The sequence below is a fragment of the Taurulus bubalis genome (assembly GCF_910589615.1).
Source record: "Taurulus bubalis genome assembly, chromosome: 11".
Classification (NCBI taxonomy): domain Eukaryota; kingdom Metazoa; phylum Chordata; class Actinopteri; order Perciformes; family Cottidae; genus Taurulus; species Taurulus bubalis.
This window is the reverse complement of record NC_136599.1, coordinates 26246509-26389259: the sequence shown is the minus strand read 5'-3', so window position 1 is coordinate 26389259 and position 142751 is coordinate 26246509. Positions and strand designations below refer to the sequence as shown.

General features: G+C 40.8%; 4 protein-coding genes across 4 annotated transcripts; 2 read left to right on the top strand and 2 right to left on the bottom strand.

Annotated features, from left to right (window-relative positions):
• Positions 1–27696: 27696 nt before the first annotated feature.
• LOC306743244 (voltage-gated potassium channel subunit beta-2-like) lies at positions 27697–71091 on the top strand (the record flags this gene model as incomplete). Its single annotated transcript, XM_079225746.1, has 15 exons — positions 27697–27747; positions 35026–35366; positions 36198–36241; positions 42910–42947; positions 44725–44804; positions 46190–46234; positions 54089–54133; positions 64258–64301; positions 64506–64592; positions 67139–67224; positions 68421–68541; positions 69311–69405; positions 69902–70022; positions 70267–70355; positions 71002–71091. 15 exons carry the CDS (start codon positions 27697–27699, stop codon positions 71089–71091), a joined length of 1377 nt encoding a protein of 458 aa, XP_079081872.1.
• Positions 71092–76665: 5574 nt separating this feature from the next.
• Positions 76666–82293, bottom strand: dedd (death effector domain containing; the record flags this gene model as incomplete). The annotated part of the gene is made up of 4 exons (XM_079226179.1): positions 76666–77349; positions 80760–80894; positions 81029–81133; positions 81729–82293. 4 exons carry the CDS (start codon positions 82291–82293, stop codon positions 76943–76945), a joined length of 1212 nt encoding a protein of 403 aa, XP_079082305.1. The 3' UTR covers positions 76666–76942.
• Positions 82294–89012: 6719 nt separating this feature from the next.
• Positions 89013–97166, bottom strand: LOC306743389 (protein FAM107B; the record flags this gene model as incomplete). The annotated part of the gene is made up of 5 exons (XM_079225892.1): positions 89013–89132; positions 90336–90477; positions 94701–94779; positions 95015–95104; positions 97115–97166. The coding sequence occupies 5 exons, from the start codon at positions 97164–97166 to the stop codon at positions 89013–89015; spliced, it is 483 nt and encodes a 160-aa protein (XP_079082018.1).
• Positions 97167–104784: 7618 nt separating this feature from the next.
• On the top strand, positions 104785–121298 carry efhd2 (EF-hand domain family, member D2; the record flags this gene model as incomplete). Its single annotated transcript, XM_079225582.1, has 4 exons — positions 104785–105071; positions 111940–112087; positions 112176–112310; positions 121167–121298. 4 exons carry the CDS (start codon positions 104785–104787, stop codon positions 121296–121298), a joined length of 702 nt encoding a protein of 233 aa, XP_079081708.1.
• Between the last annotated feature and the right edge of the window lie 21453 nt (positions 121299–142751).

Below are 142751 nucleotides of genomic sequence, written 5' to 3'. Positions count from 1 at the left end.
GAACTGAAGGATGAGAGTGAGTAGCTTGGAGGTGGGGGAGGGTCATGTTGAGGGCTGGGGGTGAGGTAGTGGAGGGGGAAGCCAGCTGGTTGTGTATTGTAATGATTTTGTTGTTGAAGGATAGGAATGAGTTGCATTTGGTGGTAGTGAAGGAGGTGGAGATGGTGTCCATGGGTTTGAGGAGTTTGTTGATGGTGGAGAAGTTTTGGGGTTGTTGGAGCCAGATTGAATGATGGAGGAGTAGTGAGAGGAGCGAGCGGCGTTGAGGGCATCTTTGTATTTTTGTTGGTGTAGTTTGTAGGCATCAAGGTAAACGGTGAGTCCAGTACGGCTGTCCAGACAGCCGTGCATTTTGAGGTGGCGAAGTTGGTCAGTGTGTAGGTGGTGAAGGAGATGAGTTTAGATTTTTTGGGGGCAGTGAGGTCGAGACAGGAGGAGAGTGTGTCATTATAGTAATTAACCAGGGCAGTGGGGGAGGCAGTCGAAATAGGGGCAGAGGCAGAGACGATGGCAGCCAAGGAGGAGGAGAACGAGGGGAGGTTAATGGATTTGATGTTCCGGAATGTTATGGTGCGGCTCTGCTTAACATGGGGGGTGGGGATGTCAATGTCCAGGGTGATAGCCAGGTGGTCAGAGATGGTGAGGTCAATACTGGTTAGATTGGTGATGGTAATGCCGGAGGTGCAGACCAGGTCGAGTGCGTGTCCTTTTTTGTGGGTAGGAAAGTCGACATGGAGTCAGTTGAGTCGACATGTATGTTGAAGTCCCCGAGTGGCGAGTGTTGTGTGAGGAATTCAGACAGATCAGAGGGAAAAGCAGGGTTAGGTTTTGGGGGGGGAGGGCGGTAAATTACTGCAGTAACCAGGGGTTTGGGACCAGATAGTTTAAAAACAATGTGTTCAAATGAGGAGGGAGCCGATGGTTATTGCACTTGTAGTGATGTCAGTTTGAAAAATTGTGGCTATTCCACCACCACGCCCATGAAGTCGTGGTTTGTCCATGTACGAGTATCCAGGGAGTGTGGTTTGGTTTAATGAAAAATAGTCCTGTTGGTTTCGCCATGTTTCAGTTAAACAGAGAAAGTCCAGATTGTCAGTTAAGAATTCGTTGAGTAAGAGGCCCCGGGTGTTGAACAATTCAGTTTATTTTATATAGCCCAACATCACAAATACAAGTTTGCCTCGGAGGGCTTTACTGTACACATGACATCCCTGTCCCGGGACCTCACATCAGATCAGGAAAAACTCCCCCAATAAAGATAGTAAAAACCCTTTCACAGGGGAAAAAAAGGGGAAGAAACCTGAGGGAGAGCAATAGAGGAGGACAATCAATCATGTCAAACTGACAAACAAATAAAATAGAACTGGTTCGAAGCTGGTTCGTTCCCTGGAAAGATTGTCCCCCAGACCTTCATTCCAATGTTTCCAAATTCAGCATCACAGTGCTGGCTTCATAAAGCAATTTATGCATCTGAAATTTGACATTTCTTTGCTGGGGTGGCAATCTTTCTAGGGAAGGAACCAGGCTTCTCATAAAAAGTGCTTCCTCTGATAGAGGCACAGAGGATTCTTTTAGCGCTTCGAGGAGCCGCTCCTCGATCTCTCTCTTCCGCTCACTCCCCGACGCCATCGTGGGCCTTTTTTGGGCCCCTCTTCCTGTATGAAATGGAAACACCATATTTTATGAAACTATTGCATTCCATCACTACAATAGCTTGCAAAGATATTTTAAAGATAGTTCATATTTGTCATTGTGAAATACATACCATGAATGCATAAATTATAATCATATTAAAGAAATGAAATCCAACTTTGGTCATGCACATACCTGAGGGTGGTCTGGAGAGACCAGCAGCAGCGGCAGGACCAGCAGCAGCGGCAGGAGGAGGAGAAGCAGCAGGAGGAGGAGGAGGAGAAGCAGGATGAGCAGCAGGAGGAGCAGGACTTTCATGCTCTGGCTCAAATCCATCGGAATCTGGATTGTCTTAACAATAAAACAATGTTATAACATAAAAGTGACACTGTAATTATATTGTGATTTTTCTGCAAATACGATCACATTTTTTGTCCTTTAAAGTTACATATAGTTGAAACTATATATGATAGTATCTTGTTTATTTTACATCTATGTTAAAACTCAAATAAAAGAAACTTCTTGTAGCAAAACAAAGTTGTAATGGTAAAAGTTAGTTTTGTACCCTTCACTCTCTGCCTCATCCTGGACTGGCGTAGCTCTATCAGACTCTGCGGTCCTGACTTCCACGACCCTCCGCCCCATATTCCCGCTCGTTTCCCACGGAGTTATAGAGGGGTCGAAGAACAACAGGACCGCAGAGTATTTCCACTTTTTATACGTCTTCGCTCCTGAACCACTTTTCTTCTCATTCTCTCTTCGCTTCTCCTTGAGATATGTATCTCGCAGCCCCTTCCACCTCCGGCGGCATAACTCATCTGACATGAAAGACAAATGCTGGCGGTTGGTTGATAAAGTACAACAAATAGCTAGAATAAAAGCATATACATACAATAAAAACTTACCAGGTAGCCCCACGGCTTCGCTGACGGCTCTCCAGGCAACATCCTTCTTAATACGATTTGCGAAAATCATAAGAATAAGTATTATAAAGCTCCGGGTAACCGCAGACAGCAACTACTTTTTCGCAACCTAACGCGTCTGTGCATTGACTTAACATGTAATCTGGACGCGCGAATATTTCGCAACTGTTTGTGTGAACACGGCATAAGGCAGCTGAAGAAATTCAACTTGCCAAAGACAATGGTGGTGTACTTCTACACAGCCATCATCACGAGTCCATCCTCTGCTCCTCCTTCAGTGGCTGGTACGCTGCAGTCAAGGACAGGGGCAGGCTGCACCGCATCATTCACATATTCTATTGTAAATGTAATATGTTCCTATTTCTCTTGCACTGTATTTATTGTCTAATGTTATGCACCACCCGCCAAAACAAATTCCTTGTTTGTGAAACATACTTGCCATTAAACGGTTTGTGTGGCTTCCATCAACCATTACCTGGTCTCATCTTCAACACCTGTCTGCAATGCATTGCAGTGGTATTGTGACTCTTGGCCACTATTAGTGTTTTTTGGATTCGCTTCAGCCTGCCTTTGTTTAACTTCTGTTCCTTACCTGCACTCGATTCCTTCCCTGCAAAACCATCAGTTGTCATTCCAAATAAAAACCCATTCCTCCATCTATTTTTTCATCTCAGTGTCTGCTCTTGGGTCCTGCCGTAACAACCTATAACAGAATAATCTGGCAAAACATGGACCCAGCGGGCACAGGTTCCTTCCGCCAGGTACTAGTCTCCCATGGCGTCATGGTTGGTCGCCACAAATCTGAATTGATAATCTATGGACTCTCCAGTATGGCTCAACTCACTGACCAAGTAGCCGCTTACCTCGCTTTCTCTTCTGCTCCATGCCCGTGAGCAGCGTCGGAAATACGAGGGCAAAGGGCAAAACTGCCCCTAAGAAATATAATATTACCCCTGATATCACTAGGATAGGGGCAACACATGCCCCCATAATTTCCTCTATATATGGCCTATATGACCCGGTCCAGTTGCCAATGTTTTTGGTTCACGCCTTGACTGATGTTGCATGGTGTCGGCGAGTGGCCCACACCCACCAAACAATTACAGCGGTTACTTGGGTTTGCCAATTTCTACAGACAGTGCATCAGAGAGAGAGTGTGTCAAATAGTTTTAATCAGAATTCAAAAAGAATACATTTAAATAAATTCTGAACACAGATTTAGTACAATATTTTATGTGTTTAACATTTCATGGCTCAGCATCTGAATGCATGAATGTTTCATCTCTATCTTCATCATTTCCATGGATGCTACCGTCCCCCACTGGATTTCCTGAAGTGGACTGTTTCGACTGTTAATCGAAAGGCTGATCCGCCCAGGGGAGAGCCGGTGTTATCATTTGATATTTCTGTTAACTTAAGGTTGGTTCCAAAGTTTAATGAAGAGGACCTTGACATCTTCTTTGTTTTGTTGGAACGCTTAGCAGATGCTCGGAAGTGGTCAGATGCTGAGCGTACTCTCTTGTTGCAATGTGTGCTCACTGGCAAGGCCTAGGAGGCTTTTTCAGCCTTGAGTGTTGCTGATAGCGGTAGCTACCAGTTGGTTAAGGCTGCTGTGTTTAGATATATGAATGGGTACCAGAAGCTTATCGCGAGCGGTTCAGGTCACTCAAAAAAGAAAAGCAGTCTCACGTGGAGTTTGCTTGTGAGTTAACAACTAATTTGAACCCTTTGGGGGCGGGCCCGCGGCGATGTGGGCGGACAGGTGTTTTAAGTTTCTAATAAAATCATATCTTCGCGATAATATGTCACAGAGATATGGTTTAAAATCTGGTGGAACGAGTAGACGCTCCACTTCCTTGTCCTATTCTCGCGTCATCTTACGTGATTCACACAGCAAATGGTGAGCATCTAAACACGGACATGGCATATGACAAGATTGTAAAGCTTCACTGTGATTTGTTGATTCGTTTCACGAACAAACTAACCAATGAACACTCAGAAAATCACAACGGAACTGCCCACCATCGCTTCATAAACACACTGCTGTTTTTAGTCGGAGAGAAAAATGCTGAGCAAACAGTTTTCCCTGCGTGAAGCACTTTTGGAGATTTGCAGCGACGAGGACGATGTAGGATCAGAGCCTGAAGGCTTTGACTGGTGATGAAGAGGACTACTCCAACAAGAGAGATCCATTTGAAGATCGGTAAGTGCCTTAACCAAACTTTGTTTTTGCAATAGCCTATTTACGTTAGCAATGCATAGGCCCTGCTGGATCTCTGTTACGGCACGGTACATAATCGTTACTACCGTATCCTTCCTGAGTTTGTTTTCGTTCGTTAGCATGTTTAGTGTGCGCCATGACAAACTAGTTGTTTTACGTGTTTGAAAACGGCACGACACAGAACGTAATCCCTACTACCGTGGCCCTTGTTAGTTTGATAATGTTGGTAACGTTAGTTGCTGGATCTCTGTAGCATGTTTGGAAAACGGCACGGTACATAATCGTTACTACCTTATCCCTCGTGAGTTTGTTTTCGTTCGTTAGCATGTTTAGCTTGCGCCATGACAAACTAGTTGTCTTATGTGTTTGAAAACGGCACGACACAGAACGTAATCTCTACTACCGTAGCCCTTGTTAGTTTGATAATGTAGCGTGTTTGGAAAACGGCACGTAGCTCATGCGGTGTCTTGAGCATAGTCAGTATTGGATGTTTGTTACGTGTCGGTGTGTAATCGTTACTTTCATTTATTTTTTTTAAAGAGGATTCACAGCTGCTGCAGCAGCTTCCCAGTCCGCCGGCCACAACGCCAGCCACTCCATCCCCACCAGCCCAGCCAACGACGTGTGGTCGAGCGCATTGTAGGAGAGCAAGAAAACAAACAGCAAAGATACGTTGATTCGAAACGTATTTGTAATACGTCAAAGACAAACAAATCAGGGGGAAAATATCTTTCTAGTTAAACGTAATTGAGAATGCATTTTAGTTTTGGGGGAATGTAATTTTTAGGAGACAGGGTTGGCCTCCTTGATGCCAGCTTTGCTCAATAATGCTGTCTGCTTCCTTGTCACTGAACTAAAAGCTTTTTGTCTTTGGATAGTGCCGTCTCCTATCTATTCATTCAGACTTTGTGGTTGGGGAATGATTTGTATTGCCTTTGTTATCGCAACGTCATTAACACGGTGGCTGATATGAGGTATTGTCCTCCAGATTTATCTTTTTCTTCTAGGTAGCGGCATCCCAATAAATAGTGTCAGTCTGTACATTCAAAACAGTCCTGTAGAGCAGCTGTAGGGAAAATATGAAATATGATCTGACAGTACGAAATGGGGGAGGGCTTTGTATCTGCCAGGAATATTCATGTAAATATGTCCAGCGTGTTGTTTCGTCTGGTTGGGAGGTGGAATTGAGGTAAAACTGATTTTAGGATTGATTATTCAGCATATAAATCCCATGTGGTTATTTTTTCATGTCTTTATTGATAACCTCATGAAAATCGTGGATTTATTGAATATGCATCGGGAGGAATGTAAACAGCAAAAACTAAATTCTCCAAGCCCATAATACGGCCAGCATCTTAGCATAACACAATTAGACATCAGGGCAAAATTGTTCTTAGCTTTTTTATCTTTTCATTTTTCCTCGACATGTTTTCAGCTCAAATTTAGATTTTTGTGCTCAACTTTTCTTTCACACATCTGGGCTCAGCTTGTATTTTGAGAATTTTAAACTTTCTAAGGCACTTACAGCAACAATATTCAGTTTGTGCGAGTGTCTGCAGTGGTACTAAATCCCTTCATAGTCCTTGTGAGCTGTCTGAAGAATGGTGAATATCTTAGCTTTAACCGACCTGCCTTTGGAAAGAAGGCAATTACAGTGGGATTTTATGTACACCACAGCTCAGGATTACAAAAGCCTTGTATCAGGATGGTGAGAGCCCACCCCCCCATTGGGACTCTCCAGCTCGGATGAGAAAACTCCCGACCTGGGAGGTACATTTAATTTTTGAAGATCACAGGCCTTTATGATAATCATTTCGATTCCAGCTGTGGACTGTGAGAGATATCAAGAGACAGGATTACCAGGGTTTGATGACTCACTTTAAAAAAAGGAAAAGATTAATTTAGGGTTTACAGTATATGATGAGACATCGAAGATAACAATGTCTATGCTAATTTTTCTCACCCCTATCTGTAGAAATGACCCTGTCCACACACTCTACTCTCTGCTTCTTAAATGTACTACACAAAAAGATTTTTTCTACAGCCAATATATTTCAACAATAGCTTTTCTTCACTGCCAAGACTGGAGTCAAATCCCTGAATATGAAGGGTACAGACTAATATGGAGACTCTGCAATATCACATCAACAAGCAAAGGCAACAGTGACAGTGCTTGTTAATGCAACTATGTCCACTAAAACATGTGCAGGTTAGAGAATTGCCTTTTGTGAGAAGCATTGTAAAGGTTACATTATGAAAATAAAATATAACTAAAACAGATATAAAAAGCAACATATAATAATCACAATAATAATAATAATAAAAATACAATGACACGAAAAACAATGCTCTCTCAAGCAGACATGGATTAAGATGAATCAAAATATGATCAAATACAAATATGAATAAATTACCACAGTACCAGTATGACTGACAGAATGAAACCTGAAAATGAAAGAGAACCAAAATGTCATCATTTATCAGAGAATAGTCAGGCGCAAGACTTTGGACTTAGTTCTAGATGCACTTCAAGAACTGTCATGATTAAGCAAAGTAGAGCACTACATTTATTAATAAATGTAGAATTGGAAAAAAGAGACTGAATAATTGGGCTTTTGTGTCCGTTTTTGAGCACAGATGTGAAGCATTCTCGTCCAAACACATGCAGTTATAATTTGAAACTGTTTGAAAGGTGGAAGGATCCAAACCCAGACCAAGCAAGCAGATACAGAACATATATTTTTACAACATGTTTATGTTTAAAAGCCAGAAGTGAAAAAAAGCTGGCAAGAGTCGCAGACTACTAATATAGTAATAAAGAAAATGTAAAGCAAACTGACAACCTGCAGAGAAAGGACAGGACTTCTGGGACAAACTGGGAAATGAAGAATAAGGTGTTGAAAGTAAATGATCTGTTAAGTGTTTTTTTATTTCATATATATACACTCACCTAAAGGATTATTAGGAACACCTGTTCAATTTCTCATTAATGCAATTATCTAATCAACCAATCACATGGCAGTTGCTTCAATGCATTTAGGGGCGTGGTCCTGGTCAAGACAATCTCCTGAACTCCAAACTGAATGTCAGAATGGGAAAGAAAGGTGATTTAAGCAATTTTGAGCGTGGCATGGTTGTTGGTGTCAGACGGGCCGGTCTGAGTATTTCACAATCTGCTCAGTTACTGGGATGTTCACGCACAACCATTTCTCGGGTTTACAAAGAATGGTGTGTAAATGGAAAAACATCCAGTATGCAGCAAAGCATTTGTGAAGCCACAAGACGCACAACCTTGAGGCGGATGGGCTACAACAGCAGAAGACCCCACCGGGTACCACTCATCTCCACTACAAATAGGAACAAGAGGCTACAATTTGCAAGAGCTCACCAAAATTGGACAGTTGAAGACTGAAAAAATGTTGCCTGGTCTGATGAGTCTCGATTTCTGTTGAGACATTCAGATGGTAGAGTCAGAATTTGGCGTAACCAGAATGAGAACATGGATCCATCATGCCTTGTTTACCACTGTGCAAGGTGGTGGTGGTGTTGTAATGGTGTGGGGGATGTTTTCTTGGCACACTTTAGACCCCTTAGTGCCAATTGGGCATCATTTAAATGCCACGGCCTACCTGAGCATTGTTTCTGACCATGTCTATCCCTTTATGGCCACCATGTACCCATCCTCTGATGGCTACTTCCAGCAGGATAATGCACCATGTCACAAAGCTCCAATCATTTCTAATTGGTTTCTTGAACATGACAATGAGTTCACTGTACTAAAATGGCCCCCACAGTCACCAGATCTCAACCCAATAGAGCATCTTTGGGATGTGGTGGAACGGGAGCTTTGTGCCCTGGATGTGCATCCCACAAATCTCCATCAACTGCAAGATGCTATCCTATCAATGTGGGCCAACATTTCTAAAGAATGCTTTCAGCACCTTGTTGAATCAATGCCACGTAGAATTAAGGCAGTTCTGAAGGCGAAAGAGGGTCAAACACAGTATTAGTATGGTGTTCCTAATAATCCTTTAGGTGAGTGTATATATATATTAGGGCTGGGCAAAGTTGAAAAAATGTAACTGATTAATCACATGATTTTTCTGTGATTAATCGCATTATGTGCCAAATTCAATAATGAATGAAAAACTAGTGTCTTGCACGCTTTTATTTTCAAGTAATGTTATTAGAACATTATATCAGGCACTCTCACAGCAACAGCAAGTTAACATATATACATACATATATAAATCTGTTTTTTTTCTGAACAGGTACCAGAAGAAGGAAACATTTGTCTTTTATCAGGGAACAGCATAAACAGTCTGTTTAGTAGTGAGGGTCCCTGTTAGAGTGACAAGCCACTCCTTCCTTTGTCCATGTTCAGTGTGTTGCTTACCTTTTTTAAATATGTATGTTAAAGACCAGCAATTGATTAACTTTATACAAAAACAATAAGTGCTTTTGATGTTTTCCAGTTCAGTTTTTCTTACTCAGTGAGAAAAGTCCAGTCTGTGTTGAATAAGGGCATTGAAGTCTGGTTGAATGAGGTGGATCAGTGACAGGTATCAGTGAGAGAGGATCTGGATTTGCTGAACTTCATCTCTGAGAATGTTTGTTCTCACGTGTAGGTAGATCCAAAGAGAACCAACATCCTCTGAGCAGGCCTCATGTGAGGAAAGTTCTCCTCTATGAGAGAAGAATAAAAATCCAGAATTGATACTGACTTAAAGTGCTCCGCCATAGTGTATCAGACTGCAGGTCAGGATCAGCGCATGCGCGATTAATTTTCAATCTAGACGCGGAGACTGTAGCTGGGAGTGGACCGCATGTGAGAGATTTGGGCCGGCGGAGGGGCTCGCGGCAGCACCCGCTGCTCGCTGAGGACAGAAACTGCATAACGCCGTGTTTACACCAAAAGAGTTGCAAAAAATTTGCGCGATCAGATCACATGTTAAAGTCAATGCACAGACGCAAAGGCGAAATGGGCTTTTGCGAATATTCGCAAATCCGCCTTTTCGCTGGCGTTGAAATATTTCAACTCCAGCGAATAATTTGCCCGACGCGTGGTTGTCGGCGCGCGAGTTGTGAAAGCCAATCGGCGTTGAGAAGCTCCGCCAGCATCACCGCCGTCCTGCCGTTACTGAATCAAACTGCTGGAAGGAGCGCTGGAAGCGGCTTCATTCAGACACTCGTCCTGGAGGAGTCGGAGCTGTGTGCGACTACGAATAATATTATGAACCCAGAAACGGGGGCGTTTGATGTTCCGACGTATGTGGGACTTCCATCCCAAGTATAAAGCAGAACTTGTGGTTATTTCAATGGTGAATTGCGGAAATAGTAAATGTTTTCACAGACAGATAAGCCCCGCTCCCTTTCCGCAGCGAATGGTTACGAAAGAGCGAAAAAATTAATGAACCACATGAAGGCGAGCGAGTAAACTCAAGCGAAAAAGCGTTGCGAAAATTCTCAACTCTTTTGGTGTGAACACGGCATAACAATACGTGCATTCACTTCAGTCTGCAAGTCGTCAACACTGCATGTCGGTGAGGCTGCGTAAGTGCGCGTGCGCACATAAATCGCCTTCAAAGTAAAAGCAATGCTGTTGTATGCTGTTGTATTGCATTTATGGCGTGCGTCTTATTTATTTCTTTTTCTTTTTTGATTGACCGGACTCGGGGAGCCCCCACGGGCCGTAAAATACCCAGGTCTGAACTACGCCATCTGGTAGAGATTTAAAGTGCAGCACCTGTGTGCGGTAGTGTTAAGCCCCTCCCAATGAAAAAAACAACATGCTGTTAACGCATGATCAAATCATTGTCGCAGTTAATGGATTGCTGCGTTAACAACAGTACAACGCGTTAACAACAGTACTAATATATATATATATATATATATATATATATATATATATATATATATATATACACACACACTACCGTTCAAAAGTTTGGGGTCACATAGAAATGTCCTTATTTTTCAAAGAAAAGCACTGTTTTTTTCGATGAAGATAACATTAAATTAATCAGAAATACACTATTCATTGTTAATGTGTTAAATGACTATTCTAGGTGTAAATGTCTGGTTTTTAATGTAATATCTACATAGGTGTATAGAGGCCAATTTCCAGCAACTATCACTCCAGTGTTCTATGCGTGAAATCACTGTTCTATGCGATACGCGATTAGCGATTTTCAACCAGTGTGCCGTGAGAAATCGTCAGGTGTGCCGCGGAAAAATGTCCAATTTCAGTTAATTGGCTCAAAAAATATATATTTAGTCGCCGCAAGTAATTTTAAGCCTGCAATATAGTGGCTGGCCTAGTAATTTCTTATAGAACAGGTCTACACCTTGTTCTGTTATTAAACAAACTAAACGGCCGTACGTTATTGATCGTATCTACATGACAGCTTGTCATTTCTGTCGCGTCAATACAACTCTTCGCTGCTCTCGGTGTCGCGCACGGCGGAGTTCCGCCCCGATGCACTGCACACAGGTGAGCACACAGTGGACAGAGAGAGAGACAGAGAGCGGCGAAAGATATGTCGCATGCTTTTCACAATGGGATTTGCTGCTTTAAGCTATCACGTTTAAAGCCTAACAGTTAATGTATTTGCAGGTCAAGTCAAACATCCAACAGGCTGCAGCCTGCGGAGCTCCATAAATGACTTCCCATATCGAGAGGCTCTGGAAATATTCCTCCAAAAGCCCGAAAAACACACTGCATTGACCAAGCCTGCTCACTTTGTGGTCACACCAAACTTTTGACTCCCTAAACCTGATAACTGGTTGGGCCACCCTTAGCAGCAACAACTGCAATCAAGCGTTTGCGATAACTGGCAATGAGTCTTTTACAGCGCTGTAGAGGAATTTTGGCCCACTCATCTTTGCAGAATTGTTGTAATTCAGCCTCATTGCAGGGTTTTCGAGCATGAACCGCCTTTTTAAAAGGTCATGCCACAGCATCTCAATCGGATTCAGGTCGGGACTTTGACTAGGCCACTCCAAAGTCTTCATTTTGTTTTTCTTAAGCCATTTAGAGGTGGACTTGCTGGTGTGTTTTGGATCATTGTCCTGCTGCAGAACCCAAGTGCGCTTCAGCTTGAGGTCACGGACAGATGGCCGGACATTCTCCTTCAGGATTTTTTGGTAGACAGCGGAATTCATGGTTCCATTTACCACAGCAAGTCTTCTAGGTCCTGAAGCAGCAAAACGTCCCCAGACCGTCACACTACCGCCACCATATTTTACTGTTGGTATGATGTTCCTTTTCTGAAATGCCGTGTTACTTTTACGCCAGATGTAATGGGACATACACCTTCCAAAAAGTTCAACTTTTGTCTCGTCAGTCCACAGAGTATTTTCCCAAAAGTCTTGGATCATCAAGATGTTTTCTGGCAAAACTGAGACAAGCCTTTATGTTCTTTTTGCTCAGCAGTGGTTTTTGTCTTGGAACTCTTTCATGCAGGCCATTTTTGCCCAGTCTCTTTCTTATGGTGGAGTCATGAACACTGACCTTAATTGAGGCAAGTGAGGCCTGCAGTTCTTTGGATGTTGTTCTGGGGTCTTTTGTGACCTCTTTGATGAGTCGTCACTGCGCTCTTGGGGTAATTTTGGTCGGCCGGCCGCTCCTGGGAAGTTTCACCACTGTTCCATGTTTTCGCCATTTGTGGATAATGGCTCTCACTGTGGTTCACTGGAGTCCCAAAGCTTTAGAAATGTCTTTGTAACCTTTTCCAGACTGATAGATCACAATTACTTTGTTTCTCATTTGTTCCTGAATTTCTTTGGATCGCAGATAAATATGCATTACATTAGAAGTGTACATTCTAAAACAACTATGCACTTTTAACTAATCACAAATAAAGCACAGTAAATAAATAATGTTTATTTTGCTCACTCGCATAACAAGGTGGCATAAATAGCTGCAGTATAAATAATTCTTGAACATTTTGTTTTTGTTTCACTAAAGAATAGAAAATGTAAAGAATAAACACAAGTGCCAACAACTATTTAACACATTTATCACACTATCAAATCCTGCACCATACTTAATAGCAGTTTGCAGGAGTGTTTTAAATGATTCATAATCTGTCATGTGGGCTACTGGGAATGTGATGGTGTCTGAGCAAACACTGACAGTTGGGTAACACACAGTGTGGTTAGGCATGGCGTTCAGACGGCAATGATCACATTTCACTGAGTTTGATTGTTTGCCGATCCTCCAAAAGCAGACGTCTATGAGCTTGACCAGTCATCCACTGCATGACTGAGGATCAGTTATCTCCAAGTTAAGCTGTCCAGGTGTAGAAGTTAGGACTTTAGGGCAGAAGGCTTAGAAAAATGGTCTTGAACAAGGCTTTGCTACACTCTAAAAACTTTAACTATGCTCTACTCAATTTAATCTGTGTAACATTTTTACACTTAAAAATATTGCGTAGATTTGAAAGCATTTAGATTTACCTTATGGATTAAGTAAATGTAATTAATAAATATTAGCAGATCTGACCAACTACATTGAGTACCATGAAATATAAAATTCAGTTGATATAATTAAAATTTTAAGTCTATGCAATAGTAACCCTAAATTCAAACCACTCAACACAATGAGTAGATATAATTAAAATGTTAGGTAGATGCAACTGAAAATTAGATTATTATTTAACAAAACAGCTACATTTACTTAATGTTTTTAACATAATGTAATTCATACTGGACTATCAAATATCAGAATAAATATGTTACATTAACTTATTTTTCTTTTAAAGTATTTACTCTTTAATCTAGGAGTACTTCAAGTCAATATATGAAACAAAATAATAAACAAAGCAATTCTACACATAAACATTTATTTGTTTGATTTGACAAATATAAAACATCAAGTTTAAATCCGAACAGCTTATCTTTGCAAATGCCATGTAAAAATGTCAGTCCCAAGAGATAGCAGCAGGCCCTGCTAACATCTCCAAGACTGCTGAGGACAGTGTTGCCCTCACTGAAGTTTTCCTTATAATACTTTACCCTCTTAAATTTAGAAGAAAAGGGACCATCAGGACCTAAGTGATAGAGTTTGTCTACCAATTCACTAACAATAGCTTCATCAACGGCACAGTTATTCATTGTAAAAATATCACTCACTAACTTTGGAATACACTGAGTGGATGATTTGCAGATAAACTGAAGCTGTTCCACTAAGTCATCAACACATTTGCCAGAGACATTATAGATGCTTTCCAATTTTAACAAGAGAGAACCGACATTTTTCACAATTTCACCTTTAGTATCCCTTTCACAACCCAACTCTAAGGTGGTATCACTATCCACGTGACCATACGATTCCAACACCGGAAAGTCAATTTCATTCTTAGTAGCAACAGGATGCTTTGCGATCACATCAGTCTTAAAGTCTTTCAATGAATGGGAGTTGGGTTTTCTACTTCTGTGTGTTGCATAAGTCCCATATATGTTTGTGCTGAAATCACATCCGTTAAAAGCACATTCTACGGTTTCATGTCTTTTCAAGTGGGAATTAATATGCTGAAAATAGTCTTTTGTACTAGGATAAAATGAGTCACAAATTTTACACCTGAAAGATTGCACACCTTCACACTCTTCAGTTTCCTGTGAATTGTAGTGCGTGTACGCAGGCCACCCCCCATGTCTTGAAGGAGCAAGGACAGCTTAAATGAAGACAGGGTACAGAATAGCCACGACCAAAGGTACCGTGCTTGACGCGATAATCCTTGAGAAGCTCCCCTTTTGAAGAATCCTCAAATGTGCAGAGCTTACATTGCCATCTCATGAGCCGCACCTTAAAAAGGATGATAAATAACAGTGTTACAATACGGAGCAAAAAGACTGATTTAATACTATTTCCATTCATGTACATAGTTTATGACAAATGTTTTATCATACAGATCTATCAAAACGATGCATTAATTATTTAATTACTATTTTACAAATATATATATACATATAAACTAAATGTGCCATATTTATACTGTTCAATCTGTGTGTACTGTTATGTGTTACACACGGCACCAGAATCTTCATTTAGTGTTCCATATTTATTTATTGTGCTCAATTCTTCTTTCTTCTCTATAAAAACATAACAATATAGCTCAAATCAATGTCTGCTAGTTGCTGGACGATGTTTTACTGCTCTAACTTGTTGATTTTAGACATCAGAGTTACATTAACTGTGAACACATAACCTCAAACATATATATATATATATATATATATATATATATATATATATATATATATATATATATATATATATATCCTAACAAAGTACTCTGTATCTGTCACGGGACTGACGCTGAACTGATACTACACTGGCGCGAAAACTACTGCTAGTTGCTGAACAATCTTTTACTGCTCTAACTTGTTGGTTTTAGACATCAGAGTTACGTCATGACAAATACCCGCTACTGCCACCTATTGGTAAAAACGAGTATCCTCCTACAGCCACTTCAGGTGATTTTCACCCTGGTGTCTCCAAGACTGTTGCTTGCTTCATGCAAAAAGCAGGGTAGATATCCCATGATTCAAACTGTCTTTGTGCGCAAAAAATACTCAATTTCTTAAGTTGTTGTTAGAGATGAAGACTATTGAATTAGAGTGAGTAATAATTAAAGTTCTTGAAACCGATTGGTATAATTGCTCCATACTCAAATATTCTGACTGGTATCTACTGAAAATATTATGGATATCTTAAAATTATAATTTGTTTGTCAAATACTGATTTCTTTTGTGAAATAAACTTAAATAATAGATGTAAATATGAGGCAAAATTAACTGTTGGATTTTTAAGCATTTATTTTGATATGTCCAACTCAAATAATCAGTTTTGTGATTTTCAGAGATTTTATTGAGATAATATACTTTTTTTATTATTGTGATATATACTGAGGCCCTGAATGACTTTTTAGAGTGTACTATATGTAGACAACAATATACATTTCCTTTTAACCCTACACATGTCAGTAAAATATACACATTTTGAGCATTTTAACTGGAGTACCTTAGCCTCTAGTTCATTTATTTTTACCCAAAATAAATGTCTTACATCGAAGCCAAAGAGCACCCTAGAAACAATAACCGATTATATCATTATCCTTAAATTTTTTCCAAGAAAAAAATAAAACCACACAAGGCCTCTGACACTACAATGTGTTACATCAGCATTAATATTTTATATTGTGTACATACCTTAATATTTTTTTCAGTCTATTTGACATAATTTCTTAAATTCACCTTTTAAGTTATTTGCATATAAGATACATACCCATGTTTTACATCATAAATTGCAGAACAATATCAGCTCTATATAATGAGGCACCATTGTCATAAGGTAAAAGTATAAAGACAAAATATGACTAAAGCTGAAAAATGGAATCTTGATTTTTGGAAATTATTCATATTTTGTGTGAAAACATAACTTTACTCAGGTGGTATAGGTTTTGGTGATGGAAATTGGTTTACCAACGGTTTTAGGTTCACAAAAGCAGTGCAATATATGAATAAAATGGTAGATACATGTAAATAAATGTCTAAAACAAAAAATTGTATTATCGTGTTTTTTTGGTAGAATATATGGCCTTTCACTAAAATAATAAAAATGGGACTGAGAAATGACTTCATACTGCAGATAAAGCTTCATGGGGTGTGTGCAAATGAAAAATGACCATCACAACAATTATTTTTTTAAATTTAAATTCTAAATTAAATATTTATATTTACACAATATTCATGTCCAGAAATAGAAAACAGACCCGGGCTGGTGGGGATGGCTGTGCTAAAGGGGCTGGTGGTGGTGAAATCCTCTCTGTAAAATAAATGACTACTAGTCAATACTAACTTCACACAGTTTGAACAGTTCAACAGGTGTACATGTGCAGCTGAGCTGTGACCTACCTGGTAAACAGTGTCCGTGTCGTTGTCAGTCTTCCACGACGGTGGCTGGAGCGAAGCTGCATGTTGTCCACTGCTGTAGATGTTAATCCTCTCTGTAAAATAAATGACTACTGGTCACTACTAAGTTCACTGAAAGAAAGTTACGATTGTACACCAAAACCCATAACAGAGATCCAGCAAGGACTATGCTCAGAGCCTGAGCTAACTCTGCTAACTGCTAATGTAAACAACCTACGTGCGTACCTGCATTACGCCAGACTCGAGCAGCAAGGGACCAGCTAAATGTGCTTTCAGGGTCGTCCTCGTCGCAAAGATCGGCGCCACAGCTTCCTCCGTAGTAAAGTGCGTCCTTTGCCCTAATATCTCTTCTTTATGAGTGAAAACACCAGCGTGTTTACAAAGCTCAGGTGTGTAGTTACATGCTGGTTCTTTGGGAGTTTCTTGAGTGTTCATTGATTCGTTGATTTAACCAAATGTTGACGGACATATGATTCAACAAATCACAGAGAAAACTTTATTTAGCCCGCGTCAAATGACATGCCGATGCCCCTAACTCTTGCCTGATGATGTTAAAATGTTGCAGGCGAAAGGCAGCGGAAGCAGGACGTCTCCTCTTTCAGCCAGACATAACATTATATTTCTGCTATGAATATTTTAGAAACGTAGAGAGTGTCATACCGCGAGACCACGGTATGACACTCTCTACGTTTTTTGCAAAAAATGTAACTTACCCTTGTTATTGATGGTGATAAAGTAGAGTCATGGACATTCTTAGATAAAAGGTTCCCAGAGAAAAGGTAGTCATAGCACCATTCTTGCATAACATGTGGTGCTGGTCCTCCTTGAAAGAAAGAAAAGAAAAGAAACATGCACTTTTATTAATCCCCTTGGGGAAATTCTTCTTCTGCATTTGACCCATCCCTGGCCATTTCAGTTTGCACTGAGGGTCTCTCCAGAACCTGACTCGGTCCCTGAGGTTCTTCAGGTATGGCCCTTGATATCAGGCACAGGAGATGTCGTGCAGACTCCGTGGCTTCAAGTGGATCATACTGGAAAGGGATTTTAGATGTATGAACACGGTAAAAGGACGTTACAGTGTAATGCATTACTGTCACACAGGCTGTATCGAAAAACAAATTAAGCAATTACCTGACGTGTTGGTTGTTGGTATTCATTCAGACATTAAAAGAAAAAAAGTAAGTATTACCATGACAGTATATGAATGTAATGTTTGAGTGTAATTATTTGATCAAAAACTAAGCTAACATAAGTTGTCTAGATAGATAGATATATACTTTATTCATCCCCAGGTGAAATTTGTTTGTCAGAGTAGCAAGACACACAAATAACACGAATGAACGATGCTCAATATATACAACAAAACAGCAGAGTGTATTAATGTAGTGTAGTGTAGTTACTTTAAATTGTTTTGACATTCGTGGGTTTAGTGATTGTTAGATGCTGCTGTGGATGGAAACAGTTTATCACATGTGTATTAAGTGCCGCCTTGGAGACATAGGACCTTGCCTCTTGTAAATTAACCATAATGTTGGTATTTACTGCAACAATATTGTTATCTGAAGTTTTAGACTATCTGAAGTAGCTCATAGTAAAGAAATATCCCAACGTCTCTGCCAATCATATTGATGCCAGGAGAAAACGGCTAATGATAGCAACCGATGCTAATGCGATTGTGGTTAATATCAAAAGAGATGCTAATTTCCGTAGCTTAAATGGTTTGTCAGAGTGGCGATGTCGGTTATCAATAGCTATGCCTACGTTAACATAATTAAGCTTTGGGTACATTGACAAGGATGTCAGATTACATTTCCTGTACTGCCATCAAGGGATATGCCATCCGACACATGGTTTTCGCGCCATACTTATCTTATGACTCTGGACCAGAGGTGTCCTTAGCTAGCAAGTTTTAATGGCAAGGATTTAATGGCTTATTCAACTTCAGTTCATCTTCATCCAGTTTAATACAAGACAGTAAAATGGTTGTAACCTCATCAACTGGACCTACCCCGGTTGGAGAAAACCAAACTCAAAGGGTTTATTTTAAATTGTGTCATACATGCGTAGCTAACCTTATCTAATGTAGTCATGCAACAGGTGCATGTAATGTTAGCTCACTGTGGGCTAACGTTACATGCACACAGAAAGTGGGGCTTCATGTCAACACGCAGCATGTTGTTCTTTAAAAAAAGAGACTCTACGGCACTAACAACGTGAAAACAAAGGGAAGTGCTGCTACATTTAAAATACTTTTGACAAAACAAAGAGCAATATGATGTCAATTGACCTCTATGCCCTTTTCACCGTAACCTCCCGTTAGTGTAGTGTACCAAGAGCCCAGACGAACCCACCAATAAAAACTCCTCACTGAAGTTGCAGCTTTTTGTTTTGAGAGCGAAGGGGTTTTTATTTCGAGAGCAAAGGTTTTTGATTTGAGAGCAAAGATCTTTTTAATTGTAGCCAGAAATTTGCTCTCAAAACATGTTTTTTTGTTTGCGTAATAAAGAAACAAATCTACCTTCATATGGGAGCACCAGGCGGGAGAGGCAGACTCCCGTGTTGTCCATTCTGCTCTCCATATCCAACATCTAGACACATTACTCATAGATTATGTGTAATTTAACAAGGAAGTTCAAGCTTGAAAGTTCAATTCAGCTGAATTCTGTGGCACCTCCACAACAGTGAAGTGATCCTGAAGAATGTATTGCATGTTGACCTCCTTTTTTGAGAGTTTAGCTCTTAAAAAAAGCAAAAATCACACTCGCAACTTTTCATGAATCACTGGCAAATATAAGTTCTCATGTTTGTATCCAAATGGTTGTTTAAGCCCCCCTGTGCTACTCAGCTGTCTTAGTACACAGTCATCTCCCAAAAATGATCAGAATCAAGTCTTCAGGTTTCACACAGACATGAGGCAGGGCTGAATGGAAACCACAAGTAGATTGAACTGCAGGGTGGGGAGGAGGGATGGGGGGGGGGACTCTTGGAGGGACACACCACTTTCCCAGGCTTTTGACAAACCCAACAGCTGAGATACCCCACCACCCGTTCGCTGCTCCCACACACAGATGTATGTAATGTATGTGTGCACGTTGATACTTGTGATGTTGTGCCAATGAGGGAGAGTTGTGTAAGTAATGAGAAAGAGAGGGAGAGAATTGAGAGACGATGATGTTTTTCTTTCCATCAGCAGCAGGATGATGAGAGTAGAACAGCAGCTGCTCTCTCTCTCTCTCTCTCTCTCTCTCTCTCCTCCACATCTCTGTTCTCACAGTGTGTGGAAAAGCGTAACTACCGATTTCTTAATTTTAATATTCTTATATTAATTGCACTTAAAGTTTCCAACCAATGTTGCAAAGTCATTGATAAATATCACTATTTATATAATAAGAATCATAATCTGGTGCTATTCTATATTTGTTATTGTCAACAGATTCCATGAAAAGACCAAAACCAATGAACCTATGTGTTATTTGTTCTGTCATTATTCTAGATCACCACACTCTTTTTACTCTTTTAGCATCTAAAATATTCTTAGCATCTAAAAACTACGCGAATTGTTTTAAATTGTAGTTACTTGGTGCTTATTCTACAGAAGCTGAAGGATGCTTTGTGAGTTAATATCAGAAGCGTGACAAAGGGAAGGTATTTGACACCCTGGGAATGAGAACGGGCTGGTAGTATATTTTGTGGGTCTTTGATTCGTCCTATCACCTCACTAACACTGGAGTGCAGCAGAGAGTGGACCCAGGATAATGTCTCAATAAGGATGTTGGTGCAATAGAGAATGGACACAGGCTTTACTAAGTATGTGAAGTATTGACAGAAGCTGTGTCTCAATTCCAGACAACATAGTAATTCTAAGCGGGATTTGGGTCCGTTTTGTGTTTACATTGAAACAATGACACAATGAAGTATTCTCAGACTCAAAGCACACACTTTTGAGGGCGCTTATATGTACATACACTATTGCCCCCCCAGTACAATGCACAATGAACATAGCAGAGCAACTCACAACTACTCAAAATTAAACAAATTGAGTATTAAATCTTTTGTAAAACATTTAGCTTTCTCTTTGTAAAGTTTATCTGGCAGTGGCATTTTCAACAGTTTGATGTCCTAAACAAGAAATGTTATTGTTTTCAAATAAATGGTGGCTTGTCAGTGATGCTACATTTGTTACTTGCATATGTTTTAATGTTATAGTTGTAGCTTATTAATTTTACAACCCTAACATTACTAAATTAACCATCTCTTACGCTCGTGCGCACACATCTACACACTGTGGGTAGCTGAAAAGTGTGAAAATGAGAACTACATACGAGACATACCACACACAAGTCTATTCATTGTACCTTTAGTGTATTCATCTCTTTCACCTTTTTTTATATTCACACTCAATTTTTTTATTAAATTAATTTGTAAAGCTGAAAATCACAAATTTGCCTCAGAGGCATTTACAATTTGTAGAGCATAGAACATCCTAGAACCCTCACATAGGAACAGGAAAAACATCCCAAACCATTAAAAGGGGGAACAAATAAACCTCAGGGAGAGCAACAGAGGATGATCCTTCTCATGTGTACAGAATGAACAACATAATAAAATTACAGCATAGTCAATCTATAGTATATGGTATTAATGATACATATGAGCATAGCAGTAGTAGCACAAATAATGCAGAATAATGATACAAAGATTATAACTGATTATAATAGAATATACATGATAATAAGAGCAGTAATAGTAATGTGACTAATAATAATAATAATAATACACACATGCACGTGTGACTGATTATTTTGTTTCTTTCACAGGTTGTTTCTTTCAATAGTGTGTAGTTATTATTAAGTGTTACCCTTTCCTTTTGGGGATTTATCTTGTTGCTGATTGGGGCAGATGGCCCTCAATTACAAATCTCCATATATATATATATATGAATATGAACGTAGGGTGAATGAAGAGCAACAAAATTAGATACCAGACATTAGAAAATGTAACGTAGGGTGGCTGAAGAGCAACCCAATCAGATATCAGCCATTAGAAAATTGGTGCAGCTGCACCGAACCATCTTGGTGAAGGAGGAGCTGATCCGGGAGACGAAGCTCTCGAATTACCGGTCGGTCTACGTTCCGACTCTCACCAGGAAAAGCTTCATTGAGATTAAAAAGTGTCCTGGCCAAGACAGCAGTAGCACGTTAAAACAACGTTTCAGACATACAACATAAAACAGTGACAGAACATTTTTAGATCACAGCATGAGTAAAAAACTAAACTAAGACTCAAGACTCAAGTCATCATATCATAGTTCACACAGGTGCACATCCTCAGTCAAAAGCATCTACAACCAGATGAACCTTCCTCCAACTCTTTCAATCTATTTTTAAAAACAACTAAAGAGACCGGCTTCTGGAGACCCAAATCAGTCTGCAGCAAATTTCAAGCTGCAGGAGCAGCAAACCTAAAAAACCCATTTCTACAATTGAAAGAGAAAAGATCTACAATTATTATGCTAACACATCCAGCAACAACAACACACTCGACAACAACACACTGTCCGGTGTTTGTCCTAAACGAAGCGCAGCGGCACAGCAAAGACGAAAAGGGCCTACCAACAGCTAGCCTACAACAGAAATTAAGAAGACATTGCTTTGCATTCCATGTGTTTGTTTTTCCAAGAAAGAACAAGCACATAGGCCTACAACCAATCATTTAGTCTAGTCCATAGGGCCAGCAGGCTGGATAAAACCAGATAACTCACCATTAGTAGAGCGGGAGACGACGGTTGGCCGCCAAGTGAAATCTGTGTAGCACTGTGTCCCTCTATTCACTCCTTAATTTCTTAGTCAAGTCCTTCTCGAAAGCTAGCAGAATCAGGTTGGCCTTCCTTTTGTGGAGCATCGACTGTCTGTGATCCGAGAAAACGTTTTTCAAAGTGGAGAAGGAATTCTCACAGAGGGCCGTGCTTGCACCAAAAGTCAGTGCATGTTTGAGAGCAGTTATTACGCTCGGCATTGCTTTCAGAGGCTCGTGGAGGTTTTTCATAACTTTTGCCATAGTCCATCTACCCCCGTCAGGTGGGGATGCGTCATCCATACACGCACGCAGGAACTGGTGAGCAACAGCGTACTCCGTATCCACCACGAACGTGTTGGTGAGCTTGAGTAGTGGGGTGATCTTCGATGCGTTGAGAAAATCAGCGTCCTCCGGGTCCAGTGCCTTTAATGCACCCATAACCGCGCAGTTGCGCTCTCGGAAGCGCTCCTTGATTTCCCCACACACTAAATCAATGCAGCTGAAATATAGCCTCCGCAGTTCCATCTCGTCGTTGGGGTCCTCCTGTGCGATTCTCTCCTCAACAACATAGATGTCAAAGGCTAGGTTGATGGTGCGCCTTCTTTTTTCTATGGGAGGCTCTGCACTCCGGCAGCGCTCCAAGAGAGCCACAAATTGAAGTTTAGAGCGCAGGTTCTCAATACAAACACCAGCAGAATTGACAAGTTGCATACCTGTCAAAAGATCCATGTCCTCTGACTGTAGCATGGTATTAGGGGGGTCGAGGTATGACAGAATAGAGTGTACCATCTCGGCGATGAACTTGAAGCTGGGCTCAGACATTTTCCGAAGCAGACCTGACGCTTCAATGCGGACGTCTGCGCCATAGGTCCTCTGGCTGTCGATCTCTTTGAGGAGGGTGAACAGGTCATCAAATGATCTTAAAACAACAGAGACAGTGCCAAAGTGACCAGTCCAGCGTTGCTCCAAGAGGCGTTTCAACCTCTCTCCTTTGTACAGGATGGCTACTGTTGGTCTCCTGCAGAATTTGTAGGGGATATTGCAGGTACTGAAAAAATCCAACACAGCCCATTCTGCTACCAGGGCATGTGAAACCACAAGATGCAATTGGTGGTTGAAACAATGGACATCATCAGTCAGTGTAGCCGCATCCTCTTGGTCAGCTGTGGCAATTGTCAGAAGACGTTCGGTTGGCTCATACAACTCATTAATAAAGCGCACAACTATTGAGATGTTTTCTCTTCCCGTTGGGTCTCGAGTACCATCCACTTTTATCATGTAAAACGACTCCCTGACCTCTGTCACGATGTACTCTGTGACTATGGTGGACATGATGTCGAGCAATTCATTCTAGATCTCATGGCTGGTGTATCTGGCATTGTGTGGAATGGACTGGGCAATCTTGGCCAACACAGGATCTTTCCGTAGAGTGTACTCAAACATGGACAAGAATAAACCACGGCCATCATCAGACATACTCGCATAAGAGTCATTATCACCTCTGAAAGGCAACTGGCTGATGGCTCAATTAAATCTACTATTGATGACAGGTAGTACCTATTGCGCTGCAACTGTTCAGCGTTCACCAAAGTTGATACCTCTCTTCCTGTAGCAATCCTCATTCCCTTGTCTTTCCACATTGTTTCACACAGTATATGTTCTCTGGATGCTGCATGTTTGTTCAGCCCTTTCCCCATCTCCACTGCATGCTTCCAATCGGAAAATCCATTTAGAGTAAAAGCAGCGTCCACGGAAGACCCAGGCGCCCTGAACTTCCGGCAGGGGTAACAATATGCAGCATCTGCATTAACTGAATATTCCAACCAGTCTCTATTGGTGTACCAGGCTCTGTGGAAAGACCTCTTTTTACCTGAAAATAGGCGTGAGGGGTAATTATTTATCACCACTTGATTTGGATGATCAATGCCGAGATCTCCTGCTGGTTCACATGCCTGCTGTGAGGACCTCTGCTGCTGCCCGCTAGCTTCTCTGGCGCAGCTAACATTAGCTTCTCTGGCGCTGCTGCTGTCTATCTCCTGAGATGACGTCTGTGTGTCGGAGGAGCACCCGTCGCCACATTCTCTGTCCCCGTCCTCTGAGACACTCCGTGCTGGTTTCGTAAAGAAACGTCTTATATCCATCTTTTTTTCGTATCCAACTCCTACTACCTATTCTGTGGCACGGCACTTCGCTCGCGGTCCGCTCTGCACTTGTCACTTTTTTACCCCGTTTTTTAAAAATGTTTTTTTTTTTAATCAAACTTCATATTCAGTGTAGTATAATAACAACAATTAATATATTATGAATTTATTCGGGAATAGATAGTTATTGCGATTATTTGCATTTTTTCTTTTTATGTGTGATAAGTGACTGACAGGCAAGTCCGTCCAGGGCGAACCCAGCCGAGTCCTAGGGCGGCCCCGGCCCCCCAAGGCCCGCCCATAGCGCCGGTTCTGAGTATCATCTGCATAAAAGTGGAAATTTGCATTTGGCACGTTTTGACCGATACTGTTTATATGAATTGTGAATAAAAGTGGTCCTAGGACCGAACCCTGAGGCACACCCTTTATTACTTCAAGAGAGCTAGAGGTGATGCCTTCAGCCGGGATACACTGTGATCCGTTTGATAAATAATTGTCAAATTGTCAATTGTCAAAAGATAGTTTGTTCAGACAGTCCAATAGTAAGAAGTCTATGCTTCATTATTGCATGATCAACAGTGTCAAAAGCCTTGGGCAAGTCTATAAAAAAGGCTGCACAGTGGTGCTTGTCCAAAGATTCAATAAAATCATTTACTACCTTTAATGCTGCTGTGGTTGTACTATGTTTTTTTCTAAAACCTGATTGATAGTCAGATAAAATATTGTTTGAGATTAAAAACTCCTTAAATTGCTTACTCACAAGGGATTCTAGTGTCTTAGCTAAAACAGACAGTTTGGAGATAGGCCTGTAATTGTTTAAAAGTGTGGGGTCTCCTCCTTTTAACAGGGGAAGAACAAAGGCAGACTTCCATATAAGGGGAATTTTGTTTGAGACTAAGGAGAGATTAAAAAGATATGCTAAAGGGGGTGCGATAAACACACAGCTGTCAATCACTGCTGCTGAAGCTATGCGTTGAGAGGGTACGCTGGCGCACGCTGGCTGCCGCTCCTCTTGACACTTTGTTATCACTTGTATGATTTATGACTTTTTTTATAGCTATTTTATTCAACCGCCTCTCGTGTTGGAAGACACTAGGAATACGGCGGACTTTTGATTGATCAGTGAAACTGAGAGCCTACCTACTCTACTGGAGTCCCTGTTCTGTGATGATTATTGGTGTGCTTTTTGAACTGTTGGCATCTGGGATGGGTGGCGTTGCCCCGGATGGAGCTGGGGTTGAACGGCGTGTGGTCGTTGCCAGACGGCGCGGTTTGTTTTGTGCTCCGTTTTTGACATCGGTGCTGGCAATGATTTCCTACACCGCCCCGCAGCTACGGTGTTTTCGCAGCTTCATGATTCCATCCGTTTATAGCCTGCTGTCAAGAGTGGGGGGTTCTGAAGAACAGTCCTCGCTACATCCATAGAGGTTCGCGCCGCGGTTTCAACGTGGAATCAGGAAGCAAAACCAACCTGGGAGTCATCGTCGGAAACATCGCGAGACTACCCAATACTAGACTCACGAGGAAAACTCACGGTACAGAGTTGACATAGTTCTATGTTTTTTGCTCAATTTACGTATAACTCAACTGTGTGAAATCAGGCATAGAGTTTAGTATCTAGGGCTAATTAGGGCTCTCAGACCATAAAACACAGTAGGACAAACAGACATGAATAAAACTGCTGTTGGTCTGCCTGAAGTAGCGCTGGAAGCGGCTTCATTCAGACACTCGTCCTGGAGGAGTCGAGCTGTGCGCAACTACTGATAAAATTATGAACCGAGACACAGGGGCGTTTGATGTTCCGACGTTTGTGCGACTTCCACAACTAGTATAAAGCAGAACTAGTGGTTATTTCAATGGTGAATGGCAGAAAAGGTAACTGTTTTCACAGAGTAAAGCCAGGGAAAAGCTGCGCCCCCTTTCCGCCTCGAGTAAAGTCATGCGAAAAAGTGTTTTTGGTGTGAATGCAGCATTATGCCGTGTTCACGCCAAAAGAGTTGCGAAATATTCGCGCGAGTAGATTACATGTTCAGCCAATGCACGCGAATGGTTGTGAAAAAGCGAATTTTTCGCGATGGAGGCGAAGCGAACATTCGCAAATCTGCCTAAAGCAAAGCTAGTGGTTATTTCAATGGCGGATGGCAGAAAAGGTAACTGTTTTTATGGAGATAATCCAGAGATAAGCCGCGCCCCCTTTCTGGCAGGAATGAAGCGATTGACGCGAATGAACCACATATGGTCGAGCGAATAACTCACTCGAGTAAAGCTTTTGGTGTGAACGTAGCATTAGGGTCACCCTGCATGGCTAGTGTTCGGGAAACTTAGGTTCTCTTCTTTGTCAGTCATAATTCATCCAAATTTCGGTCTTCATGAGTGTTGGGCAGCATGGAGGTTTTATGGGCTGTGCACGGTTGAGCCCTATGTGTCAAGGTCCGGCCACCAAATGCTCACTCCCCTGAGACCACTTTGTCTCTGATCACTTCACAGCCCTAAGTGATTGTTTTTAAGCCATTGGCTACTTTCTTATGTTAAAAAGATTAGTAAAAAACTATTAACATAAAAAAGTAGCCAACTAGTGTAGTAATAATAATTGTATTTACATAGCATTTTTTCAGTGCCTGATTCAAAGATTTTAACAATGAATGAAAAAAAATAGGAAGATCTGAGCAGGCAATACATAAAATGCAAAATAAGAGAACTAAATAAAATAACATTATACAATTACTTTTCTCTTGCTTCCACTGAAATACACAGTCTGGAAGACTGAAGAGATACATAACTTTTGGAACAAGCAAAATTACTGCTTTTAGCATGCTTTCTGCTGTTACAGACAATCACAAGCTTTTAGGGCAGATGCTACTTTTAGCGCCAAGATAAATAATTTACTTGCGAGTTTATTTTCTGGCCTCTGCAGTGTAGGCAGGGTTGCTGATAGGGCTCTTTGTGTGTCGTGTGACCAGGTTGGAGGGAGTGGAAAACCATCAACTACTTTGAAAGCAATCCAGAAGCTGCACACTACTTTATCTGGCAATCACCAAGCTTTATCATGAGCAGTGTAGTCCAGAATCCCTACATCGGCCGAACTCCCACCACACGGGTGAGTAGCTAATAGTGTTTATGACAGATGATTGATATTGGGATAAAAGGATTGATGTTGCATGGATATGCTACCCATGTCTGGAGTACTATATGGAACTGCGAAAAAGAGGAAGATCCGGGTGGTCCAAAATAGTAAGACATCTGGTTTTTTGTTCTTGTTCTTCTTGAGATACTGCTGTTCTTCTGCTTAGTCTTAGTAAAAGCAGCTTGGTGATATGTTCCATATTTATCATCACGATGTGGAAAGAGCATCTCTAAATTATTGAGCAGCTGGGGATCTCATATGTGCTCTTGTAGGTTAGGAAAATGGAGAGAGTAGACATATAATCTTATTTGCAAATACTGCAGGGCTTCTTTTAAATAAAGAACACGTCTTTTAGACTTGTAATATTCTTGCAAAAAGCAGACATCAAGGATGATTTAACACCACAAGTTTACTTTTTTTTTTATTTGTGGAAAATAATATTGGTAATATCTGTGACCCCAGCACACAATACATTGCTCGGTGATTCAGTCACGCAAACCTTACAGTAAAAGTGAAGGCAGTATATTTCTTACCTCATCCAGCAGTGGGTGTAAGGATGCTGGAACTCAGTCCAAGTTAGGGTTGCTGGGGGATGCAAATAATGGCACCTACGGTGTCATCCTTTGCTACAAAAACATTAACATAGATTTAAGAAGCAAGTGCACAGTGCAGCCACAAAACGCATGAGAAAATGTCTTCTTGGCAGGCATAAGAGGGCATACAAGCTCTCTCAGGTTGCTTTCCTCTTCAAGTTGTGCTCTGCTTGTTTGAATAAAAAAAGGGAGGCACCGGCCCTCTTATGGCAACTTTAAACACGATGTCTTACGGCAGTACTAGCCACACTACACAGAAACTGTGTGTCTGGCATCAAATTAACTTTTCTTCTTCTCCATTAAGAGCACGTAGTTGCTCTCTGTGTGTGTCCTCTCTTTGTATGATATAGCAGTTTGAGTGTGTGAAGCTGCACTGATTAGCTAATTTGATGCACCTGTGTCATAAGTGACAGACTGTTTTTGCTTTGAAGATCACTTCCATAGGCTTCAATGTATTCATTTTTTTCATAAAAAGCTTAATATTTCAAGAACTTCAAAGGCAAGACGCCAAAATAATGATATTTTCTAAAAGATAAGACTCTTGCGAACGCGTGGAAGTTGTCTGTGGGTCTGTAGGTTACACAATGTGTCTCTAGTTGCGATTTTGAAATCAGGTACGATTGTCTGTGAGAGACATTTTAGCAGGGAGATTTAACATGGGAGGGAATGGAGGAAGGAGGAGGACCTCCTCTCACATAGCGTCTGATTTAATTAGGGTCCGAGCGACTGACAGAGTCAGTCCCGAGAGGACCCTATTGAAATACAAAGGATTATTTTTTTCATTATTCTGATCCTTATTTTTCCACTTTGGACTGTTTTTTGGGGGACTTGTCATATTCAAAAACTCACCAAATTTGGAACACTTGTCATGCCTGGTGAAAATAGGCATGTATCAAAGCCGGGAAAAAAAGTTCCAAAAAATGACTCTCTAGCGCCCCCTACAAGTTGGCCCGGTGACACCCCTCGCCCTGAATGTTTTTTTGACTTGAAAAAATTCACACATGTCCGTCTCCACCTGCTCTACAAAAAAGCCTCTCAGACCCATAAAGTCCGCCTATGAATATTTTCCGCCATCTTGGATTTTGTGAAAAACACATTACTGTAGTTTATTCCTAAACGCTTGCTCCGTTTCATACCAAACTTGGTACTTATCATTATTGGAGCTGGATCATCAATACTGCATTGACATTTATTGGATATCTCATTGCGTTGAGGAGATATCGACCAATCAACCTCTTAGGGGCGTGTCTTGTTTTTAAACACTCATAACATTAAAACTATTTGGACAAACGACTCCAAACTTGGGGTATATTTGCACATCGCATCCCCTAACTTGCAATAAATCAGGCGTCCGATTTGAACAATAGGGGGCACTACAGTACTTCGGCCAATTTGGCATTTTCGGCCCATTTTTTACTTTGAGCTAATTGCTATATGAGAGAAAGCTGTTGTAACTCCTCCATCCATGATGCTATTACCCCAATACTCCTCATGCATGATACTGGTCCATGCCTGAGGACATGTACATGACAAATGTTCAGATTGTCATAGCGCCACCCACTGGCAAAAGTAAATCTGCCAAACTGCATCCCATTTACAGGCAATTTAAATGACCTTGTATCCACTTCACATAGAGATGCATGTGTATGTTCACATTGGCAAACTCAAGGCCTGCATACATCATTGCTTCACTAAAGACAAGTGATTAAGTTGAATAAATAAATATTTATTTCATATATTTATAAATACGGGTAGATGAAATCTACCATTCTCATTGGTTGAAAGTGAGTCATGGGGTGTACTGGTGGCTGAGTGCCATTTATCATATATCATCCGCCCTGCTATAAACCGGCCTGATCAGTAAATCACAATATATTCATAGTAACCTACTAGCACCACCTACTGGCCAAACTAAATGTACCTCTTCACGTACAGAAACATGATGCACAGTATATGTTCACATTGTCGTAGCGCCACCTAGTGGCCAAAGGAAATCAGCCAAACAGCATCGGATTTAAATAAAAATGACAGCGCCCAATTGCATGCTGGGTAACGCTCGCGCACAAAACAAAACAGGAAGAGACAGATCGGAAGACACGCCACACAAACAGCTGTTCGCCGCCCAACGCTGAGACAGTCTTTCCCAGCATGCCTTTCGCCCGTGTAATTTGGAACCATGACGGATGCCAGTGACGCTGAAACCTAAGTAGCTCTACTGCGCTGCCAGGGTTAAACTGTAAAAAATAATTGCTGGTCCCTGCTCTTGTTGAGACCATGAAAAGAGACAGCCATCGTGTCCTTAAGTAGCTGAATATTTTAATAGTTGAACGGTTTCTGTAGCTGAATATATGAAGGAGGAGGAGAGGTGCTGAAGCATAAAGAAGAGGATAACAATAGTTGGACTGCTAAAGCATTCCAACTAATTACCTAATGACCCTCCTAATTAGAAGAACAATAGGTTCTTCGCTGGCCCGATGTTGTCGGTGCTTGGGCCCTAATAATAAACATTAGAAGAAGAATAGGTCCTTCGCTCCGACATAGTCAGTGTTTGGTGTAATGTCCAAACCTTCTGTGTAGTTTTTGTTGTTACTGTCAGATGTCTGTTGTGTTTTCTGTCACTCAACTTGTCTCTTGTTTCAGACGCTTCCCTCCTTGTGTGCCCTCCTCCTGTGTGATTGCAAGCCCCGGCCTGATTGTTTCCACCTGTGTCTCGTTGCCTGCTTTCCCCCGTGTATTTAGTCTGTGTCAATTCTTTGTTCTGTGCCAGTGTCTCAGTCTGTTCCAGTGAGCTTACCAGCGATTCACCGGTGTGTTTTCTCCGTGCTTTGACTAGTTTTTGGACTCGGATAGGGATGGGCGGATGAAGCCTTGTGAAGCATTGAAGCTTTCTTCCTATTTGTACCGAAAAGGCTTTCAAGGGGCTTCACTTTGAAGAAGAACAGCGTCATCTGGTGGCCGACTGGAATTAAAGCAGCCGTTTAACAGTGCAATCAGTTGAAAAGTGACAGAAATTCAGATCCTTGGTGGAGGTGGAAATGGAGGAGTTGTTTGATGACATCAATCAGTTAACGAAGCGCTAGAACAGCCGTTCCCAAACTTTTAAGGCCACGCACCCCCTTCTACATCCCGACCGGGTTCACGCACCCCCAATCCCCCACACCTTTAAAAAAACAACGCAACAGAGCCTATTTATAGCCGCATAAAATCGGACCAATGCGAGAGCTGTTTGCTCGCGCATGGCGTTTGTTACACGATTTAGTCCGCTGTATACATTTCAGTTACACAAGGCGTCACTTTTAAAGAGCAATAAGGATGGCGAGGACACACGCACAGGCTCAGAGGCAGATTGCATTTCACATTTATTTACTTAAACACAGTAAGCCATGTAAAGAACAAAGAGTGGCACATGCATAGGCTCAGAAACGGATATAAATAAAAAAGGAGGAGTCCATATGAGGATTTTCAAATGCAGCGCAGGTGGCTCAGCCTGCAGGAAGGGAGAGGGAGAGGGAGAGGGAGAAAGTGAGAGACTCACGTGAATGAGACTGCAATTGTTTTTGACTGTTTTGTAACTCTTCCAATTTTGATCTAAACAATGTAAGGGGCTTCTGACTTGCACTGGCATGCTTGGTGTTCAGGTGGCGGCGCAAATAAGAGGCTTCAGACAGCAGTTAGCCAGAACCTCACTGCACAACACGCACTGTGGCTTCGGGCAATCTGCATTGCCAATCCAAGTGAAGCCCAGACCCAGAGAATTGTCATCATATTTCCTCTTTTTTTTTTCCCAGTTTGATCCTCACTCTCGTTTCCTCTTTTTTCACCTTGACTGCGCGATGAGCCTCTGTGCTCCCGGTTTGTGTGTGATATCCCTTCCTCCTTCTCGGTCTCCTCCGTTTCCTCTTTCTCCGACTCCCGGTCGATTTCTTCTCCCGGTCTCTCCCCAGCACCTCTCTGTTTCTCTCCCTCCGGTTCCTCCCTCTCTCTCTGTCCCTCTCCTCTTGTATTACTGATAGCTTCAGATGTCCCACCTGACAGCTCCCCCGATTTCAGCCAGTTTAACATATTTTCATGGATGTTGCTGAATGAATGAAATGACGTTAGACGCACAAGCTAGGCTAGCTAGTGTGTACGTAAAAGACAGTCTGGCGGTCGGACCGGAAGTGCATATGTTTATTAAATTGTACGTTTTTAATTTTAAATTTAAATCTTACAAAGGGAATTTTTATAATAAAAAATCCTACTTAATTTTTTTTTAATTATGTTTAATATTAATTTTTACACCATTAGACCACCATTACATTTTTCCACTCGCGCACCCCTGGGTGTGCACCACACTTTGGGAATCCCTGCGCTAGAACAACACCTTAATGTTTCAATCTCACATCTCTGCAGTAAAAGTCAATTAAAGCTTTGTGTTCATTCACAGATTTGATGTTGCATACAACCATTAACAATGTTACTTCTGTCGTTTTTTTTACATTGCAATACAACTAAATGCAGGTCAATAATATGAAAGGACATGTTCATGATGGAATTCGATCCTCTCCACACCAAATGGAAAAGTTTATTTTGGGTGCACGTAACCAACTAGACTATAGAGAGACATTTATAACGGAGCACGTTTCTGTATATTTTTTTACGGCCCTAAAGTTTTATGCCAACAGATAAATAGTATTTGTCCTTTATAGCTTATATTAGTGAGGTAGGATTCATAGAAGTGGCAGTGTTTTGTGCAACATTGAATTTTTATGTAGCAGAGTTAGGCGCCAACACGTTCAAGATGTCAAACGTATCAAACCAATGAAACGCTTCAAAAAAGCACCAGTGACATTGGAGTCCACAGAAAGGACAAAATACATACAAAAACGTGCAAAACATATGTTGCGCACTTGGACACAGGAGATCCAGACGTGCATGTTTTTTTAAGAATTTCTTTACTAACAGGAGCAACAGTACACAACACACTGAAAAGTACAGAAACACACTGATCAGCTCCACACTACGTACTTCATGCTATTCTACACCAATCTGAATACAGTTTATTATACCTATATACACATTAACTTATATTATCACTAACAACTTCATTCACACTGGCGACATACACATTCACGCAACTGTCACTCACAGGCTACAAATGGTTACTACGGTTACTAGCTAGCTAAGCTAAGTGATTCATTATATTCCAGACGCGTCATGACATTCAACTTCCAAACACACATACATTCATATTTGCCTTCCAAACAGTTATGCCCATGTGTCGCTACTTTTATACCATTTAATCACTTTCACCCACCTGAAAAGTACAGAAACACACTGATCAGCTCCACACTACGTACTTCATGCTATTCTAGACCAATCTGAATAGCGCGAGAGCAGCTTTTTCCCTCACTTTTCCCCAAAGGACCCCTTAGCTGACCCAAGTCTCTGCCTGAACTTAAATCCATGTAACCAACATTAACCTCACATCATTCAAACCTCCGATAAACAGATAAACAAACAGATGCCAGGCGAACAAACAAAACAATTAACAATCAATAAAAATAATAAACAAATGAGAATATGGGGTGGGTCCAGGTCCAGTTCTTATTATAGGTGCAATGTTAATGTGGGCCCCACACATAACGTGAAACAAACAGTTAAAAATAATACAAAGAAAATAAAAATAGTACAGTCAGATACCTAGTGCAGTTGAGGGCTAGTATGTATATTATGCAGTTCAACCACAATTTATATAAAAAAAATCAGATGTCTAAAAAAGCAAAGGAAAACGTCAAGTGGTTAATGTCATGAGTTATGCCTTGATTGTTTTTTAAATGACAGATTATTACCAGTATGAGTAATATGAGGAGGTAGTGAAGCAGTAATTGCACGAAAAATAACAGTGCGTTTGAGGAGGTTTGTTCTTGGAGTTGGAGGTATCATGTGACCTGAGCTAGCGTTCCTTGTGAGATGGTTATGTCTGTTAGATGTATATTATAACTGATTGAAGAAATATTTAGGTGTTTGATTAAATACTACCTTCCTCAAAAACGTGAGACAGGCGAGAGTGCATATATGCTGTTAGTTCTTATTGAACACAGCATAAAGAGCGGCAATTCCACCACCACCGTGGGTTGTCCAGGTAATGATATTCAGGGGGGTGGTTTGGTTCATTGCGTAGTAATCCAGGCATCTTTGACAAGTTTCACTGGGACAGAGAATATGAAGGTTGTTATTAATTAATTAATGATTAGGCTTGTGGTTTTTGCTCTTTAAAATCTAAACTATTTTAAAAATCAATTTTGTCAACTTGGACTGGTGGGTTTTATCGTTAATTCCCACATTAACGATAATATATATGTGAGTATAGGTCTTGCACTGTTTTAAACAGCATTGTGAGGATTTTCATCCACACAAACAGAAAGGTTTCACATACTTCACACTCCCATGTTTCATTCACTGTTTGCACTTGAATATTGCATGACACACAGGTGTGATTACAAGCCATATTGCACATGGCAGTGGGAAAGTTTGAGATGTGTTAGGCTTGTCCTGATGATTCACCGACCCACTCTGATCAGCAGAGAAACGGGTGGCATTTATTGTAATGGCTTTATCACATTGTGATAAAGCCATGGATTGTGACACAAAATTGTGTTTCGTTATCAACTTCTAGATGTCCAAGCCTGGGGCCAGTGGAGGAGTGCCACCTGGGAGTCGGGACAGCAGTGGCATATGTAGAAGCAGTAGCATCAGCAGTGGGAATAGTGGGTCTGGAGGCAAGATACTGTCCCTGTCATCCATGAGTGAGAGTGTGCACAGTGGTCTGAGCTGTTTTTTGTCAGAGCAAGCACTGGAGCAGGAAGAAAAGCAGCAGCGCAGTAGCCAGTTAGCAGAGTTTCAGCGGCTGAGAGAGGTTCGTGCAGCTGCTCAGCTCAAAAATCTGGAGGATTTTCTTAAAATGAACCATGTTTCACTCGGGGACAGCACGGCTTATTCTACTGGCATGATATACAGGTAAGATGAATATTTATGTATTTATTAAATGTATCCTCATACAATCATCTTATGACATCTCACAAAAAGTTACTCCTAATTTTGTGTGATCTATCTACGGCATCTGACACATGATGGCAACTTCCTCCTAAATGCTGCATATGCAAAAGTTCACTCTGATAAGGCCATTTTTGCATTTTCAACTCAACCAACAATTGCTGTTTCTGCTTCTCTCCTATTTCCTTGCAAGATCTAGTTGAACTTGTGGGGAGTAAAAAAAAACCTACTCAAGCAATGTAGATATTATACTCCTTGCTTTGTTTAAAAATGTGCATAGGTCTAATGGTCCATGCCTAGTTTTCTATTATAAAGATTTGAGATATGTTTGAATCCCTTCAAATAAATTGGTACACAGTCTCTCTTGATAAATTGCCGTGATCCATCCCTTTTCAAAAACACATCTATACGTTTGTGGGACTTCCACAGCAAGTATAAAGCAGAACTAGTGGTTATTTCGATGGTGAATGGTAACTGTTTTCCCGGAGTTAAGCCACGAAAAAAGCCGTGCCCACTATCCGCCGCGAAAAAGCGAATGATGCGAATTAACCACATAAAGTCAAGTGAGTAAAGTTGAGCGAGTAAACGAAACGAAAAAGCATTGCGAAAATTCCGTTTTGGTTCTGCTCACATTGTAGCTGGAAATTGGTGGACACCAAGGTGTGTGTGTGTGTCTGTGTGTGTGTGTGTGTGTGTGTGTGTGTGTGTGTGTGTGTGTGTGTGTGTGAGAAAATGTAATATATTGATGCTATGAGATTTGCCGTTCTCACAGGACTGATTTCTTTTTGTCAACAGAAATCTAGGCAAATCAGGGCTGAGGGTGTCCTGTCTTGGATTAGGTGAGTGTGATATAAACATGCATTTACAATGATAATTAAACTATCAAAGTTATCTTTATTGTCAATTCTGCCATATGTAGTACATAGAGGTTCAAAATGTGATAATACTTTATTTGGATCGAGTTTACAAAAACTTTTGATTATTTGTAACATTTCAGCTTCTTAAATTCAAAAGGTCAATTCAGTTTATTTTATATAGCCCAACAACACAAATACAAGTTTGCCTCGGAGGGCTTTACAATCTGTACACATGACATCCCTATCCCGGGACCTCACATCGAATCAGGAAAAACTCCCCCAATAAAGATAGTAAAAACCCTTTCACAGGGAAGAAACCTGAGGGAGAGCAACAGAGGAGGATCCCTCTCCCCGGATGGATAGAAGCAATAGATGTCATGTGGCCAGAATGGATAACGTAACGGAGTTACAGCACATTCAATGAATGTGACAGAAATTATTCATATAATGAGTAGTATGCATGGTCCATGATCCAGATAGCCACGATCCATTAAGCAGAAGGAGGTAGAGAGGAGGGGCATCCCAGGGGCAGTGGGAGGAGAAAGCAGGGCCATGGCAGCTGGCAGGACCGGCTCCAGGCCAGTTGCATCAGCAGGGCCAGAGGGGAGGACCGGGGTCCTCCCCCCTGGCCAGGCAGCCACGAATTCATGGAAAAAGAAAGTAGAGTTAGTAATATGCATTGAAGAGACAATCATTTATCCAGAAGGAGAGAAATAAGAGGTGAAGAGGAGAGGAGGAGCGAAAGAGGAAGAGAAGGAAAGGAGTAGCTCAGTGTATCCTAAGATGTCCCCCAGCAGTCTAGGCCTATAGCAGCATATCTAGGGGCTGGACCAGGGCAAACCTGAGCCTGCGTCTACTCTTCAATGAGGTGACCGTGCCTGCCCCCCGAACTGAAAGTGAAGCTGATTCCACAGAAGAGGAGCCCGATAACTGAAAGCTCTAGCCCCCAACCTACTTTTTAACACTCTGGGAACCACAAGTAACCCTGCATTCAGTGAGCGTAATGCTCTCGTGGGGTAATATGGCACTATAAGGTCCTTAATGGTAACTGGTGCATCACCAGTTAAGGCTTTGTAGGTAAGGAGAAGGATTTTAAATATGATTCTCGATCTTACAGGAAGCCAGTGGAAAACAGCTAGTACAGGAGTAATGTGATCTCTCTTCCGCGTCCTCGTTAGTACACGAGCTGCAGCATTCTGGATCAGTTGGAGAGATCCAAGGGATTTACCGGAGCAGCCTGATAATACGGAGTTACAGTAATCCAGTCTTGAGGTAACAAATGCGTGAATCAATGTTTCTGCATCGCATTGAGACAGGATGTGCCGGATCTTTGAGATGTTCCGTAGGTGAAAGAAGGCGGTCCTTGAGATCTGTTTCACGTGAGAGACAAAGGACCGGTCCTGGTCAAAAATAACTCTGAGATTCCTTACGTTGGTGGTAGATGCCAAAAGTAAACTGTTCACTTTTTTGTAAATGTTTTTTTGCGTTGGTGGAGTTTCTCCAGCTGTCTTCTCACCTGCTCAGTCATCACAGAGAGAGGGGGAGGGTGGAAGAGCCCGTTGTTGTTGAGGGCTCAGTGGGAGAGCCATTGGATGTTGAGGGCTCAGTGATTGTGCAGCTCAACAGGGTAGACAGAGGTGGAGGAGTTTGGGAGGTGTGTTGTGTGGGGGAGACGGATGAGGGCTGTGAACTAAACCTATTGGAGAAACAGTTCAACTCGTTGGCCCTCTCCAGGGAGCCCCCTGGTTGTCTCCCTCCCACCTTGAAGCCAGTAATCTGCTTCATCCCGGTCCACACCTCCCTCGTGTTGTTCTTCTGGAGTTTGGCCTCCAGCTTCCTCCTGTATGAGTTCTTGCCCTCCCTGAGCTTCAGGTTGCGCTGGACTCTCCTTTGCTCATCCCTGTCCCCAGACCTGAAAGCAGCTTTCTTCTTGTTAAGAAGAGCCTTCAGGTCCCTGGTGATCCAGGTCTTGTTGTTGGGGAAGCAGGGCACAGTCCGGGATGGTATGGAGGTGTGTTCACAGAACTTAATGTATTCTGTGATGCAGTCAGTCATGCTGTTGATGTCCTCCCCATGTGGTCCACACAGCACCTCAGCACCTTTGTGAAAAACAAAGGAAAGTCTGAAGAACTAGGAAAAGGAAATCTGGGAGCTTTGAGCTGGAATAGCACGAGCAATAAAGATATGAAGCATACAAGTAGAACTTACCTTCTCACCTGTAATCAACCACGGATCGGATTCAAACATGATGGAGCAAGCTACTGGGAAATCAGTCAAGCAGCCCAAGGTGGAGCGAACTACAGCAAAAAGATGATTTACATGTCTGGTCAACAGCATTACCAGAACCTACAAGGACATGTCAGAAAAAGAGCTCAGAGATCACATTACTAACTCTACTCCTTCCCGGGGGCGAGGAAGCCCCCAGGACCGTGACTGTGTCTGTAGTCGGTCCTGCCCGGCGGCCCTGCTGATGCCCCTCTTCTCTACCTCATTCTGCTGACATGGATTGTAGTTATCTGGATCGTGGTCATGCCTACTACTCATTATATTAATAATTTGTCATATTCATTGATTCCTGATCCGATGTGAGTTCAGGACACATGAATATAACCGAGCCAAGATATGCTAGAACCAAATCTACCAAATCAGGGGATGACCATTTAGGTTGTGTAGTCTGTGGTGATGGAAAGCATAAGAGAAAACTCTAATTGAAGCTAACTGAGAAGAAGGCTGCAGTAAGAAAATTGTGAGCATGCAAAAGATGCCTTAAAGGTTCATGAGGACGTTTCATACTGCCAAACTGACTTTCTTTGTAAAAGCCAAGTATGCAAAGATGAGCAAGCTCCTAAGCATCATTACTCTCTGTGTCCCAATGGGGGGGGGCAGATTCGGCCCAGAGGGGGAGAGAACCAGAAGGAAATATACGGAAGATCAAGATGAGTTCACCAGAATTGGCAAAACAATGCCGGGACGTGTTCTCCAACACTGCTTCAAGAGCCTTCAGCGCTGTAAAAGAACCACCAAGCGTTCTCGTGGAATGTGGATTGCAACCAGCGATTTTGATGCTCCTCGAGGTTGCAGCAAATGCTGGACGAAAAAAATCAGGATATTAATTGATTTGGTTTCAGACACAAATTATATAACCCACAAGACTGCAAGCAAACTGAACCTCAGAAGGGAAGAAATTAGGCTTGTCATCCATGGAGTTGGAGGGATGAAGGTTCGTGTGGAGAAGAATTGTTGCCTTCTAAGGATCCGAGTAAAAACTCTCAAGGGCACACTCAAACCGCATCAATTGGTTTGTTATGGACTAGACACCAGAGCAGTTGCACAAGTTTTTCCCAAGCATACGACTTGATGAACTTGTGAGACCCAAAGAAGTACATTTGCTCATAAGCCACAGAGAAGGGCAACTAGCGCCACAAAGAATCAAAGCTGTTGGAGACCTCATACTGTGGGACAGACCACTTGGAAAGACGGTTAGCGGAACGCATCCTGACCTCTTTTGAGGAGCTCACTGTTTCAGCCCACATGTCCAAGACACATTTTGCAAGGTCAATGAGCGCAGCAGCTGTACAAGGAGCTCACTAGCAGGATCCTAGAGACTCTTCTACAAAACAAACAGGTTAGCACTAAGTTTCAGGATTCAAGGCCTTCAACCACCAATAAGGACTTCCTTGTGGTGTAAATGGGATAGTATTGGTACAGCATGTGGGCCGAAATGCAGGGGTTACCGCTGCGAGAAATGCCAGCCAGGCGGCAAAGAAATTACTCTTGCTGAGGGGAGGGAACTCGTAATAGTAAAGGAAGGCCTCAACTATGTCAGAGGCGATAGCCACTGCAAAGAACCACATTGGCATTCCAGATATCCTTGGTTTGAAGATCTAGCCTCTCTGCCTAACAATAACAGGACAGTCAAGGCTAAGTTTCTCAGAATGGAAAAGCAGCTAGCCAAGGACCCAGAGTGGAAGATTGCCTATGCTGATCAAGTGCATAACATGGTTAACCGAAAGGCTGCAATAAAATTGTCCAAGAATGCAACAAATGATGGGAAAGTGCCAGTGTGGTATGAGTCACCTTATTGCTCCTAACCCACACTCTCATAACCCCAGTGAGACTAGCAGCCAGAAGTGCAGAGGTGTAAGGAGGAACGCCTACGGAAATGCAAAACAATGAAAACATGCACCAAGCGAAATCGAAGTTTTCACCATCAATACTGCTAACCCCTTCCTCATGTACTGCCTTGCGGACTCCATATAACCCGCCATCCTGCATTGACCTAAGACAGCATCAGCGTGTGGCACGACAGGATAGTTACGGGCACTCATATAGCGCTGAGGATTGCTCAAACTTAGCCGAAAGCGGGAGGCCAGTGGCTAGCAAACCACTGTCCTTGAAAGAACCCCACAAAGCCCACCGAGGGTGCAGCATCGGCGTAGAATTGTAGTGCATCTGAGGAATTCACCAGATCGTTATAGAAGAATGTCACCCCATATCAACGCTCAAGCAGCAGCGCCCAGAACCTCAGGTCCGAACGGCACCCCCCATCGAGAAATATATGATCCTGCAAATTGGGCGCGGAACCTGCCATATCCAGCAATCGGGAGATAAACAAGCGTCCCTGTGGAATAACCCGCATGGCAAAGTTCACATACCCCAAGAGGGAGAGTAACTGCCTCTTTAAGTTTCCCTCCCCGCAACATGCTTCCGAAATCTCGCAAATGCGTTCCAACTTTGCTATAGGCAGGGAAGCTTTCATCTCCTGCATATCAAGCGTGATGCCTAAAAACTCCTGCCGGGTTTCTGGCCCCATGGTTTTCTCCTCCGACAGTGGAATGCCGAGGGAATGGAAACAATCCTTCAATTTGCACAGCGAAGTGCCTGAGCTATCATGGGGGGATAGAAATGGAACCTAGAATCCCACCTGATACCAAAAAGATGCCACTACGGCGGATGAATCGGGACTATCTTAAATGCATCTGTAATATCTGCCTTGGAGAGCCATGTGCCTCGCCCAGCCAGTTTTATCAGTTCAATGGCATTATCTACCGAGGCATAATGCAGCCCAAAAGGCTCGGGAGGGATGCCATAACAAGGCCATAACGGGGAGCTGCCAAATCGAATATAAGCCTCTTCTTCCCTGAATATTTTCCCGTTTCCAGCGGGACTCGTACGAAACACAGGAAACGGCGAGGACTTGAAAGGGCCGATGACACACTTCTTCCTAACTTCCTTCTCAAGCAGCTGCCTCACCGTTCCCGCATCATTTACAGCAGACTGGAGGTTTTTTGACACGGAAGTTTCGGTCGGCATCGAGAGGACTCCTACCGGGAACCCTTGTGACAACCCTGTCAGTAGATAATCTACGAAAACCGAGTCTGGATGAGAGTACAGTTCACTAGCTAGTGACTGCAGATTTATTGGTGTCGTAGGATGCACTTTCAAAATCTTTTTTAGCCACGCTGTCGCCCCCCCTTCAGGCGACTCCCGGGTGCGCACCAGGGGCAGTCTTACCGGGGTTGTGCATCTCTGCAGAAACTACACACATGGAGAAAACTCATGAAACAAACATACACTTTCATTAAAATTGGCACAAATAAGAGGCTCTCTATGACTATGCACCTCACGGTCCTGTGTCTCGTTATAGCGCCGGAAAGGAGGCGGCTGAGCATTCCTTGAGTGGCCCGGGAGAGGTGGCTGGAATGCCGGAGCTGGACATAACGGCAGATAGTGCCCGACATCCCCGCAGTACCTGCATGCCAGTGTTTGTGAGCCGCCGGCAACCATAAGCAGTATCTATGTGTCCAAAGTGCCCCAATCCAGCCGACTGGATGAAGTGCGGCTTTACTGGCGAACGCTCTATGATACTGATAAAATATCTTACCCCCGTATCTCAAATTGAGATCCCCGATCAGCACCATGTACATATCTAATTCCTGTCTCCTCTCTGGGTATACCGCACAGATCACATCACGGTACACTCCCAACGCTACCAGAAATTGCCTGATCGTTAACTCCCCAATTAACCGTGGGTCTGCCGCTTTAAACACCACAGATATGTCCCCTACGGAGGCTATGCTCCTATCACACTCAGGGGACAGCAACATTATGGTGATAAGATTAATGTTCCTTCCTTGCAAAATGTTTGCCCTGAGTCGTGAAGAAATATTCGCCACTAGCGGAATATATGGCATCTATTCCGAAGTTATGGTATCTGTGTTCCGAAGTGTAGATGTGCCCCAATGTTATTTTATTGCTCAGTGTTATGGTCACACTAGATCCTGTTATACAAATAGAATGTGTACAGTTAAAGCAAGTATAGTTAAAACAAATATATATATATATATATATATATTATATTTAAATTCCTCACAAACGTCCAGATTATTGCTCAGTAAATCATATATACCTTGTAGAAATAAAAAAGGTACCTGGTTGTTCAAATATAACTACAGTATATGGTCTTTGTAAAAGCCTAAATGTCCCCATTATGTCATAACTTCATATTTTGTTCCCCAACACCACATATATGTATTGGTACATACTCTACTTGTATACCATGAGTACAAAAGATTATATTGGAATTCAGGAGTAATTATGATGTATGTTGCAGGCTGTAATCTAAAGCATTTCCTTTCATCTTTATGCAGGCACGTGGGTCACCTTTGGAGGCCAGATAACAGATAAGGTAGGTGAGAATACTTGCAGTCTTGTGTAATCCAGGTTGAAGTTTAACAGGATTTAACAATGACAGAATAGTTTCACCAAGTAACATACATCGACATCTTGAGTACAAAGATTGCATTACCACGCTGACGCGATTTTTCACAAATAATGGATTGTGGCTTTTGATAGCACCACAAATGACATCATTGGAACCACTATCTGCTACAAAAGCACACAATCCTTTCATGAATTCCCCTCAGCGTGTAAAAAGCTCATTGAGCAAAATTCTCTTCTAAATCTTAACTCATGGTACATAACGCCTCAACTTTTTTTGTAAATCCTCATAGAACAAAGTTGTGTCTAACATTTTCTATCTGTACGTATTGTCACAAGTCTCAAGTTTAACATTGTTTCACTTGACCTCTTACAACTCCTCTATTAGTACCTGCAAATTAGTGTACATGTACAACAATATAACATGATACCAAATATCACTAAACGGTGATCAGTAACCAATAATCAATTAACCAACATTGCTCCCGGAGATCCCAGTCATTGCAAAATCTGTGCTGCTGACCCCGAGGTTTCTACTTGCCACCCTTGAACAGCTCTCACTTATGTCTTCTAGTCTGTCCATGTTCTCAGTTTCCATAGGGCCTGTCCATCCCTGTGAGTAGGGCATTTCACCTGTACCGTCACATGGTCGTATGTCTCTTGGATTTAATGTTTTTCCGAGTCAGAAGTTATTTCACTTGGCGTTCCAAAAAGAGAAATGTGGACCCCTTAACCAGAGCCTTTAACCAGGAATGGACAGACTGTTATATGTTTATTATTCCCACAATCAGTTAAAAAGCAGTATGTCTCATGTTCAGCAACATAAAAATCAGCGATGGGATGCGCTACTACGAGACAAAGCACAGATCTTTCGAGCAAACTCACCGACTCGCATCCGAAATTAAGGCACAGAAAAATAAACCGAAGAGGCCAATTTGATCAGTAACCTAATACATGACCAACAATGATGACAATAGAGAGGACAAATGAGCTGAAACAAGTGGTTTAAGCATCAAATCTGTGGTCGGTTTTTCAAGATCCAGCTTACTTAAAAACATACGCCGCCGATTTGAGGTCCTGCTCGCAGGGCCGGTGAGCCCCGCCAGCACCGGGTGATCAGCGGTCTGGTGCCCGCCGATAGCAGACTGATCGCAGCAGGACTTTTTTAAATGATCCGCTGGCTCCGATGTCTCAGTAGCGATTAAACATGAGATATAATTTGGTTTTGGAAGATCTACCAAGCAGTCTTTGGTAAATGCTTCATTAACGGACAATCCATGTAGTCCACATCAAAAGAATACATTCATAAGAACTAGTCACATTTAGTTATAACAAAGCATGACAAAACAATCCAACAAAACTGCAGCGCTAAAACAGTGCACACTCAAGAGCACGAGCCACGATCAGAAGGAACGATATTAACTATCAAATAAAAACAACACCATAGACACATGCTACTGCAGATGTAAAAACACAAAATGCAGTTTACTCACCACATGCTGTTCACTTAAAGACAAAGTCCATCCGCCTCTCTTTGTTAACAAACAAAGAGATCACCAAACAAAGACATCACCATAACTCAACATTCTGGCTTAATTAGGTTATGCAACCTTCGTGAAACAACTTGTCATTTTGAGAACCTTTCAACTTGACAGCAGAAAGATCTTATCAGAGGTCAGAGAGGGAGAAAATGCAATTGTTTTACTCATTCCTCATATTTATCATCTCAAATTTTGCTGTTGAAGGTGGCAGAGGAGCTGATGACTTTGGCATACGAGAATGGGATCAATTTGTTCGACACAGCTGAATTGTATAATGCTGGAAAGTAAGTATGATTGCGTATGACTAAGATGAAATCAAGATGTGACTTAATACACTGTTTATTCATAACCACACACATGTTTCTGTAACAAAACATGTGCACACAACACTATCATGCCACATGTGCAACAAGTTGAGAAAAACAACTAAATAGTTAATTAAACTTAAACAGCAAAAAGCGCCTGTGCGTACGAAGAAGGGAAAGTGAGTTATAATTCTTGTCTCATTTGTGGTCTGATTGTCACAAATTCCATTACTTTTTAAATTGTTTTGATCTGGCTTGCCTGTTTTCACTAACTCTCCTGTGATTTCAGGTCCTGCCACTCACACCATGAAATCACTCATTCCCCTCACCTGGTCTACCACACCCAGCTCACCTCCCGGTTTTGACCCTGCCTGAATACAGAGGAAACTGAACTATCCCTGTCTCTTCGTCGTGCTTTTGGGTTCCAGTTTGCATGTACTAGTAATGTTTACACTGAAACAGTTAATCCATCAAATTCAGTGTCCCCTGCTGTATCGCTATTTTCGAAGCTACTGTTGCTAGCTGTCATCAGCTCTGGCTGTCATGTCTATCAATGCTTTCGTCATACGGAAGTGGGTGTGGATTAATCTCTTAGCCCATTGGCAACTTCTTTGCATTTTTTCTAAATTATGCAGTGGGTGGATTTAGACCTGGGGGTGATCATACACCTTACATTTGATCTACTGCATTCCAATCGAGATAGAGTTTCCTCGGATTTTCTTAATCAGGTAAATTACCAGATGTTACATCCTCAGTACTAATAATCCATGTTTTCACTACATACCAAAAGTTTAGAATCTGCTGTTATGTATTTTTTATTATTATTCAATAACCAATTCTGAATTTAAATTGGCAAAAATGAAAATGAATCACAAAATGAAATGTCAACAATATATGAAATGTACTTTGTAATGCAAATTGCTTAAAAGTAATTTTAATTCTAAAAAGCCATTAGAGAAAGAACAATTTACCCATGACTCCTTTGACAGATCTGGACCATACACAAATTGTTTGTGACAAAGGGAACATTTAAAATACAAGATAATTGGTGAAAGCGACAACTTACTCGTACTAGCCACTTAAAAACGAGGCCCATTCTTTGGGGCTTTCAATCATGATATCAGCTGCTCACACCAATCCAATAGCACAATGACACATCAAAATTGTTAGCCTGTCATCTTGCTGCTGTCTCTTTTTAAATATCATCTCTATGCCTTTAGTACGTTCTGCTGATGCCCCTCATCTCCCCTTCACTGCAAAGTCTTTGCAGATTCATCATCTTCATCATCAAGTTATTATTGTGATTATCTTCATCAGCTACTCAAAACACATGGCTTTCTCTTTCTGTTAATCTCTTTTCTCAGGGCTGAAGTGGTCTTGGGAAGTATCATAAAGAAGAAAGGATGGAGGTAGAGTTTTCAGATTGTAATATTAAAACTAGAAGCATCATATTGGAAGGTTTAGTTTAAAAGTGTTCCATTTCTAATTTTTTGCAACAGTCAAATTTAGCACTGCGTATTGGATGACATTACACTATATTTGTTGTATATACTTTATTAAACAGCATATCCCAGTTCCCAAAAAATCACTCATTATCAGAGGCCATATGTAGAGACAATTCAAATGATATAAAAAATGCATAATGAAGAGATTTCAGTGTTTCTTTTGGACAGGTAAAGTACTATCAAAAATACAATCTGCAGCTTGATGTCAAAAGAAACTGTTATTTCTATGTTATTAGGCATATATCTACACAATAATTAAAGAACCTTGGTGCATATTTCCCTAGTTATCAAACTATTCATTTAAAATAAAGCTGGTGGTAGCAACAGGCCATTCTAATGAGTTCTCTGAACAATACTTTCTTTAATCCTGCTGAAACCAAGCTTGTAAATCATCATTCCTGTTGTTGCTACTCCCCCAGGAACTGTTAAGGTGCGATGCCACTGTCATCTCACAAGGATGGAACTGATGTTTTCCCTCAAACTCTTACATTGTCTAAGTAGCCTACCTTGTGACTCAAAACTAGATTTTCCAGCACAGACACTGGTTTCAAAGCGGACACACTCCATTCAGGATACATAAGACAGAATGATAGTTCCCAGTTAAGACCCTCGAAAAATTTGACGAAAAACGCCTATCCGGGTATACCCAAAGTAAATTGCAAGCTGTACTTGAACTATTTGGAGTAAATGCATGGTCTTGGTCTCTTTTGAAAAGTAACACTCTGAAGCTTTTTTCCTTCAATAGTCAGAATCACTTTAAGTGCTGCTGACACTGAGTTATATAAGTTTGAACACACTAAAGTATAAAGTTTTTATTTCCGCCTGAACATTTCTTTGCAAATAGATGCCTGTAGATGACTATAAATGGGATTTATGGACTGGAAAACACAATGGCACCATAGCCTGAAGCCTTATCTAGTCAAAGTAAAAAGCTGATTTTTTTACATGTGTAAAATGAATATTTTACACATGTTTTTCTAATGAAATGTCTAGCCTTTTTTCCATTTTGAGACTGAAAATATTCATGATATATAGACTATATACCTATTAAAAAGGCTTATAGTCTTGCAAACCAATAGAGGTACTATTCATATTTACTACCAGTATTGCTGACACAGAGAAAATGAAGTATAAATGCATTTTCATGCTAATTCAATGCCAAACTGAGGCTCTGTGAGCAGCTGCCTCTTCTCATCAAATTGAAGGCTGTTGGGATTACCTGCCCTTGCCCCTCTTCCTGGTATTCGTTTTTTTTTGGCAATTTGATTGGCTGTACGAAACGCCTGTCATCTGAGCCGTATGACGTGACAGGCTTGATCCACATAAGAAAAGAGGGGCTGAGCCTGTTCAACGTAGCTTCTGGTTGGGTAATGTAGTCTGTCAGTCAGAACAGCTCCTATTGGTTCAAGTGACGTTTCATTGTAAAGGTTGGATTTCGGCGGTCATTTTGATACCGAGTTTTTGTCTGTGCTCTCATGCAAACTTGCTTTTCTTAGAAAAAACAAAAATATGTTCTTTCATATCTTCCAGCTGATATAAAATGATGCAACGCCAGTTGGTGGATATTTATGGACGTAATCACGTGTTTTGGACTAAATCTTATATTATATTTTTTTTATTGGACCTTTACGACGTAACAACTCCGTTGTTGTTGGAATGTTATGGATTTATGGATCAATATGAGGTGTCATCGGTGAGTTGCCTGGCTTTTGCTATCGTTTGTTTGTTTGTTGTTGTTGTTGTCTGACAAAAGTCTTGTTTGTAGCTACTGTGGTGGTCTGATCTTGAAACGAATTGCACAGCTGGAATCACAAGAATCGTAGGTTTCCAGGAACATGTGGCACTCGTACCGAACTATAAATAGAGGCACAGTGAACAATAGTGTACAGTGAAGGACGCCCGCGGGATGGCAGCAGGTTAAGAGGTTAAAGCAGGCTGTTACATGACATCGCCAGTGAAGTAAATTATTTATATGAGTAATAAGCAGCAGTGGACATAGTAGAATAGTAATGCTACAAAAATCATTGTAAGTAGGTATCAGGAATAGTAATAGAAATGTGACTAATAATAGTAGCAGTGGAGGTCAGGCAGGACCACTGCAGGAGGCACGACCAGTTACCAGGTATAACCAAAATCCATGGAAACCTGCGAGGCAAAAGCACAAAGACTCAGGAGAAGGAGCAAAGTGTGGGAGAGGGAGAAGAGGGGATCCTCAGAAGTGACATTCAAGGCTTATAGCAGCATATCTAGGGGCTGGTCCGAGGCAAACCTGAGCCAGCCCTAACTATAAGCATTATCAAAAAGGAATATACACAAGCACATATTCCGGTTAATACATTAATGTATTGTAAGCTAACAATCAGGAGGTGTTGTTGACAGTATTTTAAGCATGTGTATTGTGTAGTGGCTGACCAATTTCAACTCTGTGTTCGGGGTAGTGTCCACAAAGACAATTATTCCCAGCTGAAAGCACTGCCGGGAGTGCTTGAGTGCTTTGGAGGTCAGCTGAGATGCTTTCGTCATCATGATAATGAATATCTGCAGAAGTAAAACTGTTAAAGTAAGGTAGAATATTTGCTTTCTCTGAAGGGAAGGCTGAAGTACGTAGGAAGAGTGCACAAACCCGCAGGTCTACGTGAGCTCATTGTGTGAGGGGAAACATCTCGATGAGTACCATCTTTTGGTTCAAGAACTGAAATTGGATGATGCACGAACAGTACTTTCAAATGAGCAGGAAATGTTGCTCTAAAAAATGAAACTTTCCATAGCAAGGAGAGACACAAATTACCGGGAGGCCATCAGCTCAGAGGAATGTCCAACTATTGGAAAAAGTGATCCGTTGTCCCTGCAGTAAGTGGTGGAGAAGGTGGTCTGGGTTATCCAATATGTCCTCTCCACCATCTTCTCCAGACTGTCCAGTTTGCAGCCAATGATGGAGCCGGCCTTCTTAACCAGTTTGTTAAATCTGTTTGCATCTCCGGCTCCAATACTGCCTCCCCAGCAGACTAATGTGATACTTCACCATGTGGTTGAAACAAATACGCATGTAATTTCAAAAGTCTAAAGTGGTTTAGATCAAGCCAACCCCATTAGGCGTAATCTCACTTATGCAAGAGATTTGGTTCAAACCGCAACACTGGTGCCTCATTGGACGAGGGTCGTGGGAGCCCCAGGGGGTCCCCGTGACGTGACTGATATGATAAACATCAGCGCATACCTTTTCTATGCACCGTCTAATATGACCTGATTAATATGAAAGGAAGCAAAGCAACATTGGTGCTTTTATGAAAAACCCTAAGAATAGTTCTACATTTAATTGACTGTTTTGGATCCCGAAAGATAAACAGATAACTTGCTCTCCACTTTAACCTGCAAAAGGAAGATTACTCTTCAAGTTGACCAGCCGTAGCTTCTGCTAGCTGTTCCCCAGCAGCCCCCGAGCAGCCGGGAGGCTGGGTAACTGTCCGAAGGAAGCAGAAGTCTAAGAATGACATGGTACATCACCAACCTCTTCAGGTTTCTAACCGGTTCTCCCCACTCAGCGACACACCCGCTAAGAAACCAACTCTGGTTATCGGCAGCTCCATATTCAGAAAAGTGAAGATAGTGAAGCCAGGGGCCACATCACATGCATTCCGGGGGCCAGAGCGGGCGACTTTGAATCCTATTTAAAACTGATGGCTAAGGATGAACGTAAATACAGTAAGATTGGAATACACAACGGCGGTAATGACTGCCAAATTCGCCACTCTGAGGAATCGGTGATCAGTGAATACATCAATGTACCTGGCCAGTAATGCACACAGAGTGGCTCATTTATCATCAGTCCCACCATTGTCATATTGGAAAAATTGCCAGAAGAGAGGCTGATGGAGGTACCCTCAACATTTTTCTGGGAAAACCATGCAAATGAAAGACATTCAACAAAACAACCTCAGCCTTTTCTTTGGCAGAGGGAAACTTGGGGAGTGGAATAAAGTGCACCGACTTGTATAATCTGTCAACAACAGTAAGAATGGCTGTGTTAACTTCTGTAACAAAATCCAGGGAAACGTTAGACCAGAATCGAAAGGGCACAGTTAGAGGATGTAGAAAGCTGAAATGAGAGCCTTGTTCTGAGCACAGGCCGGGCAAATGGCAACATACTCTCACACCTTTTTTCCCCCCATTGTGGGCCATGAGCAATACTGCTTGATGACCAATGATGTCTGTCAAGTTACGGCTTCGGACCTAGCGCACTTCCCCACTTGAAAGGGAATGGTGCATCTACCCGGATTTAAACTGTTTTTCACTCAAAATGACAAAAACGTTTTCCTGTGTCTTTCTCCTTTTATTTTGGAGTTAAGCCATTGTAGTCATTTCCGTTCGCTCCAAATGACATATACATCATAAACAATATAACAAGACACCAGACAATCAACCTTAGATAAACTCAATCCTTTTACCCCAACGACATTTGTCCACAAACAATTCACCCCTGCACACATGAGCGCGTTGCGGAGCCCCATGACGTCGCTGACGCTCCCGCTCTGGCAGTGAAAGTGAAAGTCAAAACCAGTCAGTCAGCGTTCAGAGTTTGCCTCCCTTACCGGCTGCCTCTCCGGACTTGTAGATGCCCCGTTCTAGTTCCGCAGATCGTCTGCTACGTACTCTACTATTTTCTCGTGGCGTTTGTTCACCACCCCCTTAAGTGCCCGTGGTTATTTCCGGTCTATAAGCTCCGCCCCGTTTCCCAATTGCTTGTTTTATTTAACAATTATCTCTGATCCTCCTACGTGCTTTGTTTACGTCCCAATTATCTATATTCCTATGTACATGTTTTACTTTCTATTTATATATTTCTGATAGAAAATCTAAACACGTTTGACTTGACAATGTCCCTAACCCCCGGGTGGCAAGAGCTCAGTGGATCACCTGTGAACACAGAGGGGGGCGCAAACAGCCAGTCTGGGATAGGGTTACTGGCACTGGCCTGTCTGATCCTTTGCTCTATACCCCAGGTAACAGCACCTACAACACATGAGCAAGGCAGAATGGAGGTGAAGGGAGTAAGGCAGATTCAAGGTCAAAAAGGAGAGAGAGAGAGCATTGGATGTGTTGTTCATAGAGCCAGGAAAACAGGACAGAGAAAAAGAGAAAAATGGAAGCAATTGAAGCAGGGGTGTCAAACATACGGCCCACGGGCCGGATCCGGCCCCCCAGGGGGTCCAGTCTGGCCCACGGGATAATTGCAACAACATTTAATGTTTATAGCTTGAAGCTGAAGGAGCAGTGGACCGAGCTACTTACGTCTCATGTTAACTCATTTGACTCAGGGTGTGCAAAAAATGACATCGCCAAAAGGCATGCTGGGTAAATGGCACCGCCCACACAGGAAGACTTTTCTTGTGAAGGAAGAAGTCTTTTCCTGTGCAGCACAGTGGGCGGGCTTTACCCATCATGCCTTTTGGCGATGTCATGTCTTGCACACCCTGAGTCAACTTATATCCGTGAGACATAAGTAGCTCAGACCGCTGTTCACGTATCTGTGACTGTAAACATTAAATGTTGCTGCCTTCTACAGCCGCGCATGCGCCACTAGTATCAAGGTATTCCCCTGGGTCCTAAATCCCTCCAGGTTAGCACCCTATGTACCAATCAAAACAGCTGCTGGACAGTTGCGAGCGAGTGGTGAATAAGATGGTGGTGGCGGTCCTTTTTTGACATCATTAATGTGTTTATTTGGAAAAAAAATGCCGTGATATACCGTGAAACCGCCAGAATCTTACAAAATACCGTGATATGAATTTTTGGCCATACCGCCCAGCCCTAGGGCACGCTATACATTGACCCAGAGTCAGAATTCATTAGACCACTGACATTACTATAAATATTGCTCCACTGCGAGGGAATCTGCAGAGGAGAGCCCAGGCAGGTAAACAGTGGGCTGATGTCTGAATTTTTGGTCTTTATGTTTCTAGTTTATTGTAAAAATACCTTAAAATAGGGTTTATCATCCAAAAACCTTCACCAATGATTTAAACATAGAGAAATATTGTCATTATGTATGCGTTAATATGCTGTGATTTTACTGGTCCAGCCCACTTGAGATCAAATTGGGCAGCATGCGGCCCCTTCACTAACATGAGTTTGACACCCCTGAATTAAAGTAAAGTGCCCACATGGCTTGAGGAGGGTTTATTCTCTTTGTCACACAAAGATACTCCAGGTTCTTATGATCAGTCCACACCAGAAACGGAATCTCAGCACCTTTCAATCAGTGAACCACTCTTCTAAAGCCACTTAAATGGCTAAAAACAACAGTACTAAAAATGTTTGGAATCCCCAAAATACACTGCACCTGCTTGCGGCCGACAGGAATAGGCCACTCAGGGACTGCAATAACTTGAGCTAGGTCCATTTGAACACTACCCTCAGACACAATGAACCCCAAAAACAACACCCCAAAACATTCTGCTTTGACAAATAACTGATGGTCAATGAGATACTGCAGGCACATGCTGCACATGTTGAATGTGGTTAGCAGATAACGTGAACCAAGAAAGATGTTGAGCATATCGCTGAGAACATTATTGACCAGAGCCTAAAATACAGCTGTGGCACTTGTGAAGAGGCACTTTTCCAATCATCCCCATCCATTATCTTTACGAAGTGATAATGGAAATGCAGAAGAAATGAAAGAAAGCAGGTACTGCTTCTTGATTATAATGTAATTCACGCTTCGGTAATCTATACAGTGGCAAAAGGACTTGTGTCATAGCCACGAAGAAAAACCCAGCTCCAGCTGGAGAAGACAAGGGATGGATTAATCCAGTGTCCAGCAAAGTATCCACATATTCCTGCATAGCCCGTATTTCAGGAACGGACAGGGATTAAAGCCGACCTCTAGGCAGGGAGTCTATAGTGCAGTCACAAGGTGGCTCTGACTTTGTTAAAAATCTCTTTACGGTCAGAGTAACAACTTTGCTTCTACATAAACTCAGGAAATCGGAATACAGGCTTAGGGAAAGCACAAATACTGCGGAAAAGAAGCAAGGTTAGTAATGTGCATTAATGCTGCATGAATTCATTCAGAAGGAAATATAGGAAAGTGGGTGTCAGCAGTGCCATGGCAGGAGGCAGGAAGCAGGGCCCTTTTTAGTGTGGGTTAATTTACAGTTTATTGAAACCACCTGTTAAATCATAGACGTTGTACATCAGAGTGTTACATGTATATATGAGCAATTGCACAATAGCTGCTATAGTCAATGGATATGCTATCAGGACTATTTGTGCCACAGGTGCTGATCCTGCTGCTGGGAGCGGCTGGGGACACCCCACCCGCCTTTACATTTTATATTTTGCCAAGACATTAAAGTCCTTCAACGCATTGTCAGTCTCCTGCCTCTCACTGCGCTTCAGTCATCAGTGCATTCTTACAGATACAGCATATCACATATGTGGACAAATATTTACTACTCTGGCAATGTTTTGAAGGGTTTATTGTGTTGGTGTGTAGGGTAGGCACAGGGTAGGGGCCTGTCTGTAGTTGTCCCTTGTTTGTGTTTTTGTACATACTTCTACAAGTTCAACATGCAAAATGCAAAAATGCAAAAAGACAACATTGCATTTGACAAAAAAAGAGGCAATACTACACATTACAAGTTTTTATGTGGAATCGGTGTGCTTGATAATGTTTAGTTTTTTGTCATTTAAATATATTGTTTCCAGGTATGATTTTGAGATAACAGTCTTATTTCTATATGTTTTCACATACAGGCGTTCCAGTTTAGTCATCACCACCAAAATCTTCTGGGGCGGAGAGTATGTATATGTCATTTTATTCTTTCTTTCTTTCTTTCTTTGCAATTCATTAACTAATGACATACAGTATGTTCCCTACTATCCAGGTAAGTAGGGAACATTTAACAGTGTGTAATACACTCAGGAAATTTGTTATTCTCAAATAAAAGTCAAAAGGGAAATTGTTTTTAGAATGCATTACACTAACAGGGCGTTGGAGAGTGTTGGAGATGAAAAAAGTAGCTTAAAACTTTAGCTAATGGTTAATGTATGGCCTTTTCCAACAGCTGAGTTTTTTACTCACGATCCATAATCTCTGACCCCACAAAAGTCATTGATCCAAACATACTGCTTTCTTATGGGCAAGGAATGATAAGGGTGTATTCTGGTGTGTTAAATGTTAATGACTGGTCAGAGCTTGCCACTGTTACAATATAAATTATGACTTGGTATAGATTATTTGTTATTTTGTCATTCATCTGGGGATACAAAGTACACCATATGACAAAGAGACATGTGCAAGTTGGCTAACATTTGGTTTTCAAAATAAAAGTGTACACAAAAATTAAGTCACATAACATCTTGTAAATAATTAAAATGATTGTTGCAATACCTAGAACACAAATTGAGGAATTGTAGCATGTATATAAACACTGTAGCCAGTGTTTGTCCAGAATTGGAGAAAACAATTCTAAAAGAGAATTAACTATTTGTATTACTTTGTTTGTTTGATAACTTTTTACAACTACTTACAATCATCTGTTGACCAGGGTCGATGTTAAATTCTGTAGTCTGCTTTCTGTAATACCACTGAGCTACTTTTTTAGGCAAGTTAGTGAACTTGCAACGTCCTACCCTTTGTTCCTATTCCTCTACAATCTGAAGCACATAAATCAGTGAAAGAAACAATAAAACATTCTTTAGGCCTCTCTTACGCATGCTTCACTGTCAGCAATATTACTCTGTATACCAACTGCCTCATTGTTAATCCCAACACAGACGTTCTCAAGTATTCTGAGGTTTGTGCTGTTTTCTGTGAAAGCTCCTTGAGGATAATGTAACCATTTACAACAATGCTAACAAAGTGCAGGTACAGTTTCTTCAGAAACACAGATTCCATTGTGAACTAGTTGACATTTTTGTTTCATTAAAAGTGAAAACTCCATTTCCCCTGGAAAATCTAAATGTTTTCTGTTATGCCACTTGCAATCACATTGTAGTACCAAAGGCCCACTCTCAGATTGCTCCAAAACACTGTGCACTTCACGTGCAGTCTGGATCACGAAGGATGTCAGGGTCTCATTTATTCAGCATACTTACAGTAGATCTCTTGACATATATTTTTCATGTTCTAAACTTTAAAGCATGTGTCACTAATAGACGGACTGTGGTCCAGGTCCACTATATGGACCTTCACAGTAAAAAAAAAAAAAAAAAGTGACACATTTTAGTTACTTCAAACTTTTTTATCAAATGTAATTGTGAACTTTTATTATATAGATTCCTCAGCTTTTGCTCTTCTTTAGGCTCAGTCTTTCGATAGCAGGAGTGTCTTCCAGATACTGCGTTCACACCAAAAGTGTTTTTCGCGCAAGTAGATTACATGCTGTAATGCATAGACGCGAATGGATGCGAATAACGCAAATTTCCACCGGGCGGCACGAATGATGCAAATGACACGACGCAAACAATTTGCCTCATTTACGCAAGTTGAATTATTTCAACTCGGGGGGAGAATTGTGTGACTGTGTGTTGTGAAAGCCAATCAGCGTTGAGATGCTCCGCCACTGCCGTCCTGCCGTTGTTGAATCAAACTGGCTTCTGCTCAGCCTGAAGTAGCACTGGAAGCGGCAGTCATTCAGATGCAGTTCCTGGAGGAGTCTGTGAAACCCGCAGAGCTGTGTGCGGCTACGGATAATATTATGAACCATTTGAGCAGTGGCGGGCCGTCAGGGGCCTGCTATGCCTTCTCTGCTGGCCTAAACAGAACCACAAAGTTTAAATTGAATTTTTTAATAATTTTTGTATAATTAGTAAGTTATATCTATTTTATAATTTAATTGTTTTTCACAAATACACTACATGTACCTTTAAACCCCAAAAGAAGAAGATGAATAAACTAGAAGCGAGAAGCTACCTTGACTCTCAAGACACCGCATGAGACACGCAGCAGGACGCTTGAAGCACACAGTTAGGGGGGACAGCGAGGAGGACGTGACGGTGCTGTTGACGGGTGGGGGTGCCGTCAACAGCAGCAGGAGTAGGTACCAAATCCATGGCCCACCACTGCTTTGAGGGGGTCTGATTTTCCGACGTTTGTGGAATTTTCACAACACGTATAAAGCTGAAATAGTGGCCATTTTTATGGTGGATGGGCGCCCCCTTTCCGGCGCGAATGACGCGAATAAACCACATATACTCGAGCGAGTAAACTCACGAGAGTAAAGCATTGCGAAAATTCGCTTTGCTTTTGAAGTGAACTTAGACTCAGTTATACTGCTGCTTATATGCTTTTATGAGACGGTTGCTGCCCCTGGTTTCCTGCGTCACTTCCACATGAGTTATCCTGTTTCTAAGTCAACTACAGGAGGTTTTTACTTTATATGGTAACATTAACAGGAATAACTATGCTTGAGTGACTATCTTACATAAAGCTTACTTAGTTTACATAAAAAATATACTAATTTGGGCCAATCTTACTGTGTTTTATATTACTAATTTGAGTTGTTTGCCACACATACCATCTACGGGCAATACAGCAATCGGCCTTCAGCTGCTGATTCTGACAAGGATCTCATCTGCTGCTAGCGAAAATGTGTCACAGCTATCTCTTTACCACCTGACCACTGCAATAGGGTCTGAATCTGGAACCCAAGCATCTAAATCAGGGGTCACCAACCTTTTTGAAACCGAGAGCTATAATATAATAATATGAAGGACTACTTGTTTGATACAAACTTCCTGAACAACAAAGTTGAACAGATTACCTCTTAATAATAGTAATATATGTGAAGTGACTGTCTGATCACATATGTTTATTATTCCTCACAATAATTTCCACAACAATGATAAAAAACAGATGTATTTAAACATATTTCTGTTAATCTGTTTCAACATTTGAAAGTCAGAGATATTACATCGCTGATAATTTTGTAAATATATTTGACAGTTTTGTATGAAGCACATATGAAGCATTGTGTTCAAAATCACACCAGTTAGATATATTTTTTACAAATTATAACTTTGAGGGAAATCATTAACATTTCATCATATCTAACTACTATCTTTGTAACATTTAACAAATCATGAGCTCTGTCTGTACAAATGATCAGTTATGTAAGGTTAAAAAAAATCAACTCTTTCACATTTTTAAATGAATCATATTACATTAACACTAACCACAAAGCTGTAGCATTTTAAACAAATCATAACATCTGTTACACTTTTCACACATTAAATTTTCTTTTTTTTCAAATTTGTGTTCATGGTGTTTTCAATGAAAACCTATGTGATATTTTTCTTTGTCTGTAGATGTCTTTTAGTGGGAAGCTTGGCATTGCATACTGGTCACCAATGTGCTGTAGTCTGGAGTATAGTTTGACGCTGCAACTCTGAGTGAGTCTTGTAGGTGTGCATCAGTCAGGCGTGTTCTGTGTTTGTTCTTCATGAAAAGTGAGAGAAGGCTGTTTCACAGAGAGAGGTTGACCAAAAAGGCAGGTAACTTTCATAGCTGCTGTGCTTACACCTTTGTATTTTTCTGTGTCCACAAGGCACCAAAGGTTTGCTGCAGCCTGATGGGTTTTGTGGTGGAGGTCATTTTTGCAATGTTACAATTTCCATCTCCACCTGCCCAGCATCCAAGTTGAACACAGCACTTAGTTGCTCAGCAATGCATGGCATGTCCACTTGCAAGAAAGAATTTGAAACGAAAGTTATGAAGGCAACTACGGTTCTATGAATCCTGGATGACCGCCAGAGGCAGTGTTTCACACTGGATATGATCAATATCGCGCTTGCGCAGTTAGAGTATTATAACAACAAAGTCACGTGTGACCTCGGGTGACTCCCAGCCGGGTATAACTTCCGGCGTCATCCCGAGATCAGTTTTGCGGAATCTTCTCGCGAAATCACGAGATTCCGAGTGACCAAGAACTCTGGCGGTCATCCAGGATTCATAGAACCGTAGTTACCTTCGTAACTTGCGTTCTATTTCATCCTTAGGCAGAGGCAGTGTTTCACACTGGATGATTTATACCAACAAAGTCACGAGGAATCCCACAGGAACTACCTCATATGGCTCAAGCAGAGGAATTTGGGCCAAGAACCACACCCAGTGGGTGAGGGGTGGCAATATTCACTCTGTAGTCTCTGTTGAAAGTGCTAGGTAATGACCCTGAGGCTGCAGCACATGTATCCTGCACGGGCACACCTCTCAAGGTTGCACTTGATGTGGAGACGATCCTGGTAGAATAGCACCCTACCCCGGATGTCAGAGCACGGCCGTTCGCTCTGTATGCACAGGCCCCGGTCTCCACTTCACATCCAGTGGGACAGGCGCTGTTTAGAAAGGGCACAGCCCTTCTTAGGTCCATCCTAAGACAACAAAACTGGCCCGACCGTATGCCTGCGGTGGCCTTGACCTAGGTTTCGAGGACCTGCACCGGGCACAGAAGCTCTGACTGTGCCAGCTGGATGGGCTGGTTGAGATACAAGCGTTCCCACACCCCTGGGGAAAACGCTGCATTAGGCCACATTTAGGCCACAGCAGGCCTGTCTTGAGTTCCACCTCAGACAGGATTCACTCACCAACATGGTGTGTAGCTCGCTTACTCGTCTGCTGCAGTGATGGCAAGGAGGAGAGAAAAAAGCAGTACTTGCCGACAGACATCTCAGCCTCTGCCAAGGTTTCAAGAGGCAAACATAGGGCGTCCATTGCCACGGACAAGTCCCCTGAGGAGTCTTCGGGGCGCTCGAAGGGTGCAGCCACTGAGCCCCGTCTAAGGAGAGGGACACCAGCCTGTGGCTCAATACCCTGTCATTGTCGACCTTAGCATGCTGCCCTGAAATAGCAGCTATGTACCTCCTCAGGGTAGAGGGAGAATGGCCCTCCTCTAGGAGGGACTGCAGAAACTCTAGTACAGTAGGCACGGGGCACTGTACTGAGTCCTCATTCTATAGACGGGTAGATGCCTTCAGAATAGTCCTCCTGACTGGCTCCGTGTAGCCGCTCGGCGGCCGGGCCCCTAGTTGACGGTGGCTGGGATTGGAACGCTAGATCCGACCACCTAGCTGCAATAGGAGGTTTCTCCTATGAGGGAGGCGCCATGGCGTCCCACAGCAGAGTATGTGCAACAGGGGAAACCAAGTCCTGGCTGGCCCTAAGGGGGCAACCAGCACCAGTCTGTGGCCCCATTGAATAACACTGAGGAGCTTTGGCAGATCAGAGGAAATGGGAGGAAAGCATAAGAAGGCCCTCTGGCCACATGTGAGCCAGGGCATCTTGACCCAGAGGACTGGTCCTCTCGTTTAAGGAGAACCAGTGGAACACGGTCGAGGTGTTGTCCGACCGAAATACATGTTTTCCTCTCAAGTATGGCAGGACATTTTTTGAGCGCTAGGTGACATTGACCTGCCCCAATGAGGTCCTGAGCGGATCCCTTCCTCCGAGGACCTCAGTTTAATGTCCTCTGGGACCGGCTCAGCCGTGGATGGGTCTGATGCCTCAGTCCTCTCCGCACTAGGGTGGAAGGCGAGAGACCCTCCCTCGGGCTCGAGGCCAAGGGTCATGGCCGTCTTCAGGCTGGAGAGGCGCCGCACAGGTCCCACAGCCGGCAAGGTTAAACCGAAGCACGAGTCTGAGGGGACCCTGCCCCCTAATAGATGTGGATTACGAAGTCAGTCTGAGCGAGGCGCTCTGCTGACTGCTAGAGAAGGGGCAGGGAACAGTAAGAGAGAGGGAGTGAGGACACTCTCCTCCCTAGTATGATAGCAGTAATTACTGATGTCCTAGCAGTAAGCCAAGCGAGAACACTCTGCTACTGTGGAAACAAGTCCTGTGGAAGCAGGTCAGCGAGGACACTCTCTTCACCAGTACGGCAACTGTGACTCCTGGCGTCCTAACAGTCAGCTACAGCGCCTGAGCACTGTGCTAATGTGGAGGCTGGTCCTCGTGGCGACAGGACGGGCACAGTCTGACTTAGTTAGGGGGAACGAGAACACTCTTCACCAGTACGACAACTGTGATACTTGGCGTCCTAGCAGTCAGCTACAGTGAGCTAGTGCTGCGCTACTGTGGAGGCCGGTCCCGCTCATGGCATCTGCTGTTGCAGAACCAATATTAATCGATCTCACCCGCCGTTGCTTCACGGTGTGAAGATAGCCGACCTTGTGATGACCGAAGATAGGTACGCCGTCCGGCTCGATGGTCCGGTCGTAGAAGCACACCGTCTCCTCCTAGGTTCTAGCTGTCGCAGCCTTTGTAGGACGAGAGACCCGCAGCTCCGACCGGAGGTCACAAGGCTACAAGCGGCAAGCTTTCTTCTACACGACTTCAGCCAAAGCTGATGCTAACACACTAGTTAGCATGCGCAGCGAGAAGATGAAAAAGAACCAATCACGATATGACACCGGAAGTTATACCTGGCTGGGAGTCACCCGAGGTCACACGTGACTTTGTTGTTATAGTCACCAAACCTGTTCTCAAACTCTAGCCCCAGTCTGTTATGACTTGAGAGAACTTTTCTACAGCTTTGTCTAAAGTCCCAGATGCGAAAATTCGCAACTCTTTTGGTGTGAACGCGGCATAAGATGGTGGTTTGACATGCACACAATATTGAACTTTGACTTCAGAAATGGTCAGAGTTCATGTATACAAAAAAATATTTTTGTTTTTAAAATGTTGTATTAAATAGTCATTTTAAAATCGATATTCATTAATGGAAGTGTTTTTGATAAAAGAAAATCTTAGAATTCTCTTTTTTTTGATGAAGCTCAAAACTTGTTCTATTTTTAGAACATGCCTCGCAGGCACCGTGTTGGCTACCCCTGATCTAAATGCAACTTCTGTGCACGTGTCTGGCTTTTTGGTTGCACATTAATATGTTCACCGCAGCAGCTAGCGTTTAAGTCCCGGAGTCCTCCCCGTCAGCGGCTGTCAGCAATCTTCTTTACTCCCTAATGGTCGCAGTTTTTTCCCTGTCCAATGGCTCCCTCCTACCATGAACTCTTATTTACCACACCTGGCTGCAACCTACACAGTTCCCAACGTAACTTTTAATGACAATTGTACTCCCTACTGGAATCGCAGATCATTCTAAAGGAAGGATGGTCTTCATCCCAACGACCTGGGGGCTCGCATTTTAGATAATAAAAAAAGCATGTGGACTGAAGGTTTCCAAGGAAGACAAAGGCAACTCAACTAAACCAGCTTATATATATATGCACACATTTTGTCATAACATTGCCCTTAATCTTGATGGAAGGCAGGTGTGAGTAATCAAAGGTAACTGGAAGCCAGTGTGTGCATGCGACACACAGAGGCATGCACAGGGGGAGGGGAAAAACACAGGGAAAAACAAGGACAACCCACAATTGCGGACGGAACCTTGACAAGTATGTCAGCTCAAGGTTTAAAGCCGGTGCCTGAGAAGTCTGGATTTGCTCAACAAATGTATTTTGATCATATGCTCCACTCCAAAAATGTTCCTTCAATAGTCCTATTATGCAAATATCTTCAGTACAGGTGACGGTAATACCAATAGTTTTCTCCATCGTGAAAAGGTTGCTGAAACTACATGTAATCATTTCGAATGCACTTTCCATGTGATATTTTAATTAGTGCGATTCATTCACAGCTTTTATTATGGTGCTTTGACTTTTTCAGCATTTTCAAAGAAGGTTCAAAAAGACTAATTGTCATTAACACTGAGTTATTTTGTGGTTGACGTCAATACAAAATACATTGTGCAATGTTTCACTTTGTTGTTTTAATGAAACGTCAATAACAAGTAGACCACTGAATCTAAAATAGACTTAGAATTAAATTATTACATTGCAATTATTACCCATGTAGCCTGGTCTAAAATCACGAAACTATGCAAAACAGGGACTGCACACTCCAGCACTGGACATATGTGGCCTGTGTAGTTTTGTCTCGAGCACCAAATTTATTGTGTTGACGCTGAGCAAAAGGCTTCCTGTAAATCGTATTATCCTAATAAGGTTCCCTGTGCAACTCCACATGAAGAATATTTCCAATCAGTAAGATGTCCCTGATAGCGCACTTTCTGATGTTAGTCAATCATGGACCTGGAGATCCATGGAATCAGGCCTGGTCTCACCCCAAGATCGAGGAGACACTGTAATGCCTCTGTCTACAGTGACTAGGGTAAAATCTGTTGTAATTATCTTTCAAACTTTGCACAAGCATCACAGTAGTCTTTCAAACTAATTAGATTGTGTTCTGTTTGCCAAACTTCCTAAGATAATGATTTGGCAGTATGTCATTTAGGATCCAGTGCGCAGCAAACTGTTCACATATTTTCTAGAGCAGAGCTGTAAATGAGATTGGACCACAGTTCAGCAACATTAGGAGGGGAGGTGTTTGGTATGGGTACAACGGTAGCATCTATCTGTTTTCTATTGTCTGTCAAACTCATTCAAGCAAGGCTCCCTTTTGGGTTGCACAACCTGTTTAGTGCACTGGAGTAATCTTGATTTCGGACTCCATAAAATACAATTACGGTCACTTGAGCTAACGGGAGGGAGAATCCTGGACATCAAGTTCACTAATTTAATGTTAGTGATAATCATGTCAAGATGGTCTTACTTCTGGTGTTGTTCTGAACCCCCTGACAGTGTTTGTTATCTTGGCAGATTTCATGCTCTGCAATATGGACATGGAAGCCAATATCTGGGTACTTGGTAGGAAGCCGTTCAAATGTGGCTATTAGATGCTCATGAGTTCATCCTGATATGGTGATTGGAGCGGTGTATACACCACACAGGAACCACAGATGTCTCAAGTGTTTCAGTTGCACCCATTTTAGATGATCTGGAACAGGTTAAGAAATATGATGAACACAATGTTTTCTGTACAGTGCAACACTTCCACCATGGTGAGTAGTTTGATATCTGGAAGACAAAGTGTCGTCAATCAATACTCCATAGTTTTTAGGTATGTGTAAACCAAGTCTGTGAAATTGTAGCCACATCTACGTGTTTTTTTTCATATAGTATGGAATTGACCAATCTTGGTACCAAGAGATCTGGGGTTCAACATCAAAACATTTAGTAGCTTAGCATGGTTTGATGGCCTATTGTACACAACCTTTATGAAGGTTGGATTTTGATGTATGTCCTAAATGACTAAATCCAAGCAGCTGGTGAGCTAAAGTCTCAATCTTGCACCGAATGTTCTTCCATCTGTATCCTTTTTTTCCTGGTTGAGCCCAGTTGAGGTGACACTGTCCGCATACATTGTCCTCTGTGATTTTAGTTAAACAACTAAAGATCACTAATTACCTTCTTATTGGAACTGATTCCGATCTAATCTCTGTCGCAGTTAGACGCATGTATAAAAAAACACCAATTTACTCTTTACAACATGTTTTTATTAATTATCAAATAACAATACAAACAAAACAACTATTGAATCCCTGAATCTTAAAAATCAAATGCTTTTAATTTAACCGAAAGACACGTGTTACAGCGCTGTGCCATCCATCACAGCCAAGAACAGAGAAATGTCAGAGCCCTCGCAACAGCTGCTTATGTCGGAGCACAACCCATGCAGGCCTGGGGCAAAAAGGGCTCCACAGGTTGCATTACATTACATTATATTTCATTTAGCTGATGCTTTTATCCTAAGCGACTTACAATAAGTGCAATTCAACCATAAGTACAAACTCGGAACAACAAAGAATTAAGGAAGTACAATTTATTCAATAAAGTTACGCACTGCATCGCTGCAGCTGCCAGCTGCTGGCCTGTGCGTAATGCAACCTCTGGAGGCTCTGAATGCACAGAAACATATGCTATTTTTAAAGATGATCCAGTCTCTCCAACCTATTCAATATAGCAATTAATTAATTTGAAATGTTCTAGTTTTCACATCTTGACCTCTGACATTTAAGTTTGTTTTTCAGAGCAGAAATGGAAAGAGGATTGTCTAGAAAACATATAATCGAGGGTAAGATTTTGAATAACTATTATGTAAATAACTAAAGCACTTTGTCTTCACAACCAAAATATCTTTTGGGGGTTGAAAAACCCGAAAACACAAAGTTGTTTATTGCTGCATGTGTCACCACAGCCACATTACATCAGAATGCTTGTTTGTTGTGGTCGTATTGTGATAATACGTAATACATATGCAATTATCTTCATGAAAAAGGTCTAAGGGCATCGCTAGAGAGACTTCAACTGGAGTACATAGACGTGGTTTTCGCTAATCGACCAGATCCGAACACACCTATTGAAGGTGGGTGTGCTTATCCTCCGATATCAGAGTCTGGTCTATTTTCTTTCTATGAAAGGGACATTATATTGAGGATTGCTTGGGAATGCTGGTTGTCCTGATTACAGCATTGCATATTATAAGACAAACTGATTTACAAATACACTTTAAAATATAATGCTTCTTGCTGACTGTGCAGGCGGTGATATTGCACAGATTGTGGTCTGGGCGACTGTGCCTGGAGGAGTGCTAAGCTGTGCACCTCCACGACACAGCCACACAGACAACATTTCAATGGGTTCAGTTTTTAAAAAGCAGTCTACAGCTAAGACTACTGAAGAGAAGAAGTCCTACTTGGAGCTTCTCTGACGCACTCAGTATGAACAAGCAGATGTTTGTGAGGACTGTTCGGTCCTAGCTGACCGCGAGAAGCGTTAAACAAGTTTAAATGTTAGGAGACATGCCAGCTTAGACAAGGAGGGCTCCTTTCATGGATCAAGGTGTGGAGCATGATATTACGACATTTTATGCAAAATAGACCTTTTCACAAAATACATGTGTCTCATTGTGTCTAGAGACACCTAAAGTGGGAGAAAAGACCATCTCTCTCTTATTCTCATTTCCATCTATTGGATTTAAAATATTGACATTGTTTGAAATAAGGCTTATTCATTTTTTTTCATCAATATTATTATTCAGATAGATGTGGGAAGTAGATGCAAATGGGGCTGATAAAATCACCTCATAAAATCAGATATTATGAAAACCATCAATTGATAAAACGTTTAAAGATGCTATTGATGACATCGGCAGGTCCGCATTATATTACGTCTGGTGTAAGAAATGGCTATACATAAATACAGTTTAATCTGATTTTGTGTAACATCTTTCGACCTCGTCAAGGCTATGTTTCACTCCCACCTGGCCTCCTTGCAGTTCTCGTAACTATAGAACTGAAGTAACATCTAGAAACTACTATTTTTCTTGTATGTATAGAACCATGTATATAATCTACTCCACCCCAAAAAAATTGTCTGGAGCCGCAAAAGCTATTTGATATCACAGCTTATAAAGTTTTATAAATAGTCATATTATATACACAAAAACTATAGTTTGTTGTATTAATGAAATTATAGAACAAGAATGAAGACAATTCTTGACATTTTATTGGTATTTTACCTGTTTATAACTATCAAACTCTTATGCAGAGGAGAAAAAAAATAGTCATGTGTCGGCCTACATTGAGGTCAATTAAAAATACCAGTACGCAGTTCAAGACTCCTACTTTATGTGTGGCTTAAGTGTTTGTCCTGTAATCACAAGGTAGCAGGTTTGATCCCTGTTCTCCTCATGTGAGGTTTCCATTTTAAAACGTTTTGCTACGTTTACACTGAGCGTCCTCACTACGCCGGACTTTTAGAGCACTGCGACCAGAGGAGGACGGACCCGTTTTTACTAGCGGACGCCTGGCTCACTGTCAACAACTGACAGCAGTAATTGAGTTTGGAGACGTGATCCACTTCCTAAAAGTATATCTACTTTACTCAGTTTACTGCAGCAGTTGAGGAATCGCTCTTTTTCACTCATCTGCAGCTTGATACTTTTCAGCAGATGCTGTGTGTTTGTTCTGGAACAGTCTTTCAACATTACATGTGTTGTTGTTTGCTAATTTCTCGCCGCATATCAAGCACACAGGTTAGTCAGCATCGTTGGCAGGCAGTGAAAGGAAATGAGTACGTCCACGCAGAATTAAACTCTCTATTTTTCTCCATGACTTTTCTTTTTTTTTGTTTATCCATTGATAGTTTAGCGAGGGCGAAGCTCTGCAAATCACGATTAGAGCCACCTGCAGGGGAAGGTGCTTGACAGCAACATCATAGGATATGACGCACATTTTAGTTAAAAAAAATGTCAGTGACCCCATATCACCTCAAACTCCAAGATAAGAGGAGTTCCATTTGAAAGATTTTTTTAAAGCCTCAGGGAGCCGCAACAGAGGGGCTAATGAGCCGCACGCGGCTCCGGAGCAGCGGGTTGCCGACCCCCCCATTTACAATATTGGCTAATTCAAAAATATTTGCATAAGCTTCTAAATATTAAATAAAATAAAATGTAATATTAGCTTGCAACTGAGAGAGCTGTTTTTTTTTTTTTTACAGTTATCTGTGTATTTAAAGTAATGCTGATAATAATAATATATATAATATATTATTATATATAATCAATATTTCTGCCTGCCTGTCTGTCTGTCTGTCTGTCTGTCTGTCTGTCTAGCAACTATATCTAATAAATATTTACTTTGTTTAATAAACACCATTCCAAAAGGTCTGCACGAGGATCAGCCTCATTCAACACATTCTTAAAACTTTAACTTACCAAAACAATGGTGGCATGACGGAGCAGTTTAACAGATAATGTATTCATTGGTTAGCCAAGTCAGTTACTGCACTTGCTTATCATAAGCAACCATAAGCCCTCACCGAGTATTTTCTTGTTTTTATCTGTGTTTTGTAGTCAGTCAGATGACTGTGAAGCATTGTTACAAAAACTAATTTGAATGTATTTTGTAGAGACGGTGAGAGCAATGACCCATGTGATCAACCAGGGGATGGCCATGTATTGGGGGACCTCAAGATGGACCTCTATGGAAATCATGGTGAGTTCACATGCAAAAAAAATAAAAATAAAAAAAAATAAAATAACACCTTCACAGGTCCATTTAATTCCTTATAACCGAGACCCACCTGAGTTCCTGAAATCACTGTTGTAATTTCTAGGCTCCTTCGAATTCTACCACGTGTTAGCAGAGTTGGTTGTACCCAAACAGACTCAGATGCACAATAAAGTGATTGAGAGGATTCATTGGAAACTGATGAATTTGCTGCTGAAAATGCATTGGAATGCTGAAAAGCTGTAATATTTGAGAAAAGAATGCTGAAAATACAAAAAAAGGAAACAACATTTTGAAGCCCAAAAGCATTTAACTGCACTGCTAAAGAACCTCGTAGTAAGACCTCGAAGCAAAATAGTTAGTGGTTCTCAACTGGTCTGGGTGTGGGACCCACCATCACCTCTGAATGACAAGCCTGAACCCAAATCGCGGAAAATGTTCAACTTCTCAAATTGATTTAATGAAAAGTTGTGCAGTTTGAACCTGACATTGTAAAGAATATCACAGCATGCCAACAAGAACAAACTAGTTCCCTTTTATAGTCGTTTAGAAATGCAAAGATGCAAAGTCAAAGCCGGGCGGCGTGAATGACGTGAATGATGCGAATGGCGCGACGTGAAAATGTATGCCTCATTCACGGATAATATTATGAACCCAGACACGAGGGCGTTTGATGTTCCGAAGTTTGTGGGACTTCCACACAATGTACAAAGCTGAAATAGTGGTTATTTCAAAATAAAAGCACAGGACTTTTTTCTTACAATTTTTTTTCGCCCACCTGTGACTCACTGAAAAGGGTCCGCGACCCACCAGTTGAGAATCACTGATCTAAAGAATCCCAACACTGAATCACAATGCAGGAAAAGCTGGAAGCTAAACGATTTTACTGTCACAGTAATAGCCTGTATTATTATTATTATTATTGTTGTAATTGTTATTGTTTATATAAATATATCTTGTATGGTCTGGACTGGGTTTGTTCGGGGGCATTTTTAGATTGTCTGATTATCCTTGGGTCAAGTCGAGATCAGTTTTCTCATTTTGAAATTGAATTCATGCACATTGGATTTGGGTAAATTTGCCATGGGTGTGTGTTTGGAGTTGGTCAAACAAATTTGGATCAGTGAAGACTCGTATAACTGTTTTCCCCCCTGTGAAATTGTTCCCTGTGACTCCTGTAGGAGGCGTACTCAGTGGCTCGACAGTTCAACCAGATCCCACCTATCTGTGAACAAGCAGAGTACCACATGTTCCAGAGGGAGAAGGTTGAAGTGCAACTCCCTGAACTATTCCACAAGATAGGTAAGCACCTGTCATAGTCTGTGATAAATCTCTCCTAATAATTACGATAATGAAGAACTCACTTTCTTCATTAGTATAGTGAGTTCTATTGTTTAGGTTTTATTGTGTACCTTGCTAATCGTTGGGAAACTGAAGTGTACTATTAATTTAGTTCAGGCCATTGGTATTAAAGGGACAGTATACCCCCAAACCAAAAGTAATAGTTCGCCATGCAGAACTATTTATCAATCAAGATAATTTGTTTGTGAGTTGCCTAGTTTTGGAGATATCAGTATTAGCTGGATTATCTTGAGTAATTGGGTAATGTTTTGTAAATGTTTATTATTTTTGCCCTTTGAATTTTAAATGATAAAATGGCTTGCATTCTGACCACTCAAAGCACTTTACAGTACATGTTATCATTCGTCCATTAACACACACTTTCATACACCAGATTGAAGGTGCCACCTGCTTTATCTCTGAGCCACAGCCACCCACACATACATTGGAGAAAAGGCAGACATCCCGACGGCTGATATTTCCAAAACTGGGAAACTCACACAAAAACAATCTAGATTGATAAATGTCTTAGCAGGCAAGAGGGAAATATCTATTTTTGATTTTGGGGTGAACTGTTAAGTTATATTTGAACTGTATCAGCTTGAACCTGATGCTAATCCAAACCTCAAAATTCCCCATATTGTAAAACGTCAATAAACTGTTAATAATTGAACACAGAACACATTTGCGTGTGATTTGGTCAATTACAAGGCCTGTTTTGGGAATGCAGGCATTGGAGCTATGGCATGGTCTCCATTGGCCTGTGGGATCCTCTCAGGGAAGTATAAACATGGCGTTCCCTCTTATTCACGTGCCTCGCTTAAGGTAACTCACTTTTCCCACTTCTCATTCTATTGTGTGTGATCCCTGTACCCTGACTAACATCCTACTTCTGTTTCCATTCCCTTGCACCTTTCCTAATCTTGATCACAGTGGGGACAGAAAAGCCCCTCAGAAAGTAAACATAATAGAAAGCAAGCAAATACATTTGAACATTAAATACATTTTTCTTTTACAAATATTTTGTATTGCAAAAAATGTCACTTATGTTTTAGCCATGCAGATAGTTATTTTTATTTTTTTAGGTTCTGAGATATCTGTCTCTGGGAAGCAACTTGAACCAATTGAAGGCAAGAGTTTCTTGACTCTCCAAATGTAGTTGTTTTCCTCATCTAAAAACTGCGGTTTACAGTTAACAGTCTCCTATTGTGACAAAGACAGTTTAATCTAAAAAATGACATAGGTCATCTTTTGTGGCATTCAGGTTGGTGTACACCACCAGCCTTTAGCCTTGAGCTCTGTATTGTGCTGTGTGCAACAGGGTTATCAGTGGATGAAGGACAAGGTCATGAGTGAGGAGGGACACCGTCAGCAGGTGAAGCTAAAAGAGTTGCAGGCAGTTGCTGAGAGACTAGGATGCACTCTGCCCCAACTGGCTATTGGTAAAATAAAACTGTGTTGCTCTGTATATTTGTCCTTCATATCCTACCATATCTCACCACAAATGAGAAAACCACATTCACAAAACACACAGCATGTATAAATACTTAAGGAATTAAATATACAACGTAACTACACTTGCACAAATACAACCTGGTGTAATTCCCTTGCCTGTATTGTTGTCCAAATGACTTCCCTCTTTGCCTCATCATAAAAAATGTCTTACTTTGCTGTAAATGTCCACAGCATGGTGCCTGAGAAACGAGGGAGTGAACTCTGTTCTGCTGGGAGCTTCCAGAACTGACCAACTGATGGAGAATATCAGAGCAATAAAGGTCAGACAGCATATTATTCATGTTATACAATCTTGTTTATAGTTCCATAACCACAGAAAAACGTACAAAACACGCTTGGCTTTGACATGCTTTACGTCACTTTCACACCTGTTATTTGGTACCAACCAACAAAATATATTATCCATTGTTGCCTTTAAGTTTTGGTCTTTAAACCGATGTGTAAACCAATAGGCATTAAAACCAAGTCGTATTCACCCACAGCTTCAATTCCCAGACTTGATTGCATTGTCAGGTGCTTTACACTTCAAATCTCCAATGTCTGCACGTTGACTGCCTCCGCAACACCCAACCAACATCCTCTTCCTTGCATCCCAGTGACCTCAGAAAGAAAGAAACGGCAGCATTAATAGTCAAGACAGCTAATGGACCTTGTATGCTAACAAGTCACATTTTCCCAACTATTAGTCTATAGTCTTCTATAGTGCGCCTCTTCAGTCCAGCTGTGACATTTAACCCACTAAGGTCTGGGGCTTATGGGAAATTGTGTTCATCAAAAGGCTAAAACAGATATATTGAATACATAACAAATCTATATATTTTTGTATACATTATATACTCTCTGCAGTGGAAGTAAGTAAACAGTCTGAGCAATTACAGTAATACTTTCTTTTTTTTAATTCCACAGGTTCTTCCAAAGTTATCGCTATCCATTGTATCTGAAGTGGATAACCTCTTGGGAAACAAGCCATATAGTAAAAAGGACTCCAGATCATAAAAGCACCAGTAATGCTTATGAATGAGAAACAGCAGCACACATGGGCAACTTTTAGTCTGACACATGTTGAATAACAAGCCAAAAAATGTGGGATTACTCATTTCACCAATTAAATACACAATTGAATTTCTTGTTCATGTTTGCACTTATTGCCACTTAATAATATCAAGTCCTACTATTCTGTATTTATTCAAGTCGTTTGAACATCAACTTCAAGGAAACAAAAAAAGAATGAAACACAGTCGGTTCTAATGAGCACTGAAGAAAGCTCTTCACTGTCTACAGTGTTGCCTCAGCATGTCGCAGAGTGTAACTTACTGAAGGAAATGCTGAGCACCAAACATTAGTATGATGCATCAGCCCTTCAGCATAACAACAGATATGTTGAAACACTGTTGATACTGGTGTTTGGGTTTAGTTATAACCAGTCCTTTTCCAAACACTTGTATTTGTCTTGTCACAGTTTAGGCATTTGATTATAGTAGCATTATTATCCTGTAGGTCAATTTATAGTTACTCTAATTTAAGTAATTCATGTTTGATTTTGTGAATGTATTTGTTTTTAAGTGAATTTTACATGATGTGTTTTATTTTTGTTAAGAAAAGGTTTGTGTTAGCCATCACAGGTGGGTTTTTGAAAAGAGGGTTTTATTTACTCAAAAATGAAGTAAACATTTTACAGCACATGCAGTGAAGCTCTGGGCCTATAAACGGGGTTAAGTAAACAGAACTAAACTATACAAACGTAACATAATCTGAATCTCACAGAAGAGACCAAACTGACCCAACAACAAACTAAACACAAAAACAAGGACATGCAGGAAGGGTTGGCTGCTCAGGACGCTGTGCTGGCTGCAAAGCACAAGATGGAGGAACGGATGTCAGGACAAAGTTAAGGCATATGTAGACCTGATGTAACACCCTTACTCTGGCAATACATCTTTGTTAACCCACCTATGTGTACATGTATGACGTGTTGACTCGTCTACATTTGTATATGTTGAATATAATATTCCATGATGGAAAATAATTGTCTGTTTTTCCTCATTACTATAAATCAGTGGATAAAAAAAGTAACTAAATGGGCATAAATATAATCTCAACATTGGTTTGATTTTATATACACTCTATATATCGTCCATAATTCTTACAGTATGGTATACAATAACACAATGATGAACGTTTAAAATAAACAGGATGTATTGAGAAGAAAAATGAATATATCAATTTACTTGATTAGCAGTTTTCTGCCAGAAATTCTCCCTACCTTATTTGTGTTGCTTTTTGCTGTAGTCATGTTTTTCTATTCTTCCGAGCTGTCACCATGAACTGCATTGCCTTTCTGTCCTCTTCCCACTGTGGACTTTGTAGTCAACGTATATACTACTTTAAAAGAGACCCAATCCAAAGTTACTGGCACAATAATAATAATTAAAGTAAACCCCTCAATAAAACGTAATGAAAAACCCAAACTAAATTATGTTTTGATTGAATCGGAGTCATTGTGACTGCCCTAAGGATGTGTCTGCTGCAGCAGATTAATTAGTAAATTAACGGACAGCAAAGTCTATAAATACACATGAAAACACCAGCACATTTTCATTATTTTGTGTAAAGTTGGATCAATCTGACTGAACAGAAGATGAACAGTCAGATTGCTCTAGCGACATGCTGGATCAATCAGTAGCAGTGGTTAGCCAAAGCTAATTTTGATTATCATATTGAATCATTTCAGTATCCAGTATTCATGGCATAGAGAAACATAGTAATGTTTACTTGTATTGGTCAACAACTCAAGAGGACTACCCACCAACAGACATTCAAATCTATTCAAGACCCGTATAAAATTGGTTGCCTGGATTTCTCCTTCCTTGTGTCTTTCTCACACCGTTAGTGGAGCAAGAGGTGACTGAAGGGAATGAGGACACATGTCTAAGAGAAATGAGATTCACCCAGGACCCGTCTAATGTTAATCATCACACACAGTTTGAACATGTATCCAAACACTCCACAAGGTTTGGGCCAAATTCCTAAAATGTTAGTGCAGCCCAAGAAAAGCATTGGATCAATGAGGAAAGCATCTCGTTTAGATACGTCTACTATATTTTCCTATCTGGAAATTGTAAAGTGTTTTGTGCCAAAAGATTTGTTTTCACCTGTTGCATGGAAAGAAATGTAGGACTGGGACTTCACAAAACCCATCCATTTCATTTATTAACAGTCCTACTTGTCTGTTTTCTGAGAAGCAAAATGTATGTAAGAAAACCTGACACCCAATAAGGTATTTACAAAAGCACTGTGAGTTTCAATGACATTTCTGGTTACAGGTACATGCACTTTTGCGTAAGCGACAGCTGCATTTGACTAACATAACATACAATCAACATAACATACACCAACCTATATAATAGATACTAACTTGTAACCTTGACATGAAATTCCACTCGAGTAAAAATATAAAATGTAGGCCTACACTATAATTCACAGTAATAGTGGCCTGTCAAACATGACTTATGTGTTTTGATATGTACTGTGAATGGTGCGATAGAAGAAAAAAGGGCATTTTAGCAGGAAGAATATATTTGGTAAAAATATACACTAAACCTTTAAAAGGGTACACAGATTTTTTTATGTCAACCATTTGGCTATTTGCACTGAACAGAAAATAAAAATTGTTAGCATTAGAGACTGGCATTTCAAATGACAATTTACTAAAGTGACATTCAGTCTCTTATCTACGTCTGTTACAAAATTAAAAATAATCTCATCACAAAACAGCATTATGTTTCGTCTTTGATGTACTATCACTGAACATTTCCAAACAAAAGTACTTTGAGTTTGCATCGAGTCATAACCAGTCCTCGAACTAGAGTAATTTTTTAAAGACACAATTTGGAGAATTTGAAAATGTACAACTGTGGCGCCCTTTGCCATTGGTGTCGACTCCATTCCATTATACCTAGGAATTGTGTCAACATTGGACAATCACACATCACGTGATTTCCCATGAATGTGAAGGTTCAGTGCCGGAAATAGTGTGTCCTTTCTGCAGCTATTCAAAAGGGTGTAAAGCGATAACAGGTGTGTGTCCATCTAGGACACGAGAAATTCCATCACGTCACAGACATTCAATTGACCTGTGCCTGTTTATTAAACGTAACCACAATCATTCTCTTACCATAGGATATTAGCTGCTGTGCTCAGATATTGGGCATACAGGGCATAGTCAATAAACCCAATCTAGGATGTTTTAGGATCGTCCAATACGTCCAGTCTTGTCTGGTGATGAGGTTGGTTTACTCATGTTTTTGTGAAAGGTTGCTCTTGGACACAGAACAGAGATTGCAGCCTACAGCCAGTTGGCCGCCAACATGTATGGAAGTTTTGCACCTGAATGAGAAGAAAATATCCAGCAGTAATAGTCTGTTTCATAATCCACTAAATATGAAGCAGAAAGATTAACATAAAAAACAAGCCACTGTCAATCCAATTAAACAATGTTGACATATGCTTTGAATAAAATGATATAATTCAACATATAATACATTATTAATAAGCTTGTGATAAGGGCTGACATGGAGACATACCACACAGAAACTACTGCCGCCTGTTGGCCACAGACATCTCAACGGCACATAACTGACTCTTGGCTGTGTCTGTCGGGACCTTTTCATGTTGTGCAGCTCACACTGCAACGCTAATACAATAAAAGGGTGAAGTTACTAAAAAAACAAACACACTGTATGGGATGAATGTGTACGAGTCCATATAAGCTGCTGAATTTTTTACAGCTAAACAGATTTTCAGATTAGTTGAGTTTGTATATCAACAGCCTTGTTAAAATCCTGCAGCCTGGAGAAAAACAATCCCATTCAGCGGAGAGTACAGCAACATCTGCAGCAACTGTGTGAGACTACCATGATGAAGCAGCATCTTTAATCTCCAATCCATGCCATTAAGATGTTCGGCTCCTCTGGAACTATAAAGGTGTGCCCGATAAAGTGGTCACTTAGTGTATTTCATGACTGCATCCAATATGTTGTCAGTAATACTGTTAACACTGGTTTGTCACAGGCACCCACCAAATCTAATTTCGCATGTTAATCCACGCATTACATGGATACCAGTTAGCAATCAATACTACACTGTAAAAGTGATATTCTGCCATTAGAAGCATATCAATGTTCTAGACAGGCACACTGCATTGTTGTAGGATAACCATGCACCTTACTGGTATACACAGTGCTAGTTTATACAGTTTCAGAACCTTAATAAAATGATCCCAATTCGGTTTGTGAATTAATTAAAATAAAAAAAGATAACCCTTTATTAGTCCCACAGCGAGGAATGCTTTTAGAGAAGCCACACCTCTTGACAAAGAAGGATGTAACCCTGTCCTCCCTAGGGAGAGACCTGGTTCCTCCATCACGGTCAACAGTCCGCGAAGCGACTGGATGAGGAAGTGAGTGCAACCCTTGCTTATACCGCCTTTTAAGCACGTGCACCGACCTACATCCTGCTCTACCAGGAGACATGACATATCCACAGAAAAGACTGCTGAGGATTTAATCTTAAATAAGATGCGCGCGCACACACGCGCACACACAAACACACACACGCGCACACACACACACACACACACACGCACGCGCACACACAGGCTGTTGAGTTGTTATTGAGTGTTATTTCAAAATTTGGAAACAATGTCAGTGTTACATCAGGAGAGAACCTAAGTGATACAGAGAGTGAGCAGAAGTACAGGCTGACAATAAAACTGCCACTGATTTGCAAATCCAAACCAATTTAAAACACCAGTGAATTACTCCGTTTCACTGCATAGGATTCAACACATTAAAACGATCCACAAAAAATTCAACTATTGGCAGTGACTGGACATTTGAAATTTCACATTAGGCCAGAATTACAGCTGCTGGTAACAAGCCATATTGCAAAACTAAGAATGTGTTGAAACAAAGCCAAGACACAAGGATGTTGACAGTGACCACATGTGAGCCAATAAAAACCTAAAAACCATCTTCATCTTTACAGACAAGGGAAGTCTGGAATTCTTGAGAAAGTAGGATAATAAGCTGAAACGAATAGAAAACCAAATTGTAACCTGAAGGCCTTTCCACACCGTGGCCATTTTTTTGTTGATGGTGCAATTAATTTGAATGTCAATTTGATTTCAACTGTTGTTTTTGCTATGGAAACTTTCACACATAATGCAAATATTAAGTAGCAAGAAAGCAAAAAATACTTTTTTCGAAACAAGGTTGATTCTTCTTAGCTTTTGTGCTGTAAATAAAGGCATCGACCAATCAAGTTGTGCGGAAGTATTCCGATTTTTGTTGTTGTTAATCCTGGTGTGTAAAAGCCTCAATTACGGTCTGTGCCTTTCTATAACATACAAACCACTCCTCATTGGGTTAATCCACTCAATATGTAATGTACCTGAAAAAAATTACGATTTTGACAAGAAGGTACAGCTCCCACTGGGAGTAACTTTTCAGCAATTTTCCTGTATTGAAATGAACTGGACTTTGAACAAGTTGTGAAGATCATCTATCATTTGACTTAACAAAAGTGTTTTAATGAGCAAATTTACCAGAAACAAGAAATTAGTTAAATTCAATGCACGCATTAATGAGCATCCTCCTCCGTGAAGAAAATTAAATCACCTTGCATGCTACGCTTCAGGGTGCCAAGTCAATATCCTATGACCTTAGCTCTCAAGGAATCAATGCGGTGTGTAGAAGTCCTTTAGCTCCTTTCCGGCACACACTTCAGGCACCTTAAACGACACAACCACATCTCACCCGTCTCCTGTGGGGAGGCACAGCAGTGTTGTCTAAGATAGAGTGTCTTTGGTAGCTCCTGGTGGGCTCCCTCCACTTGTGACCAAATTACGGAGCAGTTTACGTCGACCAGCCTGGTAGTCCTCCTCATCAACATTGACCAACAATTTTATAGCTTCGTGGCCCACGGCCTGTTTTAAGGAATCTGTGATAAAGACCCCTTTAAGGGCCTCTAGCAATGACCCATTGATGTAGTCCCTCCAGAAGGCATCCAAGTAGGTGAGCTCAGAGAACTTGATGTCACAGATGATGGAGCCCAAGTCTCTGGATTTGAGAATAGTGTTTGCCTGGTTGAAGCGCTCAAATTGTCTCTCCACTGCCTCTTGCTTATTGGAGAAGACGTTGCCCTGAAGTGCAGACTCATGCTGGCAGTATTCAGCACGAACCCGGAGGCGGATATCTAAAGAGGAGAGCACAAAGTCAGAGAGGAAAAGATACGCTGAGACCCCTACTTTGAATATTTGAATAGGACAAGAACAATTCAGCAAACAAATAACAGAAACATTTTACGTCTGAAATGATTCCAATCATAGGGGAGCCATAGCTGGCAACCAGCATGCATGTACAAGGCTGAAGACTCAAGGCGGGGGTATGCTAGAAATGAGCTAGTTTGTACCAATTGTCTGATAATGTCTTCAGGACAAACTGTTCAAAGCGGTCACACAACGGCACACGCTTTCAGACACTGAAAACGTACAGCACCCTATGGCAACGTCGACACAAACGCTGACCTTTATATGCACCGTTTAGCAGTGTGTGCTGACAAGTTTTCCTATTGCTCAGGACAGGTTGCAGCCCAAAGGATGTACCAGCAGCTTGCACACCTTCTCTTCCACTCCTTTGTCTGTCTCTCTCAAACATACACACAGTGCTCAATCTTTGTCTCAGTCCTCTGTCATCCCGACAATTGTGTTACTCACTGGTTCTCATTACTTATTATTAGTCGGATGGGTGCAGGGATTAAAAAACCCTGAGCCCCGAATCACTAGCAGATAATGTCAGGTAAACATGACAGGATAGAGAAACGAACATGGCAAACTAACTAAAAGAGAAGGGGAGAAAGAAAGATAGGAAAAGTTAAAAGGAACAATTGAAGCAAGCAAGGAAACAAAAAGGGATGAAGAGGACTAATAAGGAAAACAAGCGAGGGACCAAGGAAGCAATTCCATTTCAGCCCTCTGAAGTTATTGTTGGTGCCCAATTGTGTAACATTCATTTCAATATTTAATGATGTTTTGGAGTGTTGGATTTTAAGTTATTTTCTATTCTAAATGTGTATTTTTTAGCAAAGCAAATATTATTTAGGGGTGTGTAAGCAAAGACATAAAGTTAGTCGGATAACATTATAATAGCTTTTTGAAATAGGGCCCTGGCAGGATGTCCTGCATTGAGAATTACGAAGTGGCTGCCTTCATCTCTCGAAAAAACTCTGAAGGGTGTCCTCATGGAAACCCTTTTCATAACAAGCATTGCACTTGGTGGATTTTAAATGGCCGCCGATTACATCAATGTGGTGGCACTGTAATAGGCATAGAGACAGAAAAAGAAATAGAACTGGGAACATTAAGGATACTTAATGAACATTTAATATCCAGGGATTCGCATTGTAGACCCGGTCTATCCCTGTAACAATGTGGCCACAATTAAGTACATTGAATAAAAGCACACACACACACACACACACACACACACACTTTGCCGTTTATCTCTTGGGCTTTCACTCAAAATATTCACAAAAATCATACCTTTTCATTGAAGTAAAATTATTAAAAATATATATAATGTTGACAATAAATACATATTTTGTGCCACAATTATTACAACCCCTAGAAAATCTCATGAATAATATCTAACGGAAGTATAATTCCAGTCATAATTTACATGTTTAAGTTCACCTGTTTGATTAGAAACTCTTAAGTGGTCAACCATGACTTCCTGTTCGACTGGGTATATATAAATATGAGGTGATGCAGGACAGATTTCCTTTGTCATTCATCAAAGACCTGAGAACACAGTGACAATGTGTTGAGCTGCACAAATCAGAAAATGGATATAAGAAAATCTCGAAACTGTTGAAAAATACCCATTTCCACTATCAGGGCAATACTTAAGAAGTTTAATGCGTCAGGAGATGTTACGAATCAGCCTGGAAGAGGACGTGTTGTACATTGATGGTGTTCGACTGACAAAAGAATCTCCAAGGATCACAGCTGGAGAATTGCAGATGTTAGGCGAGTTTTGGGGTCAGAAAGTCTCCAAAACCACCATCAGACGCCACCTACATCATCACAAGTTGTTTGGGAGTGTTGCCAGAAAAAAAAGCCTCTGCTGTCAATCAAAAACAAACTAAAGCTCCTACAGTTTGTCAAACGTTACTGGGACTTTGAATGGGATCGGGTTATATGGTCAGATGAGACCAAAACAGAGCTTTTTGGCAACAAACATCAAAAGTGTGTTTGGCGTCGACAGAAAGAGCATCCAGAGCAGTACCTCATACCCTCTGTGAAGTGTGGTGGTGTTTGATGTTGTGGGGCTGTTTTTCTTCCAAAGAAACCTAAAATCAAACCTAAAATCTCCATTTACTATTCTGATTGAACCTGCTCTAGCTCTAAGCCACAGCTGCCTAAAACTACTATGTTTGTAGAATATATATATATATATATATATATATATATATATATATATATATATATATATATATATATATATATATATATATATATATATATATATATATATATACATACATACATACATATATACACACACACACACACACACACACATATACACACACATCGTAGTATATATGTAGTAGTCCAGCCATGGTTTGAGATTATTCCAATTGTGTGTCACACCTCTTTTTTTTTGGTCATGGGTGCCAAGGATACACCCGCGTGTAGCTAACTGCTCCTCCGGCTAGCCTCCTTGCCCCTCACACTTAAAGATACATTTTAGGAGGGGGAATTTCCATCAAGATGGAACAATTACATTGCTTCCCAGTTCATAAAGTGGAGGATTAAGCAACGAGGAGGTCCAACATTGAGAAATGTAAAGTTTTGTGATTGCATCTTACACATTTTTTACCCTATTGTGTTGACAAAATCTGTCCACTGATAATAGTAATAGTAGCAATAAAACCCAACTAAAAAAAAACCCCCAAAAAAACAATAAACCAAATGGCAACTCACGCGCAGACTGAGATGGTGATAATAGTGTTGCAGCTGGTAAGTACACTTCTATGTTTGCACTCTGGTAGTAAGACAACTTAAGTGGACTGGGTCAGGATCTGTCATTCAATGTGATTATAGGCACCAGTAACCAGGTCACTCACGTTACATTTACTGTAGCAACCTCATCTATTTTGTGTTACTTTCAGTGTCTGTCGGAATTTGTGTGTAATCATTTTAATTATGAGTATCACTACGTTGTATACTACTACTAGTCTTTGCATCCACCTGTTCCTGTGTTACTTTCCCAATCTGAAGTCATGGTCATGCACATGCGTACTTGTAGAAAGCCGGTTACACGTACATTGCAGAGAAAGAGGAAGTGCAGGAGCAATCTAGCTGGAGAAATCCCTTTTCCCTAAACCGTGAACTATAATTAATGAAACGGTTTCTCGTTACAATTATATATTTTTTTAAATCAGCTTACTGAAACAAACAACCGTAACCTGGTAACTTAAGGTCTGTAAGTGTGTTCCTGGATTGGTCTAAGTCAATGTAACTAGCCTGGCCAATTCTTTTACGCCATTATTCTCTTTGAGGGCAAAATGATGATCCCTCTTCATGATGCGTTGGTTTTTACCACATGTTTGCTTCTCTCTGCAGTCAGCTGAGGAATGACTTCTCCGTTTACGGTTTTGTACAAGAGGAGTTGGCTTTGTTCGAGGAGGTCCAACATGGGGTCCTGATGGGGAACAGCAAATGACTGGCTGAGGACCTGGAAAGTGACATTAGTTTTAATGTTAATCAAGATTCTGTATCACGGTGTGCCGTTACTTACATTCAATAGCTGTATTCATCAATATTCTTAGTCTTATCCTGCAGAAATGAAGAAGAGTAAAACACACACACCTGTTCTTCTGTGAGACACAGTGTCCTTGCTCTGCACCGCTCCTCTTGGTGAAATGTAGCGCACTGATGTTTCTTCCAGGTACTTGTCGACAGGATCTGGGCAAACTGAAAATAACAGTTGATTTCCTTTGTTATCAAAAAATACAGTGCTAATCATCACATTCAAACCAGTGGAATACGTCATACAGAAATGCAGAGAAGATGTTGCACCAGTCAGTTTTACATGAACGTTAGTTTCGATCAATTACACACCAACATGTTTATCAATATATATCAGTATGGTTTTCTGATCATCACCGATGGCTCAGCCTCCGGGGACAATTTGGGGTTCAGTGTCTTGCCCAAGGCCACTTTGGCGTGCAGACTGGAAGAGCCGTGGTTTGCTCCAACTCTGAGCTGCGTATCAAATAAAGCACTGCCTAAATTGAATTGGGGGGGGCGGGTCATCTTTTTATTTACTCACATTGGCACAAAGTGGTGATTACTGTATGCATTTTAATTTGGTCTTTGATGCATTTTACATCAAAGACCATTGGGTAAAAAGTTATCCCGAAAGCTTTTTTTCTTATTTCTTACACTCAGAAATCTGCTGATGCTCAACCGATAGAGGGCACAACGTGAATTCTTCAAGAGATGTAAACTGTGCATTATTTATATATTTAAAGCCTGGCGTGACCATAGTGATGACTGCATTACTCACCAGCCTGCCGTTTCCTGAGGGTGACATAAGGCAATAGGTCGTGGCGGGTGATAATCCTTAGAAGCTGGAGAACATGTCGGAAGTTGGTCTCATCACAACGACCTTGGCGCTCTAGGGCGAGCAGGAAATCCCGTCCACTCCTGATGCCACCACGCTCATATTCGTCAATCACGTCAACAAACAGGAACGACAGTACCCTGACATCCCGATGAGTTAGCTGGGCTCCGACTATGTCAAACATGCGGTGAAGTGAGTAAAGCCCATGGGAATTGTCCACTGCTTCCTCGGGCCATGGCTCGAAGCCCCCGTCTCTTTTGGACAAGCGGGAGTTGGTGCAGGAGGCTGGAACGTTCCGGTTGGTCACTTCTCCGCTTGCTGCTGCCACACCTGAGCAGCCCGGCCTACCCGTCAGAGCTCTGTGATCCAGAGACCCAGCGGTTGCACTACTGTGACTTGAGTCCAGCTGATTGGCCTGAATGTGAGGTCGGGCCTGCTGAGCAGAGGAGTTCTGGGCAAGCTGGGGAGGAATAACAGCATTGGGAAGTTGTGGCTGCTGCGATGTCATCTCAGGGTCAGATGATAAGGGTCGCTTAAATCCCCACAACTCCTGCTGTCTTGGTCTGCTCCAATTGATGAGCTATGTACGGAAAGTGGGAAATCACATATGATTTTACAATCGTGGCCATCAGCATGTATCAAACAAATGTGCAGGGATTTCCACAGTTTATTATAGAGGAAGTAAGCCACCTCGGCTAACATCAGAATTTAAAGAAGAGAAACAGAACAGAGTCTCATAAAACAGAAGATTACTTCTATTTTATGAAGGAGGCAATTGTGTAGGCTAGGGTTGGATGATATCACCATATATATATATATATATATATATATATATGGTGATATCATATGGTGATATATATATATATATATATATATATACACACGTTGAGATACATTTGTCAACTAGCAGCAATATGTTTTATATTGGGGTATACCTTTTATATAAAATAGCCTAATACAGCCAGATATATATCTTGGGAATGGACAAATCAATGAATGGAAATATGCGATGCTTGAATGATTTTAGCATGATTTTTTTTACAATAGCAGGATTAGCCAAAAACTGTTTTATCAGTCTAATACAAATGTAATTCATATTGTAGGAAATTAAGTAAGTCTGTACAAAAATAACTCTATACAATCCATTGCTGTGTCAAGTATTTAACGTCTCAGTCTTGCAGTAAATCCACCAATTTTACTTCCAGCCAAGGACATGTGAATTTATGTATCTCACCTGAACTACATTAAAGAGTAATTGTTTTTTAAGATATACAACAATATTACTGTACATTGATGAAACTCCCCACTACTCCCTACATAACAAGAAGCAAGTTAACTCCATATTGAGCAGTACATTGAGATTTTGAATAGTTGTGAAGATGCATCTTTCGGCTTCATTACTGACGGGTGTAATGTTGCATAGCTAAAATGAAAACACACAACCTAAAAATGAAAACACTCAAATAAAATGGTGAAGAGCAAGTAGGGAGTGATATCGGACAAAGACATCAAGTGGCATTTAGGTAGTTTCCACACAGCAGCTAAAATTATGCAAAACCACAGGTGCAATTTAAAAGAATACTTCACAGCCAAAATGACCAATTGTAGTATATCAATTACTCATCTCGTGTTACCTTGAATTCCTGAATGGAGAACCTAAAAATGGAAAAACGTATTGATGAATTGAAGTCAATGGGGTTACTCACGAGCCCCCGGCTGAGGGCCGCCGTGTTGGAGTTTTCCCCGGAGAACTGAGAACCTGAGATTCAAAAGGAGCAGTGCGGATTCCGTCCCGGTCGGTAACTAAATCAATACATTTTAAAAAAGGCTCACTCTGAGTCGCCTCCAGTGTTGCTCTGAGTCGGTTTTGGCCTTAGTTGCGGCCACACTGGAGAATCCTGATTCACACAGGTATGTGGACATGATTGGGAGGAGGAGTTTCACAGCCCTCAGTGCTAGACATGGGTACTCCTTTAAGACAGCAATCCAGAATGAGGCCAGGTCCAGTTTGTGGCCATGTCCGTGATACGGTGACTCAGTGTCGTTTGAAAGTGGGATGTAAGCAGCTTCTTTGCAGCAGCCAATCATCTTACGGCACATATCTACAGGCAGAACCAACTCCACTGCTATGGTGAATGGTTTCTTACTGAACCACAAATCTGCCCATGAGGTAGCTGGCTTTTAAAGCACATTTGGAGTTGCTTATGGGGGGTTTGGCACCATGTTCGTCTTAATTTTTTTTTTCATTTGAAATACTTCTCCATAACTTTTGCTAGAAGCTAGCGGCTGGCTGAGTGTCTTCTTCTGCTTATTGGAGCTTGTTAAACAACTGATTGACACATTGCCACCACCAAGTGGTGGGAAACTATATTGTAACTGAGCGTCTCGTGGATAACAGTAATATCTCTGCTGTATTGTTGTATTGTTAAGCATTCCAACAATAAGGTTATACTGTTCAGACAATAACAGAGTGTGCTGCCAAAGGCATTTCAGTGTGTTCCAAATTAGATAAATCAACAGAAAGCAGCAATTGTATTGGTGTGTCACATAAATTGTAAAAATCTGCATTTGATGATAACTTCTTGTCGACTAGAATCTAAAACTTGAATAGAGGCATTTAAAAAGACAATACAAACATGATTTACTCTTCCACTCGGAGGAGCGGCTTTGAGTGAGGCTACCCTCTCTCTCACTCGCTATAACGTTAAGCATATAACCTATGCACTGAGATATTCCTTAAAGGAGTTTGCTTTTTGTCTAACACATTTTAGTTTTAAAAAAGACAAAACAATACATAATTACCCAATGTTTAGAGAGTCAATTAGGGCTAGCTCATGGTAATCCCAAACCCAGCCTAAAACACCTATGTGTTAAAATATTAAAACTGTGCTGTGTTTATGAATTAGTGTGGAGTTTAACCCCTGCACTGTGTTCAATATCCCTTAAATTTTCATATTTAGGGTCAGAGTAAGCTTCCATTTGTCACCCATTTTTTGGGTAACTGACTTGGCTTTTAGATCATTGCAGCTGGATGGATGAATTGTTTTTAGAACGTTTAGAATCCTTTGGAAATTACAGGTTTGGATATATTTAAGTCTACATCAATATAGTACTCACTGTAATATGGACAATGAAAGTGTTAGTCTGCAATCATTCCGCCTCTCCATACTAGACACAAAGCAAAACGTTCCTAGCATGCTCCAACTAAGACATCTGATTCAAATCTGCACTCCTTCAAAATGTATTCTTAAATCTAGTTGAAGTTGACTGTGGCTCAGTGGTAGATCAGGGTCGTCCTTGGATTGGTTCCGGTTAGTTTATTGTTTTTTTATTATATGTTTATTGTTATGCGCCTTTCACCGAGTCAAATTGTTCAACGTACCTGGCAATAACCACTTCTGATTCTGATCCTTCTTACTATCCTTTGTGTGTGTAGTGAGCATAAAATGTATTATCAAAGAATTGATAATCCCAAAAAAAAAATGTTATCTATATCCGTCAAAGTGTACAGATAAAATATTAGAAAAGCATTACATTGCTTTGTTCCCGTGCTAGTACTCTTGTCCGTTTCTCCAAACTAACTTTTGTAGGTAATACACTGATGATGGAGAAGTACACTTCTAAACATCACAACAATGCCTTTTAAGACAAATAACTCTAATTAGGAAACCTGAACTAGGTACCGTTTGTCCTAATGCCAAAAAAAAAAGCTTTACAGAAGAGAGATGTATGAAAGAATTAACTTTCATTGTGACATATGTTGTTTTAATTTATTATTTAAAAAACTGAAGTGTAACAATTCTTTTTTGTGAGCGTTATTACCTGAAAATGTGACATTTTGTAAATGGTCAAACGACGAGTTGTAATTATGTTGCGTTGGTTTCCATCAGTGTTTGAGCCTGGCACAAACTGATAGAGTTGAGGAATATTCAGTGGAAGTTAAATATCAATAAGTGTCCTTGATTTCACTGAACTGAGTATGCAGCAATTAAAAATATTGAAAAATATAAATAATTGATTTGGAAAAAAAGATCGTAAAAATAACAGTTAAAAGGAATATATACTAAAGAGTATAATAACACTACTTAAATATTCTTAGGAAGTCAAATTCCTCAAACATGTTGAGTGCTGTGAACTTGTTAGGTATGACAGTATTCTAAATCTACATTATCAAGACTCACATTGGACGAGTCTAGAAGCATCCCACGTGAAGTAGTGAGCATACGACTGGATAAATGAGATGAGATATGGATTATACTTCAAAGGTTGTGTGTTTGCAAACTGATGTTGTCATCTATGTAGTAATTTACCTGTACACTTTAACAGATGTAGATTTTTTTTGTGTGGGGATGAGCCTTTCTTTAAAGGCGTCTAAAATGCTGCTGCCCCGGTCCATGGCAGTACGCCACTGTCACCTTGTAGGAAAAATATGGATAAACAGTTCTTAAGTGTTTTTGGATCTATGGAAGTTGGGTAAACACTGGCATTCATTTTAACACATATATTTGGCCTCCCTTTACTTCAACTCATCAAGGCTTTTCTCCATTTTTGTATTCCTTGTTCACTGTGGAAGGATGCGAGAAAAACACATTTTTCAAGTAATCAAGGTAACACGCAGTAGGTATAATAAACATAAGGGCATTGTAGGGGTGAAGTATTCCTCTAAACCAAAGATTCTGAGGGCTGAGCAATTGGGTTGAAGAGACCACATGAATGTGTTTCAAACATAGGTGCATGTCTTCTTGAACATAAACCACAGCTAAGCTAAGTAACAGCCTGATGGACCCTTCACAAAGCTGTCAAACTGAATGAATGGTGGAAACATCACCATTATCATCAAAAGGCCGTTTGGACTACATAACGTCAGCTAAGGCTAATTTAGCTAACTAAAGCCGAGTTTATGTCAACAGCCGGATATTTGTAATCAGGCTGTTTTGCCACTTCAATAACTCAATGAGGGTTTCAACTACGGACCGAACAAACAATCACACACTAAATAACATATTCAGCTGTTTAGGGGGATGGATAACAAACTTACAACTACGGCTAGCTAACGCGAGGCGCCTTGCGGAAGTTAGCTCGCAATGTAACAATAGTCATCTAGAAATTAAAAGCAGATGCAAGATATTGATGTGTGGTCGCTGACGTTACAAACTGGTCTCTGGTCCGTGGCATGCTACTTGACACAGTACATCTGCGAATAGAAACACACTCTTGATTTGCTCTTGGTTTGTTGTGACTGCTCATCGCTAGCCATAGTCCATGTTTCCCGTCCGCGTTAACGTTACCCAAACGAACTTTGTAGAGAAAACCAAGTAAAGCAGACAAACAAGAGAAATCATTATCCAATGATAACTGCACATTACCTCCTGCCTTTGGGATATTCTTGACGAGTCCGCCAGTAACGCAAAGTTAGCTTCCCAGTGCCTGATAGCACAGCAAAGCTTCTGTTGGGGCAGAACACGGTTCCGTTTTGTTGTTTTGATAGATTACCCGATAACTACGTAATATAAAACGCTATGTTTCCAGTCTCTTGATGTGCAACACGGCTTATTTCAGGCCAGATGTGACACTTCTATTAATGGTTTTGGTCCTCAGACACACATCGTGGGCAAAATAAGCAGACAAGTTTCGTTCTTCAGCTAAAATGAAAGACCTTCCAGATCACCCTTCCAGTTCACTTCCGGTGTTCCTTTTCTTCTTCTTCGTGTAGATTATGGCAGTGTAGACGCTGTGAAGCGTATTACTGCCCTCCGCAGGATACACAGTGAACTGTCGAGTCACACTTCATATTTTCACATACTGCCCTGAATCATGCAGGAACTTAAAGACTACTTTTGAGATCAGATGGTGGTTCTCATTGCGGCCAAATATTTGTTTTATGGAAAATGACTTAACTTCGAAGACCCTGATAAAAGCGTGTGTCTGTCTGAGTTATACTAGCAGGGTTCATACACATTTTGACCAATGGATTTCCATGACTTTTCCATGACTTTAAACCAAATTTCCAGGACCAAACATTTTGTGAAATCTCGGTGTAAACATGAAAAAGTGAGAAAATGTAGTATTTAAACTAACAATGAGAATACAAAGCATACAGTAAACCTTAAATGACACAAATGAATGAGAGACAATAGTTTGATTAAAAGAATAAACATTTATATAGATGCCTGTATGTATGCCTGCTTATATTTTGAGCGTCTTTCTTTTAAAAGCATATTCATTATTTCAAACTGAAAATGAATGACATGAACATATGAATATAACACATTTTAAGGACTTTTCCAAAACTTTTGAGATTTTATTTTTTCAATGACTTTTCCAGGCCTGGAAATAACCATTTAAAAACCTTTCCAGGTTTTCCATGACCGTAAGATGAACTGCGCCTCACCTGGAAAGGAGGCGGGAGCAGCAGGGAGCTGGCGGGAGCAGCAGGGGCGGAGACAAAACAACTGCAGCCAAGTAAATGGATGGAGCTGTACTCTTGCATGGAGTGCCCGTACCGACCACTCAAAGCACTTTAACACTATATCATTCACCCATCCACGCTGTGGCAAAGGTGCCACCTGCCCATCAGGAGTAACTAACTCTCACACACATTCATACACCGTAGTAGGCACAGCTACGGGAACCATTTGGGGTTAAGTGTATTGCCCAAGGACACATCGACATGGACGAGCGGCGCCGAATCCTCTGATTGAAGGACAACCCGGCTCAGCCACTTTCTCAAAATACACGGTCATTTTTTGAACTTATTTTTTATTGTATGACTGTAAAATGTAATTGATGACCTTACAAAGAATAATGAACTTAACTAATTTCTGCGTTTTGTACAAAGCACCTAACCTTGAGTGTACCTTCAAAACATCATCATCAGATTCTATTAATTTCTCGAACTGAGAAAAATACATGTCTAGTTTTAATTAGCTGAGATCATATATAAGTCTTTGACATTCAAAGGAGATCACACTATTTTCTGCAACACACTATTGATAAATTCCAGCTACCATATAAAGCAAAAATACTAACACAAAGCTGACTTCTTTACATAAAAGAATACTTTGTCCATAAATATTTACAAATGTGTCTTAAATGCATTGATAAATAAATTGTGTTTCAGCATGCACCTTGTTGATACTCTTGCACATGAAGGTCAGTAGGAGTTGAATGAAATCAAATTTGATTGGATTTCATTTGACTTTTTTGGAGGCATTCTTCTGTTGTCCTTCAGATGTTTTCCGCCTTGTTCTGGATCGCAGACTGGATCTTTCTTAGGTTCTGTCGGACTCGAACGAACTCCATTAACTGGGCTTCCTCTCGTACCTTTTCCTCTCGCTCCCTCTCCGTCTGACAAGAGAAAAGAAGAATCATGAGCACCATATTCATGTTAAGATGTCAAAAAGTATTACTTCAAGACTGTCAAACATTCCACCACATCTTAGATTGTTTTCATTCCACCTGCCTGTTTACTAAACTCTCCTGTCATTTTAGATCCTCCCACTGATCTCTGCTGTGCCTCTCCTCCCTCCTAGTCTCCTATCAGTTTCCCCTTCATTTGCTGCATCCCAAGTCTCTTGATTGAGAGTTTAGGTCTGTACACATAATCAGTATAACGGAATTGTTTCCTGGTATAAAAATCCACTGGAAGTTATAAAAATGATCGTATAGTATTTTCAGTTGATTTAATGGTGTTCTACTACTTATACTATAACGACACAGTTATCATCACTGTCAGAGTGGAGATGTTTTCTTTGTAGTATGTTACCTGTTAAACAAACTGCATTGAGTATTTATATACAGTGTGTGATATTTATACTGTGTTCTGCTTATATAAGCACAGGGGAGATTTTTACTGGCGTTGCGTTTGTGGTCTTATTTATTAATGATTTGTGTCTGTATGTTTTGAAATTGTGATTGTTACGTCATTATAAAATAACCCAGAATATCATTACGGTTTCTCTCACACTGGACTTAATTTATTAGGCTCAATGTTTCAGGTTAAACTTAAATTAAGTTTAACTTAAATTTAATCTGTGATCCGTTTTTGTTGCCGCATCCAATCAAATAACTGCTGATCAGTGGCGGGCCGTGGATTTGGTACTTACGCATGCTGTTTAGTTTAACAGCTGATCGCGGCTCACTCCTCGATTGAAGTTGTTCTGCACCGCCATATAGACGGCCGTCCGAAAGCTCTTATTCTGCTCCATGTTTGAGGAGTCACGAGAGCAGGCTTCCAGGAAGCGTGTTTAACGCTCGACACGCCCCCTCATTGTTCACTAGTTATTTAAATGGACGCAGCAGCTGATTGGCCTGATCGCTGGAGTTTCATACCAGAGTGAATACAGATCACAGATTAAACTCAAATGATATATTAGATTTGTTTTCTGATTCACTATCTGGTTAAAATATATGTTCATCGTAGGTCTGAACAACAAAAAGGACCACAAACAACTTTCTTCATTTATAAAAATATCTGTCTTTTCTTGATCTGTTGTTTCCCTCAATAACTTGTATTATGTATATAATAAAAAAATAGAAAAGATGTATTACCTCAAGTTGTTTCTGTTGACGTCTGAGCAGCACATCTTCCAGAGGTGTCCTGCTCTGTCCTTCCTCTTCCTGGTCACTCTGAAACCTCTTCCTCCTCTCCATCGCCTGCTGAAGTTCTGATCTGCTACTCAGCGGCATACCCCTTAGCACATAGAGGAAGAGCCCGTTTTAGAACAGGGGGTTTATAGACAATACAACAGGGTCTACTTTTGTCAATTATTAAATAGGAAAAGGGATCACGGCAATGAAATCCTACTTACAGATGGGCTCCAGACAGTACAAACAAATGTGTCATTGCCTTTAGCTCACCTGTTCTAATGAATGACAAGTATCAAAACATCCAAAATCAATAGGTCTCCAACAGAGATGGTGTAAACAAGGCCATTGACGATATGATCAATATATCTCATGAGGCATGTATTAAAGCTGATCCTGTAAACTAACACAAATGGAAGCTTATTAAAAGACAATCGCTGACAAATAGTTTGATCAAGAATGCAAGAACCTCAGAAAACTGTAAAATGTCTACAACTAAGTAACCTAGCCCTATACAATAGGTATAATGAAACAACTATTAACTATTAAACTAGTTAAAAACAAGACAGCCACAAGCATTAGTAATCCAAAATGATGTCTGGAGAGCAGATGTTGACAATCTGTACAAAGACATACCAATAAATGTAATTAACTCAATCAATGTGTTTACTGAAGAAAAACTCCAAACAAACCGCTTGATTTCCCAATTACCAGGGAAGACTTGACCACACCGGCCAATGAAAGCTTGGGGCCTAGACAACCGTAAAAACACAATGCTGAAATGCAGCACCCCAGAGATGCAGAGTGCAGTGTTGAAGTTGTTCAATATCGTATTGTATCTGGTTCCTCCTCACATAAATCTGTCAAATATTTCACCTCCGTAACATTGCAAAAGTCCCAAAGCGATGCAGAAAATAATTGTTCAAGCAATAGTTACTTCTGGACTAAACTACTAGACGCACAACACATGCATTATCTAATGATACATGTTCTCTAGATGGCATTGCTCTGGCATCCAGCACCACTGTGAATAATCTCTTATCTTTGATCAGGATATTTCCTTTAACTCCCACGTAAAAAAAATGCCAGAGGACTTCCTAGGACACACTGAGCTCCTCTTCCTCTTCTCTCTCTCCTTCTGTATGAGTTAATGTCCCATTAATGCACATTACTAACTTTGCTTCTTCCCCGGAGTCTCTGTGCTTTCTTGCCTGTTTTCCATAGTTATATCTGTACTGTGGTCGGGCGTCCTGCCATGGCCCTGTTAACCCACACTGCTACTAGAATTCATATTATTATTATTCAATTTAATTTAGTTTATTTTGTATAGCCCAGAATCACAAATTACAAATTTGCCTCAGAGGGCTTCACAATCTGTACACATGGGACATCCCTGTCCCGGGACCTCACATGGGATCAGGAAAAAAACAACAACTTTCACAGGAATAAAAAGGTAGAACCCTTCAGGAGAGCAACAGAGAAGGATCCCTCTCCCCGGATGGACAGAGTGCAGTAGATGTCATGTGACCAGAATGAACAACGTAACCTGAACGGATGTGAGGGTCCGAAGACACAGATGAGGCAAATTTGTGATTTTGGGCTGTACAAAAAAAATGAATGTTTCGAGAGTCAGAGGTTGACTCCCACTGTAACGCATTTGAATGAATACCGCACTAGTCTGGTCCACCACTCTCTGCCGTCTTCCCTTCAACTTTGCTCTCCACAAACCCAACCTCATTCCCCCCTTCTTCCTCTTAGTTGCAATAAATTCTCTCAATCATTTTGGGAGAATAATTCGTCGGCCTTTGGCTCCAACTAACTCTGCTGAAATGTAAAAGAACGATCTGTCAACAACATGGGCCCATCTGATTCAGAGAGCCTCGATAAAGTCACAGCAAATGTTTGGCATGCCCTCACAGATCAAGGCAATCTCCTTGGCCAACATGATCTAACTTGCCGTGAAGTAATAGACTCATTAAAAGGACTAACTGCAATAATTAAAGGATTAAAGGTCAGACCAGCTACCCCCCTGATCCACCTGTTTACCTGCACAGGGAGCCCTACATATCCATGCTCCGGTCTGGATATGTAGGCATTATTACAGAGATCTTGGGACCTGTGGTTCATCCTTCCTCCAGTGTTCCCTGGTTTTCAGTAGCCACTGATGTATTCTTCAGATAACTCTAAGATTGTAGACACAGTTGTTTGGTTACGGGGAGGGCTAAAGCTTGGGGATAGCTCTACTTCTGCGAGCCCGTCTTATGTTAATTTCAATGAGATCAGGGAAGTTTGTGACAACCCAGTTAGCTGAAAGATGCTAGTCAGCGTCTTTTTTTTGTGGATTTCAGGAGTCTGGCTGGAATGATGAAGCTTTGCAAAGGGTTTTTCTAAAGGGGCTTAGCCACTCATTGAGTATGAGCTAGCCGCCAAAGATGAGTCCTCCTGTTTAGACAATTTAATTTCCCTAACCATCAAGTTAGACAATCGTCTCCAGGAATACTGTAGGGAGAGGGCCAGTAGACTAGCACTGCCTGTGGCTCAGTGGTGAGCAGGGTCGTCCTTTAATCAGAGGCTCGGTGGTTCAATCCCCTGTTTCGCTAGACCATGTTGATGTGTCCTTGGGACAGTATCAACATACTTAACCTGTAGCTGTTCCTACGGTGTATACATGTTAGCTACCTCATAGGCAGGTGGCACCTTAGCCACTGCCATGAATGATGTCATGAAGTGTTAAAGAAGATAACTAGAAAAGCACTATACGCTAAGTACAGGTCCATTACCACCTGTGTCTCTCTCACGTTCAGCTACACTTCCCTCTGCTAAAGCTAGCTCAGCGCTCATGTCAGTGTCCAGTAGCTTCCTCCGGAGAGGAGCCTATGCAATTAGGTTGAAGCCACCTCTCACCTGCTGAATGGAGCATGTATGCACTGTGATCAAGTTGGTGACTTCTTAACTTGGCTAAGGTTTCCTTTGTTAAAGTCACTAAGGACAATAACTAAGTCTGGGTTGGCCTGCTTCACACACAGTATCTGGTCGGAGAGCGTGCACTGTGCCTCCTTCAAGTTGGCCATAAGTGGAACGTAAACACCGACCAGGATGAATGAAGCAAACTCACTGTGGGAGTAAAAGGGCTTAAAGTTTATAATAAAGGATTCCAGATCAGGAGAACATTGCTGCAGAATCACTGTCACGTCGTTACACCAACCACTGTTGGAGTAAAAACAGATTTCTCCACCCTTCGATTTTCCGGAGAGCTCTGTGTCACGATCTACTCCGAACAACTGGAAGCCTGCCAGCTGGAGCTCAGAGTATCATTCCATAGAGGCAGGTCTCAGTGAAGCACAAAACGGAGGAGGAAGATACAGTAAGTCTCAGCACAGACTCAGTACGTTGGAAAGAATTATGCCCAGCAACGGCGTGCGAAATCCACGTTGGCGGAGAATAACAAGCCCACCGGCTCGTTTCTCTCTCCTACGGTGTTTCACTGCATGAGTAAAGGTGAGCACACCTTAGAGCAGGGTATCACAGCAGAAAACTACAATTAAAATAAAAACAACACGAAACAATGTGCACCAACACACCGAGGCAGCCATCTGCAGCGCCACCTTGATCATTTGATCAATATTCTATTAAATCCACTGGATGGGTTGTTACTCCGTTATGTTATTAATTATGTACAATGACATCTATTGCACTTCGGTCCATCCTGGGAGAGGGATCCCTCTTCTGTTGCTTTCCCTAAAAGGTTGCCTCCTTTTTTTCCCTGTTAAAGCTTTTTTTGGGGGGAGTTTTTCCTGTTCTGTTATAAGGGTCGTGGGACAGAGGATGTTGTATGTGTACAGATTGTAAAGCCCTCCGAGGTAAATTTGAGATTTGGGGCTATACAAATTTAAATTAATTGAATTGATTTAACAGGGAGTAACACTGATATAATGTGTCCTAGCAGGACATGTCAATGCCAGGTCAGTCCTCCTTTTAGGATATCATTTTACACTGATTCATGCTACCAGTGGCCTAGAGAACTGCAGCAGCATGGAGGTAAGGTGTATGGTTGCACATTTGTGAGAAGAAAGAAAGAGACTCATGTATTCTTAATGACAACTGACTGAGAAGAGATGCATGAAAGGCATTTTGACAATGGGCACAAAAGCACATACATTCATACAAAAACTCTGAGTCAAGACAGTTTAATAGCCCTTTGTTAATATGATCACATTACAATACAATAATGCTCGTAAAGCTTGTGTTGGTAAAGAAATCACATCAGAGTTCACTCAATTATATTTCGGCAAAGATTTGACCGTTTTGTTGCTCCTGTATGGTACCTACCTCTTATGGGCCAATAGCAGTTCCTTGTGAAGCTCGTTGTGAGTCCTGGAAGAAGAGGCTTCAGCATTAAGTTTGTTATCTGGCAGAGAAATCATATCAAAAAGCATGTCAAACGCATCAAAACAGCACTGAATCGGAGAGGGGTCTGCTTTATCCGGAAACTGATTTGCATGATCCAAAAGAGTCTAAATTATGAGTCTGGTTTATATTTGTGTGTTTTTTGCTTTGTATTGTTTTTTAATAGTCAGTGTGTTGTGTTCTCCCCTCCCCTCTTGTTTTCCCCCACAGGTTCCAATCGGCTAATTGGTTGCCACCTGCGGAGGGCCAATCAGCGTGACGGTCGGCCATCTTAAAAGGAGGAAGTCCGAAGAGTTCGGGGTGTTTTTTCTTGATGCACACTGACACTGTTAGGGCGAGAGGTTGAGGGCGAGAGGTTGAGGGCGAGAGGTTGAGGGCGAGAGGTTGAGGGCAGTAGGTAAGTTTGGGGTACCCTGTACACTTGTGCAGACACTAGGTTATTGGTCGGTGCTCCCTCTGTATCTGTTTTGGTCAATCCTTTTTAGAGAAGCTAGAGAAGACATTTTGTTTGTTTTATTTCCAGAGCTAGAGAGCTAGGCCTAGTTTTGTTTTCTTGATTTCTATTTGTTTGGGGACAGTTTGTGATCGTGCCAATCTCTCCCACTTAATAGTGAAACTTTCTTTTGTGTTGTTAACCACCGGCGGTGAATAAATATTGTTTCCAAATGTTACTCCTATTTTCGATGTTCGATCCCCCCTTCTATGCTCGATCCCCCCTTATCCTCTAGATGGAAAAGGGGACGTAACATCTGTAATAATAAATATTGTTTAGATATTATTCAATTGAACTTTCTGTTTTGTTTGACAGTCAGTTGTTGACAACATACAGACATAATACAACTGTTGACATATGACATTGTGATCTGCATCTTTGCATGAGTAAATTCTCTCTAACTGGACCTCACTGAAATTTAATTGAATGCTCTTGGTTTAACATTACAGAACTAGAGACTATAGAAACTGATAAAAGGCGCATAACAAGTGTCAAACAATTTAGATGAAAGACACAAATGTGTGTACACTAGTAGTTGCATGGATTTACCACTAGCACTAAAGTTGCTCGCTTTTCTTTTTTGTCCACAAGAGAATTACAGTCAAAATATCTAAATAGCTGACATGGAGAAAATTCTTGAGTGTATGTAGAGTATGTAATACATGTTTGCATTTTTAATAATCTACTGAATTCAATTTAGTGTTATATATGCAACATTTTATTTTGTAGATTATTATAAAAATGCAAACACAAGGCATGTCCTATAACACATTAAATCCTGATTATTCTGTGATCATTTCCCCTTTTGTTAACGAGCGTACCCGTTCTTGAGGATGCACATGTCTGTCTAGATGTGTACAGTAATTAATAATCCGTAAACTTGGGCTACAATAATAAGTAAGCAAAATAAGTCAGCTAAATTGTACACGACTCAAACACAACTCCACCACCAAAGATAAACATAACCATAACCGAATGACTCGGAATGAGCCCCCAAAAAAAGCCCAGCGACTATAAATACAACTTACCTTTTGATGAAAAATGGGGGCTCCGGTAAATCCACACGCGCCATTTTGGAATTTAAGTGACCTCCAGCTTCCTGTGGAGCTAAGTGAACTCTCCTGGAGGCGATTCGATTTACAGTCAGGAAGTTTGATCGGTTTGAATCACACCAAATCTAATCCTACGTGTCCCAAAATGTGGAGACTTGATGATTTTTTTTGGCTATAAGTGCTCAGAATTTCATTTGAATTGCCACAGATAGCTCACATAGGCTCTCATGATTAAAAGGACAGTTGTTGGACTGAAAACGGATCAGAACCGCAGAGATATGAGCCAAGTGATGGGAAATGATGATGCATACGCAAATATTGCATGATGATTTGATGGCACAGAACAATATTTTTGGTTTATTTAGTATATGTTACTGATGTGGATGGATTGAACACCATTAGTGATATAAAAGTGAAGTAGCCTGTTACATGAGAAAACTGTCTGAACTAAAACCTCTCTAAAAATGACTTTGCAGAGAGACTGTTAACATATTGTGCTATGATATGGTCGAAGTTAAAAGTGTTCAGCTGTGTCATTTTAAAGAGATATTCATTACTGGATGTGTTTTTTTTGTGTGTTTTGTGTTCCGTCTTCATTCACTTTTAACCAGCCCTTGTGGTTCAGGAGATACACTCGTTTTTGTATGGGTATGCAAACCGTCGCAATTTTTGCAAAAAAACGTCTCCGGTTTAAAAGGTTTAAGAGCTTGTTGAAATTTAAAGACAGACTCTATATACTTAAGATAATGCAGTAGAATCTAAAGGAGAATATATAGAGGTTTCAGCCCTACCTGTGCTGTACTGGTCCTTCATAAGAGGCTGCTGTCTGAGCGCATTAGCCATCGTGTGGAGCTCACAGATAGTGATACTATTGAGAGCAGTGTAACTTGAGAGCCTTGGCTAGTGTCCAAGTTACTGTTCAGCCCCTCTTGTTCACAGTCTACAGGGACACACTGTTCGACAAGTAGGAATAAGTACTGCAATACTGAATACCTGTTGCAATTTAAAATATAACATTGACATTATTGGTCAATTATGCAAAATATATGGTACACTCTCTGATTATTTTTCGATACAATGAAGTGTTTAACGATAAAATAATATGAACCCTAACTTCTCGAATTTGTGCTCTGCTTGAGAAGTGTGCTGTTCTGCGCAACCATCTCATTTATCTTATTTCACAAATAATACACAGTACAAGTATATTGGCGTCAGAAATTGATGTAGCCTATAAGTGAATCCTTGCGTCACCTGCCGTGATGACGGAAAACTGAATCCAACACACGGATGGGAAAAAACCCTTTTTCTGAAAAGGACAGTTTTGTGTTTGATTTAAAGGGATTACTGGACATTGTAAAGAACAGAGAAAACACACAGAGAAGTGTGCTACAGACGTCAGCCAGAGTCTTCGACCCCACTGGTTTCCTCACACCATTCACTATTCGAGTAAAGTGTTTGTTTCAAGAACTTTGGGAGAGGGGAATCAGTTGGGATGAGCAGCTTCCCCCAGACTTGGTGGAAAAATGGGATCAGTGGTGTGCAGAGCTGCCACAGCCACTCAACGTGAAAAGAAATCAGCTGCACATGTGGACAGATTCAATGATTGTTTTCCATTGGATACGCAGCACAGCCAAAGGTGGAAGCCATTTGTAGCCAACAGAGTGACTGAAATACAAGGACTCACAAATCCAGAGTTGTGGTGTCACTGCAATGGTAAAACGAATCCTGCTGATGTACCTACCAGAGGCCAGAGCGTCGAAAATCTCATCCAAAGCCAGCTGTGGTGGAGCGGACCTGCTTCACTGTTATCAACTGATGGGGAAAAGGACATGGATGAAGACTGTGTTGAAGATGAGGTGAACACTGAGCTTAGGTCTAAGTTTCAGGTTGTAATACAGCTGACCAGCACTGAACCAGCTGAGCCACTATTGGACTTGGAGAAGTACAGTAGGTTAAAACCTGCATTAAGAATAACTGCATGGGTGAAAAGATTAATAGCTAATGCCCGTTGTAGTCAAAGGATTCAGGGAGAGCTAACTTCAGAGGAGCTCACTGCAGCAGAAGTGTATTGGGTGAAGATGACCCAAGAGCAGAGCTTCAGCCAAGACATCGTCCAGCTGAAATCTGGACAGGACATCAAGAGAGATTCAAAAATCAAAGACTTGAAACCATTCTTGGATGAGAATAGCCTTATTAGTGTAGGAGGCAGGCTACAGTACTCTGATTTCAGTTTTAGACAGCAACGCCCATGGGTGCTACCTAGAAATCACAGATACTCTGAGTTACTTGCTCAGGACTGTCATGAGAGAGTGATGCATTCTGGAGTCAGAGACACTCTAGTACAAGTGAGAGAGAGGTATTGGATTCCAAAAGGGAGACAGTTTGTCAAGAAGATGATATCACATTGCTACATCTGCAGGAGACTGAAGGTGAAACCAGCACAGCAGTCCACGGCTCCATTACCCAGAGACAGAGTGACACAGTCCCCTCCCTTTGAAGTTATTGGGGTGGATTTTTGCAGGGCCATTATGTTAAGGCCAGTGGTCAGTCTAAGAAGGCATATATTGCGCTTTTCCCCAGAGCAGTGCATTTAGAGTTGGTTTCTGATCAGACCACAGAAAACTTTCTGTTGGCCTTAAAAAGGTTTATCGCAAGGCGAGGACTGTGCAAGGTTGTTTATATTCAGACAATGCCAAAATGTTCAAAAGAGCAGATCAAGATCTAAAGGAACTATGGAAGTCATTCAGAGGATCAGAGCTCACAGAGTTTTTCACAGACAAGGGGATCACCTGGAAGTTTATTGCAGAGCGAGTTGCTTGGTCGGGTGGTTTCTGGGAAAGACTTGTGAGATGCGTTGAAAACCTGCTTAAAGAAGATCCTGGGGAGGGCCTCACTGAACTTTGAGGAGCTGACAACCATGGTCACAGAGATAGTGTGCAATTCTAAGTAAACACAGTCTCCTGAGCTGGGATAACATCACTAAATTCTCCTATATGTGTCTGGTTTTTAAAGTTCTTCATGATATGGCTCCTCCTCCACTTGGTGAATTTATCAAACAAAACACGCAGAGTGGTAGACAAACTAGATCTGAGAGAGAGGTGACTGCATCATCCCCTTTAGGAACAGTTCCTTTAGCCAGTCTGCATCCTCAGTAAAAGCAGGACACCTCTGGAATGCCCTGCCCCTGCAGATCCGCACTAGCAGAACATATCCCTCTTTTAAACGGCCTGAAGAACTGGCTTATTAGCAATCAGGTGTGTGAGCATGAATCGTGACTCCCTCCTCAATGATTGTGTGTACAAAATGTGTGTATGTTTATTGATCTTCATGATGTTTTTATGATTTTATGATGAGGCCTATTTCTAAATCTGATCGTAACCTGTATGTTTATTGCTTTTTCTGATGTTTTTGTTATAACCATTTCTTTCCTTTAGTGATGGCTTGTTATATCTGGCCACAGGGACTACGGTTGAAATTTAGCCTTAGCTAAGACTGACACATTTACCCCTGGGTTGATTGATGTGTACGGTCCCTGAATGAATGAATGAATGAATATATACTTTATTAATCCCCAAGGGGAAATTTAGTGTCGCGTAGCAGCCATTTACACAGAAAACAAGATAATATATACAAACAACAGGGATGAAAGATATATGCAATAATAATACTGATAGAATAAAGATAAAAATAACAACAACAATAAAATAGCTGCATGAAAGAAAGAAAAACAGAGTATTAATTTAGGAATTAAATTAAATTAACCTTAAACAGTAGAGGTGCAAGAGTGCAAGTATGTATGTGCATATTAAGGTGTAAATGCAAATATAATAAAAATAAAATAAAAATTACAACAACAACAATCAATCAAAGAGTGCAAAAATGCAATAAATGTATATAATCGTATATTTGTATATGATACGTTAAGTATGCAAATATACGATTATATACATTTATTGCATTTTTGCACTCTTCTATGTTCAAATAAATAAAAATGAAAATGAAATAGAGGCTGTGTTGAACTCCAGGCCGCTCTCCTATGTACATGAGGATGCGTCAGAGCCACAACCACTCACACCCTCTCATTTCTTGGTTGGGAAAAGACTAACTTCACTACCGCCAAAGACTATGCTGCTACCGTCCCAGACAAACAACGTGAGCAGAGAGGACATGGGCCGGAGATGGAGGTACTGGCAGAGACTCTTAACCAGTTTTTGGAATCGTTGGAGAAAAGATTACCTGATGGACTTGAACTCGGCTCACAAGTGCGAGACACCCAGGTGGTGATCAGCTGACAGCTCTGCTCCTCTCTTCACCCGAGTGTCCAAGACATACGCAGATCAGATGATACGACTACAAAGTCGATCATTGATCTCCGGCCTAAGGTGTTCTGGTACCAGGTACACTTATGAGCCACCTTATGCTCGAACATGGTGTTCGTTATGGACAAACTGTGGCTAGCACAGAAGTCCAACAACAAAACACCGTTCGGGTTCAGATTGGACAAGCCGGTCCTCCCAATCACGCCCCGCCAGGTTTCTCTGTCATTGCCCACGTGAGCGTTGAAGTCTCCCAGGAGAACTATGGAGTCGGCAGGCTCAAACAAAATATTTACTATATATATTTGAGTCAAAATATGTTCTATAGAAAAACAAACTATTTACAATGTTTACACAATGTGCATGTTTCAGTTTCGTTTTTTCAAGAACAGTTTTCAGAACAAGAACAACACATGTACTCTGTATGTATGTATGTGTGTGTACTGTGTACTCTGTATGTGTGTACTGTGTACTCTGTATGTGTGTATGTGTGTACTGTGTACTCTGTATGTGTGTATGTGTGTACTGTGTACTCTGTATGTGTGTACTGTGTACTCTGTATGTGTGTATGTGTGTACTGTGTACTCTGTATGTGTGTATGTGTGTACTGTGTACTCTGTATGTGTGTATGTGTGTACTGTGTACTCTGTATGTGTGTATGTGTGTACTGTGTACTCTGTATGTGTGTATGTGTGTACTGTGTACTCTGTATGTGTGTATGTGTGTACTGTGTACTCTGTATGTGTGTATGTGTGTACTGTGTACTCTGTATGTGTGTATGTGTGCACTGTGTACTCTGTATGTGTGTATGTGTGCACTGTGTATGTGTGTATGTGTGTACTGTGTACTCTGTATGTGTGTATGTGTGTACTGTGTACTCTGTATGTGTGTATGTGTGTACTGTGTACTCTGTATGTGTGTATGTGTGTACTGTGTACTCTGTATGTGTGTATGTGTGTACTGTGTACTCTGTATGTGTGTGTACTGTGTACTCTGTATGTGTGTATGTGTGTACTGTGTACTCTGTATGTGTGTATGTGTGTACTGTGTACTCTGTATGTGTGTATGTGTGTACTGTGTACTCTGTATGTGTGTATGTGTGTACTGTGTACTCTTTACCAGTGCATGGTCGTGTGTGGAGTAGCGCAGAGTAAAACTGAACCGCTGAGTGGAGCAGAGCTGCCATCTCTCTGTGGCCAGTGTTGTTGTTTTTAGTACACTGCAAGGTTGTTTTTTTCTCAGGTGGTAGTGTGTTGTCTGTCTGAATAAAAAACAGTGTATCTTTGCAGCATATGTGGGTGGGTAGGTCCTTAGGGATTTCCTGAGTGTTCATTGGATAGTTTCACACAAAATGTCGACTGACACCTGAATCAACAAATCAGGTGAAAGGTGGAGCTGGACACAGAGGCCTCAGGCTGTGTGCTCTGATGAGAGGCAGCATGATCACACAGAGAAGTGGGTGGAACCTCCAGACTTTGGCGAATCTAGCAGCATCTGAATATTTTCTCTACTCCGTTTTTTCATGGAGCTATTAATAGAAACGTCCAGTAAACGTTATCTTACGGGACCTCAGAAAAACGCGTGGGCCGCACTAACACTATACTTTGATGTCAAGTAGGAGGCCACAAAATATCGGCTCGCGGGCCGCAATTGGCCCGCAGACCGCGAGTTTGAGACCCCTGCTCTACAGGCAGTTTGTTGAGGAGACCTGTTCAGTTGACATATCCATTAGAGATAAGTTAAAGTAATGGGCTGAGTAGTAATGAACAACTGTTCATCGGGCGGGACAATGTTGTAACTTGTTTTATTGCGTTATTTACTTTTATTGTGAAGAGCATGAATCAGGAAGTGCGTTTACTTTGAAGGCAGAAAGTTGAATGATACGTGCTTGTTAACGCTAACAATGTTTAATGTTACGTGGGTAAAATATATACATGTCGGGTGCAAGAGCGAGTTCTTAATCGCTTTAACAGTTGTAATAATACAGAATATCTCCTCAACCACAAGGGCTATTTAAATAATTTCAAAAGGTATAATGCAATATACAGAAACCACTTGTGAGACTAGGTAGGAGGTTCATACAGCAGTATATGTGTTACTGGTTTATTGGTTTATGATAGAACACAGGAAAGAAAAAAAAAACTTCCAGGCTATATTTTCTCTTTTTAACTACACATATCATCTGTTTTTTTCTACTATAAAATAGCACTATGTGTTAACAGTATCTCTGCAAAATGACTTTGACTTTTATTAAGTGAAATTCATTTAGTGCAGATTTCGTGAACCGTGGGTTTAGGTCGGCTGAAAGCAAAAATGCCCTAGCTTTCTTCCTGGACCTTGAACACCTCTGGTTCCACAACAGAGGAGCTCAAGCAGATGTGCACCAATACAGACCAAGCAAGGCCGTGTGGAATATCGGTTCATCCATAAGTAAATCATATTTCAGTTTTTGGCTGTAATGTGGTTGATATCTTGCTGAGGCTTTCTCTGACAGTGGATTTGACGCAATTGGCGGATTCTGTAGGTCGTAAGCTTTACCTGGACACACTTACCCCCTTGGCTTGTCTCTGGAACTTACTATGAATATTTTTGAATAAATGTTTCGTAGTTTGAATAATTAATACTGCTAGTGATGTTGATTTAGGCCTTGCAACACACTTTTCAGTGTCCCACATTTCGGACATGTGTACATTATTAGAAACCGATTGTCTGAGACCACTTGGCACTAAGTACTGATTATGTCGACCATTTCGTTTGAGTGAGGTAGCTGCATTTCCTTTTTTGGTTTGATCAGGGCACAGCCTCGGGATATCAGAGTGATACTAGATTGAATGATCTGCGTAATATTGGATTACATAAAAGCAGTGAAAAGCAAAAAGAGTCTTAAGTGGTAATTGACACTGAGTTATGGGCAGATAGCGGATGTTGCCAAGGACAAGACATGAACAAAGAACTGTATAATGTTTTTGTAATGTTCAAATATAATTTGAAACCGCTGCCACACAACAAAGATAGAAAGGGTACCTTGTGCAGATGGACTGTTAACTGCATACCGTTTTTGATGAGTTAACTCGTGGACTTTATGGCTGTATGTATTTCTGTATCATTGTTGCAGATCTCAGACCTAGGCCATATTCATATGTGGACATTAACTAAATAAAGTTGGAATATCCCTCATCTAGAGCATCTATTATGTAAAAACAAAGAGCAAAACTGCTCTGGGACCTGCATGGGCCAACCCACACCATTAACCAGATCTTGGTAGACCATCTTAATCATAAGAGCTACGCTGGGTCCCCAGCACTAGACCACATGTTTGTAGGAGGTAAAAAGCCGGTATACAACATCCTGAAGTGGATGCATTTGTCCTGAATTGGAGCTCGAACCCTGGAAATCAAAGCAAAATGTTAGATAAGCAAGTATATTAGGGATTAATGTGCATCGCGCAAATAAGGGCGAAGGGGCACTACTTTACTCAGGTACGCGTATGTAAATGGCCCAGTACTTGTATAGCGCTTTTCTAGTCTTCTGACCACTCAAAGCGCTTTGACACTACATGACATCATTCACCCATTCATACACTGACGATAGGAGCACCATGAAGGTGCCACATCAGATTGTCAACCATTCATACACCGTAGGCGCAGCTACGGGAGCAATTTAGGGTTAAGTGTCTTGCTCAAGGACACATCGGCATGGGCTGGCGCAGCCAGGGATCGAACCGCCGATCCTCTGATTGAAGGACGACCCTGCTCGTCTGTACGTATGTACGGCATTACGGTAACAACGTGTACGAACTGACTTCAAAATAAGAGCAAAGTTCCGGTGAACGTGATAATCAGTCAATACGTCCGTGAGTATTGTACGTAGCACGTTCACCGGAACTTTGCTCTTATTTTGAAGTCGGTTCGTACGCGTTGTTACCGTAATGCCGAGTGCATACGCGCACCTGGAAAAACAAAGCGGGCTGCCTTGTGAGCGTTTAGTGAAGTGGAGGCGGGCTTGACTGCAGTGGAGGCGCTATCCTGTCTGCCTCTTTAACAAGAAGGCTGCCTGTAAGCCTGGGCGCTGACGCCCTCTCCTCTGACATTACCACCGTTTGCTCGGTAACTTTATCTCCTGACTATTACGCACCCAGTTTGAAAATGGGAACAGAGGAGCTCTCGTCCAAGCTCAGCCGTCGCCTCCAGATCGAAGAAGGAGCCGAGGACCCTGTAGCCGTGGACCTGCTCGGACATCAGGATGCGTCCGAAGAGAAACCGACCACGGCCAACGCAGACTCTGAGCTGGGTGCTAAACTCATGCGGCGAGGAGAGCTGAACGAGGGGCTGGGAGAGCAGTGCCAGCCCAGCATGAAGGTCTCAAACCCCTACACAGAGTTCAAAGAGTTCTCCCGCAGCCAGATAAAGGACATGGAGAAGATGTTCAAAACGTAAGTGTGTGACGATCTGCATGATAAGTTTACCCCAACAGGTTCGAGACTACATGTTAAACATGCCTCCAGGCCATTGGGTGCCTTTTTTTCATTTCATGTAACAGGGAAGTAAGTAAAACTTACTTCCCTGTTGCATGAAATGATCCACTTATTTATCTGTCTACTTGTGTTGTGAATGTTTCTATGGTTGTTTTTAATGTTTGTCTCTACTGTAAGATCTGCTAAACTGTTTGTCGTTGTTTTTGACAATGACATTAAAGTATTCTATTCTCTATTTTATTTTAAGATTGCTCATATAAGGAAGTTGAGTTGGGTTGTTTTATGTAGGTCACACGACGATTTCACCATAGCACAAAAGTTGAATCTAAATGTAAGGGTTAGTGAGGCAGAGTAAGTGTGTGTGAAACCATGCAGCCTTCTGGGATAACACATAATAATAAGTGAAGAAAAAATATGAATTACGAAAGAAAGTAATCGGCTTCTGCACACCAGAGAAGTGTGCCTTCTTCCAGAAGGGGTTGATTGATCTTTTCCTAAACAAGTAGGTTTAAAACTTAAGGAGATTTGTGTAAAGGCAAACTTCTATCTAGTGAGTGATTGCAGGGTGGGGACGTTCTGCAAGTCACTGATAAGGAAATCAAACAGGCGCTTATTGAATACAGCATATTTCATTGTGTGTTAATCATCTACTTGATGCGTGGTTAATCATTATATGTTGATAGATAAAGTAAGCAGCGAATTGAACCCAAGTTTATCAGCTTATCATTAACACTTTTTCTTTAAAATAAGTGTGATAAACACATTTTAAATGTATTCACTCATATTGACACTTCTGGTAGTAAGAAATTAATACAATTATTTGAGCCGTATGAAGCCCTTATGCAGAACTCTATGACCTGAAGCCTCAGGGAAACCAGGGGCCTGAGTTCCACTCCATCTGGTATTCTGTGTGGTTCCCTGACTTCATTGAGCTAACATTAAGTTGGTTATGAGCTGACTCTGTTAATTCTGGGTCTCCGTTCGTGGGACAAAGGTGGCGCTGTTAATAATAAGTAACATAATCAGAACCATGAATGAGGTGACTGTGATAGAGCTTAAATCAGAAGATCCGCAGCTCATCCAGTCCATGTATCCTTGGGCAACACACTTTTCCCCAAATTGCTCCTGTGTGTGTGTTCATTTGTGTTAATGTCGGTCCTCATGGGCAGATTGCATGGGAGCCCCTGCCATTAGTGAATTATTAGGGATTAGGGAATGACATATAGTGTCAAAGCACTTTGAGTCGTCCAGTGATTAAATATTAAGTATAAGTCTGTTTGCTTATTATGTCAGAATATTAATGGGTAATAGCCATGTGGTTATACCTACATAAAGAACTGATGATTTTCAACTATGTGAAATCTAGCACTATATTCACAACTAGCATAGAAGAAGAAACTGCAGGAACAAAACCTTCTATATTTAAGTGCAATAGATATATTGTATGTCATATACGTATTAGTATACAGGGATTATTTCTTTGCTTTTTTGTGATGATGAAATAACTATTATGGATATAAAAAAAGAGGACGGTGAGATGTTTCTGCTGCTATGGATAGAGGAGGGCTATTTGACTCAAATGTTGTGTTTACGTTCTGTCCACGTTTGGTTGTTTGCAATGGCGAATAGGGAATCATGTGATTGGTTGAAATAGAGGAGGATAACTCTTTTTGTCTGCATTTAAAAATATGTTTGTAAAGAGTCATACAAATCACAAAATACATTAGTGAAGCTTTCTGTGTGCATTCATTAATATTGACACTGATCTGACCCTGTATACATAGCAGGGCTTTAGAGAGAGTCAGCATTTAACAGGACACCTCATAAAAGCAAGCGGTCAGTGTTTATTATTACCTTTTGCTGAACAAGACCTTATTGTTGTATCGCATTAGTCAACAGGAAACTGCTGCTCAGATTGACTGAGGTTTTGTTTTGTCAGGTTCCTGCATGTCCAGGCCTGTCAAGGACTTTGAAATACACTACTTGCACATTCTCGTTGTACAGCCATCTTCAACGGGAAAATTGAAGAATTGAAAGGAGGAAGCAAGGTCCTAGAGGCCGAACAAAAAAGCCCAGAGGAAAAGCAAGTCGGCAAAACAGCTGATGAGCCATGAGGGGGTGCGTGCCAGGCCATCTAATGCAAACGGGTGAAGAAATTATTCAATGCTCTTGTTTTGCTCTGTTGTATAATGAGGAAGGGAAAATGATATAGTTCATCGTAACCTATCGCAAATATCAATGACCTTTTCTACCACCATTTACCAGCATCAAAACAGGAAGTCAGTGGTAGAGTAATGTCAAATGGACCTGCACTTGCATAGCGCTTATTTAGTCTTCGGACCACTCAAAGCGCTTTAACACTACATGTCATCATTCACCCATTCATACACTGATGGGAGGGGCTAAGGTGCCACCTGCCCATCAGGAGTTATAACATTCATCAAGGAGTAATTAAACTACCCGCAATCCTAAAATGTAACATGTACATCTCTGATTGGTGGAGCTGCTATTACCATGGAAAGGTTCACCACATGTGCTGCTCCATCGTCTGCTTTTGGATTTCAAAATGGAGCAACATGGCGGCTCGCTGGAACATTTCTTTTATATAAGGATTTACTTTTTTCCTCAGAATCAAATCCAACCCAAATGTTATGGTCCCCATTCATCTCGTAGTGGTTGGTTGGATTGGTTGAAAACCTCAATGGAGTGAAAAATGGAAATTTTACACAGCCATTCAACAAGTGGGCAGTCACTGTTGAGCTCTATTGTGTAATGACCCTGGTCCTGCCTGACATCTACTGGTATTATCATTGTTATTGCTAGTTGCATTGCAATTAGTATTGCCAATGCCATTACTGCTTTTATTATCATTATTATTCTACTTTATCCACTGGTGCTGTTGTTGTATTTTTGGGGGTGGCTGTAGCTCATGGGGAGAGTGGTCGTCCTGAAACCACAAAGTAGCCGGTTTGATCCCTGTTCTCTCCACAATTTGCATGTGGAAGTGTCCTTGAGCAAGACACTGAACCAACAGTGTACAACACGTGTATTGACACTACATGTATTGTTTACATTTGTAATAGTTTTGGCCCCAGAAGAAGAAGAATTACTTGAATACAATGTGTGTTTTATCAAAGGCCCCACAGTGGTACATGTCAAGGGAGAATACTGTTGCAACTATTTCCCCCCCAAGTACCCATCGTTTATGAATTTGCACAAATGACCCAAGCTCATTCTTGAAACCTTTTAAAATAGTTTGAAACATTGTTTGAAACTATCTTGGTGCATTTGGGCTCTAAATATTTTAGGCCCTCTGCAGTCTTGCAGAGGTTCCAAAATAAAATCCCATTGAATAGTTTTACACTGTGATTTATTTGTCCATCTGATATTTATGGATCCAATTCCAATACTGCTAACCCTAGACTAACCTTGTATTTATATTGTTATGTTTTAAGAACATCTGTTCACACCTGTTAATATCCCATCTTTTTTCAGGCATTTGTGTGCACTTGAAACAGGGACTTATTCCTTTTTAAATTTGCACTTTTTGATGCTAAGCTTCCAATTAATTTGACCAATGCTGGGGATTCCTTCTATTCTCCTCTATGAAGAGGTTCAGTCTTTTTCTGATCATTTTGATCAATTTGATAAATAGGGTCAATATATCTTGTTTGTTGTGTTTCATTTGATTGTTTGCTAAATGAATTGCGGACGTGAAGGATTTTGCACGGAGGCAGTGACCTAACATTAGTCATTTCAGCTCAGTGTGTCTTTACTGTGTTTTTCTGTAATTGACTGTCTCTCTCGTTCCTCTCAGACAGCACTCGGCAGTCCCTTACCAATATTAGCTGCTCTGTTTCTACAATGTTGGGTTGAAAAACATGTGCATCCAGTCTGATGTAATTGTGGTGATGTTCTGTCAGGAAATGCAGTTACTTAAACCAAGTTAGAGTAGAAGAGCAATGAGTGAGGTAAAATAATAAATAAAGTTAAAAAAAGTGCCCTGTCTTACAGATCCCCCCTCCCAGTTTCCTGTCGGGATGTCTCGAGATTCCATTGTAAACAGTCCCAGTCGTTCAATTGAAGGATATCACCATGAGATAGTCTTCTTCTTCCACAAAAACACATTTTTTGTTCAGGCTATGTTTCCACTGTTCTGCATGTGGGGACAGAAGTTGCTGAAGCTGCAATAAGGTTTGCGGTTCCATAGTTGTCAATAGTTATTATTCACTTCTTTTTTTTAATGAAACACCTTGTAATCAAGTACATTCACTCAGGTACTTTTTCATTTTATACATTATACTTCTACTCCACTTCATCTCAGAGGCCACTATACATTTACAGATAAGGCCACATATTTGAAAGCTTTAGTTTGGGGACTAGGTACTTAGTTCATTTAAATGTTTTATCAATATATATTATATATGTAGCCACCCAACAGTTCATAAAGTAGTAAAATTATTTCCATCTTTATGAGGTGCAACATTAAAGTGATGTACACATTAATGCATAACTAATGGTGTGTATATATATATATATATATATATATATATATATATATATATATATATATATATATATATATATATATATATATATATATTATTACACATAATTGTTATTTGGTACTTTGAAGTACATTTTGATCATAATACATCATAATACGTTTCTTTTACTTTTGTACTTCTTTAATGCAACGCTTACCACTTAAGAGTGTTTTTATGCTGTAGACTTGTTGCTTTTACTCCAATTAAAGATGTTATCTAATCTTCCACCTCTGCATCTGTTTACATATATGATTATGGTCTCATCATTAAAATTCTTATTTGTTTGGAAAGTAAACTCTATATCAATACCCTCATATCAAATATGAAAATGGCCTCCTGATTTCAGGCAGTAAACCGCTTCAGCTTTAATAATCACTGCTCCACCTGGTGGAGGGATAATCCACTGCAATGATGAGGATTTCCTTTTAGCCAAGGGCCCAGCTGAGATCGGTCATAAGGGAGAGAGAGAACATTCTTGATTAGAGGTGTACATGTGTAGGCTACACATTTGAATGTTCTGCAGAGCTGGTTTGTGAAACCTTATTTTTGTACATTATAGCACATTAATGCACTGCAGACTGTTGTAGTCAGATTTTTGGAAACACTTTCTAAACGAGAAGGCAGTTCGTAGCCATCAGCAGTGACATGCATGATGCATCTAGAAGTGTGCATTCGAATCCTAGACATTTCTAGTGTTTTCCACAGTTTATTTTTGTAATAATTCCAAATCCAATGGATTGGCTATATTTTATTCTAGGGAATGTTGTGCTTTTTATTGTTTGTATTAATTTGTATAATTATTAGTATATGAAACACAATGCATTGTAATACAGTAAATTAAACAATCCAACATTACAAAAAGGAATTAAAAAGTTGAATTGCAGCCAGCTACAATATTTAAATGCATATAGCATGTTTTTTGCATCTATAATATGAATATGGGAATATCAAAATAAATGAGAATGTGGGCTGCATAGCGAGTAGCTACTTTCACTTTTACGCTACAGCGATGCAGAGCAAGTATAACCTACTATACTACAGTACTTACTTTTATTCTACAGTACATTTTCTTAATTTGAGTCGGTGTGTGTTTTTAAATTGTGCTGTTGGTGTGGTTTTACTTCAGTAAAAGATCTTAATACTTCTACCACTGGTTTTATTCAATGACGGAACCTCTTTTTGTTTCACCTTCCCCACCAGCATCCACACCTTTTTTCTCCTCATTTTGCGTTTTAAGGTCGATTTAGACCGTTTAGTTTTTGGGAAATGGTAACCGCTAAATGTATGGTTTCATAAAGTTTTTTGCCACTATGTACACTCATCACTCTGCATCGCTGTCCAAAACCAGGCGCAAAAACATGAAGCGTACGCACAGAGTGGGTGGAAAAGCAAGGGTGCACAAATGCCATGCAGCAGGCATGGACTGGGGCGAGTCCATGGAGGGGATTGACAGTGGCTAATGTCGTCAGTCCGTGATGATCATTGTGCACCGATGCAACCACGGGAACATTTTAAATCCACACTACAAAAAAGGATTAGACATGTCTGGAGTTCTGTATTGAAATACATATTTACTGTTGTTTGTCATATTATTTGTCACCCCTGTGTAAGAGGGGGTCGACTGCGGCTCAGTGGTGTGCAGGGTCGACCTTCAATCAAGGATCGGCGGTTCGATCCCCAGCTCCGCTAGCCCATGTCGATGTGTCCTTGAGCAAGACACTTAACCCTAATTTGCTCCCGTAGCTGCGCCTACGGTGTATGAATGGTTGATAATCTGATGTGGCACCTTCATGGTAGCTCCTCTCATCAGTGTGTGAATGGGTGAATGATGTCATCTAATGTTAAAGCGCTTTGAGTGGTCGGAAGACTAGAAAAGCGCGATACAAGTATGGTCCAGTTGAAAAATATATGGTCCTTTGAGCCGTTGTAGTGTTTTTTGTTTACGTTTCTAGAAGTTCCTGCGGTGGAAATGGCCTTTATGTGTTGACTAGAGTAGTTCAGGGGGAAATGTCAGACTGTGAGGTTTTATTAATCAAGAATAACAGGACACTGTTACGAGACCTTCGTAACAGGACCTTCACAAACTAAATTATATTCAGTCGTTATAATTGGCAGCAGACAAAAGCCTGATATGTCAGACACCTTAAAATCTGGATCAATAAAACCCAAACTAGTGCGGTTTGAAAGTGCATGTGCATGCACATAATGGAATGTGTGAGTTTTCTTTCAACTCTATGGTCGACCTGTAGCAAACCAGTTTTCAACTATATTCTGTCCAGATTTGATGCTGGGAAAGACAACTACATTGACCTGATGGAGCTCAAGCTGATGATGGAGAAGCTCGGAGCTCCACAGACACACCTTGGCTTGAAGAACATGATCAAGGAGGTGGATGAGGACCTGGACAACAAGTTGAGCTTCAGAGAGGTGAAACAAGAAAACCAGATTAGAATAAGAGGATGTGTTATTCCTTCTGTCTACATCCATGTATCTTTGTTCTTCATGTCCTGCACAGTTCCTACTCATCTTCAGGAAGGCAGCAGCAGGAGAGCTGGCAGAAGACAGCGGCCTCGGTGTCCTTGCTCGCCTCTCTGAAATCGATGTCTCCACAGAGGGGGTTAAAGGAGCCAAGACCTTCTTTGAAGCCAAGGTAAGTAAAAGTGACTTCTAATACAACGGCATACACACTAACAGTGTTCAACTGTGTTTTAGAAGAGGAGATAAAATGGTGAAAGCTAACTGGTTGGTCCCAGTGTATTGGTCAGAATATATTTGACTGGATCCCAATATTACTTTACTGCACTTTATTGGCTCAAGTTGAAGGCACATCAATACACAGGGCACTTGGCTTTAAAAGGGAATTCAGGCTAGATTTGTGAACCTGTGGTTCTGCAAACAGAAACTACAAGTACAGAATTCAAGGCATATTGTTACAATAAGTAATAGGTTTTAATTACTTGGGTTATCCCAGGTTAGAATTATACAAATGCATAATCATATTTTAACCCAATAGGCAGCAATTATTGTTGAGATAGCACAACTGAATATGGATTGAGTTAAATCAAAGTCCCATAGCCTACAGCCCTGTTACGATGGTAAAGAGCAACCTCTAGTGGGAAAATCTACCACTCTGGCAGACTTAACATCTGACTCTTTGTTGAGGAGATCAAAGCAAGCATCAAAGGTGGGCTGTGACAGTTTGGATTACACATATCTTTAGTTTTGTTGGTGCAGACACGGAGACGGCAAGGTAAGTTGAAGGAATGGACCTTTATTCAAAGATAGCTGGTGGTCTGGCAGAGCCAGAGGTGAACACAGATAGAGAGGCGTGCTGGCTGGGCTGCAGTGCAGGCATGGGAATCCTGAGCACAAGGAACAGAGGTTAGTTACGAAGTAGAGATGGGCAAACGATACCAGAGCTCCGAAGCTTGTGTCAGTCTACTGAACCGCCTTTTGTCGACTCCAAGTGTCGGAGCTTGTATCAAATGACACTTGTCACGTGACTGATGGCGTCCGAAGCTTCGAACGTCACTGGTGCTTCACGAAGTGTTTCATTGGTTTGATACGTTTGACAGCTTGAACGTGTTGGCGCCTAAATGCTACATATGATGTCTCAGTGTCAATCAACAATGTGGGTTAAAAATTCAATGTTGCACAAAACTGCCACTTTCACCAGGACTTTCCACTGCCATTTCTATGTAAAGGATCAATGCCATTTATAAATCTGTTGGCATAAAACTTTAGGGCCCTAATAATATACAAAAATGAACTCGTTGTAAATGTCTTTCTATAGTCTAGTGGGTTACGCACACGCAAAATAAACTTCCCCGTTCGGTGTGGAGAGGATCGAATTCCATCATGAACATGTCCTTTCATATTATTGACCTGCATTTAGTTTTATTGCAATGTAAAAAACGACAGGAGCAACATCGATAATGGTTGTATGGAACTAGGCTGCAACAACGAATCGATAAAATTTGATTATCAAAAGTGTTGGCAACGAATTTAATTATCAATTCGTTGTGTCGCGCGATTATTACGCCAGTCAATAAATCGCAGAGAGGAAAAAAGAGCAGAGCAACTGGCCTGCCAGCGTTTCTGAGATTGGAGTGAGACACGGAGAAAAGCTGAGGTTGTGATCTTTGCAATAGAACATCTTTGATGTGTCGAGTCTTGGCCAATTAGCGTTAAGATGTCTACAGCGTCTTCATTTCCCTCAAACTTGTTTTTAATGGAAGCTAGTCGGCTTGCTATCACGTTAGCTAACGTGTTTGGGTTGTGTATTGTCGTTAAAGTTACGTTATGTTCCGTTACAGTTCAGTCTTGCTTGGAAAAAAACGTAACGTGATGAAACATGCCGCAACCCCCGGTCTGGTTCAGTTCATGCTAAGATCTGGCTAAAGGTTGTTGTTTTTCTTTTTACTCAAAGTAGAATGAAGCAAATCACGTATTTGGGCTTAGCCAACAACGTGATTTCGTGGTCATAAGAGGCCCAGATATTGGTCAGATGACGTGAATGAAATAGGTTAAGGAAGACGGCGCTCTATATGCAGCGCAGCTTGATGCAGGGCTGAGATAAGGTGGAGCTGAAGGTGGAGGTCAAAACAGATGTGAGAGGAGCAGTACAGCTTCCCGCTGTCCCAGTGTTTCATACATATTGATAAAGCAGTGTTTCATACATATTGATAAAGCAGGGTATGCTAAATGCAGCATCTACTCCAAGGAGATCAATTACAGTAAAAAGGGCTCACATGCCTATATATTTGGCAGATGTAAAGCATACGTGTGTATGTTTTTGTGTCATTAACAGCTCAGGGATGTTCAAGGAGCAACCTGTTTATGCTTTCTGAAGATGTTTTGCACTGTCAGTTCTGTATTTGAATAAAGGGTTGGCAATTATTAGGGCCCGAGCACTGACGTAGTCAGATCGAGGACCTATTGAAATGCTAAGTATTATTATTCCCGACCTATGCGCAGGGAAAAGAGGTGCTTGGGATAAACCTACATTCTTCAAACTTTGCACACCCATCAGACTCGGCGAAAATTTTAATATAATTTGGGTGTCGACCAAAAGTCTGAGAAAATGTCTCTACAGCGACCCCTTTAGGCAGAAAGGCTACGCTTTTTGCCAACTATGGCCGATTGACTTGAAATTTTACACACATGTCCGGGTGGGACTGCTCTACAAAAAACTCATCCGTGAAATTAAAATGCGCCTAATTAGATTTTCCGCCATTTTGAATTTTATAAAAAACACATTTTTGCCCATTCCTCCTAAACGCTGGGTCCGTTTCTTACGAAATTTTCTGTGGATTATCATTGGCTCAATGTGATCAAATGATATCTCCCACTTTGTTGATATCTCATTGCGTTCAGAAGTTATTCACCAATTAACCTCTTAGGGGCGTGGCTCAATATGTCAATACACATAACTTCCTAGTTATTTGGCCTATCTTCACAAACTTTGTAGCATATGTCAACATCGTGTCCCTTAACGTACCCAAATTGTTTCAGAATATTCAAACACTAGAGGGCGCTGCAGTGAACCGCTCAATTTTGGCCTTTTCCTTGTTTTCAGGCGTTGTATTCTGACGAACTCCTCCTACAGATTAGACACGATTGATTTCACATTCGGGCAATATGATGTTGAGACCTTTGCAGGGAAAAGTTATTTCAGGATTTTCAAAATATCGAACTATGTGAGCGCAGAGCAGCGGCAAAGAGACACCATTTTCCATGAAAATGGAAGTTGCTTTAACTCGGCCGTACATGATGGAATCCACTCCATATTTCTCATTTGCCATGACCTCCTAACCCTGAAGACATCCATATGATCAATTTTCATCCTAGTCATAGCGCCACCTAGAGGCAACAGGAAGTTACATGTTTTCTACTTGTACACCTTGCTCCTCACAGATTATTCAGATCCCTCTCAAAATGCGTCGGAACAGACTTAAGACATTGGTAATGCATCACCTTGAAGATTGTAAGGATCCGTTGAACGGCGTAGCGTCGGTCCATCGCAGAAGTTCGATCCTTCGCCATGACCGAATAAACCGATGTAACTCGACTCCACATGATAAGATCCTTTCCAGGTTTCACATGTTTGATCAGCCTCCAGGCCTGAAGACATGTGCAGTCTAATTATTAATTAGAGTCATAGCGCCACCTAATGGCAACAGGAAGTAAATATTTCGATACTTTGGCTTGCTTCTCTTAGTCGGTCAATCAGATCAACTTCCAATTACTTCTAGACAAACATAAGACTTTCATGATGCCAGCCCCTGAAGCTTTTGATTTTTTGTGTAACACTGTTGCCGTGGCGCCCCATCCTTCGCGGTCAACAACGAAGGTACTTTTAAAGGAACTAAGCATGCTCGAAACGTAACTAAACTTGCCAAACACATTTAAACGCAAAGATGTAGTTGCCTGATATGACTTGAATGACTCAAAACTGGAACTTCGGCTCGATAGCGCCCCCTACAAATATTTAATTAAGCAGCCCCAGCGCTACGGTTGACCTACATGTATGAAATTTGCTAGGAATATGTAACACATGAAAACTTAAAAATAACTCTCTTGGGACCATGCTCTAAACCGTACAGGAAGTCAGATAGCGCCCCCTAAAAAAACATGTTTTTTTTGACAACCTGTGAGTTGTGAAAGCACACCGTTTTTGCCCCCTATCACCAATTAACCTGAAATTTGGCACACATGTCCGGTTGTGTCTGCTCTACAAAAAAGTACTTGGTCGCACTAAAGTCCGCCTACTTAGAATTTCCACCATTTTGAATTTTGATAAAAACAATTTTTTCCTCAAATCTTCCTAAACGCTGGCTTCAATTTTTACAAAATTCTCTGTGGATCATTAAAGGTTCAATTTCATAAAAATATGTCAAAAGCTTGTTTGTATCTCATTGTGTTCAAAAGAAAAGGACCCATTAACTTCTTACGGGTAAATTCAACTAAATTCAACAAAGCAGCCCTTGCAGTACGTTCAACATAGATATACAATATTTGATAGGCGTATGTACCACATATAAACTTAAAAATAACTCTCTTGGGACCATGCTCTAAACCGTACCAGAAGTCGGTCAATTTCGTTTTCGTCCTTCATTTCTAGTTCAAATTGCCATAGTTTCCCAGTAGGTGGCGCTCTGACTGAGTTAATATTGGCATGCAGAAGTCTTCAAGTCATGCCTCTCATAAAGCATGTTAACTTTGGAACAGTTTTGACAAAGTACAGTTGAGTTACAACAGCTCGCTTTTTCCCCCTTTTTCTTCTTCTTCGGGAGCCTCTGTGCTTCCTCGCCTCAAGTTTCCATGGATTGTGGCTGTGCCTAGAGCCAGTCCTGCCTCCTGCAATGACGGCCCTGCTGATGCCCGTCCTCTCTACCTCTTTCTGCTTCATGGATCGTGGACCATGCCTACTACTCATGATATTAATACTTTCTGTCATATTCATGTAACGTGCTGGAACTCCATTAAGTTATTCATTCTGGTCACATGACATCTATTGCTTCTGTCCATCTGGGAAGAGGGATCCTCCTCTGTCGCTCTCCCTCAGGTTTCTTCCCTTTGTTCACTGTGAAAGGGTTTTTACTATCTTTATTTAGGGGAGTTTTTCCTGATCCGATGTGATGAGGTCCCTGGACAGGGATGTTATGTGTACAGATTGTAAAGCCCTTCGAGGCAAATTTGTATTTGTGATGTTGGGCTATATTAAATGAACTGACTTTAATTTAATTGTATGATCAAGAACCATATGAAATAGTCACCACACCAATTCCACGGCGTTCCATGAAACATCAAGCTTTTCATCACTTTTAATACATATTAGTATCTGTATATACATTTATATACATATTTACAAATATATATATATATATACATATATAAAATACATATACATACAGTATGTATATATATATCCCTCTAAATTAAAGCTGCTCGCAGCTGTGACTGGGCCCTCGCTTCAAGCACGTCGGGGACGCTGGCGGGTCGCCGGCTCTCCCGGCCTCGAACATCCGCCTGGCAGGCGAACGTTCTCTGACGGACGAGCCGGCGACCCTTCGGCTTTAATTACTTTTGTTTTTTTAATCCGATTCATCGATTAAATAATCGATTAATCGATTATTAAAATAATTGTTAGTTGCTGCCCTATATGTAACATCAAATCCGTGAATGAACATGCAGCTTTAATTGACTTTTACTGCAGAAATGTGAGATTGAAACATGAAACAGGTGTTGTTCTAGTGCCCAATACGTCGATCGTGATCGACCGGTCGATCGCAGCAGGTAGATCGCATACCATTTTAAATAAAAATGTCAATCACCACAGACGATGCGCCCGCATTGGTCGGTCGCTTGAATGGATTTATTTCCAACGGAGGACAATGTTTTCCCCGACTTCCTTAATTACCACGGCATAATACACCAACAAGCATTATGCGCTAAAATGCTAAACATGAAAGAGATCATGGATGTGGCAACGAATATCGCCTATTCGAGCAAGAGGTCTTCAAAGACGGCTGTTCCATGCGCATCTGCAGAAGGACTGCAGCCACTCTGACTTCCTGCTGCACACTGATGTGAGATGGCTTATAGAGCTCTGTCCGGAGATACAGGAGTTTCTCCAGGGTTCATGCAAGGTACACCAATATTGTAAATATAAAGTATACTCTGTATATTAATACTTTAATAATGCTGTATATATAAAAATAGATATTTAGCATTATTAATGTAGGTAGATCTTTTTCACTTGGTCATTTTAAAAGTAGCTTGCGAGCCTAAAAAGTGTGGACACCCCTGTTCTAGTGCTTTGGTCACACTGTTAAACGGCTGCTTTAATTCCAGTCGGCCACTAGATGTCGCTGTTCTTCTTCAAAGTGAAGCCCCGAAGCTTCGAATCCTTTTCGGTACAAATAGGAAGAAAGCCTCAAGGCTTCACACGGCTTCATGCGCCCATCCCTATTACAAAGTCAAGACGAAGCAAATCACAAAAGCACAAAAGGTACTCTTCATTGTTAAAAGGACTCGGAGTGGCTGAGTGTCACACTACCACTGAGCTGACGAAACAATCTGGTGACGAATGCGAAGGGTATTTCACTGGAGGGTTTGATGAATAGGATTGCAGACAGGTGTTGGAGATGAGCCTAGATGCCAGTTGATGGAAGCCACACACACACACACACACACACACACACACACACACACACACACACACACACACACACACACTCTGCATCCTTGATGCCAGTTGCCAGTCTTGCTCTGGCGATGCTGTGTGCTTCCTTGTCACCTGACCGCGTCGGAAAGGCAGCTTTTTGATTTTTGGATCGAGCCCTCACCTCTGCATTCATCCAGTCTTTGCTCTTATATGATGTCACTGTTGAAGTATATTCCTCCAGATGGATGTCATTCTGCTGGGTGGCGGCATCCCTTTCCATGTGCCAGTCTGTACATTTAAAACAGTCCTGTAGTGCAACTGTGGCTTAATTTGTCCACACTACTGTTTTTTTCTGATGGTTTAGCCTGTTTAATTAGCTGGGCGTAAGTAGACCACAGGAGCAGGGAAATATGAATGTATTGGCCGTAGTGGGGTGGGGGAGGGATTTGTAGCTGACAGGAAAACTCATGTAAACATGGTCCAGTGTATTGTTTCCTCTGGTGGGGATGTGGGTATGTTGGTGGAATTTAGGTGAAACCGATCTTACGTTAGTTGGATTAGAATCAACAGCTAAAATAAAAATACCATCCGGTTGTTTTGTGACGTGTCTGTTGATGACCTCATACAATTCCTGAAGTTAATTTTTTGAATTTGGGAGGAATGTAAATAGCAGCAACAAAAACACTGGTGATTTATCACATTTATCTCTCGTGGCTGGGTTAGCCCGAATCTAATTTCATCCTTATTTTCCAGCGATCAGACATTAGCTAAGAGCAGGCTGGGTAATGGAATAACCTTAGGTCCAAGCTGTTTAGTCCTCATCCCAGCTCTCTTCCCCCCCTTTCTGGGTCGAATTGCATTAAAAGTCAACGCAAAGACGCAAATGGACACGAGTTGTTGAATCAGGGAAAACATAGCCATAAGGGGTCACCCAGAGCTCTACAATACCTGATATTAGTAGAGACCGGACAAAGCTGAGTGTATGAATGGATGTGTTTAAACCATATGGTACAAACAATGAAACCAACACTGCCGTATTTACGGAGCTGCTACAATGATAGCATAGCACTGATCGATCTGAGCTCCATTGAGAAAACAAGTATTTTAAAAGTTATTTTCGTGTCGCTTGTGGAGAGAACTAACAACACATGAATTCAGACTTTATACAAATCGGCAGTCTTTATATTTTGTCATTCCTTTGCAATTAAATCACTTTATTTTGGTTTCATGCGATTGGGAACTAGTCCAGTGATTACTGGTAATAACCCGCTAAGCCATTTGAACACCGCGAAGCTTGGAGCTGTAGAACAGCGGTGGGTGTCTGAACTTGCTCAGTTTACTTTTGCCAGACGGTCTGGGAGAGCTGGTGCAAATAAAGGCCTGCTCTACAGTACTGAGGCAAATTTGTGATTAGTGATATTTGGAAAATATTAAAATCCTTCATCATCACCTGGTACGCTGCAGAGTATTATTTGCTGTGCTGAGAAGATGGTTGGTTGCAATTTGATGTTCCTCCAGGACCCTGAGGATGGCCAAACAGATTGTGGCCATCCCCTCTCACCCGGCACACAAACTGTTTGAGTCCCTTCCGTCTGGCAGGAAGCCGCAGTCCATAAGGACCAAAACCGTACAAAAACAGATTCTGCTCGACTGCAGTCAGGGTCATCAACAGGGCCTGGGAACCGCACTGCGTCGGATCCTTATATCCCCAGGACAATTATTTATACATCCCTGCACAACTCTATGCTTTAAATAGAGACATTTTAATAATGGACATATTGTCATAATGTCTTTGTTTTTCATAAGTTATCTCTTTTTTTATATACAGGGTTCTTCGGTCATGGAAAACCTGGAAAAGTCATGGAATTTTTAAATGGTTGTTTCCAGGCCTGGAAAAGTCCTTCAAAAAAATAAAATCCCAAAAGTTTTGTAAAAGTCATGTAAATGTGTTCATGACATTCATTTACGCTGAGTTTGAAATAATTAATATGCTTTTAAAAGAAAGACGCTCAAAATATAAGCAGGCATACATACAGGCATCTATATAAATGTTTATTCTTTTAATCAAACTATTGTCTCATTCGTCTGTGTCATTTAAGGTTTACTGTATGCTTTGTATTCTCATTGTTAGTTTAAATACTACATTTACTCACTTTTTCATGTTTACACCGAGATTTCACAAAATGTTTTGTCATGGGAATTTTGTTTAAAGTCATGGAAAAGTCATGGAAAAACATTGGTCAGAATGTGTATGAACCCTGGATATATGTTTATTCTAATAAAGTGTTTATCATTCGGGTTCCTTCCCTTAAAAGCTGTGTGTTTTGCTGTTGACAGGTCCAGGCCATCAGTGAGTCCAACCGCTTTGAGGCAGAGATCCGCGAGGAGCAGGAGGCCAAGAAGAAGCAGGTCGAGGAGCAGAAACAGAGACGCACTGCTTTCAAAGAACTGCAGTCAGCCTTTAAGTGAGCGCTGCTCTCTACTTCCAGGACCTGTCACTCTGTACTGCACCAATGCTGTCAGTTTGTAAATATGTGTGTTTGAATGTTCCATGTAAGGCAGACGACAGTGGTAGTCCGAGTACGTAATGGACTGGGTACATTATGAGCAGTCTTTCAATTCTTATTCTTAGTATTTCAATGTTGCACACAACATTATGTTTGTGTTCAATGTTAAGCAAATGGCTGAGCTCTGCATTTTTTTACAATGGGGTTGGGTGGGTATTGAGTAGATTTTAGTGTCTGGTTTGGTATCATGGTTTGTGGAGGCGGTCACTCTTAAGTGCCATGATTTTTGGGGGGGTTTCAGCCATTACTCCTATCCTCTCAGCTCTGCTAACATTTTATTCAGCCGCTTCAGTGCTGAGATCTGGGGATGTAGTGACTTTGGACCACATAAGCCAACATAGCCAACAAGTTTGAAACTGTCAAAATCAGATAAATCAAAAGGAGAAGCGCTTTATTTGTTTTGTTTCGCACACATTAAAACATTACATCATTAAATCGTCACATGAAAGAAATATAAAGTAGCTACAGTAAGAGTTTGGTACAAACCGATAATGGCTTATTGAAAACACACCCAAAGGACATGCATAAGAAAATCTATAACCACCTACTGTACAGTATATGCTACTTTTTCTCTCTTCAATCAGTGTCTAAATCAAGACATAGTAGATTTACCTTTTTGATTTGACAGTCAATTGAATAGTAATTCAACATGTTCTTCATGTCTTTAAAACATAACGTTTTAATCCTGGACATTGTTTGGTGGACATATAATACACATGGATGAAGAAAAGCAACCGCAAGTAATTTAGACATTACTACAGTATTGGACCTACAGATGGATAACAGATGAAAATATATAGTAAAATGTAATTTTGTATTTTTATTGAAAAAACAGCTTGATCCACAATTATTCTTTCTCTGATGCTGAATCCCAAATGCGTCCTCATAGTACTTCTTCAATGTTTTGGTGTTATGATTACTTATTCAGTGTGGCCAGTTACTGACAGGGCTAGAGTGACTGCCTTTTTTTTTTTTAATGGCAGTTGCCATCTTGGTGGTGACGACACACCCTAATCCAGGGTAAGAAACTTACATATTTTTTAGGGGGCAAATTTTGCCCCCACTGGTTGAAATCTAGGAACATTTCAATAAAAATTGGAGGCACTTTTTTAAACTATTCAAAATAATAAATATACTTATTTAGGCTTATAGTATATGAGCAATTGTCATCAAATGGCAACAATAAGACTATTAGGCAGTAGTCTACAGATTCAAAGTGTTTTCTTAGATTTTTGGAACAAAAGAACAAACAGAAAACATAAATCAGACAATCATATTCAATTTTATTCTTATTTCTTTCTGGTAATTCATTGTTATTCCATTTTTTAAACAACTATAAACAATTTTATTTTTATTTTTTTTAATAATTCAAAATTATATTTATTGATTTTTTTGTTACCTTAATCACATTGTACCTACTAGGGGTGGGAATCACCAGAGGTCTGACGATTCTATTTTATACTGCAATATATTGAGTATTGCGATTTATTCCCTTTTTTCCACCGCAAATTGTCCCCTAAGGAAAACTTCGTCAACATATTGTATCTAAGAAGATCAAGTTTCATCTCACTTCAATCATTTTTATTGCAGCAAAATGTGATTGTCAAGCAGACAAAATGACCAACATGTCATCAATGTTGTCATTGAGCTGGATGCGCTGGAGAGGGGGCGGGGCTTATCTCTGTGCAGTTTGCATTTACACCTTCCACCATAGAAATAACCACTCTTTCTGCTTTATACTTGTTGTGGAAGTCCCAAAAACATCGGAACGTCAAACGCCCTCGTGTCTGGGTTTATAATATTATCCGTAGCCACACAGCTAGGTGGATGTCACGCGAGGATGTGCGTCTGAATGTGCGCTACGAGTGACAGGAAGTCCAGACGGTTGATTTAAACGCGGACGGCGCATTTCTAATTTCTAAGTTCATTACATTTCTAAATTCATTAAATTATCATAATTATTAGAGGAAATTATGGGGGCATTTTTTGCCCCTCTCCAAGTGATATCAGGGGCAAAATTATATTTCTTAGGGGCAGTTTTGCCCTTTGCCCTCGTGTATTTCCGACACTGCCCTAATCCAAAAAAGGGATGCCGAGGTTGGCTGAATGATGCCCGGTTGCTGAAACAAGCCCAACTAGCTCCGGTTAACAAGCTAGGCAATCTGCTACTGTATGTATAATGTATCTATCTATATCTATCTATAAATCTCCAAGAGAAACTGGAGCATAGACTTCTTCAATCGATCAATTTTATTGCCAAATGAAATAGTGAAAGGTAGTGTTACATCTCCAGTAAAATGAAATCCTTTCAGCTCTTCAATTTGTCCAGGATTTAGCCAAGTTTCATGACATAACAATTTATGATGTCCCATTGAAAACTCATGTGGGCACAGAGGTCATCCAGCATCAGCATGTTTGGCAGCAGGATGCCCAGCGTAGAATTAACCACACAGCAAGCTGTTAGTTGCCCAATATTTGCATGAAAAAAGTTACAGTTGTCATCAATCGCTGACAAAAAACGATTTTACAGGAAACAAAAAATCCTTTGATTTAAAACCAAATTCCATTAAACATGACTTAATTATTAATAGACAATTAGAGACTAAGGTGAGATGATTTATGGACGAAGTGGAGTCCATAAATTGTTATCTCTACTGAATTCTCCTCCGACTTCATTCCTTAATGTGTCCTTATTGTGACCAGAAAAGTGGCCAAATGTATCAACGACTGTCATAATGCCCATTCCAATGGAGCTCCACGCTACAGCAAAATACATGTGAATGGAAATCATATTGGCATTGTTATTTAGATAGCTGGTGGCCATAGAAAGCATTTGATTTCCATTCTATAGGTACAGTGTTCCATTTTACTACTTTCATGAACATTCTAGACTGAAGTGACATGGATTAATTGTTCTGCTGTAATTCTCCTTTTCCATTGAGAGACATGTTTCCAGTCGTTCTGAGAATTATTTCCAAAGTTAAGGACCCCATCTTCAATGTTACACAACCTCAACTATATTGAATGTGAAAACTTTGAAAAATTGAGCTGGAAGGGTATATTGGTAATTACGATCAGGAAAGTATTATTAATAATGCGAGAAGATTTTTGTTCTATGGTTTCTTTTTTCATTTAGTTTTTTCTTGTTCTTTGATAGTATACAAGTGTACTGTTTTGTATGCCGTTAAGAAATGGAAAACTTTGAAATACACCTTTATTTTAATTTCCTATAACTTCTTAATAAAACCATTTGTTGTAATAAATTGTCTTTTGTGTGTCTCATTACTGTTAACAATATCAAAGAGATAATTTAAATTACATTTTCTTTATATAGCCAATCACAATTCACAAATCACAATTGTGCCCACAAAGTGCTTTGCAATCAGTAAAAACATACAGCATCCTCTGTCCTTCACACCGACAAGGGAAAACTCTCTCATCCTCTGCACTGTAAAAAACATCAACTCAATAGTTTTGCATGAATAATATCATTATTAGGAATTACAATCTATGGCAATGATTCATTACAGAATGAGAAGGACTTGTTAACTTTAGCTATTTAGTGTACTATGGGAACATTTTCACAACATTTTTACAACTAAGTAATTGTGAAAATGTGAACTTTGAATTTTTCTTACATTCAAAACGGCTTCAATAGGTAACGTCCTGTTTTTAGGACACAATAATTAGCTGAAGAAAAGAAAGAATACACCGCGGATTTCAGTCAAAGACACATGCCTGTAACCGTACCTGTGGGAGTGGAATACATAGATCCTTTTCTGACCATTATTAGTGTCTCCACATTGCGAAACAAGATCCTGAGATCTCATTGGTCCTCAGAATCTTCTGAAAGCGCATCAGATGGCCCATGCGGATAGCCTTCATGTCCTGGTGGGAGCAAGAATCAGCTCAGTAGGTCATTTTTCAATTTTTGAACCCGAAAAACATGGTTTTTGAACTGAATATTCCTAACATGTCAATGCGTGTGTTTACTGTGCTTATTGTTGCATATGTAGATGCTTTAGGTCGTAATCTTTCTAAAGATGTGCAGTATTAGTCTGTGGGTGGATGTCAAGACACAGAACAGTACAATTACAAAACTCGGGGAACAATCGAGGAGTCATTTTTGGGGAATCTTGCACAGGCTCTTGACTTATGATCATATTTATGCTGAAAATAAGTTAAAACTATTTTTTTCTTCTTTTTTTTTAAAGGCAAGAAGTTGCGGATTCGTTCGAGATCAAGGACAATAGGGTCTGGTATTCATATCGTGGTCATTTGAGCTGTAGCACTCTAGGGGTTGACCCTTGGGTTGAACCGGTTTGTAAATGTTCGTGTGGCACCTGTTCACCTCAATGATACATTGAAAGGATTTTAATTCATTTATAAACCTCTTATAAACTAGCTCATGTTCAGCAAGTCGGGCAATAGTTAAAATATTTTGAGAAAAACTGAATATTATGAGAATAAAGTCATAACATCTCAAGAAAGAAATCTACCTGCCCTATAAAACTGCTACTAAGAGGAAACACTTTTGAAAAGGCATAAATCTCATGATTATGTGTGTTGTTTTCCACAAAAATGTTAACTTCACCACCTCTGATAAAGTGCAGGCTAGGTCCACTTCATCATAAACATTCAAACCAGCATTGTTATTTGTGCTTGTGCTAGTGAGCCATAACTATTCCATAAGCACCTTTCAAAAGATATAAGCCAACTCAAATCTTAAATCAAATTCCTCTCAATTTAGAGTACTGTCTCACCATCACATTCTGGAGTTTAGAGTAGAGGGCCGGCCTGTCTGCAGCTGGTCATCATTGTTTGTAGAAATATATCAAGTAGCATTAAATAATGGCATGTGTAATAATGGCAATAGTTTTAGATAATATCTTCTAATACTGAACAAATATCCAAGTAGGATTACATTTTTGTATGTAGTTTTTGTGTGTGACATTGCTGCAGTGCCAGAGCCTGTGTGAGCCCTGTGTGCACACAGGCTCTGGTGACTCTGTGGTGTGCCACACTCTCTGCCCTCTCCAGTCTCCTCACCGCCACGGTCTTATGGATGGCTGTCAGTTTCAAGCACGTCATTCAGATGCAGAGAGACGGTGGGTGTCAAGTTTCCATTTTTTGACCATGTGATTGATGCATCTACCACAGATTGTAACTGGATTCCACTCAAATGACAAACAACTTTTTCCTTTTTTCCTCCTTTTATTCTGGTAGGTTTAGCCTATCAAGACATTTAAGTCATTACGTTCAATGAAGCAAGCTCCATTCAAGCAAAGCTCCTTTTAAGCAAAGAGGTGAAAAACCTTTAAATAGAAAAAACTAAAAAACCCACATTTCAATATACCAGCAAAAGCACTCATCTCAATTTGATTGATCAAGCACCGGTGCCATTCTGTCTAAACATATTAAATTCACCACACACCGTTAATTCCCAGCTGTGCCTCCACCAACATGTGATTAGCAAACAATATAAAAAGTCACCGGACAATCAACCATAGATAAACCCGATACTTCTATACCAACGATATTTGTCAACAAACAATTCACTCTCGCCACACATATTCACAGAATACAGCTGAGGACGCAGCGGGCGCTACTTATGTGAAATTACACCGCCGAACTGCATGCTGGGTAAAGCTTGCCCACTTATCATGAAGTCTCCTGTGCGACGGAGTTCGACAGGACGACCCAGCATGCAGTTCGGCGGTGTAATTTTATAAATGTGAAACCCTGACTGAAGTTCTTACCCCTGACACCTAAGTAGCTCCGCCCACTTTGAGTTAGAGCTGTGAAAATTAAATGTTACTGCCTGCCTAAGAGTGACAACAGTCGGGCAATGCAATGGAAGTTTGAAGCTGCTATACAGCAAAGCACTACAGGGCGGGCCCAACCGAGTTCCTATTTTACAAATATTACTGGGTATATTTCATAGCTCAAAAACACAAATATTGACAATTTGTAATTTATTAATAGTATTATAAATATATTTTTTGGGGTGAATGTGGCTGAGTGGTGAGTAGGACCATCCTTCAATCAGAGGATTGGTGATTCGGCTCCGCTAGCTGTCGATGTGTCCTTGGGCAAGACACTTAACCCTGCATTGCTCCCGTAGCTGTATCAACGGTGTATGAATGGTTAGATAGTCCTGATGGGCTTCCTGTTCAGACAGACTGAACAGGAAGCTACGAGGACTTCCTGAACCTCTGGAGAGGAGCCGAATCATCTCATCTCTCTCCTGCTCTGCCCACACAGGACAAAGGAACCGTCTCACACCAGACGTGAGACCGAAGGCCAAGGCAAGGCAAGGCAAATTTATTTGTATAGTACATTTCAACAACAAGGCGATTCAAAGTGCTTCACATAAAACCATTAAAACCATCAAAATATAATGCAGATTTAAAAACAGTTAAGAAAACATTAAAACAGTCAAAAAGCAAAATAAAAAATAAAAGTTGAAAAAGCCCCGACTGGGAGGAATCTTTTGTTGAGTTCGACCCCATCCCCGTTTCCCCTAAACCTATTCATTAAAGGACACTAGTTGTTAAAGTAGGACTGTCTCTGAGTCTCCTGTTTTATTGCTGAATCTTGCCTCCAAGTCCCCTGGGTTGCCACACTACTCAGACAGGTTTTTGGGTGTTGACTGTGACTGGATTTTATTGGGTAAAAATCAGCTGCTGGACCTTCCCTAAATCATCACATTGATTAATGAACATCCAATAACATATTAAGTACTATTGGATAAATTAAGTCTGTGCCTCTTACCTACTATCATTTAATTTGTCTCACAGAAGCAGATTTCAGTAAAGAGACATCTGTGTTGGTCTTTGATACAAGGAGAATTTAGCTTTTGACTGGAGTGATCTGTTTGTGTATCAATGCTTTACCTAAATCAGTGTGATAACCTGTGAAGCAGTGTGTTGTGATTTTTGTTGAGACCTTTTGACAAAGGATTAGTCAAATTATTACTATCCACCCATAGAGGCCATGTCTAAAATCAGAGACTTGACCTTTGAGCTTACTACAGCTGCTGCACATTGGCAGGTGCTATCTGTCATTCTGCATAGTGTTAGCCTTCCAACATAGATTTATTACCATAGTCCCTATCTCACCGTTCCCACTGCTAGAGGACTACTATTTGTATTCAAGGACACACATTCAAAATAGCCCTGTGTATGTATTGTCATCTAGACATCTGACTCCACTACTCAGGCCATAATAAATAAGAAAGAATATATGCAGTTATGAAAACCAAGCATTTAATTTCCTTCAATCTGACTTGAGTCGCTGACCCTCAAAATGTCCAAATATGGGGAGCTCATGCGTCTGCAAATAAGTTCAGTATCTGCAAATGAAATGTGTCCTTTCATCTTTTATCATTTTCAACTACTTAACCTAAATGTGTGATTTGAAAGGAACCAAAGAAATGCATGATATCCCCTTTACACAGTAGCTGAGATTTCAGTTATACTGCTAATCTAATACTAATAATAATAATAATAATAATAATAAATACATTTTATATAGCGCTTTTCAAAATGCTCAAAGACGCTTTACATAGGACAGAGACAAACAGAATAAAACAAACAAAAATAGAAAGACAATGGAGCAAACAAAAACAAACAAACAAACAAACAAACAAACAAAACATCCCTGGCACAAAAGAAAACTGGAGAAGCTGTGCAGAATGAGTCCTGTAGTGGAGGGTAGGGAGCAGGGGTGAGCAGGGGTGAGCAGGGGGGAGCAGCTGAAGGCCCGTCACCCCTGGTCCGGCGCCCGGTCCTGATGGTCTCCAGAGTGCTCTGCATCGGCAGAACATCAAACACCCTCGTGTTTGGGTTCATGACATCATCCGTAGCCGCACACAGCTCGGTGAATTTCACCGACTCCTCCAGGAACTGCGTCTGGCTTATCTCCGTAAAACAGTTACCGTTTTCTTCATCCACCATGGAAATAACCACCAGTTCTGCTTTATACTTGTTGTGTAAATTCCACATACGTGGGAACATCAAACTCCATGGTGTCTGGGTTCATAATATTATCCGTAGTCCCACAACAGCGTCTGAATGAAGCCGCTACCAGCGCTACTTCAGCAGCAGTTTGATTCAGCGACGGCAAGACAGCGGTGATGACGGGCGGAGCTTCTCAACGCTGATTGGCTGACGCAACTCAGCGTCACGTGATTTTTTCCGCCAGAGTTGAAATCCAACTTTGTTAAGGGGGAACTTATCACGAGTTTAGTGAAAAGTTACAGTCGCCGCAGCAAGTTCACTTTTCAAGTTACTTTAATTGAAGGCATCTTCTCACAAGGGTTACAGTATTGTAGCAATTTAAATTAAGTTAATAAACGTTGTAGTTGCGGAGATAATTAAGTTTAAGTTATAAAAAAAGAGACTTTGTTTTTTCGAAAAAAAGGCGAAACGGGGGGCTAATGGGCAAATGTTGTATTGCCGTGTTATGAGTAGTGTTGTCTGTCACTACTTTCATCAAAAGGATAGAGGGACTGAGAAATGACTTCATACTACAGACCAAGCTTCATGGGGTGTGTGCAAATGAAAAAATAATATTACAACAGTTTGTTTTCAATCAAAATATTTACTGTATATATGAGTCAAAATATGTACTATAGAAAAACAAACTAGTTGTTTAAATCGTCTGCATGACGCAACACTGTAAGAAGACACACAAGTATTTAAGATGATCTTTTTTGTAGTCAGAACATTGTAGTTTCACGGCTGCAGACCGACATCACTAACGTCGCGTGATAACTACGTTGCTTAGTGAAAGTGGAGTCGGATCCCGTAAACGCCGCGTTTGTCTTTTCCTAACTCCTCATGAATTCTCCTTCCCATTTTTCCTTAACCCTGTGACGTTTTCCACGGAGGTCAAGGAAAAGTGGTTAGGGTTAGAGGTTAGGAGTTAAAACAAATGTTCAATAATGCATGAAAAACCAGTGTATTGCACGCTTTTATTTGAAAGTAATGTTATCAGACCAATATAACAGGCACTCTGGAGCAACAGCAAGTTAACAACAGAATATAAATCTGTTTTCTTTTTTCTGAACAGGTACCAGAAGAAACATTTGTCTTTTATCAGGGAACATAAACAGTCTGTTCAGTAGTAAGGGCAGTGGTGTATAAAGTACCCAAAAGCCATACTTGAGTAAAAGTAAAGATACCTTACTTGAAAATGACTCCAGTCAAAGTGAAAGTCACCTATTAGAATACTACTTGAGTAAAAGTCTTAAAGTATCTGATATTTTCTGTACTGAAGTATCAAAAGTATTTTTCGGATATAAAATGTACTTAAGTATTGAAAGTAAAAGTACATGTACATGCTGTAAATAAAAAAGCAAAGGGTCAGAATTTTGAGAATGATGAAGTTTATTCTTTTAAGGACAAGGAGTTAGGTTGAAAATAATTGGGTTGGCTGTGATCCATCCAGGAGTATTATGTTCAACATAATATATTGTACAGAAGTATACTTTTGCATCTACAAACTTATTATCAGAATTCTCCAAAAAGCAATATGACACTATGAAGGAGTTGTAACAGTATGCTCATTCCGCCCACGATCGGTCCGTGGGTCCCTTGGTATCGGGTCGCACAGAAAGAATGAATGAAAAAAAAAGAGAAAAATAATCAAGGCCGGAAAGATGTTTTATTTAGAAAAATGACCGGATACATCCGTCTGTGCGGAACCTCAGACGGAACATCTTGACACGTCAGGAGGTTACGTGATACGTTACCCCAAAAATTAAACTTAAGTCCGTTTCAACTCTGGCTGTGTTCTGGATTAAAACCAAGGCAGAATATCCTGAGATTGCCAAAAAAGCATGAAAACCTGCCTCCATTTCCAAAGTAAGGAGTAGACTGGACTAAAGCTTTAAATTACGGAGTAGACTGGACATAATGAACACACGTCGGGTGTCGTCGTATTGGTTTATTAACTAATTGATCTCACTCTTGGTTTGACTTGTATTCAATAACTAAATCAAATCTACCTACAGTTTAACAAGCAAAAACCTTGTCAAATAAATGACATGATGCAATGTGATCACAAAGACATTTATTGATCATGTGTATGTAAACCTGCACAGACAACAAGTCATGGAACAAATCAAGCTGATACAATAACTCATTTAATGGCTCAAGTCAGGCGTATTAACACACAAATAACTAATAATTCGATTGTTCTACAAAAACAAGGGAGACTCAAAAAAAAAACTGGGAAAAAAAATGATTTTGATAAATAATATGTGGTATTAAAATAAATACTGTGCACAATTATTAAGAAAGTAGTTTTTTGAGGATTAATTGTATTATTGAACAACTACAGTGCTCTCGGTTAATCCAACATTTTAATAAATAAATAAACCTTTAAGACAGTAAAAGTGAGGTTTTTACTTTCTTAGGAGAATATCTGTGTGCGCACAGTTATTGGGCAACTATTAGTGTGCAGGCAAGTGTGCACACAATTAAAAACAATAATTTTCAAATTAAATAAACCGTAAATAACATTTAAATAAAGTGCAAATTAAAATATAGCCTTATGATGTGAATGATTTGCTTCAGGAGTCTTCATGTTTGCAGAACCAGAGGTTGCTCTTCATATCTGTGACAGCTGGCTTTCACAGCACATTTGGAGTTGCCAGTCAGTGACAGACACCTTTTCTGCATCTGGAGTACATCGTCCTGTATCTGGGAAAATCCCACCGGCTTTCCCACGAGCGTTGGATATTTGGTTTCTAGATACCGCTTTAGCTTTGAAGCCTTCAGTGCTGCGTTAGCTAGCGAGGCTAGCGTTAGCGAGGTTAGTGTTGGTAGCGTTAGCCCACACTCCACACAGGCTCAGGGCTCCGCCTCGTTACCTCCGTTCACAAAGCTCTACTTCGTGAAGTCAGGATTATACTTGCACAAACATTTAGACGTTTGGGTGTTCAGCAGCACTTTTGTCTTCAGTTTTTTGTTTTAAATACTTCTCTATAACTTTTGCGACAGGCTAGCTAGCTGCTGGTTGAGTTTCTTCTTCTGCATATTAGAGCGTGTTAAACAACTGACTGACGCATTACTGCCACCAAGTGGTGGGAAGCTGTATTGTAACTGAGCGTCTCATGGACTACAGTAATATCTCTGGTGTCTTCAATTCATTACCGATGCGGTCCCGCGGCCCTCGTGGCCCACAGGTGAAAAACAGAACGTTTTTGGCAGCCCTCTAGGTGGCGCTTGCGGCCCAATGGGGGGGCCGCGGCCCTATGGTTAAGAATCACTGGATTAGAGGATGTAGATGAATGAATAATATTGTGATTCTCCAAACCCGCTTGGTGGAGTCCGTGTTCCTCCACAGTCCCCGATGTTGGTCACATGATTCATTTTTCTAAAGATAGATGTGATTTTGTAGCGAGTAACAAAGGTTTCAGGGGAAATGTTTCGGAGAAAAAGTATAATTTTTCTTTGCAAAATGTAGTGAAGTAAAAGTAAAAGTCAACAGAAATATAAATAGTAAAATAGAGTACAAATATCCCCAAAAACTACTTAAGTACAGCAACGAAGTATTTCTACTTCGTTACTATACACCACTGAGTAACGGTCCCTGTTTGATGGACAAGAGACTCCTTCTTTTGTCCATGTTCAAACGGCAACGTTAAAAAAAAAAATCTGTCAAAGTATTCAATAGCCAAAGCATGTGAAGCAGCACCCACAGTTCATCAAGATAATGAACTGTGTTAGTAACTCAATATCTGTTCTAAAGTTAGAAACGGTTTGTTAATCAATTTTGTTGCTTTTCTTGCATGTTTTGAGATAAGGTGCTTTTATTTTGAAGGCGAGAAACAATCGGCACATTATCTGAACACATTACGAGTTTTGAACTGCCTTTGGGAAGAATAAAATAGAGTCTGGTTAAAGACTCTGGTTTCGCTGTCCACATTTCTCTTTTTGGAGAATGCCATGTGAAATGACTTCTCTCACTCGCGTACTGTTTATACTGATTATCTTATCTTATCTGATTGGCATTAACCCTAGAACACTAACGTTAAAAATGGTTACACTATCACTAAGGTCGGGTATATTTCACCCGACATAATGTACCTGATCAAAAATACTTCTCATCAAAATATATTAAATTACAACAATACAAGGCAAATTGAAGTACTCTTCTTTTATTTTACGCTATAGAACTTCTCATAAAACCATACACAGGTATCATGGGGGAACCCTGAAAAAAGACTCAAAATCGGTTGAAAAATTAGGGAATCGTCAATGAAACATGTAATATAATAATAAATATAAATAATGGAACTATGAACTTGTTCTTTGGCCCACCCATTCCTGGGACATGTGAGCCGTGTCCTGTGAATGAAAAGTCTTTCTTCAATGGTAAAACCCATCTGAATTTTTTTTTTTTTCCTGTTTTCACCCTCTCTGAAAATTGCCCAAACACGTGCCTGTTGAAAAACCCAGGGATTGGAGCAGAGAGACACGCCCACCTTCAACAATAGGCTCTAGCAGCGGCAGCAGCAGGAGGTGTTGACAAAAAACTGTGGTCAAGTCGGACAGTTGTCAGCTGCCTTCAAAGTACAGACAGGAAGTCACAGAATAAATGACTTCCTGTTAGTTCCGAACTTTAGTTTACTTGTAGTTTACAGATCACGTTTGGATTCATTTATATGTGTTTATAAATATATTTTTATGTAGAAATGTGTGTGTAGCTGCATCCTTTGGTATTTTTATGTCTGCCTGTGAAATAGATTATTACTGGTTTTGATATGTGTTGTATAAATACGATTTTGTAATAACAACCACACAAGATGTGTTTTTAGATTAAACATGAGACGAATAGTCAACAATCCAGCTTTAAGTATTACAACTACACATAAAATAAGGATTTTATACAACACGTGGTGTTTGCTGTCAGATCTCAGAGCCAATCAGCTCTCTGATGTGGCGACAGCCAGGTGTTTCCCATCATGCACTGGGCCAAGCAGTCATTGGAGAGCAACTGCGGCGCCTGACTCTGAAATCGACAGCCGGCTTGGTCTCGTGAGAGTATCGTTGACCACGTGTGCATGACGTCAGAGCAAGTCGGGACCAAGTCGTACATAAATCTAACCGGCATGCATTGTGCGCCGATCACCGCCGATCAATTCTGCGCAGAACTGGCTCATCTGGAACGAGCCCATTGTCACTGAGCAGCATGAAGCTACACAAGGACCCACGCAACTCAGACAAAAGCAACACAATGAAAATAACGTAACCACGATCACTGGGGTGAAAATCATCCGACGTTAGTGTTCTAGGGTAAAGGAACTGCACGTAGTTGGTATCACCCCAGTTTACACATAAAGGTGAATCCTCCATGCATGGCAAGGATAGACACCGAGCTCCATAAAGTCTCGTGCTTCAACCCATTCTATTCACGTATATATGCCTTGTTTTAGCAGCATATTTTAGAAAACATAAAATGTTATTGTTATGTAGATGATACCCAATTATAACTATCGATCGAGCCACACTAAACCAACCAGTTAGCTTTATGTCCTTAAGCATGCCTTAAGAACATATATACCTAGATGACCTGCAATTTTCTGATGTTAAACTGAACACCTGCAAAATGATATCTAATGGTATAGTTACTCCAGATTGCATTGCGATGGCCTCCAGCCTATGGGGAATCTCTGAGTTATCTTTGTTCAGGATATGTTCTTTGACCTATGTAAAAGTGTAAAATCTGTGACATACTGTCTCAAAATAATGCAGAAAGATTGATCCATATGTGTGTTACTTCTAGACTAAATTACCGCAAGTCCTTATTACCAGGCTGCTCTCATAAGTCTCTTAAAACTCTCCAGTAGATCCAGAATGCTGCAGCATGTGTACCAACAAGAACTAGGAAAGATATCATATTACTCCTGTATTAGCTTCTCTGCACTGGCTCCCTGTTAATCCCAAAATAGAATTTAAAATCCTCCTCCTCACCTACCAAGCCCTAAACAGTCAGGCACCATCATATCTGAAAGAACTCATAGTACCCAGGCAATGCAATGGCAACCAAAGCCTTCCGCTATAAACCTCATATTCTTTTGAACCAGCTTCCGGTTACAGTCCAGACACGTTCTCCACATTATAGAATGGGCTGAAGACTTTCCTCTCTGATGAGAGAGTGAAGTAGTTTGATGTAAATGTAATTACGTGAACACAGGTTTAAACCTAATTGTTTATCATCCTTTTTTCGACATATATTCATTAGCTCTATATTAACGGTAAGTTGATGTTCGGATATCAGATATTGCCACTAAACAAAGAAAAAAATGAATTATGAGAACCCCTTCTTATTGCTCTCCTCCATTTGTTTTCTCTGTTTGTCCAGTTCGATGTTGGGACTTCCCTAAAGTTAGGAGGAAAACATACGAACAAACATCCCCACCAACGTCTCTAACAATAACCATTTTTGTGTTTAAATTTGATTGGGGTGGAGGGAATCGAGGAATTTCCCATTAATGCTTTGCTAACATGGCTTGTTCCCAGGCATCTTCGTGCTTTTCTTTCTAGTAGGTTTCCATGGAACAGCCGATTGAGCCTACTGCCTTGGTTCTGCTCAACACTCACTACTAATATCATGATTATTAGTCCCATTTCTATCATGGCTGTTAGTGTTATAATTGTTGTTGCTGTACATATCTGCGTCTCTCTCTGGATGTTTCAAGTCAACGATGCATCGGGTCCCATAGGGGCTACTCAAGATTGCAAGACTGCCAGATTAATATTTATATATATTTTCATGTCCAGGTCACCAGTCTGTCTGCCTGAACGGTGATTTGACATTTTAATGGTTCGGACTGTGACAGGCTGACAGGCTGCCAAGAGACTAAAAATACTAATGGTATTACTAATATTGCCAAGATCTCAAAGGTTATTCTAGTTTATAGCTCTGTATCTGGTCTGCCTGTTCCAACTCTGCCTGACTACTTAGTACACTGAACAATCCTTTGTATCTCTGTCTCTTTGTCGTGCTTTTGGGTTCCAGCTTGCATGTAGTAACCCTTACATTAGATCCTTGTTCGGTTAGTTTAGCTCCTATCTCGGCTCTCCTCACTGGGGCAGTCATCTCTCCTTGCTGTTGTGTTTGGTCTGGCATGTCTGCAATTTATCCAATGCTAATGTCTAATGAGTGTAATCTGCCCACCTGCTCCAGTTGTAAAAAACAAAAGATGGCGGACTTGTGAGGACTGCATCTTCCGGATGGATTCCGGAATCGTTTCAACAAACTTTATTCGAGGCAGATTTAACAAAACACAAACAGTCCAGGATCTGCTTCTGGTAGAAATCCAACAGGAACCAGAGGGAGCTGAGGCAGTTCTCATGGTCTGGGACAGAGACAGGTGGGGAAGTCTAAACGGGCAAGGTCGGCAACGGGAGAGCGTGAGTGAGTGTGAGTGAAGCTGGGGCTTAACCCTCTGGGGACTGAGGTCATTTTCTCAATTTTACATTACTTCTTAAATTCACCTTTTAAAGGCACTTGCATATGAGATATATACCAATGTGTTACATCAAAAATTGCAGAAAAATTTCAGTTCTATATAATGAGGCACCGTTGTCCTAAGTGTAAAATGTAAAGAGATAATATGGCCCTAAAGCTGAAAAGTTGAAGCTTGATTTTTGAAATTCTTCATAACTTGTGAAAACATAACTTCACTCATGTGGATGAACTGTTTTGGTGATGGAAATTGTTTTACCAAAGATCGTAGGTTCACAAAAGGAGTGGAATATATGAATACAATCGTATATAAATGTAAATAAATGTCTAAAACCAACTTTTGTATTATCGTTTTTTGAGTAGAAGTGTTGTCTGTCACTACTTTTATCAAAATGAGAGTGACTGAGATAAGATGAGACTGAGAAATGACTTCATACTACAGACCAAGCTTCATGGGGTGTGTGCAAATGAAAAATTTACATTACAACAGTTTGTTTTCAAACAAAATATTTACTATACGAGTTAATATATGTACTATAAAAAAAAAAAACTATTTACAATGTTTACACAATGTGCATGTTTCAGTTTCATTTTTTCCTGAACAGTTTTCAGAACAAGAACAACACATGTACTCTGTATGTATGCACTGGCAAGTATTGTTCTGCAGTACACTGCAAGAAAACACTGGTTTTCAGGTGGGTTGGTGTGTTGTCTATCTAACTGAAAACCAGTGTATTTTTGCAGTGTAGGTGGGTGGGTAATAGGGATTTCCTGAGTGTTAATTGGCTAGTCTCACACACAATGTCGACGGACACATGAATCTACAAATCACAGTGAAAGGCGGAGCTCAACACAAATGCCACAGGCTGAGAGCTCTTGTGAGAGTCCCATAGGATCTAACGGGGGACAAGGAAGTGACAGTCTGGCGCCTCCAGCAACATTTAAATCTTATTTCTGTGCCGTTTTATCGTGAAGATGTGAATATATACAAAATGTAAACATTGTAAAACGCAATGGACAGTATATGGTTTTGTAAATTAGTAACTCATAAACTGACTTGCTCCTCAGCCTTTCTGCAAAAACATCAAGAGATCACAGAGCTGCAGAGCACCCATACAAATATGTAATACACGACCGCTTGTCGAACCTCAGATTCAAGACAAGCAGTGCGGATTCCGTCCCGGTCGTGGAACAGTGGACCAGCTCTTTACCCTTGCAAGACAACTGGAGGGGTCCTGGGAGTTTGCCCAACCAGTCTACATGTGCTTTGTGGACTTGGAGAAGGCTTTCGACCGGGTCCCTCGGGGGTTTTTGTGGGGGGTGCTGCGGGAGTATGGGGTGCCGGACCCGTTGGCACGGGCTATCCGGTCTTTGTACGCCTGCAGTAGGAGCTGTGTTCGTATCCTCGGTAGTAAGTCAGACACGTTCCCGGTGGGTGTTGGCCTCCGCCAGGGCTGCCCTTTATCACCGGTCCTGTTCGTGACCTTCATGGACAGGATATCTAGGCGCAGCCAGGGGGCGGAGAGGATCCGGTTCGGGAGTCTCGGGATCGCCTCTCTGCTGTTCGCGGATGATGTGGTCCTGTTTGCCTCCTCGGACCGTGACCTCCAGCATTCACTGAGGCGTTTTGCAGCCGAGTGTGAAGCGGCAGGGATGAGAGTTAGCGCCTCCAAATCTGAGGCCATGGTGCTCTGCCGGAAACCGGTGGATTGCTCCCTCCAGGTGGGGACAAACTGCCTACCCCAAGCGAAGGAGTTCAAGTATCTCGGGGTCTTGTTCACGAGTGAGGGTTAGGTGGAGCGGGAGATCGACAGACGGATCGGTGCAGCTGCAGCAATAAAACAGGCGCTGTACCGGTCCGTCCTGGTGAAGAGGAGCTGAGCCGGAAGGCAAAGCTCCCCATTTACTGGTCGGTCTATGTTCCAACCCTCACCTATGGTCACGAACTCTGGGTCGTGACCGAAAGAACGAGATCTCGAATACAAGCGGCCGAAATGAGCTTCCTCCGCAGGGTGGCCGGGCTCACCCTTAGAGATAGGGTAAGGAGCTCGGACATCAGGAGGGAGCTTGGAGTCGAGTCACTGCTCCTTCGTGTCGAAAGGAGTCAGCTGAGGTGGTTCATCTAGTCAGGATGCCTCCTGGACGGCTCCCATTAGAGGTTTTCCAGGCACGTCCAACTGGTAGGAGACCCCGGGGAAGACCGAGGACACGCTGGAGAGATTATATCTCCTGGCTGGCCTTGGAACGCCTCGGGATCCCCCAGAATGAGCTGGAAAGTGTTGCGGGTGAGAGGGAAGCCTGGGTCGGCCTGCTGGACCTGCTGCCACCGCGACCCGACCCCGGATAAGCGGCTGATAATGGATGGATGGATGGATGACATAATAAATAAATCAAATATCATGTTGCCAAATATGTTACTTATGATTATTATTTTATTATCTTATATTGTTTTCATATACACACATCTCTAGATATATGAAGATATGACTTAATAACAGTAAAAATTGTATATGTTGGGAGTTTTTCTAAAGGATATAGTTGTCCATTACCTGCGTGTATTCATTTAATGTGTCTAGTTAGATCTAGTTTCTGATACATTACAGATGTAGTGATCCAGAAATTCCCTGATGCCACCTAGGGCCAATTGGTGGTTGCAGTACACTTAAAACTAGCCTTACCCACTCTATGACCTTTGATGGATTTTCTCTCAATTAGATGTAGTATTTTTTTTCTATTTAAATAAAGACTGTTTAAATAAGGATGTAATAATTATAGCTTAGTGCAACATTTAACATTGGGGAATGCAACATTGGGGAAAGTAAGTCAGCCCCTGGCTGGCTCCTTGCTATAGCGGCTAGCTAGGGAATCCAGCAAACTGCTTCCACGCATCTACTAGCTCACTAGTGTTAGCACTCTCCTTCTGGATAAATGATTGTCTCTTCAATGCACATTACTAACTCTGAGAGGGAAAGCCTAGGTCGGCCGGCTGGGGCTGCTGCCACCGCAATCCGACCACCGGAAAAGCTGATGAAAATGGATGGATGGATGGATGGTTTCACTTTTTATTTTAAGGTACATTTTACATGTTTGAAATGATGCTATGCTAGGCCATACACTGCATTTTCTTTTTCTCTAATACATTTTGGCTGGCCAAACAGTTGATCACGGCCTTTCTATAGCCTAAAAGTGGTTATGATGATCAATGATTATCAATCAACATCTTTCTGATGTTAATGTAATTATTTTTTAAAGTTCTAATGTCAGTTGAATGTTGTTTTTTTTCCATTTATTGTAATACCTTTTTTTCTTTTTATTGTATAATGTGCCTACTTAAAAATGTGATGGTTCATCTTAAGTGGTTTATCCTAATGAATAAACTTGTATGAAATGAAACTTTGACCACGACTGACATATCACCTGTCTTGATTATTGCAGATCACTCCTACGGCATAATTGCTAGCTCAATCAACAGACACCAACTGATCCAGAACGCATCCACCTAACGCACATCTAATCCACGCATCATATTAATCCAGTCCTTAAAAGAATTCCACTGACTCCTGCCACCAGTGTGTGAATGGGTGAATGTTGTCATGTAGTGTTAAAGCGCAACATGACAACATTCGTAGTCATGTAGCACAATGTACAGGTCCATTTACCGTTTTAGATGAAGGTACTTGGAAGACCCACAAACAAGAAGCAACTAAAGGAGTTGGCGGTAAAGGCCTGGCAAAAGCAGGGAGGAAACTGAGAGTTTGGTGATGACTATGGGTATAAGACTTCAGGCGATCATTGACTACAAAGGATTTTCCTCCTAAAAATGATCATTCTATTCACTATTATGTTACTTTGTCCAACTACTTCTGAACTGAAAAAATATAGGGGGCTGTGTACAAATGGCTGTAATTCCTAAACAGTTAATGCCATATGTTTGTTATCCATTGAAATAAAGCTGAAAGTCTACACTTCAACCACATATTGACTGCTTTATTTAAAATCCATTTCAGGCCTGTAAATAGGACAAATTAGAAAAATGTATCATCGTCCAAATACTTATGGCCCTGACTGTATTTGTATGGACTACTACATTCATGTCTTTATGAAATTGTTATAATTCACCACTTTTAAAAAAGCTAAAAAAATCCTATAATTCAGTAACAAACCTGCACTAATATAGTCTAGTTTTTAGAGGAGCATTGTGAAACAATTCAAGCCATTTATTGGCAGAAATTAATAATATTCATAACTATGTTTTCATACATACAGTATGTATAGTAGCGTGTGTAGTTGACATCAACTCGATAATTTCACCTTCCCTTCACTGTCTCCTCTGCAGCTTGTGTTTTGTGTGAATGTGCTTGTGTTTTTGTGTGTGTATAGTTGTGTGTGCGTGTGTAGCTAAGCCCCCTATGAGAGGTCATTACCTAAAACTAAGCATTGTTTTTTATTTTCGTTAACTTAGAAAAGGCTGTTTATGTTTTAGAGTTGTAATAGTTTATTTTGTCTAAATTTGACTTGCACATGTATAATACGGAAATGTTAAATGTGTACATTACAATGCATAAGAGGGATATGATAATGAATAAGGAATATTATGAAGAATGTGTAATTGTATGCATAAGAAGGTCACTGTATGTTTTTTATTTCTGTATAATGATTCAGGTGTGAATGGATTTTGAAGTAGGAGGGTAAAACAAGATAAATACTGCATGAGTAGGAAGTGGGTCACTGTCTCTTTAAGAAGTAGCCCCTTCATTCTGTTGGTCAGGAGTCGGAGTGAGACATTGAGACACCGGAAGAAGAGCTTTGGTTGCATGGACTGATTCTTGTGATTGGAATCAGATTGGAACGCTCCATTGTCTGTGAATTTGCGGGAAAAGAGAAGACCTCGATCGAGTGCTGTATATCATCTTTTATTAAATCTTTTTTATTATAACTCATTGGATTCTGGACTTTTTTTCCTCGCAAGACCACCCGGGATTTTTGGGCATTTCTAACAATGTCTAAATAGGGAGCGTGTCCCCTTGCTACTACTACATAGTCCACCATATAGCACTGCAATGTTTCTACAGCAACCCAGAACAGACAAACAGGAGTTTGTACCAAAACATGGTAATAAATAATGATAATTATTATTATTATTATTAAAGACAAGAGTATTGATAAGATGTGACGTTACTGATGCTTGATGAACATAAACAAACCCAGTCTCTCATCCATCACCGCTATGTTTACATAAGCACAGCACACATGCAAAAGATTTCTTTATTTTTACAAACAAGATAAAGCAAAAGCTGTCTGTGTCGAACTGTGTAGCTTAGTTTGTTTTTGTTAACTTCTCTGCTGGCAGAGAAAAGCATCACTGAGTTATACATTACTTTATAATGGGACTTTGCTGTTAACATTAATGTTGCTGTTCTTCGACCAATATTTAGTTATATCTAAATTATAAATAACTTTTCATCCTTTTCTGAATTTATTTGTTTTCTAAATTCTATAGATGTTTTTAAAGGCAATTATTTAGTAATGAAAAACATTGCTAAAAGAAGCTCCTAGTCTCCTATCTCTACCCAAAGGCCATTGTAGTTCTCCGACATGCCTGGAATAAGGAAGGGTAGCTTGAGGGGTAGTCAGTAGTTTGCAATCTGCAACTCACCACTAGATATCACTAAATCTTTCACACTGTTCCTTTAAATGTGATGGTTTTACTGTGTGCTTTAAAATATGACACCTGTAGTTTCATCAAAATGAGCTCAACGAACACAGAGACAGCTTAAATCAGGGGCGTCAAACTCATTTTAGTAAAGGGGCCACATGCTGCCCATTTTGATCTCAAGTGGGCCGGACCAGTAAAATCACAGCATAATAACGC